The sequence below is a fragment of the Coenobita brevimanus genome, chromosome 61, assembly GCF_032717465.1.
Source record: "Coenobita brevimanus isolate Jiangsu-jjx chromosome 61, ASM3271746v2, whole genome shotgun sequence".
Classification (NCBI taxonomy): domain Eukaryota; kingdom Metazoa; phylum Arthropoda; class Malacostraca; order Decapoda; family Coenobitidae; genus Coenobita; species Coenobita brevimanus.
The window spans coordinates 2,406,215-2,550,393 of record NC_137014.1 but is presented as its reverse complement, the minus strand read 5'-3'; the positions used below and the strand labels follow the sequence as shown (position 1 = coordinate 2,550,393).

The 144,179-nt window shown below is 40.5% G+C and overlaps 4 protein-coding genes and 1 long non-coding RNA gene across 6 annotated transcripts; 3 read left to right on the top strand and 2 right to left on the bottom strand.

The window, feature by feature from the left end:
- The first annotated feature begins 13,906 nt into the window (after window positions 1–13,906).
- On the top strand, window positions 13,907–15,936 carry LOC145403804 (uncharacterized). Its single transcript, XR_013898049.1, has 2 exons — window positions 13,907–15,443; window positions 15,775–15,936. It is a non-coding gene; the product is annotated as an uncharacterized LOC145403804 (long non-coding RNA).
- A 906-nt stretch (window positions 15,937–16,842) lies between these two features.
- pea (ATP-dependent RNA helicase pea) lies at window positions 16,843–49,019 on the bottom strand. The gene is made up of 14 exons (XM_080275482.1): window positions 48,819–49,019; window positions 46,001–46,089; window positions 40,366–40,846; window positions 39,899–40,251; window positions 38,791–38,952; window positions 36,960–37,131; window positions 32,559–33,047; window positions 30,698–31,639; window positions 29,074–29,227; window positions 27,490–27,657; window positions 25,516–25,680; window positions 23,856–24,059; window positions 18,499–18,678; window positions 16,843–17,529 (listed from the first exon to the last, which is right to left on the bottom strand). Exons 1-14 carry the CDS (start codon window positions 48,910–48,912, stop codon window positions 17,307–17,309), a joined length of 3,876 nt encoding a protein of 1,291 aa, XP_080131608.1. The 5' UTR covers window positions 48,913–49,019; the 3' UTR covers window positions 16,843–17,306.
- An 18,886-nt stretch (window positions 49,020–67,905) lies between these two features.
- Window positions 67,906–80,419, bottom strand: PrBP (Prenyl-binding protein). The gene is made up of 5 exons (XM_080275476.1): window positions 80,379–80,419; window positions 78,226–78,288; window positions 74,718–74,853; window positions 69,917–70,038; window positions 67,906–67,987 (listed from the first exon to the last, which is right to left on the bottom strand). The coding sequence occupies exons 1-5, from the start codon at window positions 80,417–80,419 to the stop codon at window positions 67,906–67,908; spliced, it is 444 nt and encodes a 147-aa protein (XP_080131602.1).
- A 607-nt stretch (window positions 80,420–81,026) lies between these two features.
- Window positions 81,027–100,768, top strand: LOC145403797 (26S proteasome regulatory subunit 8). 2 transcript variants are annotated; one of them, XM_080275474.1, is made up of 7 exons: window positions 81,027–81,049; window positions 90,261–90,399; window positions 92,838–93,061; window positions 94,525–94,717; window positions 97,899–98,185; window positions 100,041–100,160; window positions 100,300–100,768. In XM_080275474.1, exons 1-7 carry the CDS (start codon window positions 81,032–81,034, stop codon window positions 100,528–100,530), a joined length of 1,212 nt encoding a protein of 403 aa, XP_080131600.1. In that variant the 5' UTR covers window positions 81,027–81,031; the 3' UTR covers window positions 100,531–100,768. The 2 variants fall into 2 exon arrangements, with proteins under 2 accessions (XP_080131600.1, XP_080131601.1); XM_080275475.1 differs by lacking the exon at window positions 81,027–81,049 and adding an exon at window positions 81,222–81,348.
- Window positions 100,769–110,911: 10,143 nt separating this feature from the next.
- Window positions 110,912–119,710, top strand: LOC145403572 (uncharacterized). Its single transcript, XM_080275250.1, has 7 exons — window positions 110,912–111,088; window positions 112,038–112,161; window positions 112,945–113,055; window positions 113,949–114,383; window positions 114,812–114,907; window positions 116,093–117,363; window positions 119,531–119,710. Exons 1-7 carry the CDS (start codon window positions 110,912–110,914, stop codon window positions 119,708–119,710), a joined length of 2,394 nt encoding a protein of 797 aa, XP_080131376.1.
- The last annotated feature ends 24,469 nt before the right edge of the window (window positions 119,711–144,179 follow it).

The window sequence follows — 144,179 nt, the reverse complement described above, 5'->3', positions numbered from 1 at the left end:
ACTATCATCGACCGCAGCATATGTTAGGACTGCAGTTATTACAATTATGTTACTCCATATTATAATTATGTAACTACAAACAATATGTACCAATTTATGTGACAGTTGCATTAACAAGATGTAACTTTTATGTAACTTTAACTACAATTATGTAACTACAAACGATAGGTAACAATTATGTAACGACAAACGATTGCATTATGTTACACTAACTACAATTATGTACCTACAAACGATATGTAACAATTATGTAACGACAAACGATTGCATTATGTTACACTTTGCCAATTATGTAACAGTTGCATTAACAAGATGTAACTTTTATGTAACTTTAACTACAATTATGTACCTACAAACGATATGTAACAATTATGTAACGACAAACGATTGCATTATGTTACACTTTGCCAATTATGTAACAGTTGCATTAACAAGATGTAACTTTTATGTAACTTTAACAACAATTATGTACCTACAAACGATATGTAACAATTATGTAACGACAAAACAGTTGCATTAACAAGATGTAACTTTTATGTAACTACAATTATAAGGCCAACACAATTATGCATTAACACAATATTTGGTAACAATTCATAAAATGTTACAATTATGTAGTACCACAATGTTAGTACAATATTATAAGTCATACAATTATAGCACAATTCTATATTACCAGTATCATCATACAAGTTAGGTGAAATATTAGACATTACTAAAGTGATAACTCAAATATGTAATGTATAACCTAGCAGTATTACCATTGCACAATTATATGCGTACGTCTGTTGTACATGCACGTCTTACAAAGTGTTATACAACAATCATTGCATTTATTCCAATATGTATTCAACTTATTTAAAATGTAATATTACTGAATAATCACTATTTACTATGAATAATATATGTATACAATATTCATACAATTATGTTACTTTACAATATTATGTATTTCACTTAATTAGCTTATAAGTTCATTATAATGTGTATGTAGTATGTATTAATATATTATGACTATTAAATGTCGATGGTACGCCATTTTCGCGCGGCCGAGCAATGTGGTAGGTCTCCATATTATAATTGCAAATCATAATAGATAGATAGATAAATAGATAGATAGAGAGACAGATAGAAGCAGGAAGTCAAATGATGAGAAGGTGTTGTGTCTGTGAGAATCGAGCAATGCTAAACATGCTTACACTGAGGAAAGCTGACGACAGCGGCCAGTAAGGAGATGATGCAGTTAGCTGTCAGCAGTCCTCTCGTGAACAAAGACCATGAGGAACCCCTGCTACACCAGATTTTAGGAAAGAGAGTTTAGAAGGAGACAAGCGACCCTAGAGAGAGGTCGAGACGGAGATTAGCCACCGAACAGGCTAGACAGAAGGAGACAAGCGACCCTAGAGAGAGGTCGAGACGGAGATTAGCCTTAGAACAGGAAGAGAGAGAGAGATAGCGAGACAGGGAGGTAGCTACCCAGGACTTATACTATTATACCTGTTTAATATTTCCAAGACAAATAAAAATAGTCCCATACTATTCTTTACCTCTCCCGTCACTACATGACATCTGGTGGGGAGACTACTACAAGATATAAAAGCCGCTCGACCACAAGTCTAAAATATACTTCTCTACAAGTAACTACAAAGTCTTTATGACATACGGTAGTCGCGATAACTCCTGGGCTCCTCTGGTATTAAAGTTGTGGATATTACATGAAAATCAGTCTCCAGGCACATATGACCATTTAATTATTTATACACAAAGTTGACTGCCTGAACAAACAAGATATCTGATTTTAATACACCAAGTTTCTTAAATACTGAACCCGCGTGAGCATTACAGGAGTGGTAAGTCATTTTCCGAAGTACTTTCTTTTGTGCTAAGAATAAAGAATCTAGGTACGTCTTCGTTTGCTCCTCCCCTAATAGCAGAGCAGGAAATTATATCAGAGTAAGCCAAGGAAAGGTAGGGTTGTTTTAAATTGTCAATATTCAAGGAATCTCAGGTTCTATGAAGAATACCTGCAGTTTCTGATAATTTCACTGTAATATCATCAACATGAGTTTTCCATGTCATTCCACTATCAATCGTAACACCAAGAAATTTTACATCATTAACACACACACACACACACACACACACACACACACACACACACACACACACAGAGGGGGGGGAGAGGGGGGGGAGAGACGTCTAAAAATTGGCTGTTATGTAAGGTAAGGTGGGAGGCCATTGAGGTAGAACGGGAAAATGAAGGTATATGAACGAATGGTGGAGGGGGAGTGGGGTGGGGAGTGGGGGTGAAGTGAGGAGTGGGAGTGGGATGGAGTGGGGAGGGGGAGTGGAGTGGGGAGTGGGAGTGGAGTGGGATGGAGTGGGGAGGGGAAGTAGAGTGGAGTGGGGAGGGGGAGTGGAGTGGAGAGGGGGAGTAGAGTAGGGAGTGGGAATGGAGTGGGGAGTGGAAGGGAGAGGTGGAAGAAAGGAAATGGAGGAAAGGTAGTGGAGAGAAGGCAGTAGTGGGGAAGGGGAGTGGAGTGGACGGTAGGGAGTGGAGGGAAGGGAGAGCAGGGAAAGGAGAACAGGGAAGGGAGTGGAGGGAAGGAAATGGATAGAAGTAGAGGGGAGGGAGGGGAGGGAAGGAAGCGGAGGGGAGGGAGTGAAGAGGAAGGAGGAAACTAATAGGGAAATTTTTCTAAAGGCTGGTGAGAGAGAGAGAGAGAGAGAGAGAGAGAGAGAGAAAGAGAGAGAGTGAGAGAGAACCATACATCTCTGGGCTTGGGAGGATCCGTAACACTTTTTCCTCACCGATCCATTCTTTACAGTACAATACACCTAGTCTCTCACTCCGCTTAGCACCCACCCACCTGCATAAAACCCTCTCTCTCTCCCTCTTTCTCTCTCTCTCTCTCTCTGGCTTGAATATAATAAGCTACCAGAGTTACGTTGGTGACGCAATGTGTTGGTGATGTAATGTGTTGGTGACGTTATGTGTAATACGTAGTGTTCGTGACGTAATGTACTGATGACGTAATATGTTGGTAAAGTAATGTATTGGCGACGTATTGTGCTGGTGACGTATTGTGTTGGTGACGTATTGTGCTGGTGACGTATTGTGTTGGTGACGTATTGTGTTGGTGACGTATTGTGTTGGTGACGTATTGTGTTGGTAACGTATTGTGTTGGTGACGCATTGTGCTGGTGACGTATCGTGTTGGTAACGTATTGTGTTGGTGACGTAGAGTTGGTGACAATGTGCCGGTGACATAATATGTTGATGAAGTAATGTGTTGGTAACGCAAAGTGTTGCTGACGTATTGTGTTCGTGACGTAAAGTGTTGGTTGATTCATGCTCCTTCCACATAACTATTTCTCATCGGTCTGTCGTTTCTCGTGCACACGGCACAGTCAAATATTCAGCCTTTATCCAGCAGTGGCTTTGCTTCTTGTTCTCTCAAATTTTGGCTAATGTTTTACTTTTTAATATGGAACACATCCTATCCATTTCTCCAATCTTTGAAATCTCCATTCTAGGTGATTTCAGTGTGCACCACCACCTTTGGCTCTCCTCTCCTTTCACTGATCCACCTGCGGAACAAGCCTACATTTCTTTTTTTATAGTTTTAATGGCCTGGTGCAGCTTGTACAGTACCCTACCCGTATCCCTGACCACCTTGGAGAGAGTTCCAACATACGTGACCTCTTCTTTTCAACTATCTTTCTGCTTACACTGTTAACCTTTTCTCCCCGTTGGGCTCCTCCAATCACAATATTAGCCCCTTAACCCGTTCTATCGCTCCAGTAAGGCCTGTACGCCCTCCCATGAAGGGGTGGCTGTGGCGCTTTGGAACTGGTGAGTGGGAGGCCCTCAAGCAGTACTTCTTTGATTTTCCCTGGAATGATTATTATTTCCACGTCCGTGAGCCATCTGAGTGTCCCTTGCGCATTATGAAGGTTATTCTATCGGGCATGGAAGCATACATTCCTTTCTCTTATGACAAAAAAAAAAAAAAAAAAAGTTCAATCACGCTTGTTCTAATGCTGTCCACAAGAAGAAGGCCTACAAAAGGTACTGGAGCCAGCCCACCTCTGAATCTTATCTCTTTTATGTTTCTCTCCAGAATCGTGCAAGTCTTTTCTACACTCTGCGTTATAATTGCTCTGAACTCTCCAACTCAGATTCTTCTCTAGCTCTTCTCAACAATGTGGAGTCAAAGGCTTTTCGTCTTATTAACTCTCTTCCTCTAACTGGCTTCCTTCAATATATGTCTCCTCGCCGCACAGTTGCATATTTATTTTTTCTATGGCCACTTCCTTGGTCACTGATCCTCTGAACTACATCTGCTTGCATTCCTCCACCACTACGGAAGGCGTGTAGCACCCATCTAGCAACAAACTCTCATCCCTTTTCTATCCAATTCTCTAACGCAAGAGTTAACTGTTTCTTCCACTCCTTCATGTATGCAACAAGACATCTCTGGAACTATCTTCCTCTGGCTGCATTTCCTACTGCCTATGACCTCCAGTATTTCAAACGCGGTGTGTCCAGGCATCTCGAAATGAATGGATCTTGGATCTGGCTTTGTTATCTTGTTTTTTTTAGGTTTTCTTGGAGGGAACAATCTTGCGGGCTTCTAGCCTTAGGTTTCTTCTCCCTTGCATTAATATACTGTATAGTGTGGGTACACCGGGTCGGTCAGGATCACGTGATGGTCGTGGTCGTTAGCTTTTTACCCTCCCGGAGAAGAGCTGGGAGTTCATATTGTCCGATCTAAGGGCAAGGCTGTATCGCACATGCACGCACACATCCCCTTGCTCTAGGGGGACAGTAACCACTCATTTCGTCAGTGAAACTTTTCGCGTCCTGGGCAGGCGCGAACCCCCATCTACAAGATGGCAGGCGAGAGCGTTACCATTGAGCCAGTGAGCGGTGTGTGTGTGTGTGTGTGTGTGTGTGTGTGTGAGAGAGAGAGAGAGAGAGAGAGAGAGAGAGAGAGAGAGAGAGAGAGAGAGTGAGAGAGAGATGAGAGAGAGAGAGAATTTTCCTGACAAGCACAACAAACTACAGTAATTTCCTCCATAATCTTCTTACCCTGATCTCTGCTGTCCATCCCTTCAGTTAGTAATTATCTTTTCTTAATTATATTGGACAGACAAATTACTCTTCCTCCCTCCCTCCCTCTCTCTCTCTCTCTCTCTCTCTCTCTCTCTCTCTCCAGGCCATCCTTTCCCTTGCCTCTACACACCTTCCCTGGAATGCTTAACACACTAATTACTTTTCATAGGAACTAAGGGTTTCTCTCTCTCTCTCTCTCTCTCTCTCTCTCTCTCTCTCTCTCTCTTTCTCCCTTTTCTTCTGACTACTACCACTACTACTACTATTACTACAACTAATAATAATAATGAGAGAGAGAGAGAGAGAGAGAGAGAGAGAGAGAGAGAGAGAGATTATTCAGGTTAGAAGTGTCCTCTCATCTTCTAAGAGATTACACACACACACACACACACACACACACACACACACACACACACACACACACACACACACACACACACACACACACACACACACAGAGGGCGTGGCAATTCTTAACTACGCTTATCTTACGAACAAAGATATATTTTAATCTAACAGCCGAGTGAGAAACTAACTAGGAGAGTGATTTTGGGTGAGGTGGAGAGGGAGTGGGAGAGGGGTGCCGAAAATGAGATGGAGAGATGTGGAGAGAAGGAGGGGAAGACAGATAATGAGACGGCGGTATATGGAGAGGAATAAGAGGGGGGAGGGGAGAGTAGCTGAAGAGGGCAGATTGATGGTTTTAGTAAGTATGTAGGTAGGTAGGTAAATGGATGGATGGGCGGCTGGGAAGGTAGGTAGGTAGGTCGGTAAGAGGGTAGGGAAGTGAGTAGACAGAAAGGAGGGAGGGTAAGTATGAAGGTAGGTGTGAATGGGTAGGTAGGTAGAGTGGTAGGTAGGCAGGTGAGTGGATGGGTAGGTAGGTAGGTAGGTAGGCAGGTAGGAAGACAGGTGAGTGGATGAGTAAGTAGATAGGTAGGTAGGAAAGAGGGCAATTGGTAGACAGGTAGGTAGGTAGGTAGGAAGGCAGGTGAGTGGATGGGTGGGTAGGTAGGTAGGAAAGAGGGTAGTTGGTAGATACATAGGTAGGTAGGTAGGTAGGTGGGTGGGACGGCAGGTAGGTAGATAAATATGCAGGTAAGCTAAACAGATAAGTAGGCAGACAGGTAAATAGATAGGAAGAGAGGCAGGCAGGGGGGAAGATGGGTAGGTAGGTAGAGAGGTAGGTAGGCAAGTACAAAGGCAGGTAGGTAGGTAGGTAGAGATCTGGAGGGCGTATGTTGTTTCCTGGAGAGTTATGTAGGCCTATCAGAAAGAGAGAGAGAGAGAGAGAGAGAGAGGTGATTGATGAGGTATGGGCCTGGAACGACGGGAAAAAAATAAAAATAAATTGGTTCTTCCCCTTCACCTCGAGACGCTTTCTCTGAGCAGAAAAAATCGTCTAGGGGCCACAATAATACAAAAAATAGTCAAATAAATAAATAAATAAATAAATACATTAAATCGTCCCTATGGTAGAATGATTAATTTCTTCACTACGATGACGAGATTTGCCTTTTTTTAATTCTTCATACCTCCAGACGATTTTATTCATCTCCCTCTCTCTCTCTCTCTCTCTCTCTCTATCTGTCTGTCTCTTCGGCTTTCCTTCCCTCTTTCTTTTCTCCTTTCTTTACTTAACCTCTCTCTCTCTCTCTCTCTCTGATTGTCTCTACGGTTTTCCTTTCCCCGTCTCGCTCACTTTTATCCTGTCTACTTAACCCCCCCCTCTCTCTCTTCCTCTCTCAACCCATCAGCTTTAACTCACCATAGAAGGGTCTTACACGGGTGTTTACCTAAGTGAGAGAGAGAGAGAGAGAGAGAGAGAGAGAGAGAAACCAAAATGAATTACCATTTTAGGTCATCAGTAGGCTTAACTCGAGTTTCATCATCATCATCATCATCACCACCACCTCCACATTAACATTATTACCATCACCATCACCACCACATCATCACCATCATTATCATCACCATCACCACATTATCATCACCTTTACCATCCTCATCATTACATTATCATTATCATCACATCATTACCATCATCACCATTATCATCACCACTGTCACCATCATCATTACCATCGCAACACTTCATTATCATCACCATCACCAACACCATTACCATCATCATCACCACTACATTATCATCATAAGCAACATATATACATCATCACCACCACCACTACCATCACCACATCATCATCATTATCATCACCACCATCATCACCACCACCATTACCACCATCACCACATCATCACCACCACCATCACCACCATAACCACCACCACATCATCAATATTACTACATCATCATCGTCATCACCATTATCATCATCATATTCATCATCACTACTTATATGTAATCACTTGGTATATCCCTTTGGACCGCCCTAACCCACTAATCCACCAGGCGTCCAGTTCGTTATCTGATCATCACCCATTGTAGTAGGTTTCCCGGGTGATATGAAATTAATTGCCTTGTCACTCAGTGTAGAATCACCTGAAAGAACATTACATCATGTGAGTGGATGGTATGCGCCAATACCGACATCATAGTCCACAGTATCATTATCCCCTCTCTCTCTCTCAACACCATCGTGATAAAGGATATCATTATCCTCTCTCTCTCTCTCTCTCTCTCTCTCTCTCTCTCTCTCTCTCTCTCTCTCTCTCTCTCACAACCAAGACTAATGACTTCGTAAAGGGAAGGGTCTCTCTAACAAACAAGACTAATGACTTACTAAATCTCTCTCTCTCTCTCTCTCTCTCTCTCTCTCTCTCTCTCTCTCTGTAATCGAGTGACATTGATAACTGACATGTGTGTGTGTGTGCCTGTGTTGGATCTATATATTGAAACCTCGACCTGTGTGTGTGTGTGTGTGTGTGTGTGTGTGTGTGTGTGTGTGTGTGTTCAGTCTATATATTGAAATCCTCGAGTCAGGGGTGGATGATGGTGTACCGGCAGCACACTCGCCTCGCAAGCTACAGTTCCCGCCTTCGATTCGCGGTCTCCATCCCCCTAACCTCCTCGTACCTAAAATTAAAATAGGTACCCGAATGTAAAAGTGACGGTTGCGTGTCGTGCTCCAGGGGAATGTTTGGGAGCTTATTTTCCTTGGCTGTTCACCGTTTTCCCTGCCTAATTCAACTGCCCAAATAAACTACCCATGCATGTTTAGGTTAAGCCTCGACGCCTAGCTATTCCCTAAACTAAAATTCACTTCCTCACCAAATGATTCTTCCCCTGTCCCCCTCCTTCTTTCTGACTTGGTGGTGGTAACTTCAACATTCAGAGCTTACTTTCCTTGTCTGTTCACCACCAGACCGCTTATTTTCATGTACAGTACGCAACCATCCACTCACCACATAGTTCAAGTCATCCCAAGGTACAGCTTTTGATGTGGAATTTGCACTGTCACTTTAACGTGGGCTAAAATTGACCTCCCCCCATCTTGTATGCTGTGCTGTAACGAGACTGATTCTAGATTATGATGCTAGGCTAGTAGCGAAGAAGTGCTATGGAAAGCGTGTAGCCGTATTATTATTATTATTAATATTATTAAACTTGTCACGAAGAAGTGCTATAGATAGTGCAGAGCGGTAATTTTGTTCTGTTGCTAGTCACAAAGAAGTGCTTTTGGAAGGTTGTAGCGCCGTATTACTATCTTTTATGCTAGTCACAAAGACGTTATGGAAATGATGTACAGCCGTATTATTATTATTATTATTATTATTATTATTCCCTCGAGCTACGGGAAATACAGTGGGCTACAAAAGAAAGGAAACTGCGCCAAGTTAAGGTGAAAAGACTATAGGTGACGTGAGGTGCGTCCCAATCCCTTTTCGGCTTGGTTGATGGCCAAGTGTAGTCAGATTGGTAGACTGATTTGACTATACAGTACTTATTTTATTCTAACCTGGCCCAGATTTTCGTCCTTTTGCAGCTCATTTCACGTTCTTCAATGGCAGAAAGATAATGCTATTGCTCTACATCCTTTACACAGCAATTCTTCGTAACTAGCATCATCTTCTAGTGCTAGTTTATTGTTACAACTCAGCGTTCAAGATATGGCAATTTTAGGACAGATTAATGTAGAAAAAAAGGTACAGATGTGACGGGAAAAAATCTCACTTCATCAGAGCATTAAAAACAAAAATGGGTCATGCCAGGTTACCAAAGAATCCCCGTGGTACTGAGATAAAGAATTGGAAACTTCAAAGGCAAAATTCTCTCCTAAAATAAACACGCTGTGGAAAAAAAAAAAAAAAGTGTAAAGCTAAACAATTAGGTTACCAAGATAAACAGTGAGAAACTTCAGTACAAAATACGGTACTCTTCTCAAAAATAAATAAACACGGTATAGCGTAGGGTAACCGCCACGGTCACTTTTAAAATTATGAAACGAAAACGGGCTCATTACATGGTTACGTAATCACAAAAAGCGCTCTAATCCTACACCACGTCATTCCACAAACTCCAGCTGTAATCGCACACATTTATAATCACCAGCACTACCACCGTCGTCATTATATCATCATCATCATCATCATCACCACCAGCTTCATCACCGACAACTTTATCACAAGAAGAGACTAGCTACATAGACCTGCGGCGAAATTAAGTTTCAGCTGATGCAGCAACTGACATGTCAAATCAACGTAGCATTTTAATAGCCGAAATTGAAATCGCCTAATTTAGTTAGCTGATGCAACAACTGTTATGTTAAATCAACTCAAAGTATCAAGCTGAGCAACTTCGCATTTCATAAGAAAATCACTCAGCTCTCCAAGAGCAAAAATTCAAACTTACCTTGAAGGAAAAAAAAAAAAAAAAAAAAAAAAAAAAAAAAGAGGGGGGAGGGGAAATCCCCCACGTGTACAATTTGTAGACCCGTCGGCTTCGCCGCAGGCAAAAATTATTATTATTATTATTATTAAGTTACACCAACCTCCCTTCAACACACACACACACACACACACACACACAGAAACGTCTCTAGCCCTCTCTGTTAACGCATCACTATGGCGACGCATTCTCTTGCATTCCCACTACCAGACAATTTTTTTTTTTTTTTTCAGCTTAACGAAGGTGTGGGTTGTTGGCAGTGACCCAAGGGAGCGTGACTATACTCCTTTCACTCTAACTTGGAATAAAACTGCCACCTTTCCATCTTTATTGGTCAGCTGTAACAATGAATTAACACTAGAATATGATGCAGGCAACGAAGTGCTATGGAAAGGATGTAGCAGTAGTAGCAGAAAACACAGTAGTAGTAGTAGTTGTAGTAGTAGTACTAGTAGTAGTAGTAGTAGTGGTGGAAGAAAGTAGTGGTAACAGTAGCGATAGTTATAGTAGTAGTCGTAATGGTAGAAGAAAGTAGTAGTAGAAGCAGTGGAAGCTGTTGTTGTAGATGAAGTAGTAGTAATAGTAGCAGTAGTAGTAGTGGTAGTTGCTGCTGTTGGTTCAATTATATGTACAGTGTCTCTTACCCCTTCGATCACACATTTTTCAAGTCATAAAATCTAGTGGTTGACAAACCATTAATACAAAACACGTCCTCACAGTGAAACGTTTGAACATCTGCAAGTTTTGTTTTCTTTGATTAACAATTACCCCTTAAATCTCGACTAATGACTTTGCTCCCTACTGCAATTCCTGTCGAGGTCTCATGGGTACGAAGTTTACAGAACACTTTAATTATTACACTGATGAAATGCAATATCGTTTGACTCATAATTCCGTTACAAATGCTGATGCTGCAACACGCTCTGTGCATCATGACTAAACCAAAATGTTACTAACTTGTAATCTAACTTCTAGCCCCAGAACAGCTGTCCTTTAATGGGTTCTTTATGTCAGGTGGGCACGTTCAAGTCTTCAACCACGTGACATGCCATTTTTTCGGGTTGAAGTTTTGAAGCCAACAAATAAATACGGTATACACAATTTCGTATAATTACCTTTGCACTATGGCTTGTAAACCTGAGACGTCCTGTTACTGCCGAGAAAGCCGATGAGTTGCAGTGACGAGACAATTCAAAGAAAATCCAAACTGGTGGAGAAGGAAAGTTTACTAAATGGTGGCAGAAACACGTAATGTAAGGAACCAAGAACTTTGAACAGTGAAGTACTTATTTCCTTTCGTTCCTCCCTTAACAGGAATTTTGCCTCACATTTTTTTCCTCGTGTCCCTCCTCGATTCCCTCGTGGTATACCCTCACATTTCCTCGTCCTGAGCCACACTGTGCGTACGGAAGCCGTGGACTTCCCACAGCCCAGCCCGCCCTCCCCACTGCCAGATGTACGATAATGCTGCTCACCCATTGTTTAATAGCTGAGTTTTCCGCTTGGTTCACTTGATCGCCATCATCCTCGGCCTTTACCATCACCCCGAAAACATTGATTCGTGAATCCAAACGTGGCTGGGCTCGTGTTAATATTAAGAGTGGAGACTTGGGCAGTAAACTACGAGCGTTAAGGACTAACCTGGGGAACATTTTTGTTTCATTGACCCAGGGAAAGCGTGACAGGAAACGAGCCGCGACAGTGTAATCAGATTTATTTTAAATGCACGCAAGTAATGCCTAAAGCCGTGAGAGGACAGAAGCATTATCTTACACGTAGACAACTCAGACAGTAACTCCATGGTGCCATAAGGTAGCAGTTCTGTAGGCTATTAGGTCCACTAGAGAGCTGTCTTCCCCACAGATGAGTGATGACCAGAATTACCCTTCCCTGTGTTGGTGAAACGGGAATGGGGGAGGGTGTTTAAGATGGGTGAGGCACTTCGAAGTGTTTTATTGGCTGTGTTCATGTGTGGTATAAGTCTACACACTTCATCGGTAGAACGGACAGGATGCGAACATAGGCAACCACCCACTTTCATGGTTTGCGACGGTGTGGGCTTGAACCCTTGGGTCCTGGCTCACTCTTCACGGGATTACTACACTGGTCAAAGAGCCGCCGCAGTATCTAACCAATGGTAATCATCATCATCCGGACCTCCTTTCCCACCCTAGGGCAGGGTGAGGAGTAGCAACGTCCAGATATAAGTTTGCTCAGTTCAATGGGCCACGCTTCCATTCATTATTCAAGCCCACGAAATCCTGGCACCATCAGATAAGCCAAAAAACTTTCACATGCTCTGTAGCTTCACATATACCTATCTGATAGAGCCAATCCGAACGCTGTCACACTAAAAAAAGGTGCCAAATCCCTGGTTATGCGCTTCTTCGCACAAAATTCATCCAGCCAGCTTGTTTTTTTGTCAGTCCCTTAAGCCTCACCAACTTCCGTACCTCTCTTCCTCACACACTTATCCACCATATCCCTCCACCTTCTTCTTGGCCTACCTCACCTCCTCCCGCCTTCAAATTCGCTCAGATAAACCTTTTCACCACTCTATTGTCATCCTTTCTCTCCACATGACCATACCATCTCAGAACATTCTTCGGTTCTGGTGTCCACAGACTTCCTCACTCCCCATCTTTCACGAACCACATTATACTGTATTCTATCCACTCTCTGTACACCACATACATTCCTCAGCAGTCCCATCTCACTGCTCTTTCTCTTGCCTTTTCATTTTCATGCCACACCATGGTTTCACATCCATACGATACAGTTGGCACTAACACTCCTTCATGTAAGCCCTGCACAGCTGCAACACTCAAGCCTCTGTTTCTTCTCAAGGTCTTTATTGCACCAGCTACTTTCCTTCCTTGTCACTGTGCTTTCCACTCCTTTTGCACATTTTCCTGTCTTTTCTATCACTGTATCCAGGTATTTGAACTCTCTCACCAATTCCAGTCCCTCTCCATTCACTGTAATCACACTGGGAGTCACTTTCTCTCTCTCAGTAACCATCATTTTACTCTTTTCTACATTTACTCTCAAGGCACGAAGCTCAGTTATCAGCAAAAACTCTGCCCTGGTCTCCCAAGCCCTTGTCCAGAATTTGCAAGTAGCACTGCATCATCAGCATACAGCTTTAAGATATAACATCCATCACCATTCATTACCAATGCCATCCCTCTCTCCATTACTCATGTTTTTACTTCTTTCATCACCCCATCCATATATATATCAAGCAACCATGAGAACATCACACAACCTTGTCTCACGCCTACACTGATCATGAACCATTCACTTAGATACCCATTTAGCATTACCCTTGGTTTTATATATATATAATATATATATATATATATATATATATATATATATATATATATATATATATATATATATATATATATATATATATATATAATTACTTACCCAATCCTGTGTTGCCCATTGGAGCCCAGGGCTATGCAAACTGGTCCTGACATTTAAGTTGCGTGGCCAACCTCACTTATCCCTGAGTGGCATTATTACGTGAGCAAGAAACCCCAACCATCCCTTGGATATAAACCTGCACAGGCTCAATCTGATTGGAGTGCCTTAATTACCCACTAAACCACCAAGCGCCATAGTTTGGTTATATGGTTACCATCCCATTTAGTGAATCGTTTCCTGGTGTACAGGAAACCATTTGGCTTGTCACTCAGCGCATAGTCACCCGTAGACAGAAATAAGAGGAAAGAATGAAGGAAAAAAAAGACTGAAGAGGAAGGAAGGAAAGAAGGAAGAGAGGAAACTGAAGTCACCCAAGAGCAGCACTACATCGAGAGAGTGGATGGTGCACACCCCGGTATATATATTTAAGGTACGCTACACTGGTCAAGTACTTAATATTAACTTGAATAAGGGGATAATGAGAGAGGTAAAAAGACTGCATATTTATGTTCATTAAGTCAATAGTTTTACATTAATATTACAGAGGACCACAAGAACCCCATTCATTCAAGCTCTCACTTTCTTTAATATTCACTCATACACTTACTGATTTCTAAAGCTTTTCACTTCTTTTATGCACTCCAGAACTCAGCTACACAAGTATATACAATATAAATATAATTTTACTCAACATCCACATGCAAACTTCATTCACCTTCAGGCACTGCACAATTTTCTTTCACTCTCATAACTACAGTATTTACAGGCATGACAATATTCACTTTCTGACAACAATGCACACAAACATAGTACTGTACAGTATGTTCTGTGTAGTTCTTCTGTATCTTTCATCACCCTTGAGTTGTTTCACTTCTTATTACAGCTATCAACAAACTTCTTATCTTACAAACTCAAAACTTCCTTACTGTTCACAGCTTTGCTCAACCCTCAGGTGCTAATTCTATAATAAATGTCACATACATAGTGGAGATATGCCTGTGTACTTTTTGTGGATTTTTTCAATAAGACTACAACTCAAGGTAAGACACAAGGCCTCTCCCCTGCAACCTTTCTGCTGTTTGTACAATCAAAAGCTTTGGGGAAAAAAAAATTCAGTTACTGCCAATTCAACTTTTTAAGATGTAGTGGAGTAAAATTAAGCTATTGTCATCCTGTACATTTTTGGGTAAATGACCAGCCTACACTCTTTCATGTCATTACATGATCAAAAAACTTCCAGTTACCTCTTGGTGATAGGGCCCTCTCTGGCTACATGTTCTAACCACCTGACTACCATATGCCCTTTAAATGTGCTAGTAGATTATTATTTAGCAAACAGGTATGTGGGTTTCTGGAAGCCTCAGTGGTACAGTGGGAGAGATCTGGTCATGGGAAACTGTGCATTACCATGATAAGGTTCAAATCCAAGAGATGACTGAAGGTGTTCAGTAAGTCCAGAGTTGGCAAGGATGTACAGTATGGTGGTCTCCTAAAACTTTAATGATATGGACTGCAGTACCTTAGTCTTGAGCCCCCCCATATCCCATGCCCTCCAGCACTACCAAAGGGAAAATATGGGGGGTTAGCTGATGCCAGTTTTACCACTAGTGTGTTTGTGTTGTTGCCTAAGACTGAGTAGTGGATAACTAACATTATTGTAAAAGATTATCAGATATGATAATGTCAAATATGTCAGTATCAGTGGCTTAAGCTGGATAAGATGTATTGCCAAAAGTAGAATAATTTGTCGTAGGTGGAAACACCTACCATCCTCTCGTCTAGTGTAATGGTATCTTTAGGTGACAACACTTAAGTTACAACCGAATAGGTTTCCTAGTAATCATACAGCCAACAAAATGGATGCTTTGTGGTCCTGGAGGTTAAGGTATTCTCACTGAAAATATCTGGAACCAGTAGCCTAGCCTATGGCCACCCCATGCTGCTGCTTGGGAAATTATAGATTGGACAATGGACAGACTGATGGAATAATAAAACTCTCTTCTTTTCTACTGGCAATGGGAGTTATATGACCCAACACTGGTTTAATTATTTTTTTTATGTGCTCTACTCTGGGCATAGGCTTCTCAACCTGCTCCCAAGGCCCAGTCGTCCTCCTACATATCATACACCTCTACATGTCACCACTTCGGCGCTAACACCCACCGTCCATATTGAATATATGCTAGGGCTGTCTCATACAGGACTGGTGTATTGGTATTAGCGGGGGTATTTTTATGACATGTCGGCGGGTCTTCAGGTAGATCGGTAAACTCTGCCGTAATGAAATTCAAATCCTTAAACTGTTCCCTGCACCAGCGGGGATTTGAACATGGGTCTGGTAGGACCGCAACCCACTTCTCTACCGATTGAGTCACTGTAAACAGCCAGGTAACACCTACAGCACAGGAGGGAGGGAGAGGAAGAAGACTGTGCCTGAAGCTTTTTTTCCCCAGGTGATTTGTGTTGCATCCCATATGAATATGAGACAGTGTGTTAGGATACAGCTTAGATGATGAAACTTGTACTTTCACACGGAAATAAGAATTAAATAAGAATATAAATATTTTTGACTGATATAAGTATTAAATATGAATATAAAACTTTTGATCAGATGGGACCACCTCAAAGTAAAATACAAAGTAAATTGGTACACGTGCATTCACTAGCTATAGCTCACTGCTTCTCGTGCCACCATGACAAATTTAATGAACAGTGTCAATGCCTTTCAGTACCTTAGAAATAGGAGTAAAGGAGATGTAGTAAGAAAGGAAGGTAATAGTAGTGGCAAATTAAGTATCCACACCAATTAATCCAGTGAATGATAGCCAAATGGGCAAGACTGAGATACAGTTCTGATGTAATAGCATTTAGCTACTGACACCAACATATGATAATAGGAAATGGGCAATGCTGTGGGGCACACACCAAAGGTCTGCCTACCTGCCTTGGGTACACAAGCAGCATACAGTACTTCTAAAAACCAAAACAGTTAGTCCCATATTACCCCTTGTGAGATTATCAGTCCCAAGATGGGACTACCATAGTCCAGAACATTTACAGGCATGAAACTAACCTGTGTCCCTGGTGGCATTGTTTTAACTACCTGAAGACAGGTACTGTAGTCTTACAGGTTAAAATCAATCATCTCTTATATGTATGTGGGTTGCTGGCAAGAACAGCATGACAAATGAATAAGTGAGGGATGTTGTGTCTTGAATTAAACAGAATCAATGTTTAACGAGGTAAAACAGTGTAGTCTGGTTACATGGAATCAATGAAAAACAGAAATAGTTCGGGGGGGGAGAGAAAAACAGAAATATAAAGCTCCGGGTGGGTGGGGAGGGGGAGCCAGATTACAATGGAATGGAAGAATATGGTTGGAAATTCCAACACATGTAACAAAGGTAAATAAGATGAGACAGAATGAGATGGTGAAGTACTGGTTAGTCAGGATAAGGTTACAAGAAGACTCTGTGGTTTTAACAGTATTACATGAGATGATGTGACATTGTGCCAGGACATACAAAGATAATGATGAGCCTCCAAAGAACCAAGTATAAAAATTTGAATGCTATGGACAATGTATGAGATGGAAAAGAATGGACCTAAGTCAGGTGACCTGGGACCATATTTATAAAAAACTAACTCTCTTTAGTAGTTAATTATCATTTTTTTTTTTTTTAATACTTTAATGCTCAACTTGGTTTGGCTGTGAAGTGTATGGCAGCTGTATGTGTGAATAAAAGTGTCATCCAGCAGTCACACACACACAACTTATGCTTAGCAACATTTACGAAGACAGTGTCAGGTAAGGTGAGAAATAAAAACTATGACAACACACATTTCCAACACAGCCTAAGCTTGGTGGAGTCTTGCTACGCACAGGACAGTATACACTGAGTCTTAGTTCCTCCTGCGCCTGACTCTTGATATTCTCCATGCATTAGGCTCTTCATACTTGTTGTACAATGGTTCAAGTCTCTGGTTCTTCTTGTACTTGCTTAGCTTGGTAGGGTCACCCAGCTTGAAGAATGACGGTGCAAACTCAACTAACCATTTTGGGTCAATGGTGGTCACCTCACGCATGTATTCCTTTGTTGTCTGCACCAGTTCATGATACACAACCCTGCAAGATGAGATGAAAAGTTTAATAAAATGCTGAATACCACAGACATACAACAAGGGGATTTTTAAAAATATAAGTCCTTGCTATATCAGTTATCTATTCCACAATTACTTAAAAAAAAAGCCTATAAAAGCCCCACTGCAACCTATAATGCTAATTTGCCAAATTCCCAATATTTATAATAACAGTTGTATGGAAAAAGATGTGATATTATGAGGACTACGTGTAAACTAAACTGACATCACTGACAACCCACTGACTACAGGTCATTTGGGTATTTGACCATGGTGAACTAAACAAATGAAAACACAGAAAGAGCAAGTACAAAAGTATTAAATAGATGCAGGAGCTCCTGATCCCAATATGGGCACGAAGCAGGAGCTTTAGGGACCTTATACGGGGCTTTCCTAAAGCTGTGATGCTTACAGGAGTGAGGCACCATGTATCTGAAAATGAGAGTCAGATGGACAGGGTCACTCCTAGCAATGCTCCTGCACCTAATAATGCATGAAGAAACACTTATTGCTAAAAACTTACCTCCTTTCAACATAGGACATCACTTTGTTCTAGCTTACTTCACACTATTCGATTCAGGTGATCTTCCTCATAGCAGTGAGATAATGAAGGGCTTGTGTATTACTAACCACTCTAGTTTTAAAAAGTCTCTCCATAGCCTAATAAAACTGTCCTAAGACAACTGGAAAATAAAAGATATCATAATGCAGGAAATTAATGTAGACAGTTACATAACTGACGATGCAGAAGTACCGTACCATGTATATTTGTGATGCTCTGAAGCTGAAAATATGATTAAGTGTAGATTCAGCCAGGATCCCACAAAATAAAGTGTTGATAAAGGCAATCCTCAAGTGGGTGGGGGAAAAAAAAAAAAAAAAAAAGTGAACCTTCTGTTAATTCATGGCACTGTGATATGAAATAGCACAATGTTTCATCCTTCCTGATGCATACCATTCTGGCTGCCTGTTGAAAAGTGACGATGATGGATGGATGTACACAACCTGCGAGTCAACCAAGGTACGATACCCCTCCTGTGGATCTTTCTTGGCAGCATTACGGAAGAAACCAGAGCAGATGGCCTTCTGGGCACGTGCCACATTCTTTCCACAACTCACAACATCCAACTTGTGCCTGTAGAGAGAAGTGTTGTTGATATCATGATAAGACAAATGCTGTAAGGTATTCAATGCTGGCTTAGGTGCTTGGAAGTTTGCTTCACCAGGTCTTCCTACTACCAAAGTGTTTAAACAGGCCCTCAATTCAAGCCTCTCCATTCACCAGCACATCACTTAATCAATGTTTTTCTTAGCACCATCATATCACTCTTACCTACACTAATTTCAGGGGGTTGGATGATGATGATGGTGATAGCCAATATCCTCTTAGTAATGATCCACAGGTATATGTGGAAAATAATGAAGGGGGAGGTGGAAAGTGAGTGCAAGATATTCACAGAATAAATCTGTGAAGCATGTAGGGTGGTGTGTGGGGTGAAGAGAAGACAAAAGGGGGTGCAAGGAACAGCATGGAGGAATGAAAAGGTGAGACAAGCTGCAGTGCAACAGAAAAAAGCATATAGTGAGTGGATGTGAAACAGAGGCATAGAGGAAGCTGAGGGATGGAATAGGGAGTTATATGTTCAGAGGAAGTGAGGTGAAAAGATTAGTATGAGAAAGTAAAATAGAGTGGATGAGGAATTTGGAAGGAATCTGAGTGTAAAATGGAGGGAATGTAAGAAAATGTTCTGAATGGAGATACAGAGAGACAGGGTGATTAAGAAGGTGGTAGGGGACTGAAAGAGAAATATGGCTGACTGGTAGTGCAGAAGGGAGAAAAAGTAAGCAGATAGAAAGAACACTTAAAGGAACTGTTAAACTTAGAGAATGAGAGTAATGAGAGTATAAGTGGCTAGGAAATGGCTGGGAGAAGGAGGCAAACGAGAAGAGATAAAGAGGTCAGTAGGATGGAAGTAGTGGAAGCAATGAAGAAAGTAAAAATGGGGAATGTCCCAGAAATGATGGAGTGTGTGGTGAAATGCTAAAGTATGGGGAAGAGATAGCTGCAGAATGGATATGGAAGATGTGCAGATTGGCCTGGGGGGAAGGTAGAGTTGTGGAGAATTGAAGGTCAGGTATAATATTCCCCCGTACAAAGGAAATGGGGAAAAATATGTGTGTGGTAATCATCAGGGCATCTGCCTTCTTAGTGTAATAGGAAAAGTATAAGGTAGGATAGTTACTGACAGAGTTAAGGAAATAACACAGGAATTAGGTGGAGATGAACAGGAAGGTTTTAGGAAGGGAAGAGGTTGTGTAGATCTGATATTCATCCTAAGGTCTTTAGTAGAAAGGTTTCTGGAGAAAGGAAGGAACTTGTAAGCAGCCTCCATGGATTTGGAGAAAGCATATGATGGAATGGATAGCCGGGAAATGCTGAAAATATTAAGAATATATGGAGTGAATGGGAAGCTGTTGAATGCTGTGAAGAGTATGTATGAGGACACTAAGGCTGCAGTGTGTGTGGATGGTGAACTGTGTGAATTTTTCTATCTGAATGTTGGACTGAAACAGGGATGTGTCATGTCTCCAAGGTTATTCAATCTCTAAACGGATGGGGTTATAAAAGAGATAGAAGACAGAGCAGCGAATGCTGGGGCAGCCCTCTAAGAGAGGGCAGCATTTGGAAACTTCCTGTTGTTTGCGGATGATAACGTATTAGCAAGTGAAGACGAAGAGAAACTGCAAGGTTTGGTGAATGAGTTTGGAAGAGTGTGAAGTAATGGAATCTAAAGGCGACTGTTGGGATGAGTAAAGCTGTGGTTTTCGAGAGAGATGAAGATACTGACTGCACAGTGAGACTGGATGATGAGGAAATGGAATATGTGAGTGAATTTAAGTACCTACATAGTGTGATGAGTAAGGATGGAAGTTCAGAGGATGAAGTGCTTGAAAGGGTAAAACAGGGAAGAAAGGTTGCTGGTTCTTTGAAGGCAGTGATAAGATATAGGGACATGGGCATGGAAGTATAAAAAGTCACTGCCTGACAGTATTTTTATACCAACTCTGACGTATGGAGGGGAAGCTTGAACCTTGTTGGAAGGACACAAGTCAAGAGTGAGAGCAGTGGATATGAGTTATCTGAGACGAGCCTGTGGAGTTACATGGAGAGAAAGACTAACAAATTAGGAAGTGAAGGAATGTTGCAGTGTGGATGTGGATGAAAGAAAGTTTTAGGAGAAATACAGTGAGGTGGTTTGGCCATGTCGAGAGGATGGAGAGCGAGAGACTACTGTGGAGAGTGTATGTGAGTAAGGTGGAGGGGGCAGAGGGAAGGGGGAGAATAAGGATGAGATGGAGTGATGGAGTGGAGAGGTATATGAGAGAATGGGGTGTGAGCTGGCAGGAGGACAGCAAAGTAACAGGGAACAGGACGACATGGAGGTGATTTGTTTAGGCCACCCCTCAAGGGCGTGGAAAGTAATTCCATCTTGTGCAGTGCGTGTGATACATGGGTGCATAAGAGATGTAGTGGTATCAGAGGTAGACTGCGAGATAATGCTGATTTTATGTGTACGGCATGCCGGGGTGAGCAGGTGGAGATTGTCAGACGTGAAAGGATTGAACTTGCTGGTGAATCTCTTGAGTGTGTGGAAGAGTTTTGTTATTTGGGAGACATGTTGTGTGCTGGAGGTGGGGCTGGAGCTAGCTCTGTGGCTAGGGTGAGAAGTGGTTGGAAGAAGTTCAGGGAGCTCTTGCCTCTCCTGACATTGAGAGGGCTCTCCCTACGTGCTAAGGGGTCTTTGTATGCAGCATGTGTTAGGAATGTAATGCTGTATGGCAGTGAGACCTGGGCAGTGAAGGAGGAAGATATTCGCCGGCTCAGACGTACAGAAATGACAATGATTAGGTGGATGTGCAGTGCGTCCCTGCATCCAAGGCCTGGAGGGGCTGGGTTTACAATGGAAGAGTTGAGAGGTAGGATGGGACTGGAGTGTACTGGTGTTGTGATGAGGAGAGGCAGATTGAGGTGGTTTGGACATGTGGAGAGGATGGGGGATGATAACTGGGTGAGGAAGGTGAGAAGTGTTAATATTGGGGGTGGGGTTATGAGGGGTAGACCGAGAAAGACATGGGACGAGGTCATTAAGTGTGACCTTAGGGTTAAGGGACTGAACAGGGAGGCTGCAATGGATCGTGCAGCGTGGAGAGCCGCCATTAGGTGACCAAGGCCGACACATGCAAGCATGTTGGAGCCTTTAAAAACGAAACGAAACGACGACCCCTCACGGGATTAAGGGGTCTGGCGAAAGACAGACCACTCACAGACAATTATAAATCTCAGAACATGTCTGAAAAGATCCCATACATTGCTGGTATACAGAACAGAATCACTTGCATACATCAGATTTGTAATATTCCATCCTTCATCAATCATCGTCAGGTATTCTACCAATTTTATACTGTAACTAGAAATTGGAAAAAAGAAAAAATACAGATGTAGTCTGTATCCTCACATCCTCTGTGGTTCCACCTCAAAATATTATCATCATCATTCCAACCCTGATTCCCATCTAAGAGACAGGATGATGTGGAGTTCAAATAATTATTATCATAATAATAATAATAATAATACAGTAAAACCTTGACATAATGGACTTCAATAGACCGGAATTCACTTTTATCAGAACTGAGGAGCTACCGGGCTAAACTCCTATATACTGTATTGGAAAAAGTCCGATAAAGCCAGAAGCAGTCCAGACTGCCTGACTACTTCAGCTATGTTCACCACAATAAGGTAAATAAATGAAAGACATGTTTATCAGTGTACAGTACAGTATTAATACACTTATTATACCATTTGATTACTGTAATGAAGGTATAGTACAGTACAGTACTGCAATGGTAGTGAAAACAGTTTAAAAAGTGTTGGTGCAATACGGACTAGTGTCTGATATATCAGAAAAAGTCCAGGGAAGTCTGGATGTCGCTGTTATCGGAATTTCGCTTTTTCCGGAATGGCTTGGGCCCCAATTAGTCCGTTATAGTGAGGTCTTACTGTAATAATAATAATAATATCTGAGCAAATCTGAAGGAGGGACGAGGCAAGGTAGGCCAAGAAGATGCAGGGATATGGTGGATGAGTGTGTGAGGAAGAGAGGTATGGAAGTTGGTGAGACTACAAGACTGACAAGAGACTCAGCTGACTGGATGAATTTGTGTGGAGAAGCACATAACCATGATTTTGGCACACCATTTTAACTTGACAGCATTCAGACTGACTTTTATCAGATAGGTATATGTGAAGCTACAGAACATGGTGAATTTTGGGGGGCTTATCTGATGGTGCCAGGAGTCCGTGGGCTTGAATGATGAGTGAATGGAAGTGTGGCCCATTGAAATGGACAAACTTAGGTTGTCTGGACATTGCTACTCTTCACCTTGCCCTAGGATGGGAAAGAAGGTCCAGATTGATGACAATGACGATGATGATAATAATAACTGCAGCATCTAAATAAATAAAGAATATCACCAGTATGAAACAGTCCACACAATCATTCACATATCATCCCCGCCTTCAAAAATCTTGGCTCTATTTCACATTTAAAAACTTCTAAATTAGTTACAGGCAATGAAGATTGAAAACAACTAACCTCTGTATTTTCAGATGCTGGCCTCTAATTTACTAGTTACTAAGGATATGGTACCATTCCATGAACCATTTGCGATAATAAAATGGATGACAATCAGCATTTCAACATGTCAACTGTAGTATTTTCCATGTGAATAAAATTTTAATAATTTGTTGACATACAGTAATGTTATTTCATTATTACATAAGCAATTATTATCTGCTGGTAAGCATTAAAAATATAATTTAATATTCTTAACAAAGATAGTGTAATAATCAGTGTGATGACCTCTGACATCACTGTAACTTCCAATGGTGTCTATACCAGTAGTGAAATGGGCCATTAATACTGAAAGATAGGTCCATGATGCCAGAGATTTGCCAGAGCTCAGTCTGTTTTTAGTGTCCCTAGTGTGCACTAATCAGAACATGCCAAGATGGTATGGAATAGTTTGCTTACCATCCTTGTAACACACCACTTAGCTGTTATAATGACATTTTCCATGAACTTCACTGGTTATGTATCTCCTTGTGAACATAATGTACTTGTCCAAGCATCCAACAAAACACTACAAGAGTAAGAAATGTCATCATAAGTTCTATGCCAAGAAACAACACAGATCTACTATAAACTAATTCAGGATCAAGAATTACATATATAGTAAATGAGATGACAATACCTGTCCATGATGCCAAGGAGCTGCTTTCTGACATCCTGTGCTCTCTTGAGTGTACGCATCTGTACAAAGTTCTCGTAGCACCAGGCGTTGGAGAACTTGTTGTTTTTCCATGAGTTATACACCGCCAGCAGTGTCAAGTGGTCACCCTCAGCCTGGTTGAACTTGGCCTTCTTTTGGTCAGCCAGAGCTTGTTTCTCTTTTGGCCTGCAAAAATTAATAAGTTAGTAAACAACCAATCCTATTTTATCTCCTTTGAGAGGTGGGAGCCTGAGGTTCAGCTATGATAATCCAGCACATTTCAGAGACGACAACCAGCCAATAAGGCTTCAGTTACCTCCTGGGGATCAAACCTTTGCAAAGTTGTCACTGACTAGGTTGTCTAACTACTAGACCACCTGACATTTTTTGTTTTTACCTAAGTTAGGTCTATATTGTATAATTTTTTTTCATATGTTCCTTATCAGTAACAAAATATTCTTTGTTATCAGAAGTATTTATTCAAATTGTATCTTGTTATTAGGTGTCAAATTACACAAGAATGTTCACTAACTTTGCACTGCCTCTAAAGGATGTTCTTTTCCAGCCATAGGCTATAAAATTTACAGTACCGTACAAACTGTATGATGAAAGCTGTGATATTCTGTACTTCAGCCTTAATTTACACTAAGGTGTTACAGTCAGTCCCCATTATAACGATGAGATGCATTTGGAAAAACCCATCACTGAACTAGGGTATTGTTTACCGAGGACTTTAAAAAACAGAAAGTACTGGGATGCATTTCAGAGCCTTAGGACCCCCCTAACTACCATGTCCAAAACCCACCCAAATGAGTCATAAAAACAAATTTCTAGCTCACCTAAACCCCCAGATAGCTTTAAAACATGCTAAACTAAGCCTAGAAGCAGTTTATAACTCATTTAAAGCCCAATATAAAATCTGAGGTGGAGAGCAGAGGAGATAGCTCAAGTGCCCTGGCCTTGATCATGACACCTCAGAACATCCAGTGCATGGAAAGCATAGGAAAAACAAAAATGAGTTCATTATTTATCTTAGCACAGCCGTGGTGAAGTAATGAGGACGAAGAGAAATATATAGCATGCTACTTCAAAAAAAGTTTGCTGATACTGTATAATGTGCATTGCAGCTACAAGTATTCCATCATCTGATGTATGTCACAGCTATCGGATTAAGGTACAGTCTAAATAGATAATATTGTTGCTTCTCTTGCTTTTCATTTCATCAGGAGTAATGAATCTGCAGTAACCTACAATGATGATATTATTTAGCCACATATTAGTGCCACCAATGTCAGCTGCTGCAGATTCATCACACTGATTTTCCGAGTCCTTGAAATGAGCAGCAGGGGAGACAACAGAGCTTCTGATACTGTACAGTAGCAGTTGTATGTAGAAAGTTGTGGTATTTAAAAAAAAAAAAAAAAAAAAAAAAAAAAAAAACATTTCTCTGCACATGGGGAGGGGTACACCAGGACACCTAAAGCTGCAGTTGTTGGGTTAAGGAAAACTTCCAAATGAAGTTCACTGATAGTAATGGATCTTTATTGGGCATTTTTTCTGTAATTTAGTGAGGACTTGGAAAAACAAAAAAAAATATATATAATGATGGCAGCCTGCACACAGTACCAGGTTGGAGACTCACCTATAGAACACATTTTGTACAGACAACATGGAGACAATGGTGAGGATTTCATCAGAGCACTGGAGATGCACCGACATAATCAACATCTTGGCCAGGTTCGGGTCCAGAGGGAATTCTGCCATTCTCCTCCCCAGCCGAGTCAACAACCCCTCATCATCAAGGGCACTGAAACATTGAATACATTAGGCATACAGCAGGATTTAACCCCTTCAATCTCATTTTTCAAAAATTAGACCACAACCAAATTACAGTACTTCAATCAACTCAGGAAATGGTTTTCAATCTGGAAGATCTAGACAACCTTAATAACCTTTGCTGAAGAAAAAATTAAATAAATGAAAGAAAAGTATTCAGCAGCCAAATGCTAATCGCCCGCGCCAATTATGCTGTTGGCCAAGTCCAAGATTCTGGCCATATCTAGATACCCTGAAGGTTTCATGATGACAGCTCCAGCCATTCATGAGATACAATGGTACTAATGGCAGGCAATAAAAACTAGTTGATCTTTGGCAGCCATTTTGGTGATCTTGACCTTCAGTGCCCATTTTCAAACTCGGCCAAGATTTTGGACACATCTTGATACTGAGGTTTCATGTTGATAGCTCAAGCTGTTCATGAGATATAATGGGAACAGATCACACACACACACACACACACACACACACACACACACACACACACACACACAGAGGCAGGCAAAAACATCATCACTCCGCCCTGTACACGCAGGCGATTCATTCATTCATTGCCAGACGCCATGTATCCCAAACGGGGTGGCCAAGGGCTTAGAGTTAATTGTTTTACAGGGAGGGGCACTAATCCTCCACCAACCCCACTTGACACGTACGGAGTTAATGAATAAAAATTAAATTGTCTGGTGATAACAAGAAACTATAAAATATGTCACCAGACTGAAGGGGTTAAGGCTTTACACAGGGGACGTTCACTTCCTCACTTCAGGTCATAGGTCATGGTTAGGCTACAACTGTCCACAACATTTACCACTTCCCCACGTCACTTTATTTAATTGTTAGCTACAAACGATTATACTTAACTCAAAACAGGTACTGTGAGCTGAAAGGTTTATACCCTTCTGTAACTTTCACTACCTGGGGCTCTCCCACGCTTTACTAAAAAAAAAATAATAATAATAATAAATAAATAAATAAAAACACTACAAAATCCTGTCATCATAGTGCTGTGGTTAGCTAAAGGAAGAAGACTGACTTATAACATTAAAAAGAGTACCAAATACATTCCAAATTAAGTCATATTAATTCACATACAATTTAGTCCAAACTTGCAAACATACCTCTCAAGAATGAGATTTTCAAGCTTATAGCTACCACAAACTTTCTCAATGGAGCAGTGTCATGCAAATTTTATGGCACATTAGGCTGTCTATCGTCTTTCATCCCACCCCAAAAGATGACCCCAGAAACAAACAGTTGCTACCATGAACCAAATTCATGCACTTGCTCACACATTTACTGTAATGTATGCATCCAAAAAAGGCTCAAATCTGTTAAGCAAAACCAGTTCTTGATGTTAAACTGAATGCAAGACCAACAACTATGGATAAAGGAAGGGAAGAGGGGATGAAATAAATTATCAAAAGTAGTGCATCACCCACAGGTTATGGAGCACTGAGCTAACTGGCATCTCACTCAGGCTCTGACAATACTGTACTCAATCACATCCAGATACTTGCCAGTTTCCTGCCAAACGGGAAACTTCTGATTATAGTAACACTATAACTAAGGTGAGCTGAACAAAAATATTTCAAGGGGTAGGTGTGTTATACCAACTGCAAGATATTCATGTACACGTGAATGCATACCACGATCATGAGGGCTGCTAAAATCACTAAATAACCAAGAGAAATTTTGCAACCATCCCCACCTCCATACATGCAAAATCATGGGGAAGGTGTTAACTTACAAATACAGGAATCTATTTCTGCCACCACCTTACCTTAGCGAGTGTAAGGTCTCTAGGGCCATTACCATCGCATCAGTGGGAGGCGGGTCCATGAAGTCAAAGCCCAAAAGGTCATTGATGCCCATGGCCTTCAACTGAAGAACTGTCAGAGCCAGGTTTGTTCGCTGGATTTCAGGAACACTTGTAGGTAACATTTCATCTCTGCAGGATAAGGTGAATTTAGTGATACATGCCATTTAATAAGTCTGAGTTGCAAGATTATGTGAGTTTAGTAATGCTGGTATAAGCTGTGTATTAAGTCTAAACATCAAGATACAGTGAACTTGGCAATACAAGTCATTACTGGAGTAATGAGTGTGATCTGATACCATACACTCTGACTGTAGTTCCCTTCTGCACTCTAAGTGATTTTGCAATGACCATAAGAATGGGGAAAAATAAAAAGTCGGAGGGATGTTGAAGGGTGCACAAAAGTTAGGGAAAAGTACAGCAATTATGTTACCACAAATGTAAGTGCTTATCATCATCATTCTCATTCTCATCCTCATCATCACCCTGCCCTTTTTCCAACTTAAGGATAGGGTGAGGTAGGTTCCAGTATTTAAAAAAGGGGAAATCACACACGGGGGAAACTCACTGAAATGTTACGCTACCTAAATCGAGCCAATTTATCTTGAAAGCCAATTCCAGTCACCTGAGCTTAACTGTGAATTAATGTTATAAGTTGGTGGTGAGGTGCAGTGTGCCCATAACCCCTTCAATACTGTGATGTTTATTACATTCTGCTACAGTGTCTTTATCATCAACATCATCATCATCATCATCATCATCACCCAGATCTCTTTTCTCATCGAAGGATGGGGTGAGGAGTATATCCTGATACATTTATATTACTATGATGGGATATTTTTAAAACTGAAGCAGTCAGATACAGCGTTCATTAAACCCTTCGCTACTAAGAGCACTCTCTTATACTCGGTAAAATGCCTAGTGCTTTTAAAACTAAAACATAAAGAGACAGCACTGTACTGACACTGATGATGATGATGATGATGATGATGAAAATATGTAAATGGTAATAATGACTAAAAGGGTGATAATGGCAGTTCTCATTATGAGTCAGGGATGTTACAAACTTACAACGTTCCTGCACACATGGTTTGGAAATGACAATATGAAGCAAGGAGAGGCAAATTTTTGTAAAGTAACTAGGGATTTAACAGTAAATGTAAAACACACACACATACACAAAAGGCATATAATAACCTGGTGGTCTTTCACCTTTACTTCCCCATCAGTTGTACAGGGGCCCAGGAGTAGACTACTCAGTTCAGACAATTACAAATGAAGACCAGCTGCTTACCTGACCCACCCCTTGAACTATGGACCACATATGGTTGCAGCACCTTAATCCACTACACCAATATCTGGAATCTCAGTATAGGAGCATATTCAATGTGCAACCCACCAGGTTCATGCTCAGATGAGCCTTACGCCACAAAAATCAAGCTGAGTTAGAGGTTTCCTTGTTTACAGGAAACCAGGAAATCACTTGGCTTGTCTCTCCATAAAGAGTCACCAGATGATAGCATTATATCAAATGTGTTAGTTCCTCACCTGTAGGCACGCTCAGTGTAGAGTCGATAAGTCTTGCCGGGTCCTGTCCTGCCAGCTCGACCTGCACGCTGTTTTGCACCAGCCTGTGATACTGGCGTCACCATCAGGGAATCCATGCCAGTCTTGGGGTTGTACACCTTCTGTTTCACAAACCCTGCACCACACATACAGACAGTAGGGTTAGTTCATGTACAAGTTCTCAATACAGACTGCTTAGGATGAACACTTTCCACTTCATAACCCTGCACAAAACAACACACAAAAGGTACACTTGGTCCATGTAAATAAAACCTATGTGTCAGAATAGCCGACACAGTTCAAATGTTAACCTTTTCAATCCAAAGGGTCTCTCCTAAACCAAATAAAACTGTCTGGAGTTAGCTGATCAAATTAAGAGTACTGGCAAAGTCAATGTAGAATGACTGTTGTATAATATACTGCACATGCAAGAACATAATGACTGTGAGGATAATATGGTGAAATAAATTATGTACAATACAGTAGTTAATTTAAACTTATATGCCCATCTTTTAATACAAGTTTTCCTCAGTAGAGTCTTAACAAGTCCATGAAACTGTGAATATCTCTTACTTATAGAATGTAGAGAAAATTGCAAAAGAAACCATCCCTATGCTTTACTTGCTTAAAAGCCGCCTTCAGCGGCCTTTCCACTCAATGTTAAAAAAAGGCCGTGTTATCATAACTTCCATGCCCATAAAGAAAGTGATCTGCCTACACGTCGCCGAAGCTGCTCAATGTCAAAAGACCAGAAATGAGTCATAACTCGGGAACTGGTGGCCCGATTGGACTGGAAATTGTTTTATTCTTCAAATTAGAGCATTTTAGCAGTACTTTGCTCTGACAAAAATTGTGTTACGGTAATAAATGGGCAAACCAACACAAAGAACCAACATACAGAAAACGGATCATTATAATACAGAACATTAGCTACCGTATCTATAAAAGATAACAGATCTGAAGACATGAGGATGCATGGTAGGTAAGAAAAAGGTGGACAGATATGGTAAATGAATGTGTGAGAAAGCAAGGATGGAGGCTGATGAGGCTACAAAAGTGACAGTGGATCCAGTATGGGAGAGTGAATGGCAAGGGTTTGGCACCCTATTATTTCCCAGTGATGTGATAACTGTTGGACTGACTCCAGCTGATGGTTAATGTGAAACATGTAAGTTGAAATTTTTATGTCTATGAAGTGCAGACAGGATTCTGGGGGCTTATGCAGTGAGCGAATGAGAGTGTGATTCTTTTAACTGTACAGACTTTTGTTAGCTCTCCCTCTATTAGGTTTTTTCTTGCATTCTGTTGCTACCTCACTCCCATTTTCCAGTGGGAAAATGAGGCCAGGATTATGACGATGATGATGATAACTGTGATGATGGTGATGGTGATGACTTTCTATGAACGGTAGCTGCTGTACAGTGGTGAAAACTAGCATATCAACTATAAAGGTGGCAGCTGAACTTCACTAATAAACTTTTCTGTAATTTACTGTGCAATGTCAATTACAAAAATAAATAAATAATAATAATAATAATGATTGTGACTTACTGTAATGATTATTGTAATATTCAGAACACAATTAGAAGTGTAACTTCACACATACCTGGATCCACAACATAATAAATGCCATCAATGGTAAGTGATGTCTCAGCAATGTTGGTGGCAATGACAACCTTGCGTGACCCTGGGGGTGCCGGCTCAAATATCCTGGTCTGCATCTCAGAGGGAAGTGCTGAGTACACTGGCAGGATGATCAGTTCTGGTACGTCACTGCCCAACGCCTTCATTCGTTCATATAGCAGTTCACAGGCAGTGTCAATCTCCTCCTGACCAGTAAGAAACACCAGGATGTCCCCTGGTGGCTCAGAAAGATGAATCTGCATGACTGTGATGAGTGCAGCATCCAGGTAGTCTGTCTCTGGTTCCCTAGTGTAAAGAATCTCAACAGGGAATGTGCGGCCTGGGATGGTGAAGATTGGGGCTTGGTTGAAGTACTCTGAGAACTTCACGGCATCCAGAGTGGCTGAAGTGACAATAAGTTTGAGTTCTGGTCTCTTTGATACTGCTTGTTTCAAGAGACCAAACAGGACATCAGTATGAATTGTCCTCTCATGAGCTTCATCCAACATTATGCAGGCATAGCTGGACATATCAGAATCAATCAAACACTCCCTGAGTAACATACCATCTGTCATGTATTTTATTACAGTCTCTGAGCTGGTACAGTCCTCAAAACGAATGGTATATCCTACTTCCTGGCCGAGCCGACAACCAAACTCCTCAGACACTCTCTTAGCCACTGACATGGCAGCCACTCGCCTTGGTTGTGTGCATCCAATTTTGCCTTTAGCTGTGAAACCTGCCTCTGCCAAGTACTGAGTCATTTGTGTTGTCTTCCCTGACCCAGTTTCACCAACCACAATGAGGATTTGGTTGTCATAAATGGCCTTGATAAGCTGGTCCCGCAGTTTATAGATCGGTAAACTCTGTCGTTGCTCCAGGAGGGACATGTTGGTCTTTTTGCCATACGATCCTCTTGTACCACCTGCAAAAAGTAAAGATTTGCAGTTTCAGAACAGAGAGATAACAGAGATTCACCAATCAGAAGCTTTACACATACACCATAAACTGAGATATGAGGACATGTATTAGTGTGGCAAATAATAAAATGTGACTCATCACAGAAGCACTGAAGTACTGATACCCTATGTGATGATGAACAAAACTAAACATCCAGGTTATAAAGCAACAATGAGGTAACTCCTAAAATGTGTTTGCTATTTTATATTACACACTCTATGGTAACAATGCAAAATCTACCCCACCAACTGGAGGATAAAGTTATCTCATTATTCTTGCTATCTCCACAATCTAATTCAGCCTGACAGAGCCTTTTCAAACTGGAGGATATGTATAACCTCCAATAACCCCTTCCCTATGAAAAAGCTCCCCCAGGTTGAATAAAATTTTCTGGAGCAGCAAGTGGTTAGTGGGGATGCTCCCCATCCACTCACTCAATGTAGTGCTGCTCTCAGGTGCCTGACCTTTCCTCTCTTCCTTCCTTCTTTCCATCTTTCCTCTTCTGTCTTTTTCTTCCTTTATTCTTTCCTCTTCCTTCTGTCTACGGGTGACTCTACACTAAGTGAAACGCCAAATGGTTTCCTGTACACCAGGAAACCATTTACTACGCTGGGTGGTAACCATATAGCCAAATTATGGCATCTGGTGGTTTAGTTGGTAAGTAAGGCACTCCAATCAGATTGAGCCAATGCAGGTTTATATCCAAAGGGTGGTTAGGGTTTTTTGCTCACGTAATGCCACTCAGCGATGAGTGAGGCTGGTCACTCTCGTCTTAAATGTCAGGACCAACTTGCCTAGCCCCGGGATCCTAAGCTCCTCATGGGGCAACACTGGAATAAATGATGAATGAATGAAATGAATGATTAAAGTATCAAATACAGTACCTGTGATATGTCTCTTCCACTCTGGCATCTCCTGCTGCTGTGACGGGAGGCCACGGGACAAGGTCTGATCACTGCGCTGAATCTCTGGCAAGGGGTCGTTCCAGTTCTGTCCCAGGTTCGATGGCTGTGAATCCATATCACTTTCTCTCTGGGCCATTTTGATTTCACGTCGCTCCTTTGCCAGAGCACTCTGCATCATGGCAGCTTGGGCTAAGGAACCATCCGGGTTCTTCATGATGCGAACAGGACTGAGTTCCTCTCGCACACGACCATAGCCCCGCAGGAAAGCCGGTTCTTCTTCCACCAGTTCAATTTCCACATCTTCCTCATCATCTTCTTCCCCACCCATCACCCCCAACTCCTCATCAAAGTCTGGCAATTCAGACTTACTAATACAGTTGGCTGCCATCATTTGTTTCAGCTCCCAGCGTTCCGGGGATGATATGCGGTTCACACGCTTGTAGGTTGCTAAATCTTCCTCATCAGTTCCTGTAAAAATAAATAATAACTCTTTACTGAACTATGATCAATAATATACAGTTATGTGCACTGATATCATTCACCATGCCTTACTGTGGCGTATGTGAGTACCTGACGGAGATGATTTCCCAACAAAACAGACACAATCATAATGCAGTCAGGAAGAATAGCTCACTCACTATTTCATCCATCCATCCATCATCTAACCCTGTGCTGCCCCATGAGAAGCGTACGTGCCCAGGCCTAGGGAAGTTAGTCCTGACATTTAAGATGAGAGTGACCAGCCTCACTCATCCTGAGTGGCATTACGTACGCAATAAACCCCAACCACTCCCTGGATATAAACCTGCACTGGCTCAATCCGACTGGAGTGCCTTACTTACCCACTATACCACCAGGTGCCATAATCTGGTTATACGGTTACCACCCAGCATAGTAAATGGTTTCCTGGTGTACAGGAAACCATTTGGCTTGGCACTCAGTGTGATCACCAGTAGACAGACGGATGAGGAAAGAAAGAAAGAAAGACAGAAGAGGAAGGAAGGAAAGAAGGAAGAGAGGAAAGAGCAGTCACCCAAGAGCAGCACTACATCGAGTGAGTGGATGGTGAATGCCCCCACCTACTGCAATCTAATTCACACTTGGACCATGTACATCACTTTCCAAACCAATGCACTGTATCAGAATTTTTCATCAATGGATGGCGAATGTACCAAGTCTCTCTCAGCTTAGGAATATCTACCAGCTGAAGAGGTGAAATATTAGGTTAACTTTTGTCCCTACCTGAATAACCACAACAGCCATAACAAACAAACATATGACAGAGATGATGGGGAGGATGTGGATGACCTGCACCTCCTGGAATGCCCAAGGATAATAAAACTGCGCCAGAAATGTCCATGTTTGACTCTGCTGACTTCAAGGATGAGGAGCTTGAATAAACTTCAACAGTATGCTTTGTTACCCCACCGTCACCCTACATACCTCAAATCACCATTGTCTGATAATGCCCCCAAATCATCTTGCCTGCTTCTAAATCAAAGCACTCTGTTTGTTTGTAATGCATAAGTACAAAAGAATTTATTTCATGAGAGGTTGGGAAAAAGTTGACTAGATGGTACTTTTTTTAGGCAGAAACCATCAAGACAACACGATCGTACAGCTTTTTAAGTGTACAGTGTATTTAAATAACCACTCCTATTCACATCCATTACAAGCCAACAACAACAACAGTAGCCATGTAGGGCAAATCCCCACACTACAGTACAGCAACAGTATTAAGATGAAGAACAAATTCAAAAGGAGTCTTAACCCCTAGGCACCGGGCATGAGTAGACCTGTGCACGTCCCACGGTCCCAAGAACCAGGTTACTTTTAGGATAAATGATTTTCCCCAAATGAATTTTTTTTCATATTAAAAAAAAAAAAAAAAAAAAAAAAAACATAAAAAGCAGGGACCTACTCTCTGTTGGCCATTTGGAGGTGGTGGTGTGGTGTGAGGGAGCAGGTGTGTGATGGTTGGGCTGAGCGTGTTCAAGGTCGTGATGGTTGGTGGAGGGAGGGGGGATGATATCTCATGCCAGAATAAGTGTTGAGTGTGTCTTTATTTCTCTCACTAAATCACAATGCCGTATGAACACAATATTACAACTAAAATAGCAATAAAAAACAAGAAAGTAACTAATAAAGATCGGCTTATTTTATGTTTTCTATGATATTTATTTTCTAACAAACTTATGTCTGTTTAGGTATTCACAGTTATTTACACATTACAGTACAATCCTAGCTATCCGGTATCCAGACAAACAGAATACTCAGAAAAACGGGAAAATTCAAGGGCTGGTAAAAATGTCAGTAAGTTATAACTGTGCGCCAATTTGAATGGACCGCCAAACCGCCGTCTGATCGTGTCATGCGAGGCTGGGTGAAGTCAGACAAAGCGAGGTGAAGGCATTTCCGGCTAATGTAAATCCCTAGCAAATCCTCTTGACCACCCCTCTTCTCCCCCTCTTTCCCCTACTTGAATTCAGTCATCCTCCACACCCTCCAAAAATCACCAGTCTGCGTTTTGCCACCAGACAGTAAACAAGCTCTCTTGCTATTGTGTTCCTCTGATAGACGGTAATTTGTACACTCCAAAATGCCTAAAGTGCAAACTAAACGTAAGCGTATCGTGCTTACCTTGAAACAGAAGCTGGACATATGCAACAGACTTGAAAAAGGCAAACATTATAAAACACTAATGGCTGAATATAAATGTTAATAGGAATGAAAGTTTACTTTGTTGGAAGAAAAATAAATAAATAATATGCCTGCATTTCATACGTACATCATTTATTTTATTTTCTGCAAAACAACTGAGTGGCAGGTGAGGGGTGGAGTGATGGAGATCAGGTGGGGAAGAAGAAGAACAGTCGGGGTCAGAAACGTAAACATAACTCACGTGGGGGCACAGGTGTCGTGATAATTCTACAGTGCAGTCTTAACACATCATCAGTTCACTAATAAATGTTCACAGCTTTTATTTCTTTATTTTGTTTTTCAATTTTTATGAGTACAGTACATATAATGAATACAGTAATTCGGTAAACAATGGACTGGTGCAATTTGCAGTACTGCAAATTTGCTAGACATTGCGTTATGCGTTATGACCATGGTGTGTGTTTACAAGGCAGTTTTTCAGGCGGAATCTCTTAGTGTAACCCCTAATGTGACTGGTGAGTACCTGAATTGTATTTACTGCTGTGATAGCCTTTGTATAGATTTGACTTGAAAATCAGAAATACGGGAAAAATCTGTAACCGGGAAGGTAAATTCCCCAAGCCAACCGGTTAACTGGGATTGTACTGTATATCACTGTTTTTAGTACTTCTTGACAACGTGATACTCCCTAAAGGCTGGCTATGGTCAGTACAAGTGTTTTCAAACACCCACACACTCTCCCCCACACCTCTCATGGCCCCCTAGTAGCCCTCCCCATTATCCCACCCCACCCAACCCCTCCCCCTACCCCGAACCAGTATCGGCTGTTTCCAAGGCAACACTCTCCCTACGCCGGCCTCACACCACCCTCCACCACAGCCCTCCTCCCTGCTGGGCTGCCCTCCCACCGCCCTCCACCACAGCCCTCCTCCCTGCTGGGCTGCCCTCCCACCACCCTCCACCACAGCCCTCCTCCCTGCTTGGCTGCCCTCCCACCGCCCTCCACCACAGCCCTCCTCCCTGCTGGGCTGCCCTCCCACCCCCCTAGTAGCCCTCCCCACTACCCCACCCCACCCAACCCCTACCCCTACCCTGAACCAGTATCAGCTGTTTCCAAGGCAACACTCTCCCTACGCCGGCCTCCCACCACCCTCCACCACAGCCCTCCTCCCTGCTGGGCTGCCCTCCCATCACCCTCCACCACAGCCCTCCTCCCTGCTGGGCTGCCCTCCCACCACCCTCCACCACAGCCCTCCTCCCTGCTGGGCTGCCCTCCCACCCCCCTAGTAGGTGTCCCCACTACCCCACCCCACCCTACCCCTTCCAACCCCTACCCCTACCCCCAACCAGTATCAGCAGGTTCCAAGGCTACATTCTCCCTAATCCGGCCTCCAACCACCCTCCACCACAGCCCTCCTCCCTGCTGGGCTGCCCTCCCACCCCCCTCCACCACAGCCCTCCTCTCTGCTGGGCTGCCCTCCCACCACCCTCCACCACAGCCCTCCTCTCTGCTGGGCTGACTTTGGGCAGCAGCTTAGAATAAAGGTTCAAGAATACCTGCATAATTTTCTTATAAACTTACCATGCAGTAAACTATTCTCAGATATGTTTAACAGCCCACCCATAGTGTTGCAAGTCTATATGATATATCAAGTCAAGGGTGTATGTGCAATGTATTAATAATGAAGAACGAAAAAGTCAGTACAACAATGTACACACCTTTGGTGAGTTCCATCAGTGACATGGGCCGGTCAGGGTTCCTCATGGCATCCTCATCCTGGGCAGCAGTAGCAGCAGTGGCCACCGTGGGATTCAGGTCTTCTCCAGTCTCCTGGTCAACATCCTTCATAGACAGTGATGTCTTCTGGCCCGTGAATGATAACACCTTTACCTGCAAACACAATAGTCATTAACTACAACTGTGTGGGTCATTGGTTATGGAAAGTGAATTTATCACTATCATAAAAAATCATCAGCATCAACACTTACCTCTTTTTCCACTTTAGGGTGGGATGGGGAAGGGTAAAAACATAAATACTTTATATATATATATATATATATATATATATATATATATACACACCAGTATATAAATACTGTAATTACTGGTAGGTGGGGGCACTCACCACCCACACACTCGAGGTACTGCTGCTTTGGGTGTCTGCCCTTTCCTCCCTTCCTTCCTTCCTCTTCTGTCCTTCTTTCCTTCATTCTTTCCTCTTCCTTCTGCCAATGGGTGGCTCTACACTGAGTGACAAGCCAAATGGTTTCCTGTACACCAGGAAATTATTTCCTATATTGGGTGGTAACCATACAACCAAATTATGGCGCCTGGTGGTTTAGGGGGTAATTAAGGTGCTCCAATTGGGCTGAGCCTGTGTAGGTTTATGTCCAAGGGGTGGTTGAGGTTTATTGCTCAGGTAATCCCACTCAGGGATGAGTGAGGTTTGTCACTCTCATCTTAAATGTCAGGACTAACTTACTTCGCCCTAGGCTACTATGCTCCTCATGCGGCAGCATAGGACTGATGATGAATAGATGGATATTAATAATGATAATAGGAAGATAATGTGATCCTTCCATGACATGTCCCAAGGGGAAGAAACCCCAAGGTAATTAAAAACTTACAAAGGCCTGATCTGTGTAATGCTGAATATTTATGTGATACTTGGGTTCTTGTGGATGATTTTGGCAGACTAAAAATGTATGAAGTGAGTTTTTGACACAGTAAAACCAGCAAGATTCTTTTACTTCAATCAGAAGTATCAGGAAGGCAGAAACCAAGTGTACTATAGTCTATCCCATGACTACTGAAATAACTGCTGTGATGGATGCTCATCAACTTCCATACCTTGCTTGTTTACATACACAGTTACCATATCAAATTCACTTTTTTTCTTGGCCTACTACACCTCTTCTCACCTCCATGCTCATTCATAGAGCTACATCCTATTCACCACTCTACCTTGACACTTATTCCAGTCTACTGATGGAGTGATGTAGGCTCCAGAAACAAAAAAGATAACAGTGAGAGAACTATTAACAACATGCCTGATGAAATGGGTTGCATAACTGTTCACACAACATTCAAGTCTTTGAAAACGTAAAGTCTTTCCTACGAAAGACAAGGTAAGAGATCAGGGCCACGATTCAGAAATAAATTTACAACACATCCTGTTGCACAACTATACTGTACCTTCCCTTCTATGGGGTAGTTTAAGGAGCCCAAGGGTAGGCACAGTGCTGTGTACTGGGCTACTGCAGTGCATAAAAAATTTTATGTCTGGCAGTGTAGTGAGTTAAGGCACTCCAACCAGTTATGTCCTATATGCACATATCGTACTTCTGAGATGGGGTAAAGGGTTTTTTTTGCTTTCAAAATGCTCCTCTCACTATCACTGCCTAGACCCTTGTGCTCCTGATGGGGCAACACTGGACTGGATGATGAAGGAACTTCCTGTGACAACCTACAGGGGATTGATAAAGGCTATTTGTGAATCTCAGCCCAAAAATGATGCAACACAGCCTACACCTCTCAGCAGTGACTTACCTTGACCTTGGTACCCCTGGCCACAACATCAGAGACGTTGGTGACACGCCCCTCACGTCGCAGCTGTGAGATATGTACCAGGCCCTCCAGACGCCGCCGCAGACCCTCCAGTTGCACGAAGCACCCGAAGTTCAGGATGTTCGTCACCTTCCCCTCATATATCTACAAACAGACCAAGAAATAAATGCAAAAAATTATACCCAATGATAATACTGTATACAAATAGTCAGTCCTCTTTACAAGTCATAAATTTGTTCCAAAATATCAGCTAGACAAGCAGCACTAAAACTCGTGAGGAATTTTTCTATATTTTCTCACTGACCCAGCTGACAATAGGAAGGAATTTCCCTATAATTTACAGTTCACTCAACTGATACAAAAATGGAGAGCTGTAATGATGACTCTAATTCAAAACATACAACTACAGCAAAAACCCCACTAGATCAGATTCCACTAGACAGTATAAAATTTTTGCTATTATCTGACTACTTAAACATACCAAACTTTTTCTTTGCATTAGACTTTCAACAATGTTGTTGGCATTCTTGAACCTGAGATTACAAAGATATGGGCAAGCCCAAATTTATGAGTGCTATTTGTGAAACCCATGATGAAAGTAAAGTATAAAACTCAACCTGCCTTTGAGAATTCCCACTGTCCTGAACAAGTATCTATCAGTTCCATAAACCAATACAGTACTCACCCAACACATCACAGCTGGTGAATGGAATATGTCGGTAAACGGGTCAGCTCTGGCTGTGCAATTCTACACACGCCACAAGTCTATAGTACAGGCTCACCCTATTGTTTTTCCTACTTACAGTTTGGTACATATTTCAGATACATGGCCAATCAAGATTACATTGATGTTTGACAGCTGGTGAATAGACTGAGTCTAAGTTAGTGAATGTCCTTACCATGCACTGCTGCAGACATCAATAAAATCAACTTCCTTGTGACAAATAATGAGACACAGAGTAATGACTGTAAAAACACTGTGATGTGATTTTCAAAGTCTAACAAACTAAATATTACTAAGAGTTTCATAACTATTGAGCTAAAAATTAGAGGAGCAGACATTCTTGACTGCAACATTAAGCTAACATACCTTCCCAACCACTGGGTTCTCATCAGGTGGCCGGTTCACAAATGCCTCTCTGGCCTTTATACTCTTCTCCCAGCTTCTGCTTCGAGTGCGTCTGCTCCGGGTCTCCCTACTGCCAGATCTGCTCCGGTCTCGCTTGCGCTTCTCTCTCCTCTCTTTGTGTCTGCTGTGATCCTTCTCCTGGCTGTCTCCTCTCTGCTCCCTGCTAGTACTTCGCTGTTTTCTCTCCCTGCCCCTACTCCTTTCCCTTCCCCTACTTCTGCTTCCCTCCCTCCCTCTGCTTCTGCTTCTTTCTCTCCCTCTGCTTCTACTTCTTTCTCTCCCTCTGCTTCTACTTCTTTCCCTCCCTCTACTCCTACTTCTTTCCCTCCCTCTGCTCCTACTTCTTTCCCTCCCTCTACTTCTACTTCTCTCTCTCCCTCTGTTACGACTCCTCTCCCTTCTACCCCTGTGTCTCTCCCCACTCCTGGATCTCCTTCTCTCTCTATCTCTGCTCCGGCTTCTTCTCCTCTCTCTTGACCTTGACCTTTTCTTACGCTCTCTACTCCTGCTTCTGCTTTTGGGTACTTCAGTCTGCTTAGAGGGAGCATGTGATTCTAAAAATGCCATTAAATCGTCCATTTCCGTTTCGCTTTCCTTTTTTATACTTTTTTCATCCTTCTCTCGGTCTCTAGCTTTCTTCTTTTTCTCTTTCTTCTTTTCACTCTCTTTCTCTTTCATAACTTTCTCCTCTGTCTCAGGAAATTCTTGTTTTACTTCTGGTTTGATCTCATCATCTAGCATGTGCACCACAGATGGATCGTTGGGAAGTGCTAGGAATGGCAGCAGGGCCCGCTTCCTTTCCTTCTCTGTTTTGGGCTTGACATCCCCAGTGCCGTCAGATGCTGGTGGTGCTGTTATCGACGGCATCATGTGTTGGATCAGCCGCCACAGACTCTCAACAAACGAATCCTGGAGGAAAAATAACAAAAAAGTAAAAAATTGCCATTAAAAGCTGTGATAACATTATTAACTGCTATTAGCTTTGTAACACATTAATATGCAAACAAAGGTTGCTAAATGCAGGAGAAGTTCGCAAATCAGCCCACAGTGACAACAGCATCCCTTCCTGACACAGTAAGTGTGCTTCAACAGCATCCCTTCCTGGCACAGTAAGTATACTTCAACAGCATCTCTTCCTGGCACAGTAAGTGTACTGTAACAGTACTACATTATACTGTATTCTTATTAAAGGTATTCTATATATATATGTACAACTTCATATAGTATTGCATTTACATGTATAATTTCATAAACCATTGAATTCTCCATGTAAAACCTCACAGAGTTAGTTTAGGTTATGTCTGAGCATGTACGACTGAATGACTCCCCTTGTATAGCAAACTGGGTTCAGTAATCCCTCGGAAACACTGAACCTCTCGTATTTGACGAACTTTCGGATATGGCAACTTACTCCTCCCCCCAATTAGTTCATTATATCACGGGTTTACTGTAAAACCATTGGATCACGAGAAAACCATAAAAAACAAACTTATGCCTACAGATTTCTGATATGATTAGTTTGTAGTAGGTGTACAAAGAAAATGACAAAGTGGTCATACATTATCAAAAAACCTACAGTTACCTCTACGGGATTTATGCTATGAAAGGCCATTAATCCATTAGGCATTCAAACCATTAAATGACCACTAGAGTAAAACAGAACACATGGTGTAGCACTTTTAGGCACACAACATAAAAATATGAGGTCACCATATTTTTAATCTCATTACTCCCATCCTTGCCATAATTCCTGTGAACCAGTACCTTCCACATTGTGCTGTTTTTTTTGCATTATCTCTCTGACACAAATGTTTGTATTTAGGCTAGGAAGTGACTTTCTAAACTGTGGGGGTTAGAAAGAGCCTTAGCTAATTAATCTCGTAATTTCATAAGGTATCCCCTACAACTGAATAAAATAAACTAGTGGTGACGTTTTCGTTTTCGTTTTTAAAGGCTCCAACATGCTTGCATGTGTCGGCCTTGGTCACCTAATGGCGGCTCTCCACGCTGCACGATCCATTGCAGCCTCCCTGTTCAGTCCCTTAACCCTAAGGTCACACTTAATGACCTCATCCCATGTCTTTCTTGGTCTACCCCTCATAACCCCACCCCCAATATTAACACTTCTCACCTTCCTCACCCAATTATCATCCCCCATCCTCTCCACATGTCCAAACCACCTCAATCTACCTCTCCTCATCACAACACCAATACACTCCAGTCCCATCCTACTTCTCAACTCTTCCATTGTAAACCCAGTCCCTCCAGGCCTTGGACGCAGGGACGCACTGCACATCCACCTAATCATTGTCATTTCTGTACGTCTGAGCCGGCGAATGTCTTCCTCCTTCACTGCCCAGGTCTCACTGCCATACAGCATTACACTCCTAACACATGCTGCATACAAAGACCCCTTAGCACGTAGGAAGAGCCCTCTCAATGTCAGGAGAGGCAAGAGCTCCCTGAACTTCTTCCAACCACTTCTCACCCTAGCCACAGAGCTAGCTCCAGCCCCACCTCCAGCACACAACATGTCTCCCAAATAACAAACCTCTTCCACACACTCAAGAGATTCACCAGCAAGTTCAATCCTTTCACGTCTGACGATCTCCACCTGCTCACCCTGGCACGCCGTACACATAAAATCAGCATTATCTCGCAGTCTACCTCTGATACCACTACATCTCTTATGCACCCATTTATCACACACACCGCACAAGATGGAATTACTTCCCACGCCCTTGTGGCAAACTGCATGTGGCCACTCTCCCTCGTCTTTGACAGTACCACCACCAACCCTAGATATCATCACTTTTGTTTTATCTACATTTACCCTTAAACCCTTGTGTCCCATACCATCTCTCCACTTCCTAAACCTTTCCTCCGCCTCCCTTTCATTCTCTGCAATCAACACCAAATCATCAGCATACAACAACTCCCACAGGAGTCCGTTTCTAAAGTCACATGAAAGGGCTTCAAGTACCATGATAAACAACATGGGACTCAAGACTGACCCCTGATGCACACCAACATTCACGGAAAACTCATCACTCAAATCTCCATTCACTCTCACCTGGGTGTGAGCACCCACATACATGGCCATAACCACCCTAACCAGCCACTCCAAGCCAAGCTTTCTCATTGCCCACTTCACCACCTCTCTAGGGACTCTGTCAAAGGCCTTTTCCAAATCAACAAAAACAAAATAAAGACCCCTTCTCCTACCAATATACTTTTCCTGAAGCTGTAGAACAATGAATATGGCATCAGTGGTCCCCCTACCTGGCATAAACCCAAACTGCATCTCATCAATATTCACTCTTTCTCTAATCATACCTTCTAAAACTCTCCCCATTACCTTCCTTATCTGTTCTAAAAGCTTTATACCTCTATAATTTCCTCTTTCCAGGGCATCACCCTTCCCTTTATACACATTTACAATTACACTCTTCAGCCAATCATCTGGGACAACACACTCATAAATAATCCTATTTATCAGGTCAGTGACTAAACTCACCCCTATATCGCCTGAGGCCTTCAACATTTCGGCAGGCAACCCAGATACACCTGCTGCCTTCCCCACCCTCATCCTGCCTATTGCCTCACTCACAGTAGCAGTATCAATCAAAGGCCGCCAGACACTGGATCTGCTGGCTCCAAACATTCCCTGTCCCAGTCAAACTCCTCATTCAACAACCGGTTATAATGCTCTCTCCATGCATCTTTAATATCCTCACTGTTCACCACTACCCTTCCTTCATCATTCTTCACACACTGCTCACCTATGATATCCCGATTATCCCTCTTCACCTGACCTGCCACCCTAAATATATTTTTCCTTTCCCCATGATTTAGGTTATCAAGTAATTGTCTCTGTGACTCAGACTTTGCCCTGTATACCTCTCTCCTAGCCCTACGCTTGGCAGCCAAATATTCCTCTTTGCTACCACCCTTCCTCCATTCCCGGAAAAGCCTTCATTTCTCCTTAATTGCAGCTTCTACACCCTCATCCCACCACCAAGTTACTTTATGTCTTGGTGGTCCTCTTGTCCAACCGCATGTTACATCAGTAACTCTCAAGAAATTGTTCTTGAGGGCTCTGTACTGTTCATTAACGCCTCTGTCTATAGCTTCCTGTTCAGCCACCACTCTCCTCAACTCGCTATAGAAGGCATCCCTTACTACTTGGTATTTCAGCTTCCATATTTTTCTCCTAGGTACATAAGTCCTCTTTTTCATCACTTGTTCTTTAAGCACCATATCACAAATCAATAGTTTGTGCTGCTGCACACACTCCTCACTTCCTATAACTTTAACATCCCTCACTAACCTCCTATCGGCCCTCCTAACCAGAAAATAATCTATCTGACTGCTATTTCCCCCAGACTCATACGTAATTAACCTACTGTCTCTTTTCCTAAAATATGTGTTGCACACAATCATGTCCGTTGCCTCCTCAAACTCGAGTATCCTTTCCCCTTCTGCATTCCTTAGACCATATGCACATCCCCCATGCACTCCTTCATAACCTTGTGCTGCTTCACCTACATGACCATTTAAGTCCCCTCCCAAAATCACTATCTCATCATCCCGCATACCACCCACTACACGTATTAAATCATCCCAAAATCTCTCTTTCTCTGATTCGTCCAATCCTGCCTGTGGAGCATATGCCAATATGATCACAGCTATCTTTCTTCCCAACAGAATTTTCACTACCAATATCCTATCGCTTACTCTCAAAACATTCATAACATATTCCACCCATTTCTCCGCAACCATCACACCAGCACCTCCATATCCGTCTGTCCCCCCCTGCCAAAACAACTTATAGCAACAGTCCTTCCCAACAATCTTTCTGGCTGATCCACCCTGTACCGGACTTCCTGCAAACACGCCACATCCACCCACCTCCTACTGAATGCCTCAACGACTTCCCCTGCTCTTCCCCTCAAACTTCCCACATTCCATGAACCCACCCTCATCCCCATGGGTGATTTACTGTCCTCAGTCTTGCTTTGAAACCTTTTTTGTTTTGTCATCTTCAGTATTAATAAATGGGGACAGACACAGCACAGGTCCCACTCACTGCATAATCCCAGGTCCAGGCAATGGATCTGGGACCCCTAGCCCACCAGCTTACCAGTGGCTGTGGTAGTGGCCTCGGGGCACCCTGCCAGGACAGCTGCAGGGACACCCTCCAAGTGTGTCTTGGCACTGCAACTATCCCGCCATTATACACCCACTGATAGGGCAGCCTCCTGGGGCGCTACTCCCAGGTTCAGGCCCCTCTCTATTGGGCGGAAGCGGCAGCCTGGGAACCGCAATGCCCTGTACCCTCTAGCACAGGCCCGAGCCCCATCTCGCCCTGGACCCATGATCTATGCCGGCGGAACCCCCGCCACGCCTCCCCCCAGAAGTCCGCCACTAGGTAGCAGGGCAAAGTTTTCTGGCCGCATGCCCTTGCTGGTGCCAACCCTTGTAACGTAGTGGGATACGTTGTGTGAAATGTAAAGTGCATAGATAGTTAGAGGAAATGTTTGGGAGAGTATGCTGGTCTACTCTCCATGTTACTGTCACACTGAAAAGGTCAGCAAAGGGGGATGGTTAGATAGCTAGTGAAACAATGAAAATATGTTCTCATATTGAAGGTGATACAGTAACTGTCACGACAGGAGTCAGAAAATAGAGTAAGTAAGTAAGAAGGCAAAAGTATGAAATTATCTACAAAATGGCCATTGAAATGGACCATTCATACATTAATTCATCATTCACACTATGCAAATTCTGGCCTCCACCTCACATGCAATTATCACAACAAATTTTTAATCTGTTGTTATGATCCCAAGCTCTACTGGACACAAACCCTGTGAACTGCAAAAAATGGCCATTTCAGCATGCCACTCCTGGAGAACTTTAACCGAATTGACCTTGAAACACTGTCTGTGTTGTGAAAGTGAGGTGCCGGTACATGAGGTAAATGCAGTGTGGTGCAAGGGGATGGATTATAGTGATGACATAATGGTTTGCTAATGGCCTGTATTATGTGCTGATTCTACTTACTGCAAACTGATCCCCGCCATTCTCCTCAAGCGCCTTCTTGAACTTGTCCAAGCGTTTGTTACTCTCCGCCAAGGCAATGATGAACTCAGCTGAAATATACCACACACAGGAATTAGTATCTTCCTACTTATTTGTCTATTTGTACATACAGTAATGTGATCTTTATTCTACAATGATGTCTTTCTTTGCTTTAACCTTTTGAACAATGGATACTTTTATTCAGATTAGGATAAACCTGCAGTCATGGGGACTGAAACAGTCTCCATTAATCCCCTGAACTGTATGAGGATTTTTCATATTTTCTGCTTGCCACCGCTGGACAACTGTATTAAGGTATGGGATGTCATAGTAAAGAGGTACATGACCTTTTTCTAATGATTTGTCTATCTGCTGTCAGGTACTTAACACTTTCAGTACAATGATGACTTTTACTGGTTTATTAACCCTACCAAGTTTCTGGGCCAGGCAGATTATGTCTGTGCGAGTCAGCCACTCACACTGACCCACATCTTCATGGCCCAATATTCTACTTTGACCGCTCTTTGTAAATACACTTTTCATGAGAGAATGTTGGTTTTGGTGTCATTTTAAAGCTGAATAGTTGTACTTTATCGTAGTATGTTAAAAAAAGGAGAACAAAGAAAACAAAATATCAGAATGATGAGATGAAGTTAAGCGAAAAGCAAAAATTTTACACCTTGCTGTAGAAAAATATTTGGCAAAAAATAATGAGTAAAGATATGTATATTTGGTTTAAACAATGCAAAAACACAATAAATTACCTTTACAATGATATATAGATTATGGTAATTTTTGCATTTCATTGTGCAGTAAAGCAAAAGGAAAGAGATGCACAATTTTATTTGTCTCAGCTGCATATTCGCTTTGAGATGTTTTTCATTGATTGGTCAGTGTAAATACATTTTTTATTATAGGATGCTGGTTGTGGTGTTATTTTGAAGCTGAATAGTTGTACTTTATCGTGGTACATTCATAAAAGGAAAACAAAGAAAATAAAAAGTCAAAGTGACGAGTTGAAGCTAGGCAAAAACCAAAAATTTTATACTTTGCTGTAGAAAAATATTCACCAAGAATAAAGTTATAAAGAAACAATGCCATGAGTCAGACCAGCTGTGCAGTACCGCCACACATACCGATAGATCAACTATTCTGTGACATCATGCTCGAGCCTTTGTTATGTTGCGTAAATGGCATTTTTGGTGAATATTTTACGGTACAAAAGTTTCATAAACTGACAATTAAAAGCGTCATCTGAATCTCTGAGGTTGGATTTGAAATGACGATCGATATAGTCACTGGAATCTCAAAGGGTTAATTTCTTACTAACTCCAGATATTTTATTCAGTCTGGGGAGACCTCTTGTGGTGAAGGATTAACATCAATAAAAGAAAAATGACTGCATCACACAAATGAAGTGTAGGCAAAAGACTGCAGCTCATCACTGTGTTATCCCTTTCAGCACAAATGTCTGCTTATAAATACTTTATTTACTACTTCCAGACAATTAAATTTCGCTTGAGGGAGGCCCGTCGTCGTGAAAGGGTCTGATACAGGCTCTGGTAGCCCTATCATAACAATGATATCCTGTATCAGTTTATTCAAGCTACAGTACTTCCACATGATTATATTCAAAATAGATGATGTCTGTTGTACTTAGGGGTTGGAAACAAGTCTCCATTAAAATTTTTTCAATTTTATGCTATGATTCACAACTCTCTTCACTCCAGTGGTGTATTTTTCATTATCTTCTTGCTAACACTTATAGTAAATTTAGGCTTCTTAAACTGGAGAAGTCTGATAAAGCCTTAATCAACTATGTTGATTCAACCTATCTCGAATAAAACAGTGAAAACATCTGGAGATATTAAAAGCACAGTTAAAAATAAAATAAAATCAAGCCACTTCTAGATGATTTTATTCAGCTTAAGGAAGGTTCGTCTTAGTGAAGGGGTTCAGAACACTAACAATTAACCCTAAAATGACCTCTTTTTTACAGTTTATAGGTGTTCATGCTGTCTCCAGATGAGTTTATTAAGTTTAACATAGGCCTGTCACAGCAAAATGGTTAAAAACAGCAAAAATTTGAAACATATATTCTTCATACAACCTCCAAATAACTTAACTCTGCTCAAAAACTGCCTCTCATCCTGAAGGGTTCTACTAGTCCAACAAAGGAGGAAGTACAAGCAGCTGTCATTATACAAGTAAGCGATGCGTTACAGTACCGGGTATGTCACAATTCCCTTCATACTATTAGTACAGGTGCTGTAAACTGGAAGACAATACAACTTTCACAGGCAAATTTTCTTCAATTTACCCTGTACCATATTTATTGCCACAGAAGTTTAGAGGCTGAAATGCAATAAAGAGTATGGCTGTGATTTAAAGAAATGTTGCATGTACACCATGAGCACTGAAGCCATATCACAGTACTGTGATCCTCATTCTAACAGGAAATGAAGCTTTGGCTTTGCTGGAAGGACAGAAGTCAATAATAAGAGGAATGGCAAAGTACAATGGGGTGTCTGCAGGGGAATAAAAATAAATACTATAGGCCAAAGACAAAACTCAATAGTTACTGATAAACCAAACCTATTAGAGTTACTAAGGCTAAGGAGAGATTCAAGGAATTTAGTGCTACTGCAACGTATTAGCTCAGTTTGACTGAAAAGATGAAAAGGAAAGCTTTCTCCTGGATCCCTCTCCTCAACTACACTTATGCATATGATAAACAGAAACGAAGTAACTGAATGTCATTTACAAACACTCAGACCTTGAAATCTTCAGCATAACATACCAACATCTTTATCGTTTATGCCCAAATGGTTCTCCAGTTCCACACAAATCTTGGACACCAACGACAGCCTCTCGAGTTTGGAAAGATCCTCCATTTTGAGCTTATTTCTTTTTCCTGGGTTGGTTGAGAGCTGTGGCTGACGTGATACCTATATAAGCCCTTCCTGGTGCTCAAGTAAACGCCATTTTATCACAATGCAAGGGTACTCGTAAACACTTCACTGCTTCAATCACGAAAACAACAACGTTATGTTGTTTCACATCCACCGTAAGTCTCATCAGGCGAAAAGAACAATTATTGTCAATGAGATTATTGAAAGTTCTATTGAAACAAAGTTATGGGCTTTAATTTTTGAAAAAAAAAATTAACTAATGATTAGGAACTGCTAAGTACTAGTCATAATAAAAAATAATTTTTGCATTGTATTAGTTATGAACAAATCAACGTTTGAAGGAGTACAAGTCTAAAGATAATACGTTCCAGTTCTCTCACAGACGCTAAAAAGAAAAAAATAAATGAACAATTAACTTTTTTTTTCAAAGTATATATATTGTTTAAATAACTGACAAAGAATGCAACGAAATATTGTGGGTCTTGGTTGGCGTCAAGGTTGGCACAGAAATCGTGTGGCCGACGTTATGATGCGCTTAGCCGCGGTGCTGATTTCCATAACACACGGTTTTGAGCCTGTGGGGAGGTTGTTCGCCTAATAGTCTAGGATACAATGCCACTTAATCATCCAAGTTACCAGTGTTACCTCCCTGAGGTACTCAATTTACCTACCAACCCACAAAGGGTGGGAGCTACAGGATTTGAACCCTGGCGCTAATGGGCTGGCAGCGTAAGTTGGCGATGCTAACTAGCCACAAAAATTAGATACTGTACTTAGTAGCTATAAGATCCATCCAGTCCACGTAACCACTACTAGTCCTTGATATAATCAGGATGTGTTAAAAATGACTACAGCATATCCCGTACCACTGATGCTGATATTTGGGAAGACTGAATAATTAGTTTTATAGGTGGCAATAGAGCTTCTATTAAGTTTTCTTACATTTACTCTGGACCTTTATTCTGCACCTTTAATTGTAAAAAATAAAAAATGACTGACGATTATTGTACCATACATACCACCACAAAGAAACCAAAAACAAACTTCTCCAGCCCCTACAGAATGCTCCGAAAATATCCTCTCTCCATCATCAACCATTCATCTACAAAAACACATGGCCACTGCAACCATTCTTCATCCAAACAATAGTCTTTACCAACCTCCTTCAGTGTTATTCTGCAGGAGGGAATTCTATCTCTATCTAGCTATTGCCAGACATCTTAATCCCATATGGGGTGCCCACAAACAAATCGCCTCCATGTTGCCCTGTCCCCCATCATTTCACTGCCCTGTTCCCAGCTCGCACCCCCCTCTCTCATATACCTCTCCACGCCATCCCTCCATCACATCCTCGGTCTCCCCCTCACTCATATACACTCTCCTCATCAGTCTCTTGCTATCCATCCTTTCTACATAGCCAAACCACCTCAGTGTGTTTCTCATAACACTTTCTATCACATCCACACCACAATGTTCCTTCACTTCCTCATTTGTCAGTCTGTCTCTCCATGTGACTCCACATGCTCCTCTCAACTCATTTCCACTGTTCTCACTCTTGTGTTCCTCCAACAAGGTTCAAGCTTCACTTCCATACGTTAGAGTCGGTAACACAATAGTGTCATGCAGTAACTTTTTCACATCCATGCTCACTTCCCTGTTTCTTACCAATGCTTTCAAAGAACCAGCAACCTTTCTTCCTTGTAGCCTTTCAAGCACTTCACCATCTAAACTTCCATCCTTACTCATCACACTACCAAAGTACTTAAAAATGCACTCATATTTTCCATTTCTTCCTCATCCAACTTCACTTTACATTCAGTGACTTCATTTCTCTTGAAGACTATAACTTTACTCTTCCCTAAATTCACCTTTAGATTCTGTTTCCTACACACTTTCCCAGATTCATTTACCAAGCCTTGTAATTCTCCTTCACCTTCACTTAGCAACACAGTACCATCTGCAAGCAAGAGTACTTGGAGTTTCCGAATACTGCCCTCTCTCATTAGGGCCATTCCAGCATCCACTGCCCTACCTTGTACCTCTTATATAACCCCATCCATATACAGATAGAACTGTAATGGGGTGTATAAAAGCCCGTGTTGCCTAGAGGCAGAGCGGGCATCCTCTCTTTGGCTCAGTGGTAACATGTCACGTATGAGGCGCGAGGGCCTGAGTTTACATCCCGTCCAGACCAGTGATTAATTTGTTAAGTTTCAGTTCAGTCATTACATTGGTTGGCAGCGGTGTGGGATGTGAGGCAAGGGCCTTGAGGGCAATGCAGTGATGTTGTTGATAGCCTTACATCCCAGGGGTGAGCTGTCCGGTGTGGTCTGCAGCACCCCCATTGATGGCCTCCAGTGTGCTATGCTATCACGTGTGTTCGAAACTGACCAAAATAATCACCGGGGGAGAAAAGAGTGACGTAATGGGGTATATAAAAGCCTGCGTTGCCTAGAGGCAGAGTGGGGATCCTCTCTTTGGCTCAGTGGTAACGTGCGCACGTATGAGGTGCAAGGGCCTGAGTTCAAATCCCGGCCAGACCAGTGATTAATTGGAGACATTCTATTCTGCCACAAATAATTAACCTTCTCCAGAGTTGTTATTTATGGTACTTACAGAATTACTGACAACAAAGTAGTGTATTAGAAATTAAGAAGTGTATTTATTGTTCAGGCTTTATTTTTAAAAGTATAGGTATAGTGCTTGAGTGAATACATATGTACAAAACATACACTTTACCATGTCCAGAATATATGAGTCACATAATCATCATAATCACTGGACAGGGAAAATTTTGTGCAGTACATTTTTCTAAAACCTACTGTACATTCAATCTTCTTTACATGTACAGACATGGGCAAATATTCATCAACAATCCTCTGCCTGCACTGTATCCTCCTTCCATATATATATATATATATATATATAAGTTTTTTTTAAATTTCTCCCCAACCTACTTTCTTCTTGTGCTCTTTTGGAGGGCAGGATGGCTCAGTGGCAGAGCACCCGACTTGAGACCAAGGAGATGAGAGTTCGCAACCTGCCTGGGCAGCCCTGCTGGGAGAGGTAGCTCTCTCCCATCACCTGGCGGGGTTATATGATCTATCAAGGTCTAGCTCAAGGATTTGATTTCCCCATTTTTTTTTTTTTTTTTTTTTTTTAAATGTGTGCTTCATATTGATACAGCATAAAAGCAGTTCATGTAACACCTTCCATTGCCACAACCTGCACAATTGTTGACAAACCTTTTCTCATGCCTGTACATTATTATAAGAAAACTTTTAAGGCATCAAACCACTGACATAACACAAATTTGGCTACGTTAGTATTAAATACAGGTATGCTCAACAGTGATGCTGGGAAACTTGGTGAAGTGACACCAGTTAAACCAGTCAGCTCACTGCATTTCTCTCTTGGTAATGCCTCGACAAACAGCACCTGTAACTCTGAGTGAGCAAAAAGTCTGTGGTGAAAAAATTTCACTACTGTACCAGTACTATGGCAACAGTGAAAAACATGGTATGAATATAATACACAATTACTTTTGCTTAACTTGAGTTGTTCACTGACAATGCAGTATAGTATGTTAACTACAGTATACAGTACTTCATTCCACCAAGTTTGGCACTATCAGTGACATCATCAACGCCTGTGGTGTGGATGTAAATCCAATGCAATACGTGAACCTCTATTTATTACCTTGAGAACCAATATAAAGGCAATATCCAGTACTCAGGACCTTCATCAATGTTACAGGTGTTGACAACATCAATGCTACGGTGCCAGACTTGGTGAAATGGAGTATAGTTACAATAAAATAAAGATTTCCAGTCAGTGATTGCTGGCTGATTAACATGAACAATACATGTATACTATAATTGATCCCCAGGACAAATATGTAGGTCCTAATCAGTGTATTGTATGTATAATAATAATAATAATAATAATAATAATAATGTTATGATCACTATTATCATCATCATCCTATTCCAGTTTCCCATGACACATGATGCGGGTATGATCAGAAACATGATGGGTAAATATATAAGCAGGATCACTCAATGAACATTGTTTCTTTTGCTTTTTGTCCCCTCCCATATGTCCATGCCATTAATGACTGTTGTCATTCAGAATATTATCTCATACTCTGCATGTCCTTGCATGATTATCCTTACCCTTTTCAGTCCCACAGGTCTCTCAAGCTGAATAAAACAGTGTAAGGGTAGCAAGAAAGAAGGCTACTGGTACACTGTTGGACTGAAGTTATTAAGAGTGGGTAACACTGAGCAATGCTGCTTAACTTAGGACAAGCACCAATACTGTACATACTAAATTATCATGATTGAGGTGGCAAACTGATTTTGTTTGACCCTTTTATGCCATTATTTAACATATTATGCTCTTGCTGAGTTACTGAATAGCTTAGGCACCATAGGTAAATCAGTACTAACATTCACTGATCCTTAAGCTACAACACATAGATGATTAGTTATTATACAGTAGTTTTATCATATACCAGTTATACAATGGGTATGTTACATATTGCAATATATCTGCATGCAAGCTGTGCTAGTGTGGCATTCGTGCTACGAGTAAAAATTATAACAGCAAATCCCATTTTACCCCTCCAAAGTGTAGGGGCCAGAGACTAGGCTACTGAGGCCCAGTTTTATTATATCATATTGTTTATAAAGGCTACAACATGCTCAATCTGACTTGGTCACCTAATGAAGGCCCTCCATGTTGCCCTATCTCTGGCAGCCTCCCCAGTGTACTTTATTTAAGGGTAGATCACCAGCCTACTTCCCCTAAAGGCATTACATGACTGAAAAATATCCAATACCCTCCTGGGGTCCAAATTATGCAAAGTCATCACTCTGACAGGGCATTCTAATCACAAGACCCAAATATTACATAATGTTGACAAAAACAGTTTCCACAATCTACATGTCCTTCATCCCCTTTAAACTGAGGACATCATTTATATTTTATTCTTGCTGCCTCCACACAGTGATTTTGTTCTGTTTTAGACAGACTTTTTCAATTGCAAGAGTTTAAATGCAGCCTTCATTAACCCTCCATTAACCATAGCTAGAACAAAATTAAAAAGACATCTTTGGTCTGAAGGGGTTAATGATGCCTTCACTGGTCAGTCAATAAAGACATTTTGCACAATGCTTTTACTATTTAATTATTTTACTTCTGGGAGCAAATCAAGCCTAACCACTTCACTGCAATGTGATATACAGGTTTTTCATTATATATGTGCTATCTCAGGATGATTTTACTTAACTCGAGAGAATAAATCTGAACAACAGGGATTAGATACAGCTTTCATTAACACCCTGACTATCCGGATGCTCTCCTAGACCAAATAAAACTGTATGGAGGTATCAGTGAAAAAATGAAAATTACATAACCGGGCTGAAGGGGTTAACCCAGTGAGCTCGGAGACATAATTTTCATTTTATTCTTGCTATCTCCTAACAATTTAATTCAGTCAGAAGACTCACTGAAATGGAGGGATTAGATACAGCCTTAATAAATTCCTTCAATATGAGAAGCCATCCCTAGGTTGAACAAATTTCTGGGGATATCTGCAAGAATATACTAATGTCACCCAGATTCCAAGGGTAAAAGAGGAAGCTCACTCTTCACTAACCACATATTACTGTATACTGCTGTCAGTGAATAAAAGTATTATGTATGGGAGTGGCTGAAATTAATACATCCAGCCTGTTATATGAGTGAGGTTAACCTATAAACTGTGAGAAAAATCAGCCATGTCCCTGGTACATAAAAATTTATAAAAATTCCACAGTTGTTGTTGCCATTGTTTCTTTTGTCATGCCATATCACAAAGAATGTGATGCACATGTGTATAAAGGTTAAGATCAGTTTGTGACAAAGAGTTGATGCAATAGTTTCCTAAAGTTAAGTATTTTTCAGCAAGCCAAGATTTAATCAAACACCAGTACTCAATCCTCGTAAATCGCGGCAATTTGGGTCTGAACCACTGCCGTGATTTATGAATAATAACTCTTATGTGCAAAATTAATTTGGGTCTGGACTTTGGCCAACTCGCCACCACAGCACCCTAACTACACCAATCTAGGCACCATCAAATACAAACATACAAATTTAGGAATATTCAGCGCATGTATTAAATAGAAATAAGCTGTGTTCAGGGATCTCACCTTAATCCTATGACGAAATTGCTTAAGTGAAAGGAGTGGGCTGGTGTTGGGAAGAACTTAGAACCTCTGAGCACGTATTCTTCCCAAACTCTTTTGCCAGCTTTGAAAACTTCTCTCCCCTCTCAACACGACAAGTGAGTTCCAAACGTTGACTTTACAACATCGGTGGCAGCTTCTTGAACCCATACTGCTTAGAGCGCTTTATCGGGGGGTCGGGAGGGGCCATGGCAGGTAGGAGGCAAGGGGAAGTTTCACAAAAAAGGCAGGTAGCTCTCGTACTCCACGGCGACGGTCTATAGTGTGCAGACTGGCAGGACAAGAACAACAACATGGCGGCATTAGTATGCACACATGCCACCAGGGATGCGCGGTGGCTGGTTGTTGGGTCACGATTTTCAGTTTGAATGCAGCAGTCTACGGTTCTCCTCAGAAAAGGCCCACTTGGGTGCCTAGGTCTGTGATTTTCGTGACTTAACAGTGATTTAAGGTTGCCAGCAGTCTGACGGCCACATAGCCGTGATTTACGAATCCGTGATTTATGAACACGCGATTTACGAGGATTGAGTGTATACAGATATGAGAGGGAAGAGGGCATGCTGCGAGTCACGCAAATTTCCAGGCAAATAGCAACTATAGTTTGGCTATATCACAGACCAAAAAGCAAAAGCAGAGGAAATTCAATTTTAACTGGTCTTTACTGAGGTATGTCACAGTCAGACCCATGTCCTCTTGAAATACACCTCAGTTTCCATTTCTCGGTGGAGGTACATCATAGTTTAAGGGTTAACATAATAATCCCATCACAGAAACTCCCTGGTTTATGCAATGAATGAATTCCAATCTGAAGGGATTTGTGAAAGCTGGATTTATCTATAAGCATCATCAGTAAATATTTAGAAAATACTGGAAAAATGGTAACTGTCAATCCCATTTTACTTCCTTTGTGGTGCAGGAGCCCAAGGTTATGGTACTTTATCCTAGCACATTTACGGGATGATAACCAGCCTATTTCTCTCGATGGTTTTGCTTGAATAAGCCTCCAGTCAACCCATGAGGATCAAATTATGGAAGGCCATCACTCGAACTGGGGCATTCTAACCGCCAGATTATCTGGCACCCATACACACAGTAATAATACATAAACCAACTATAAACACTATAACAATAAACATGCTGAACACACTATTAATAGAAATAAACATACTGAACAGTAAAGACAGTACAGTAATAATAATATGAAATGCATTGTATTGTACTGTACACTCAGAAATAATAAAAATACCGGTACATTTGCTGTTATTTTTGTAGTGATTCCTGGTTCATCTGCACATGAACCCAGTGGACTGTAGACTGAAGCTGCCCATATTGTGCACTCCACCATCCTCCCTTCAAGGAATAGGGCAGGAGTTTAGGGACAGTTGTGTAACTTGACAGCTGAGCTATTCCATTACACATACCAGTGCAAATAAGTGAAGGCATCTCTCTTCTGCACCAAAAATATGGTACACACTCTCACTACACTGTATGACCTTTTGTGAGGTTAAATTTTTGAAAGCTGAGATATGCATATCCCAGTTAGTGTCTGCAGTAGCAACATCAACAGCCAGTTCCATATTATCACCTGGTAGGTGCATGGCCCCGAGGCTCAACTACCACACTCAGAATATTCAAGGGTAGGTGATCAGCTGACACGATTACCTTGTAGCATTACATGATGAAAACCTCCAGCCATCTCTTGATTAGATTAAATGAACACATAGTAGACTACATATCCTAGTACCTGCCATTCTGTATATATGATTCCTTATTGCTGGTGCTGTCATAGCTCATCACTTATCTGAACAAGAACTTTGTGGACTGCAGGCTGAAGCTGCCCACTTCCCACAGCTCACTATCACCATCCTCCTTTTGGGGGATAGGGAGGGAGTCAAGGGATAATTCTTTCAACATGCTTGGCAACAGGACAGGAATGTCATCAATAAACTGACCCAATAACAATAAACTGATGATATGTATACCTGTGATGATAAATACAACTGACAATAACAAACACACACTTACAATCACAGATATAACAAACTTAATTATCTAGAACTGTACTTAAGATCATAAATACAAATTCCCTCACCGCTTCACTATGACGACCTGTATTTTATCACTTGTACATCTTGACAGTTTTATTCTGCCTTGGGGAGACTTTTTAAACTGGAATGAATAGATACAACCTTTAATCCCCTTCACTCCTAGGGGCTCTCCCAAGTTGAATACAATTGCCTGGTGGTTGCATTAAAACTAAAATTACATCATCAAGCTGAAGGAGTTAATAACAATCTACTGATAATTATATATTTTAACTAAGGTAGTGAGTGAGCAATAAATATCTTCATAAGTTCACAGCAGAAACCCCAAAGACAGGTGTACCATGTAAATACTTACTCACTAATATAAAGAAGTATATAAACCTCTCCAGCCAAGACCATCATTTTCATTGTATTTTTGCTATTACCCGATAATTTCATTCTGCATACAATAAACTTTCCACACAGAAGTGGTCAGACACAGCCTTCATTATCAAACTGAGAAAAAAATCATCTGGTAGGAGCACGAATACAAAATCATAAGACTGGAGAGGTTAAGAAATTAGTAATGACTGTACCTGATATGATTACACCCTACAAGATAAACACAGAAACAGGAGCCGGTAAAAATCACAACCATTTTTGTATTCTATTTATGAAAATGTTTGCCTTACACAAAAACACTAAGGGCAGTATTCCTGTTAGTTAAGTAGGCTTCCTGGTACATCATCTGTATCAGGTTATTTTTTGTATTTAGTCTGTATGCACAATATCATTAAATCATTTATTATCTCATCAGAAGTGTAGCGATCTCAGTCTAGGCTACTTGGTCCAGATATTTAAGGCAAGAATGACCACTGCCTACCCCCTTGTGCATTATGTGAGCACTAAGTCCCAACCATCCCTCAAGTGTAAATCCTTAATGTCACATTTGGCTGGAGCACAATAACCCACTTAACTACCAAGTGTCCATTCTGTACCTGTTAAGTTACTATATTCCTACAGCTATGTGATGTGTGGAATTTATAACTGTATGAAGAGGATGTAGTGAGCATAAAAAAGAATAATGAACTGTGATACGCAAAATAAATAAATATGGAAGAGGTGCTATAAGAGCTGATACAGTAGGTTTACAAGATTACAGCACAATGATAACAGCCAATGTATTCTAGTCAGTTAAGGAGGTTCACTAGCACCTATTCCTTACCAGTTTATCTTTAGGTGACTGTCAAAAACATAAAAAAATGCATACAAGAGAATATGAAGGTAAGACAGGCTACGTAAATTGCTAAGGAAGTAGCGTTTGACAAACCTCCTAAGCCCATTGGCATACAGGTCCAAGCTACCATGTTATGAATGAAAGACCTACTCTACTCTGTGCAACAATGACATCACCAGTCTGTCTCCATATGACAAATCTGCTCACTCACAGCAGATCATCAAGTTTTCCAGTAACAACAGTAAGGTGAATACATTGATAGTATGATAATGTTTATGGTATTTGTTTTGTTTCATATATAAAGACTCCAACATACTTACGTGTTGGCCTTGGTCAACTAATGTCTCTCTCTCTCTCTCTCTCTCTCTCCATTGTATATACAGTATCTGTAATTACTCTATCAATACCTGTCAAGTGTACTGCAATTTATGAACAAGAGTGAACTTCCTCTTAATAAGAGTTTGCATTAGAACTCATCCCAATGTTCATCTAAACATATTGCACAAACCACTGGTGTTTGCCTATACAATACGTACACAGCAAGTTCTGCTATACCAAAAACCTTTTCTTCCTCTTCAGAAAGATCACAGAAAAAAAAAAGGGGGGGGAGCTCAAATCCTAAAATAGCAGTCCTGACTTTTAATTTCTCTGTGGTGATGCATTTATTTTAGTACGGTACTTTACCTTGGTTAATGCTAGATGATACTATTCAACCTTGGGAATCAAACACATTATGAAATTAATAAATGCATACAGACAGGTTCCACATGGTTATTGGTAAACATCAAGGAAACATATGCAGTACTCTGCTAATGCTTTAAAAAGGAATGACAGTTATCTCCACTGACACTGTTAGGGATGGTAATGAGTTCTTTAATTTTTGCAGATGGTTATGTGGCTTGGACAGGAAAGCAAACTTTCCAAACACATAGCACACTGATACTATTCAAGGAGCTTGGAAACCACAGCAAAGATTAGGGGGGAGGGGGGAGTAATCCCTTAAGATAAGAAACAAATATTAAGAAGGAAAGTTAAGTTTTGAAGAATGCAAAAACTTTTTTCTCACACCTACAGCAATCATAATGGCACAAGAAAGGTGAACCTAATAAGGCATAAGGAAGGTATTTTTCTGTACAGTGGTCCATTAAGTGAATATGACACCATGGACACAGTGCTGTACATCCTATCTCTAAAGGTATGACAGGAATGCAACACTCTGTACAGAAACCTACTTAGAGATCAGGGAGAAGAGTGAGATGATTTATTTGTCATGAGTACTTCAATCAGCCATATTTCCAAAATGAGCAGGTACAAAGAACACCAATCAGGAGGATGGGCAACATCATGGACAACTGTTGCGTAGTCAGCCCAGATTCCTGTATGGCTTTACAAGCAGGGTCAGGAAAAGGAATAATCATTGCAGTACCACCATTAGGACTATAAGCAGGTTAGGGTGGTGCTTTATGAATCTGACTATTACCATACCTATCAGGATGAACCAGGAATGTTTCAGTTCTCTCTAGAGCACTTGTTAAGTCATGCAGCTGTAGCATCAATGAATGATTACCAACAACCATGTCCATTCCCCTCCAATCCCCTGTGTTAAAATGTACACAATGTAGTTTGAGAACTTATCCTCTTTGCGGTGTCATCACAGAAGTAAAGAATATACAGTTAATATACTGTACATATATTCACACTGAATTACTGTTATTGTCACAAATAAATTCCACAACTTTGTAGTACAGTATGGGAATGTATACCAGTTACCTTTAACATATGAAGCACCAGTTGATATTACAGTATGCACACATTCACATGCAAAGAATTAAAATATCCACCTTTGGTGGATGAAACATTTATAATCGTATCAAGATACACTTATACTGTATACAATACAGTACACTGAAGAAGGCTAAGCTGGTCTCCTCTTAACAGGTACAGCACAATATTTCTCAGCAAATATTATTTTCTTATAAACAGTCAGTCATTAACATGTAAGGAAATGCAGCACATTACCTGACAGTTCTGACAGGAATAAATGTGCATTCAAAAATTCCACTTTCGTTGTTTAGTGATTACATACTTGTCAAGATTTGGCAGTACTGCTTTGTTGAATAAGGTCTTCTCATTCACATTTTTATGTATAGTCATTCATACCCTTATATATCAAAACACACACACACACACACAGATACATATATAAAGATATAAGTCACAAACAGAATACCAGTTTTCAGTAATGAATGTGCTACACTGCCTTTAATATATCTTTGATCCCTTCACAGTGAGGATGTCTTTTTTTTTTTTTTTTTTTTTTTTTTTTTTTGCTACCACCAAATTATTTTACTCAACTAAAGGGCAACTTTCTGAAATAAAAAGTTTAATCATAGCCTTCAGTAACTCCTTTCATACAATGTCTCCTGTAAACTGAATAAAATATTCTGGAGATGGCAACAATAAACCACAGACATCACCATAATGATGGGATTAATACAAGAATTTTAAAACACAAGTCAAACTGTACTGGCTAATCAGTCTCTAACCCTTTCATTACAAGACTTAAGCTGAATAAAACTGTCCTCCACTTCAAAGAACAAAATATATCATCCTATGTACTGGCTAGCAGTCACTTTAACTTATTCAAATCAAAGTCAAGGATGTGTTCCAAATAATTATTATTATTTTCATATACAGGAGCAATAACAGACTGGCTGCTACTATTATTAATCCTATAACTAACTGGGAAACTGGCAAGTTGATTTATTGATAACTAGGTAGTTTTATTTTTATTCTTTATTTTTTTACTTACTGTAGACTTGGTAGTAAATAATCAAAGAAGAAAACATATGATGAGGACTTAAAGTATTATATAAACCAGGCTATACTCACATCATAAGCTTGAGATACTGATTTACAATTTTTACTGGAGCCTACTATAGTGCCCCTATTAACTAAGTGAGGGTGTAAATGTGGCATTCATCCAGGAATCATGCCTAAATGGGATGGCCCTGTAGGGACAGCTGCTTGTCTGCAGTTAATGGGTCTGTTCAGCCCAAAAACTGGTCTAACTCAGTAACCTGATATGGCGGCAACTCATCATTTTTCTCTTATCATCTATCCTTTACATTTCTTTACCTCAGTAAGAAAGTGAGGTATGAAAGTTAATGAGGCTTTGGAATTGAAGGGGAACAGAGTTTGTTGGATAAATTATGTGTAAAGGGGAACCTGACAAGGATTTGGCCTGTTAGGCGAAGTCTGGATTTTGGAGGTTAGAAAGCACTGTGAATGTCTGGCCCATATCAATGGGCATGTTATTGACAGTTCTCCCATTTTGTTCTTTCTATTTCCTTGTTTTATTGACCCTCTCATCCCATCCTTGGGTGGGGAAAAAAGGTCATCACTGTTGTCAATGAAGATGATAATAATGAATGAAAGAATGTGGGTGATGATGATGCATGAATGAATGAATGAATGAATGAGTGAATGAATGAAGATGATGTTAATGATGATGTGACTGTAAGTAAACATGAAATCATAACTATGTATGTGTGATACTAAATAATGCCCTGCTAACTGACCCCAAGTAAGATAACTACCTAGTACAGTACAGAGTGTCTTATGCTCATGCCATTTTACAAACCAACTTGACACAACCTTACATAGCAAAAGGCAGGTAGTTTAGGCTAAAGAGCATGCTGGGTCTAATGGCTTAAATTATGAATCACACAATCCTTAAATCATTACACAAGTTGCTGGAGGTGTGGAACTGCAATAACCAAAACAGACAATATCTTGTTTAGTTTCTAACTGTCACTGGTGAACAATTTTATTCAGCTTGGGAATTTTATTCAAACAGTTTCTCCCAACAAAATAAAACTGCATGGACAAGCAATAGTAAAATATACATCAGCAGACTGTAGGGGTTAAACTACATGGACAAGTAAAAAATAAAATACACATTATCATACTAGAGAGGTTAAAAAGTGTTTATAGTATTTTCAGGATTATGTACGTGGCAGTCAGCTGGGATATTTTCAAAAATTGTGTGTGCAAAACACTGCTGTGCTTAAGGATACAAGGTATTTATAGGTATCTAATTTTTTAAACCTACAGCTATGACGAGATGATAAATGGCAAGAACCTGCATTCGGATTCACTTACAAATTTTTAATCAATTCCCACTTATTACTCACATTTGTTCGTGCAGGAAGGACAAGAACCATAGGAAGATTCTGAACTTGCTTTTTCTTGTCTTTCCTGTGAGGCAAACATGACTGAAAATAACAAACTGCAACTAGCAGAAAGAGAGAGAGAGAGAGAGAGAGAGAGAGAGAGAGAGAGAGAGAGAGAGACAGACAGAGACAGACAGACAGACAGACAGACAGACAGAGGTGCAGAATTTTTTTATATCTCTAGTTCTTTCTATAAAAACAAATCTAAACTTATATTAAGAAACCAATTGTAAGTAAGTCTGTGAATCTCGCTCCCAAATAATAAACTCTCGATATTTATGAGAAAAGAGATACGTACAGCTCGTCTTTTAGTCTATTACTCACTCGTTCTCATTTCCACACGTACAAATTCACACTTCCTCTATTCATTTACTAACATACAGGCTGCCTCATAGATCAAGATGTGTTCCAAAAAATCACAACTTTTTTCACACAACTTGTACTGTAAACTATGGAAAATCAGCCTATCAGCTTTATAAGGGAGCAATGATATGGCAGCAATGTTAACTTTACTAAGCACTTTTTCTTTAATACACTGAGCATTTAGCAACTAAGAAAATAACCAAAAAAGAGGGAACTTATGACACACTTACTGTAACACCCCTATGACCATAAGGGTGTTTCTAGACTGAAAAAAATTATATGGTGCTGGTCTAAAAGCAACTCCTAGGGCTACCAATAGCACAGAAAGGGTAAAGTAGGATAGTTTTAAGCCCCTGACTACTAGGATGACTCTCACAGAACAAAATCATTGGACTATAAAATCATCTAAATATACCTGCAATGCCAAACAGGAAATACAGTAGTGAAAGAATTAACTACACACCAAAGACACAATTTATCTCTTCTTGTTATCTTAAGATGATTACATTTAGCTAAAGAGAGACTTTTTGAACTGCAGGGGTTAGATATAATCTCTGTTAACCCCTTCAGTACATGAGGTCTTTTTCCAGGTTGAGTTAAACTGCTTGGAGTAGCAAGAAAAAAAAAAATCACTTTAACTAGGTGTAAAACTGCCACTTCTCCATCTTTAATGCTGAACTGTAAGAAGAGATTAACACTAACAAATGGTGCTAATCACAAAGTTCACTGAAAAGGATGTAATCATGTAATCACAAAGAGGCTCACTGAAAAGGATGTACAGCTGTAGCACTGTCTTATTTTGCCACTGAGCTATAGGACATAAACTCCAAAAGGACAAAAATCTATGCCTGATTAAAATGAATAAACTATAATATGAAACCACACTGAAAGCAAAAGCTACAATGTGCTGCTGTAAAACCCTGACAAAATGGCTGAGATGCAGGCCATTGGGGATTTGGCTTAACCTCTTTGTTAAGCAATTTCAGTAAAATAAATCTAACCACGGTCCATAAAAGGTATCACTACAACTTACTATAATTAATCAAGTATGCAATGTAAGGATTACGTCCTTTTTTTTTTTTTTTTTTTTTTTTTTTTTTTTTTAGTAAACTGCAGAAATATTACCACTTAACTGTTTCACTGACACATAAAAGGCTGACTTGCCCATCCCTTCCAATTCACGTCACTAAATGCACGAAAAAACTTGCGATACCCTGGAACACATCCCTAACATGACAAGGATCACCTGTTGGTACACTGTGTGCATGTAAAATATAACAGAAATCACACAAAAAATGAAGATGGGCTGGTGTGTGTGATGATTAATGAATGACAAAACCCACAGCAATATTCATAAACTTTCCTCAACCTAAAGGTACATTAGTTTCACCCATCCACTCTGAGGATGTATTTTAACTATTTTCAGATGATTTTACTCATTTTAGGCAAGACATTTCAAACTGGAGGGGTCTGATATTGCCTTCATTAACCCCAATACTATTAGAAGGCTCTCCTAAACTGCATATAAGCATCTGAAAGTAACAAGAATAAACTACAAACCACATCAATAGGTTTAGGGCAGTTAAGTATACATCTCATAGCTCATACACCTCCAATATACCTCACAACCAAACCTGAGAGAATAAAGTAAAAATGGCAAAACTACATTATTTATGATACAACTTAACTGCTATGGAAACTTATTTAATATAAAGACTACCTAAATTCTTTAAGATTAGACACTGACAGTAGTGTTCAGGACAGGCAGAAGTGGGAAAAAAATGATATGAAATAAGTAAGGAAGAGCATCCAAAAGGTGTTCTAGTTAACCCTCTCATGGTTATGACAATTCTAGCACTGTTCCCTTAACCCTCTGACAGATGAGACAACTCTAGCATTATATTTCCACTAATGTTAAACTATTCTATGCTGTAATTCCTTGTTTGTCTGCAAATTTGTACAAGTGTGTGAAACAGGTCCTAAGTGCTTACAATGAATGAATGAATGACACTTTTAGGCAGCTTTTAAATAAAAATAAAAGCCTTGTTATACCTGACTGAAACTACAGAAACATTCTCTCTCACTTTCACTACCCTATACTTACCCTTATTCTGTATTTTTCTGCCATTCTCATTATCTCAGTTTCTAACCACTTCATATCAATGACAATTATTAATTTACTCTTGCTGCTACCTATTTTATTCAGCTTATGAAAGCACCCAACTAGTGAAAGGGTTAATGAAGACTATATCTAACTTCTTCAGTAAAAAAAAAAAAAAAAAAAAAAAAAAAAAAAAATCAAGGCTAAATATGATCATCTGAGAGGGAAGAATAAAATAAGAAATACATCATGGGATTGAAAGGGTTGATAAGTGTTACTCCTTTGTGTACGAACTGGTCAGTGCTGGATCAATCTTCCATTGTCTTTCTTTCTTACCTAAGGCTTTTAATATTTTAAACACTCACTCTCATAGCATCTCAAAATCAACCCATCCTGAATTGGGCTTTATAGTATCTTGTTCATTTTTACCTGGTAGGATTGCAGTCTCTGATTCCTTCTTTCTGAATACAAGAAAGACACTTACTGAAAAGAAACTATCATCATCATCATCATCAAGTGCTGACAGAAGGAAATGCCCACCCTCATGAATCTGGAGTAGAGGCATAATTATTCAGTGGAATAGTTTAACCACACAGAGAGGACTTACACTGATTCAGGTGATGTATTCAATCATTGTAAAAAGTAGTCATAAAATGTCAGAAGCTATATTTTTTTGTACTTTACATTTACTGCACTAGTTTTGTTTATTCAATTTCAATCATTATTAACATCTGAAAGATCACATGTTACACTTACACTGAAAAAAACCATCAGCTAAACAAATAAAAAAGTAGAGTACTACATAACTATACTGAGATGTAAAGAGCCCTAATATACATAATTTTTTCCAAACACTGGAGTCATAACTGTCAATACAAACCTGTCTTTTGGCATGTGACAACTTACTTGAATCAGGCTAAATACTTTTAATGACAGTATTTGTTATTAAACATAATATAATCTAAAAAATGACAGAAGGAAACAAACCCTTTTTTATGGCAGACTGTCATAATTTGTCTTATTCCATTCCCCCCCCGAGGATGAGTTGTGAGGACCTGATGTGAACATCATTGATGGACTACCAACATGTGCTGTATATAAGGCATGGCAACCATTTCTTACACACCTTTCACCCATCCATCATCCAATCCTGCATTGTCCCATGAGAGGAGTAGGACTCTTACTTTAAGCCTTCATGAAGTAAAAATCTTATTATATCAGTTAGCTTCATTATTATTAAAAACACACTCTGCAATTTATACTCAGTGCATCTAATATAAATGAGTGGGGTTAGAAACTTGTGATATCTGCTGGAAAAAAAAAAAAAAAAAAAAAAAAAAAAAAAAAATCTCTCTCTAAAAGACTGAGGCTTGTGGCTAAGTGAAGTGGGCAGCATCTGCTCACCAAATTTTATCCACAGCACCAACATGCTCATATTTTCAATATCAGAGCAAAGGGCAATATAATATCTTGTTCAGCAAAATTTTGTTTAACTTTATAAGCTGGAATTCAAGACTGTCTGCACTTCAGAAAAATACACTGTATATTTTTCACAAGCAACTTGTATGATAATCACAGAAATAAAATAAAAGTTTGTAAAAATGAATAACCTTATTTTTTTTTTATAACTTTTCTTCTGTAGACATTACTACTTGTAATTAAAAATCCAGACAACAAGGTTCTGCAGCTGCACTCTGTATAAATAATGGTCATTACAAGGTCCCTCGGCATGACTGGACCTTCTCCTTGGAAGGAAAGTGATTATGTGAATTAGTCTTTCCTCATGCTGGCTAAGCACAAATCAGGAATGTATTTCTGTAAGGAGAGCAGTGCATGTGAAGGACGAGTGCCGTACTGCCTATGTTTGTGTGTGCTAGTCTGTATATTCCATCTACGGTATATGAATCAGAAGGGTGTGAACAAGTGCTAGCATATGACATCACATGCTGATACAGTATCAGTACTGTACTACAAGCATACACTTTAAATATACACTAGAGCAGGATTCAAACCCATACTCAGGACACTGCAGAATGGGAGATTAACATGCTCCAGGAAGGTTATACTGTTCCACAAAGGTTATCAGTGTAGGCTACAGTATAAGGAATAATTTGTAGGTTAATAACAATAATGGACTGGACAGCAATGCAGCCAGCATTCCTTTGCCTCTGGGGACGCTTGTGCACCGAGTTCACACAAGTGAGCAAAAGGTAACAATTACTGACACCAGTAACAGCTGATGACAAAACTAATGGCAAATACAACCTTATGAACTCTCCTTAAATATCCTCCCCATAGCTACGAAAATATAATAAAAAACTAAATGGTCAGTATGTTTATAATACCCTAACACTTAATGCCCCATTACTACGACCAATTCCTTGAATGGTTAGGCTTAAAAGTTGATCGGCCTTTTCATCTTTTCAACTATAGTTAATTACTGTAAGAATTACATTACAGTTACTAAAGAGGTATTCAAATGAAAACTTTAAGTAAGAGATGAAGAAAGTAACTACACAACAGTACAATGAAACATCCATGATATCAGTACAAAAATATAATGTGCAAATATAAAAAAACATTTACAATATTAGTCACTTGTGGTGGTAGGGGGAGGAGGTGGGTGGGACGGCAGTGAGGTGAGGTGAGGTGGGGAGAGGTGAGGTGAGGTGAGGTGAGGTGGGGAGAGGTGAGGTGAGGTGAGGTGAGGTGAGGTGAAGGTGAGGGTGAGTGGAGTGCGAGGGTGAAGGTATGTTGGGCAGCAGCTGGGATGGCCGACTGTTCACACATAGAACAGGCGCACTTTCGATGTTGACACCAGCAGATCATCATCAAAGAATTTGGTCTCAATCACAACATTCCCACTGCAACAGAAATGATAAGTAGATTCAAGTTACCGGTACACTACAATTTACATTATTTACATTCTTCTGATGGCACATCTTACAGGACTAAGGTTCCTGGCTACAGAGAGGCATACTATTAAAAAAAAAAAAAAAAAAAAATACAGAAGCCATTTATCTATGATTTAGACTTTTTATTACACCTTGCCACCAAAACACACATACACACACACACACTCAAACACACACACACACATACACACACACACACTCAAACACACACACACACATACACACACACACACGCACACGTCGACTTTCAATACATAGCTCAAATGAATCGTCAAAGGTGAGTTTGTCTAGTTATTCGGAAGGTCTTCCATTATATACGGTGCAATTTTCCAACCATGATTTTTAGGGGGATCAGCACTCCAAGAAATTAAATATTCTCAGAAACAGTGAAAGGAAATTAGATTTGTCTCTGACATCTTAATACCTATTATACAATGGACTCATCCATAATGAGATATTTGGGGAGGATGACTACCTCCAATGATTCTTTTGGGGGAGGGTAAGCTCCCCTTCCAAATAAGAATGATCATAAATAATGGAAGTGTGGTCATGGATTTCAATGAAACTTCTCAGGTCAGTTAGTCCAGTTCCTTGATAAAATCATCCACTATTTAAATTTTCCATCATTATTTTTAGGGGGTTAGCCACCTCCAAAACTTATAAAGGATATAAAATAAAGGAAGAAAGGCAGAAATCATTTTGATATCTTAGTACAGTATATGTTGCAGAATGTGCTCCCACCTGCTAACTACTACTACTGGTACTATTTTGTAATTCTTTCAAATCAACATACATATTGCAGGACTGGGTATGCAGTTTCCATGTTTTCTCTGAATGCACAGGAAGAAACAGCACATCTACTTTATTTGAGTGAAATTAGTATGCCTTAGAACTATGCTTGAGGTTTACCTTCTGGTCCTTAGCAAAAGGAATAAATATTGTATAGGCGAAATTCAATACATCTTAGTAGTGACAAGGAAATGTACTCAGTGGATAAGTGATAGACTACCCTATAAACACACACTGTACTTCCCTGTTTACCTTAACCCTTTCCATCTGATGACATATTTTTCATTTTGATCTTGTGATGCTGACATTTTATTCAACTAGGAGGAACTTATGAACTGAAGAAATTAGACACAGCCTTCAATCACTTCTTTACCATGAGAGGTCTCCCCAAAGATGAAAACAATCATCTGAGTTTGCAAGAATAAATCAAGAAAATACGTCACCAGATGGAAGGGTTTAAGGCCCATATTCTCCTTGGATAAGGAAGCTTCCAAGCACCTCTTTCTTAGTAATTTATTTTTGGATACAGCTGGTTAAGATCCCTTTGCACATTTTCTTTTTTTTATAACAGACGATGGACACAGAAAAGAAAAACAAGTTACACAAAAAATCCATACACCAGATTATACGTGTCCTCAATTCATAAAAAATCTGTAACAGCTGGACTTGAACTGCTGTACGTTAAAGTTTGGGGGGAAACTATTCTGGGGAAGTGACTTCTAAAGATATGCAGTTTGGGGAATAAATGAATTCTGATGGGCAGAAGTTCTGCAATATGGCAGTGTGATGGTCCACTCATGAGGGCTACCTGATGTCCATGAGGCATAGGGAGAGTGTGGAGAGGTGGCAAAATGGATGTAACTTTGCCATAAAAGTATCTGTACAGAGTATGACTATATTAGAATGATTTATGTAACACATAGGGCAGTACGGTGTGATACGCAAAATAAGTCACTTAGGAAAAGGTGTTAGGGAACTTCCTTATCTGATAAGAATACAGGCCTAAGACTAGCACAATACTGTAATGGAAAGAAATTTTTAGATACGTGCAAATAATTCCCATATAAAACAGTGTATTGTTGTGCTTACCTTAAGACCTGTGCTGGCATCATCTGTGATTCTGGGGCTGCTTCTATCATACTCTGCCAAGTGTTGGTTGAGTTGGGGATCACCGACCCAAACTCAAAGAACCACTCTTCCAGCATCCGATCCTGATAACAACAAATACAGTAAGCACTCAGTATAAGTCTCCTTTCTGTGTTTCTTTTTAATACTGTTCATGGGTAGCTGGAAAAAGTTATTGGTACCTACAACAATTCCGATGCTAAGAGTAAACCCAACCTGCCAGTTTCCCTCATTTAACAGTAAGAATTGTTAGGAAAAAATTGTGATATTTTGGAACATATCCCTGCCTGAATACAACATTTTTCTGTACAAAGTATAAACAAACTCAACATCATTAATCCCTTTACCCAAAAGTGGTCTTTTCTAAGCTCAGCAAAACTGTCTGGTTTTAGCAAGAATTAAATAAACAAGACAATTTTCATCACAAATGATTAATGGAGACTACTTCAAATCCCTTCAATACAAGGTGGTCTCAGAATAGGACAGCATGGATGTAGCAAGACTTAGATGGAAAATGTCAATACGCCAAAACTGCTATTCCCATCCCCTCCTCAACTCCTTCCTCAACAGGGGATGATCATGATACAACACAACCATTCACTAACTATTAATTTGTTTTGTCCTTTCATCATTCTCCCCTGCATTGCCCTTATCAGGATCTACAGACCCAGTCTTGCCATTTCAATCAAAGGTGGCCATCACATTAACCCAAGGGGTGAAAAAATGTGGGCAATAAATCTTACCCCTACAGTGGACTAACATCTTTATCGGCCATAGCTGGTTAGAGCACCTTAACCCTCTAGACCACTTGATGTCCTTTAGGCTGTATGTTGCCACCTTAGTGTGGTAAATGGTTTCTTGGCGTACAGAAAATTACAGTACAGTACTCGTCAGAAGTATTCAGCGTTGTCCGCCGGGCGCGCAATACTTATGGCCCAAAAAGAATCACCCATTTTTGGGGGTAAGAATTGAGCCACAAGTTTGAGCTCCGAGCATGACGTCACGGTAGCCTGAGGCCTTCCGACACGCTGGTTGGTTCCCGCCTCAGTCGCCCACGGGCTGCCTGAGAGAGAGGAACTCCGCCGAGTGTCCCTCTCAAATTGCGCCATTTTTTACCGAGTGTCCCACAGTGTTTTGGCCTTTAAAACTTTGTTATGGCACCTACCCGTGAACTATCGAGTGAAATCATATCCCAGATCATTGCTCTAAAGGAGGCAGGCCACCAGACAAAGGAAATTAGCGAATTGGTTGGTGTGGCACGATCAACAGTGCGTCGTTGGTGTGCGCGGTTTCGGGAGGAAAACAGTGGTGAAGTTCCCACAAAGAAACCGAGGTCTGGTAGGCCTAGGAAAACTTCCCCAAGGTCTGTTAATGTTTTAAAACGTGCAGTGGAGTTTAATCCTCGTGTGAGTGCAAGGAAAATTAAGGAGAGCAACCCAGAAGTGTTTGGTGAGGTGTCAGTGAGAACAGTGTCTCGTAGGGTGCATGAGCTTGGTTACACAAGTCACAGGCCTGTGAAAAAGCCTCTTCTCTCTAGCAGCCAGAGAATTCGTAGGCTTGCCTTTGCTAATAAATATCTAAACTGGGGTGAGGAGCAATGGTTGTCATTGTTGTGGTCTGATGAGGCAACGTTTAGTGTTACCTGTAACAGAGGAGCACGCAAAGGTAGTGACCCACTTGACCCACGGTATGTAGAAAGCACAGTTAAACATCCTGATTCACTCATGGTATGGGGTTGTTTCTCAGGGAAGGGTTTGGGGAAGCTTGTTGTACTTCCCAAGAACCTCAGAGTGAATCAGGATGTTTACCTGGAGCTTCTGTGTGATCATTTACCAGACTCCTTCGAGCTAACAGGTGCACGAGTGTTTCAGCAGGACGGTGCACCTGCTCACAAGGCCAAATCGGTCACCAATTGGCTTCGTGACTGTGAGGTATCATTCATGACAGACTGGCCAGGAAATAGCCCAGACCTCAACCCGACTGAAAACCTCTGGTACCTCGTAAAGAAGAGTCTCCAAGGGAAGGACGTGAGCTCTCTGCCTAATCTGGAAGCCGCCATTCATGACTCCTGGGACAAAATACCGCTCCAGCACCTCAGGAGCCTCGCCCTTTCGCTTCCAAGACGTCTCAGGTCCGTGAAGAAACGTAAAGGCTACCCTACGAAGCACTAAAGGTAAATAAAATGCATTATTTATATGTTTTTTCAATGTTGAAAGGTTTGTTTCTCAGGAGGGATGCAGGGCGCTCCATACTTCTGACGAGCACTGTACAGTATCATATTTGGCTGGTCACTAGCAGACTCACATAAAGTATGAGCTAATGTACACTACATGAGAGGATGGTGGGTGTCCACGTGAAGGAAGAACTAATATACACTACATGAGAGGATGGTGGGTGTCATCATCGTATACATGAAAGAGCCTGGTCACACCAAAACTCCTTTAACTTTAATATACAGGTATTTATTTTAGGGTAATACTCATAGGAAACATAGCACAGTGCAAATTTTCTGTTTATCATATCAAACTATGAATATGACAAAACATGAAACTGAAAAGGAATTTTACGTTAGTTTACCATTATCAGATGTGAATATTCACAACTCAAAATAACTACCAGTGCACTTATGACAATGCAACAAGTTGGTCACTTACTCAACAGCCTTTTTGGAGTTCTGTACCGTAGTTTTAATTATTTTCCATTTTACCTGTGCCAAGGACTTTCCTGAATTCAGTCTATCTTGGGTATTCACCCTGAGGATATAATTCAATACAACCCACCTCTAAAAAGCAAAAGGTTAGCAAATCCTGGTGCTCTACAGAGTGGCATATCCGTACACTTGCAGCCAAAGTTAAAATGGTTTGAAATCAAGGTTTTCAGAGGGAAGAGTGTTTAATAACATCACACCACATGATTTATTGTGGCTGGCCACCACAAAACATGCCTTTCTCTCATCCAATAAGCAACCATTATTGGTATGAAAGCCATTTCAACTAGGCAACATAAAAAAAATAATAAAAGAAAAAAAAAATTTTTGTGAGATTAGTATAAGAATTCTACCATGCCATACCAAAAGTACTGATGGTACTTGCTTCTAAATACAACAGGTCTGCCTCAAATTAAGAGTGACAAGGCATATGTATACTATGTATACGAGAAACAACTGAAATGGCATACGGTACAACAAGGACCATGCTGACAGTGGTATGTATGTAAAATTTTAATTTCTAATTCTAACCACCAGATAAATATATACTGAACCTCCTAGTAGATTCCTAAAACAAACACTATGTATGATCAACTACAGTATGTATGATTTCTCATGGTGCTGTATATTTCTGAAAAAATAAGCATTAGCTTTGTGTAAATTATAGTTCATGAGTCACATACCCTTCCATGTTCTGGACGACAGTAACCTAGCTCTGGACCCCAGCACTTCAGAGGGGATAATATGGGACAAATTATGTTAAAATGCAACTTGCTGTCCATTACTTTGAGGGATGTCTGAATTTAAGCTTATATGCCTGGGTAAATATTTTTGAATTATTTTGAAAGGCCGTGATTCATCCTAGCTGGAGGAAGGAATGTTCACTTTATGGATGTAGGCCACGGCAACTAAGCCCCAATTAGGCAAAATTTATGGTAATTTATCTTATACCAGTGCCAGCCTGATGCAAAGCAGGAAAGATAAATTTTAAGATGTGCAGCACAGTAAGACTTGTGACAGAGTTACCTGCTGTGCAATGACTTGTAACACTTGTGGAAGAGCTACCTGCTAAGCCATGATGATTGTATGAGTAGGTATCAAGCATACTGCCACACATAATTCATATGACAGGACTGACCTGTACTTCTCAAAATCAATACAGTTACTGTAGATAATATCTGATTACTGTACTTCTTCACTGATACAATAACACTGATAAAATACAATACAAAACATACTGTATTACTTGACCTAAATGGGTTTCTGGAGCAAGCTGGTGTATAACTCCATGTCGCTGAGTGATCACATCATTACCTCTTTTTCCCACCTAAGTATTGGATAAGGTGGGTTCCAGAGAGAAGGAAAAAACCTGACAGGGGGAGAACTAATAAGTCTGCTCAACTAAAAGGACCACACTCATTCACTCACCATTCTGGTATCCAGAATCCTGACTCCACCTGATGGACATAAATATCCAAACTTAAATATTTTACCTGTCTGTTAGGTGGTGGCAAGCATCATCTACTCACTTGATAAAGTGCTGCCTACTTCTTTGTAAGGAAACTACACTGAGTGACAAACCTAACAATTTCCTGCAATCCAGGAAACCATTTACAATGCTGGGTGGTAACCACAAAACCAAATAATGTGGTGATCTGGATTACTATGATGTCCTTATTAACCGCTTGGTGGAGTGATGCAAATGTGTCATCTGTCCAAGAAATAAATCTCCACACTCTTCCCCAAGCCTAACTGAGGCAAGGCGCTGCCCACTGCAAGGGAACATTGGTTCGCTACAAGGGATGGCCTACTGGGGTGATTACTGGAAAATGGTTGACGGATCTGCTGCTTCCTTTACTACTAACTAGTGCCTGTCAGTTAGTGTCAATGTGATGATTGCCACATAAAAAAAAAAAAAAAAAAAAAAAAAAAAAAGCCAAACTCATATCAAAAGGTCATCTGACCTCTGAGGGTTACTGGGTATCATCAAAAGTTTCTGAACAATTCAAGACCTGAACGAAAGTCTGCTCAAAGAAATCAGAAATACAATACCAATACCTTAAAATAAACACGTTGCTCCAGTCTGAACTTGTCCATTGCATGAACGCTGGAGAAGGAGATTTCTCGGGAGACAGCTCGACATTTCAGAATTTTTCTGGGGACACGCGCCTCATGCTCTACATCTGGGTTTGTGCTGTAGGCAGAGAGGAAAATATCGTATATTAAAATCTAATAAAAATGAGGCACACTTTAAAAACTGCAGCAGCACTTGCTGACACTGGCTTTTCAGATAGCATTCTGAAGTGTTCTGGAGCTGGTTTGCAAATTGTTAATGTAATGATATACAGTACCAGTACTGTACACAGTACAGCACTTTACAGTATAAACTACTTAAACTGACACCTGCTTTTCAAACACAATTTTATAGTGTTCTGCATCTGTTGTGCACTCTTAGTGCATTTTTTAAGAGTAGAGAGAGAGAGAGAGAGAGAGAGAGAGAGAGAGGAGCCTCTGTGGTACAGTGGTAAAATGTGCATTTTCGTACACTGAAGAACGAGGGTTCGTGCCCGGCCAGGGTAATAAACTTTGGGAGCGTTCTTCTGGCCACGTACTGCATTGGCAGACACAGGGGTGCTGTGGTTGAACCAGTGTTGCATACTAAAGTACGCTTGCACCCAGTCAGCTTGCGCGGGCTGATTACACTTGGTTCACAGACTACACACACATCCAAAGCCACTCCAACACAACAATTACACTTACATGCACTTCTCACCCTACATACAATCTCTACTAGGCAGCCTAAGCCACTTGGTAGAGATACATTGGCTGTATCATCCCCACTTCGGTAGGGATAGGCTTGTCCTGCAGTGGACACTCAAATGGCTGATGAGATGATATATATATATATATATATATATATATATATATATATATATATATATATATATATATATATATATATATCCAACATTAGAGCAGAGGAGATATATAAAGAAAGCATTTTCAGGATACCTGTACAGTACTTCCTAAAGCAGTGGTAGGATGGCCATCCACACAGGCACTTAGGAAATGCCTGCTGGCATGGTGCTCATGCCAACCAGTGGGTTGGTGTTCAGTGGTGTGTACTAGCATGTGTTTTTCCACTGGCTGAAGAATAACTTGGCATGGTCCTTTGAAAGTCTTGAAGTCATTTTTCTGTCAAATCAATGCAAGGACTTTTCTGATTTTTGTCTAAGGCTGAGATACAAAATTTTACCCTTAACTGCAAAAATCAACTGTAGCCCATGCTGACAGAAGGGGGGGTGTACGTGGGGACAGGATGAGTGGTGACAGAGTGTGTGGAGGTGTACGGTTGTGATGATACACAATCAATCAATCAATCAATTGCCAGACGCCATGATCCCGTAAGGGATGGCCATTGACTTAGAGTTATTTGTTTTACGGAGAGGGGCACTAACCCTCCACCAATCCACTTGTTGACACGTAGGAAGCACGTATGGTTTGGTTATATGGTTACCACCCAGCGTTGTAAATGGTTTCTTGGCTTACAGGAAACCATTTGGCTTGTCACTCAATGTAAAGCCACCTGTAAAGGAAAAAAAAGCAATAAGAAGAGACAGGAAACATGGGAGAAATAGGAAGAGAGGAGGGCAGCCACAGAAAAATAAATACAGTAAATAAATAAAGGCTGAGGAAGAAGTAGGCAGCACTACGTCAAGTGAGTGGATGATGGTCGCCACCACCTACCACTAAAAAACACAAGAGGATGAAAGAAAGAGAAATTATACTTAGCCATAGATAATAGGGTGTTGGAAAAAAGCCAAATTAAATTCATGATATATAAATCTGTCAAGATAAGAAACCTGATACCGAATAATTCATAACCGACCACAGATAACAGTCAAAATAAACCTAATTAATTTTAGGATGCAGAAATTAGCCAAGATATGAAACTTGAGAATGTAGGAAATGTTCAGTGCACCAAATCAACACGACAAAATGAGCAACGACAAATCCAGATGAATGAATCAAACTGGGTCATGAGGCAGGGTAGAACAAAACAGGTGGGTTTTCTCCTAGAAATTCAATCTCTCTGCCTCTACATTCTTTCCTCTTGTCCTGTACCCCTTCTCACTCGCCTCTCTCCCCCCATTCCAAACACCATTTCACATTCTCTCTCCCTTCTCTCTTTCCTAGCCTTCCCTTGCATCACTGCTACCCTCAACCACCCTCCCATCCCCCACCACTTCTCTCATTACTTCCTCCTCCCCCTCACAAGTGGCAAAGCCAGAGGAGTGGCCAGGGTGGTCCTGGCTACCAATGAAAAATGTCTGGCCATCCTAAAATTCGAGAGGAATGCCCCAATGAATTCTCTTTGGGCCATCCCATAAGTGAGTTTAGCCATCCCTTTTTAGTTATTAAAAATCCTAGCCATGCCACACTGCCCCTCACCTCACCTCATCTCATCTTACTCATATCCTACAGCTATCTCCCTTCTGCCATTTCTCCATCTTTCTCATTTCCCCAGTCATGCACTCTTTTTCTCACCTTACCTTCTCCCTCTTCTTACCCCTTCACCAATTTCCTTCTCTTGCCCTCCTTTCCTCCTCTCAGTCCCCTCACCCTTTCCTTACTTTCCCCCTCCTCTCCTATTATCCTCCCTTTGGCTCCCTATATTCTCTCTTTTCACCTCTTTCTTTCCTCCTCTCTTCCTTCCCCTCCTTTCCTCCCTTCCCTGTTTCCCACCTGCAATCTCTCCCTCCTTTCCAACCTCATCACCTCCATCCCTGTCCCCCACTAGTCCTTTCACTACCTCTTCACCCCCCAACTTCTTGTCAAGTCATAACTCAGAATACCACAACTCTTCCCCCATTCCTCTTTTTCTATATATTTTCCTCAATTTCTTCCATGAAAGTCAAGCTCAAATTTACCTCCCACTCACTTATTCTCCCTCTCATTCTCTTCTCCTTCCCTCCTCACTAAAATTCTCAATATTTACCCTTCACTCCTTCTGTTTCCTTTCCCCTTCCTCACTCTCACGTTCCTTCTCACTCACTCTATCCACAATACTTCACCTCCACCTCCATTTACCCCCCACCCACCACTCTGTGTATCCACTTTCTCTTCCCTCACTCCCACTCACTTATTCCCTTAACTCTTCTTCTTACCCACTTACTTCACTCACTCCCCACTCACACATTCACTCACTCACATCCTCCCCACTTGTACAGCACTCATAAGACTCCCACATTCAATCACTCACTTCCCACTCACTCAATCCCAGACACTCATTTTCAACCCACTCACTCACTCATTTCCCAGTCAGTTATTTTCTCACTGACCCACCCCCTTTCACTCATTCCCCGGTCATCCAATCACTTCCTCATTTCTCATGCATTCATTCACAAAGACACCCACCCACAGTCCTGCACCGTTTGAAATAGTGTGTTGACCTAATCGAAAAATGCCCAAGACAGTTTAATATTTCAGTCTGCTACTGTATTAAAAGTACCATGCTTTTACGAGGGAGGAGGAGGAGGAGGAGAACATACAGTACAGTACTTACAAGTCTTCAGTGCCCTGCCACAGAACCTTGCCACTGTCAGCATCTCGCAAGTTCATCCAGTTTCTGTTTTGACAGTTAAGGACAGGCTAAACAGCAACACTGATAACTTTACTGCAGCATAACAAGGGTTATGTCACATGATACAATGGTGGTCAAAAGGTAGGTGACTGGTATAAAATAGGGAAGACCAAGCTGCCATACAGCTCACTAGGGTTGTGATGTTATACAACACACTGGTTGAATGAAACTATATGGTAGAAGCAAGAAAAAAATTCAACTGTTACCCATCAGGATGCTTTGACAGTTTCACCCAATTAACCCCCTGCATCCAGGTTTTGCCCTTGCTGCTCTTGTTACCAAGAGACAGTTTTTATTCACTTTACGAAAGAAATCTTGTACTGAAAAGGTTTATCAGGGTTGTATAATAACTCCTCAAGCTCTAAGAGTCTAGTCTAAGGTCACTATTTAAAAAAAAAAAAAAAAAAAAAAAAAAACTCATGGCTACACTGCAATTTTGTATCCTGCTGTCATAATGATGTTAGTTTTCATTGCACTCTTATTCTGCTTGGGAGAGATTTTCTGAACTCAAGGGGTTAGTTGTAACTTTCGTTAAATAATAAAAAATTTCAAATGGATGAGGGGGCTCCCCCAGAACCCACCATAGGTACACCATTGATATCTATCTATCTATCTATTGCCAGATGCCTTAATCCTGTACAGGGTGGCCACAAACAAATCACCTCCATGTCGCCCTGTCCTCCACCATTTCACTGCCCTGCTCCCAACTCACACCCACCTCTCTCATATACCTCTCCACTCCATTCCTCCATCTCATCCTCAGCCTCCCTCTCCCTCTCCCCCCTCCACCTCACTCACATACACTCTCCTCGTCAGTCACACCCTCCAGTCTCTCCACATGGCAAAACCACCTCAATGTGTTCCTCCTAACGCTTCCTATCACATCCATGTCAATTGTAAAAGTTAAAAAATGCAGAAAACTACTTTCCCTTTAATTCACACCATGTCATACAATAATATACTGCTATATATTATTATTCTACCATATAGATGTATACCAGAGTACACTAGTATACATACCTTTTGTGACCATTCTACACTTAAAATATTTGAAAGCAGCCAAAAAACTACCTTGACCCATATGCAATAGATGGGGGCAGACACCATAAAGTGCTTAGCCATGGTGCTCATCTCCATAACATAAGCCTTTGAGCCTGAGGTGAGTTATTCACCCAATACCCTAGGATACAAGGCCAATGCTTCATCCAGGTTACCACAGCCACCTCCCATAGGTGTTACCCTAGATATTCACTTTACCTGCCAACCCACAAACGGTGGATGGACACCGGAATCAAGTGACACCAGCTGCTCGCATCAGGATATGAACCCAGGTGCTCACGGGTCGGCTGATTCACAGTCAACAAGGTGACCAACTACTAAGGCAAAACAATGCTGGTCCATCAAATATTAGTACTGTACTGTATTATAAAAATGTGTGCTTTAGGCCTCATACTCAGTAAGGAAATCATGAGTAGGTTTACCAAAAAAAACACAGAATCCAAGACTTGATCAAATACAGTAACTATTTCGGACATCAACAGTTCATCCAGCAACACAATAATGGTGGGAATGCCTGTGCCATTATTACATTTTGGCCTGAAATGAACATCATATCTGAAACCTGTAGAATATCTATGGACTGATATTTCTGTGCTGAAGCAAATTTAACTTCACCAAATTGAAGGATTAAATTCATATTTTGCAATGAATTCTTTGCTGAATTTTCTTTCTCCTACTCTGACTTTTGACGAACACACAATGTAAAACCCTATCTCTAAGTGTCCTCATTATTTATTTAATGTTATTAAGGCCACACAATAAAGGTTCCTTCTCTATAATGCCGACTGCCAATTTCCTCCAAATTACAGAACAATTTAATGATTAATGTTCCTATATATACGTAACACACCCCTAGCTTATAATGTGGACTACCTGTAATTCCGAATCAATGGCCTATATATCCAAAATATCTTCAATAACAAAATAAGGGCAATGTTTACCTGGTTTCCCGTGGCAACCACACTCCGCCACCGCAAACACTACCATTATTATTACACCATTAACCAAAAGGATACATTTTAAACCCCTCTAGTATGTCTTCTGATCTCGATGGCATTTTGAAGTTGATGCGTAGCCGTGAAAGAAGATTAAAACCGTGGTCTAGAAGGAGGAAAACACAGCTGATTACAACGTCACAGCAACGATTTCATACTCGTTAATCATGAGAGCTCCACTGAGGCACTGACTGACTCAGCTGACTGACTTACTGAACGAACTGTCAAACCTTTTTTTTTTTTTTTTTAGATTCCCTTATCTGCTGGACTGTGCTGTTATTATCAGTTTGAAATATTAAAAACAGCAAAATTCCAGCAACACAAAAATGTACATTAAGTCGGATGAATTGAAAAACTTATTGTTGTAAATGGTACAGAGTGTTTCATAAGTTAAAAAGCTGGATATCGTTTCTGGACAAGGTGAATAAATATACATGTATAAGAAATAATGGTAGTATAACAATAGGGAATAGAAATATTAATGATATAATAGGAAACTAAAGTCAATGGTTTAACTAGACAAAAATTTCTCCTAATCAATATATCATTGAACTCACCATACTTTATTGCTGGGTATAATAATACTGTGCTAAAAACTGTACAAAAAAATCTTACTTTAATTGTTGATTCACAGAGGTAATAAAAGAAGTCGAGGAAAAGCCATGACAGACGAAATGGGGGCCGCCGAGAAGGTAAACAGGAGAGGGCATTGCTGAATATTTCGATAATTCTCGGGTTTAGTTGCCACTGAAAATCTTGAATAATATAACAATTCAGTGCGACTGCATGCAGCATATTTTGCAGCCTTTGGATTAATGGTTCTACGTATCAGCAAATAAATCGGGTCTTGTGGAGGGTGATGTGAATTACATTTTCGCCCATTCAAATGCATGAAACAGTATATACCGCCGCTATTGCATGAAAGAGCAAAGTATACAGTCATAATGTATTTCTGTGAATTGAATTTCCATCCTTTGGAAATAGAGATACTGTGAGTATGTACCATAGGTAATGATAATGCTTTCTTCCGTAGCCCTACAAGGCTGATTTTTTTTTTCCTTTGTTGCACCCTTGTATTTTACTTTATTTTTGAATTATTTTTTAACATTCCAATCTAGCTTGAAGCTTAATTTTGTCACAAATGACTCCTACCCTTACAGGGGTGTGAAGTCAGATAGCTAAGGAATAAAATCAATTGAAATACATTTGCAGCCAGATGAAATAAAATGCAACTTGATCAAAATACATTAAAAACGTACCCAAATCAAACCTAACCTGCCTGAACTAACTCATCATAACCAAGCTAAACTTAACCTTGTCCTAAATAGGGGGGGAGGGGGCTTTTGTCCTCCCCAACCTCCCCCCAATGTCATTAACCAACCCAAGCTTAACCTGACCTTGAAAGCTGTTCAGATCTTGAAAAGCCACTTAACATAGGAAGGTGTAATTTAGGCCTCTTTAGCTGCCTTGGCAGCACTGGAGCTACTGCCAGGTGAAGGTTGCATGTCTAGAAGATATTACTTACCTCCATAAAGACTGAGTTGTAATGAAAATGCCATAGGAAAGCTCTCCCCCTAGTTCAGGGAGCTAATGTCATAGTGCATACTGTAATAATCAGCAGACTTGGGTGCAAGGAAGGAAAGTTACATCCAAAAATCAAACTAGCTGTAGGTCACTAAATAAGCTGCCTAGTACAGTACGGTACTGTATTAGTAGTAGTAGTAGTAGTAGTAGATGGGGCGTAGCCTTTGTATCGGCGCCCGCTCCTTATCCTTTTCAGTCCTTTTTTGTTAAGCCGTGCGCTGATCACTTATTTTCATTTCTCTTAGTTTCCACAGTTCATATATTGTCTTCCTGTTTTCTTTCACTTGATTTTCTTTATTTTTTCCGAACAGAAGTAGAGTTTTTATTATATCTGTTCTATTCTCTGGAAAGGGCTGTTGCAATAAGTTATTTTTGATCCTCACTGCACTTAAACCTTCACAATCTGGGAGAAAGTGTTCTAATGTTTCATTTTCATATTGGCATATTGGACAAATTGTTTCTTCATTGTTGTGTTTTTTTCTCCAGTTTAAGTTTAGTGTGTTTGTTCGTGCTCTGAACAGTACTGCCGAGTCCCAGCCATTTTCATACAGTGTATCTTCTTCTTTAATTTCGTACTTCCATTCCCTGTAGTATTCTAGTGTGGTCTTGCCAAGTATTTCTGCTTTCCATATTTGTGTGTCAATGGTGTTCAATTTTAATTTCAATTTCTTTTCTTTTGCAAGTCCTTCTAAATTTAGATTTACTGTGTGTAGATAATTTTTTATTAATTTAGCCCAACTTGTGCTTTGGTTTTCATATAGGTCCAAAAATACTGTTTTTACTAGTTTATTGCTTTGGTCACTCAAAATGTATCTGACGTATGATAATTTACTTTGTATGTCTCTTGTATATGATGTTGACGTGCCAATTTCAGCTCTAAGTGCACAACTTGGGGTATAATTAGGTGCTTGAAATATTCTTTTATAAGCTTTGTTTTCTAATGTTTGAAGTTTGTTAATTTCGCCTTTGCTGATAAACATAGCTTCTGTTGTGTGCAGTATACTTGGCAGGGCCACATTTTTCCAGAATACTTTTCCTATTTTCACTCTGTTGCAACTTCGTGAGGTTATGGATGTTATCTGATTTACGTACATTCCCGCTTTTTGAAGTTGTTTTATTTTATGTTCTCTAACACAATCCTTTCTATTTGTAATGGTCACTCCAAGGTATTTTATGCTGTGCGTCACTTTTATATCCCCAATTTCCTCTGGCTGTTCCTTTTTGTTGTACACAAGTACTTGGCTCTTTTCCTTATTTATATTTAACCCACAGATACCTCCTATTGTTTCTAACGCATTTATTGCTTTCAGGGCCTCTTCATCTGAGTGGGCTAGTAACAGGCCATCATCTGCATAGAAGATGCTGTTTATTTTGCAAATCTGGTTTTGAAATCCTTTATAACTTTTGTCAAGGTGGTCTATGATGATGTACGTCACCAGCAAGAAAAGAACTGTAGATCCATTACAGCCTTGTCTGACACCACTGGATACTTTTAGTTTTGTAATTTCTTCACATTCTAAATGAAGCTTTGTTTCATCATTTGTGTAAATATTTTTTAGCATTCTTATTATGTCAGGGTGGATATTATACTGTTTAAGGGCTTTGATCATGGTTTCCCGTTTTATGCTGTCAAAAGCTTTGCTAAAATCGACTGCTATAACATACAATGGCTTCTTCTGTTTGTAGCTTTCATTGATACAGTACTGTAGGAGAAGGATATTGTCTGCTATTCGTCTTTTTGGTGTGAAGCCATTTTGTACTTCTTTAAATTTGTCATTTAGTTGTATGTGCTTCTCTATTTTATCTTTGATCATACCCATCAGAATTTTGTAGGAGGTGTCTAACAGGGCTATTGGTCTCAAGTTCTTAACTTGTGGTTGTTTTGTTTTTGGTATCAATTTTGTGTTTGATGTCTTCCAGCTATCAGGTATATTATTGTTTCTTATCTGATCATTATAGCAGTCTGTGAGTATCTCCACGGTTTTTTCGCTTTTCAACACCTCTTTGTATAATTCAATTTTTAGCCCGTTTGGACCTGGTGTTTTTCCATTTTTCATTTTTCCGACTTGCTTTTTTACGTCATCTTTTGTGATATTTGGTGCTTCCATCGTACCTGTGTTTACTTTTCTGTCATTTTGTATGCGTACTCTGCATGTTCTAATAATATTTTTGGTATTATCATGGTGTTTCCTTCATCTGTCGCTGTTTCTTCTATGTTGGATTTTTCTTGATATCTGTCTCTGTAGGTTCTTTCCTCTACTTCATCCCATTCTTCATGCATCCTATTTTCATGATGCTGGTAGATTGTTTTCCAGAAACTGTAAAGCTTGTTCTTTAGTTCTTCCTTTTCTATTTTTTGTTTATTTTCATCATATATTATAATTGTGCTTTCTTTATTTTGATTTCCATACCTTCGGAGTTTATCCACATGTTTCCACAATTTTTTTGTATCTCTCTCTCTTTTGATGTTGTCTAGTATTCGATTTTCATACTCTGATTTTGCTTCGTGCACCATTTTTTTCACCTGTTCTTTTACCTTTTCATACTGCGTTATGTAGTGTTTTTTCAAACTTGGGTTTTGCTCGTTTCTGGCTTTTCTGTTCCATTTCCGTCTTTCACTAATTCCTGTTCGTATTTTTTTTGTCATCCATGGAGCATCATGTCTTTTCCTGTCTATTTTTCTGAGGCTTTTAGCTAGGTTTTTTTCTGCTTCTTCATACATTATTTTTTCAAAGTCTTCTATTCTCGTGACATTGTCATTTGCAAGTCTTTAGTTTACTTTTTCACTAAATACTTTTAGATCTGCATCCTTGGTGCTATAGTACCTGATTATTTCTTGATTTTTCTTAATGTCTTTTCTCTTTGTGTTTGATATTTGAAATTCTGCACTGAGTAGGTTGTGGTCGGTTAAATCAAAGTGCTGTTTCTGTTCATCTATTTCCATAGATATGAATTTCTGGTGCATTTCTTGGTTGGTGAATATGAAATCTATTGCACTTTTTTGCCCTCTACTTTCCCATGTTGTTTCTCCAGCACAGTTTGGGTCAGCATTTAGTAGGGTGAGATTGAATTTGTCCATTATGTCTAGCACCATCTGTCCTTCTCTGTCCAGTCTCTGCTGTCCTAAGAAGCCCAAGTGTCCGTTGAAGTCCCCAAGCACTATGCAGTTTTCATTCTCACTCAAACTTTCAAGAATGTTTTCCATTTCTGCTTTTATTTTTTTATATCTGTCTATGTCCCTTGAAGCCCCATACACAAGAATTATCACAAAACCAAATCCTTTGTACTTTATCCTTGCAGTTAGAATGTCTGGGTGTTTTGTCTCCAATTTTTCTGCTGTTATACAATTTATGTTTCTAAATATTATTAACAGTCCACCGCCTTTTTTATCATCTTGTTGTCTCATTTCATCAACAAAATTGAATGAGTCAGGTATAGTGACTGTTCTTTGCTTTTGATGTGTTTCTGTTAAGCACAAGATGCAATTCTCATCTATTAAGTCTAGTGCTTCATACAATTTGTGTTCATTAATCGACTGTATATTTAGTAGTTTAACATTTACATTTTCTTTGCCTGTAAAAAAATTTTTTCACTGTTTTTGTTCTCGTTAATATCGTCTAGTTCATCTCTGATTCTTTTGTCAGCCACTCTGTTTGTGTTTTCATCATGTTCGATGGTTCTGTTTTCACTTGCCTCGATTACTTCACCTCTACTTCTCTTCTCAACCACTCTGGTTATTTTACCTTTTTTTATTGTCCATTTTCCACCTTCTTCCCTCTTTTTTCTTAGCTGCTCTCTAAGTTTGTTATTTTCTTCTCGTTCTTTCTTTGTTAAGTCTGGGCTTATTGCAATTTTCATTTGTCTGGCTTGTTGGTCATCTTTCAGCTTCTTTGCTTTTCCTATGATTTCCCATTTCTTTTTTACCTCTTTTATTTTGATCACAGTTGGCCGGTTTTTGTTTTCACTCTTTTTTCCAATTCTAAACACTTTCTCTACTACTGCATTTTCCACTCCCAATTTTGCTTCAATTATATCTAAACACAGGTCTATATCATCTTTTTCTCTCTCTTTAACATCTGTTTGTGTCGATTCTGGTAAGTTGAAGAATATAAGGTTGTTCGTTTTCTTTCCTTTCTTCTTTTTCTGCTAGTTCTTCAGTAACTTTTACTCTTGTTGTTTCTATTATTTTTTCCTCTTTTTTATCCCATTTCTTTCCATTTTCTTCCACTCTAGCCATCAATTCCTGGTTTATGGTCCTCAGTTCATTCAGCTCTAACCTCATTTCCTCTCTTTCTGCTTTCAACCTCTTTATTTCCTCATTGTTCTTTAATATCTGGGGTTTGCAGCTGGAACAAAACCACAACATACCTTTACATTCCTCCAGTGCTTTGTACAGGAGTGTGTTTACCCCATCACAACCTGCGTGGTACCATCTGTAACAGGCGTCGCACCTTACCCCATTGTCTCGGCTACCAACCATCATTTTGCATTTTCCGCAATATTCTGTTGCCTGGTTTTCATTGCAGCCGTTGCATAGTTGATCCTCGTTCAGGAATGCCCAGTGGCCGCAGCTAGTGCATCTCTTCTTTTTTTCTTTCTGCATTTTTTTTAAGGAATTTCGGGAATTGATCAGCGCACGTGTTTACCTTCCCAGTCGGTTGTAAACCTTTTTTTTTAAAGTTTCGAACTGCTGCATCATGTGTGAAGTAACGAGTGAGAGAAAGAGACTGTTGCAACAAAATACCAAATCATCCGCCATTTACCACATCGGCACTTTTAATTGGAAAATATTATCATTTTTTTCATATACTCCTAATTATCTGAAATCTGGTAAAAAAAAAAAAAAAAATCAATTTGCCAGTAAATTAAAAATCAGGAATCAGCACAAAAACATACTAAAGTTAATGTGCCTGTCCCCTTTAGATCACTAATGTGCCTTGACAGGCTTCTGTTTTGTATAAATATTGATTTGCAGTGCAAATACATGTATTTTCATATTAAATTAACATTTATAAAAAGTAGAAGTCTGTTAAGTCAAGTTGTCAAGCTGTAGGCAAAACACTTTCACTAACCTTAAGATTTTCTTAATCCTGATTTTTTATTAACCCGCGGCGTCTCGTCGACGTGAATTAACGTCCACACGTTGTCACTGCCAATCCCGTCGACGTACATAAATGCGAATCAATTGCAAGGTCCCTAATTTGCACAATTTTCAATTTTCACAAGTGATTTTTGGTACGTATACACGGGACACCTTCCTCAACAAGATGCCAGGCAGGGACAATGCCTTACCCAGCATGACCTCCCCCCCCTGCATGCCATTGTCTCAGCATATCACCTGTTATCAGTGACCTGGCCAGTAAAGCCATGTCATGCCACGGTACGAAATTCAGGGCCAGAGTGATTCCCCAATCGATGACAGTGTGGAGGACAAACTTTACATAGCATTAGAGGAAGAAACAGTCAGAAATGATGATCAGGTAATGTTGCAAAAGAAGGTCAGGTATGGTGATGAGTTAGTGAGTGAAACATTGCTTATAATGCCTATATTACTGTTTGAAAACCAGTGAACTCTCATACTACATATAAATTCATACCAAGTAAATAAATAAATACCGTTTATGAGTGGTGTGAAATAGTTACCCTCCCCTAGAACTCGTTTTCTTTGGTGCCAGCCTGTTAGAAAACCCAGTCAGGTAAGGAGGTACTGGTACCTGGATCAAGTATTTTAAACCTCAGGTGAGCAATTTCTCTATGAATTTTCGATGTTTCTCACCAAAAGCAGAGGTTTGAGCCAAAACAAAATTTTTCCAAAAATGGTTGGGATTGGGGGGAGTCAGTGGTGGAAAAGTGGTCGGGATGGGGCGAGTTAACAGTTAAATGAAGCACAAAATTTTGCCTGGATTACAGATAATTAGGTATGTATGAACCTATATGGTGATAAAAATTATAACATTTTTCAATTAAAATTGCCTTTTCGGTAAATGACCGCCAATTTGGTATTTCGTCGCACCCCTGTACAGTAAGACCTCACTATAACGGACTAATTGGGGCCTAAGCCACTCTGAAAAATGCGAAATTCCAATAAAAGTGACATCTGGACTTCCCCCTGCTAACTCGGACTTTTTATGATATACTGTATAAGACATTAGTCCGGATAGCATGAATGGTTTTTAAACTGTTTTGACTCCCGGTATCATTGCAGTACTGTGTTATAACTTCACTACATTAATCAAATAGTATAATATATATATATATATATATATATATATATATATATAATAATGTACTGTACACTGACAAACGTCTTTTATTTGCCTTATTGTGGTGAACATAGCTGAAGCAGTCAGGCAGTCCGGACTGCTTCTGGCTTTATCAGACATTTTCCGAGATATAGGAATTTAGTCCGGTAGCTCCTCGATTTCGATAAAAGCAAAATCCGGTCTATTGAAGTCCGTTATATCAAGGTTTTACTGTATTTTGATACATAATGTGAAAGGATTAGTAGAAAACAGCTCTTGAGAATTTTATGTGGCACGTTAAGTATAAATTGTGTACTGATTAGTATGATTCATAATTTATGTTGGATAGGAAACTTGCAAATGCCCACATCAGTTTTAACATGATGCAGAACATCTCGTTTGCAAGAATAATATTACTGTATGTTCCTTGTTGGAAGTTCATGACAGTAGCCTACTTTTATCAAGTTTCTATTGTCATCCTTATTTGTATAATAAGGACCTTGAAGAAAATGCTTGCAAAAATACTTTTCATCATAGTGATGAAAGAAAGATAGGTAAATATTGTATGCATTTTACTGTAAAAGCAGTTGAATTATTTCTGGTAAATTTTTATTTCATACAGCTTCATAAATTTCTGTAATTCCTCAGCATGTTTCCAATTTTCTTCTGTGTTTTGAAATGGCAGGGGACAGGGCAACGTAGAGGCCGTTTGTTTGTGGCCACCCCTTATGGCATTAAGGCATCTGGCAGTTGCTAAATAGACCTTATTACTTTAATTTCTAATGAAGTAAACAAGTTCTTTCAGGCATTCCTCCACCCCATCTCCAGACTCTTATGTGTTCCCATGGAAATAGTCATTCAAAATACCCATCCATAATAGAAGTGCCTTGTTTAAGAAAAATTTTATTTCAGCATGACCAGTCCAAACTCTACCAGACTAGCATTGTTAAGGCCTTGCCATCTTAGGAGCTAATTCATATCCAATCTTGGACACCACTGTATTGTTTTTAGTTGAAATCTAACCAGCACAAGCTATACTGCAGTTATGTACAGTAGTTGGAATTAATGCTGTTCCTTTGTATGAGCAGAATATGAAGGAAAAGTTTCTCACAAAGATTATCAATCTATTGTATATCCTAAATTCCCAAGATTTCCATTGTAGGATTAATATAAAATACAGTAATATGGTTATCATGTTTCTGATGACACATATGTTACTCTGACTAACTCAAGATTTTACCTTAGGGAAACCTCCTGTCACCAAAGAGATGAAAAGTACCGGTAACTCTTAATTGGTGGCTAATTGTGCTAACATTTTACATTTACATTTAGAGATAATTATTCTTAATAATTACATTGTACATATTTTAATTTGACCAGTGCTGGATCACTTGCATGCCAAAGGAAAATCTGTTGTCCAAGGGTTATTCATAATGGATGTAAATACAGAACCTTATAGCCAAGAGAGTTTTGAAGATGAGGGATATTATGGGGTCGAAATTGGCAAAATGAAGTGAATGACCAATTCATGAAATTCATAATCCCCAAAACTATAAGGGGTTAGTGCTGTGTAGTTGTAAAAGAAAGGGTACAGCTGGAAATCTGAGTCAAGTTTAAACCATTGTATGTAACTTGAAGGGATACAGCTGTTTAAGGATATAACAAAGGATATACAGAGCTTAACATTGATGTGTTAGCATGAAAATTAACCGGATAGTCTCAGTCTTGTAATTAAAGTCATGGAAAGGTGAAGCCATATCCACCCTTGGGAAATGGCATGTTATGTCTGGTTTAGGTTGTGGTTTAAGTTTTATAACAATTTTGGAATATATGAGTACTGTATATATGAGAAATGTTACATCTTTTACTTTCCAAACTTCAAGCAGAGCCCTTTATGCCCTATCCTCTCATATGCTGTGTTGCCTTTGAATAGTGGCTACAGTACAGTAGAAACTTTTGTAGATCTGTGCCATCTCCTGTAATAACTAAAGAAGAGAGTGCTGTACAGTACAGAATCTCATAGTAAACTAGTAAAGAAACTTTAGAATGCTGTAACTGAACTTTTTTGATCTTGCAGATGGATGTTGAGAGCAAGAAGGGAGAAGGCTATAAGCCGTACTACACTCACAAAACTGAGAGTCTTCAGGTCATAATATCAGAGAAAATGCAAGACCTTCGCAGACTTCAAGCCCAGCGCAATGAACTCAATGCAAAGGGTATGCTGTATAATTTTTTTTTTTTTTTTTTTTTTTTTTTTATAATACAGTAAAGAAAACTTTTAATATGTTTAATATTCTTTTATCAAGATCTGTTGCAACATTTAACCTAACAAGTGCTTCTTTAGGATTTTGTAACCCCCCAACCCCACCCTGAGAAAAAACACATCAAAACACTGAATTGCTCCAATCGCATTTTTTGTCATACAGAATGAAAGAGTACGTTAAACTGGGTTTAGAAATGTATTAAGCTGGCTCTTGAGAGCTTGGTAGCACTTGCAGAACAGGCCTCTCAAGAGGCCTGTAGCACTGTATGGGTTAATACCCTTATCAGAATATTAAATGGGATACCAGTACAGCTGTTCCTCTACTTACAGATTTAATTGACTCTGAAAATTGGTTCATAATTCAAAGTGTTTAAGTCAAAATTAGGGCAGTTGTCTTCATTTTTTATGAAAAAATCTGAAATTTTTTAATATTCTGAGAAAACTTCACGAAGTTCTGGGATCCTTCCTCTGTCTCTGTGCCAAGTGATACCGGTATCATCATCAGAAATGTATAAGTGTTTTAAAACTGCAATTTGTATACCCATATCAAACGCTCAGGTGCAACTTTAGCACTCCTACACGCATCATGATATAGCTTTGTGCAGAAGTTACATAGAAATACTTCCCTCCCCCCCAGTAGATAATTTGTCGACTGACTACTCCATCTTTCGACTTCTGACATCTTTTTTGGTCACAACTGTATATTCAGTGTGGCCAGATGTTCGAGAGAGAGAGAGAGGGTGTGTTGGTCAGTGCTCCGTAACCTGATAACTTTGTTGGTCGTTTTTGGAGAAGGTATGTTTCTAACCCTATGGACTCTGTTAGCTAAACTAATAAAGCTATAGAAAAAATATAGGTAATGCTGGAAAGCCCATAAAATTAACTGTAAATTCTGTAATTGGAATGTTTGTATAATAATATGTTTGGTGTACAGAGCTTGCCAAACATTCAGGAAATTGGTACAGTAGGAAACTTAGATTTTCATCCATCCATCCATTATCCAATCCTACATTGCCCCACGAGGAGCGTAGGAGCCCGGGACTAGGCAAGTTGGTCCTGACATTTAAGATGAGAGTGACCAGCCTCACTCATCCCAGATTGGCATTACGTGAGCAGTAACCCCAACCACCCTGTGGATAACGTCACTGGCTCAATCCGATTGGAGCGACTCAGTTACCCACTAAACCACCAGGTGCCATAATTTGGTTATATGGTTACCACCCAGTGTAGTAAATGGTTTCCTGGTTCATTGAAATAAGAAAGAAACTGATATTCTTCTAATGCTTATCAGAGAATCTGTAAAGCAACTCTTTCTTATTAGTTTGCCACATAGCAAGCCAATTTTTATGCATTACTTTAGGAACCTTTTTATTTCTTGTAGAAAATTTAGAAATTTTTGACAAATAATCACTAAAATATCTTAAGAACCAAATTTGATGAAACTTACACACAAACAGTCCCTCATGTAGGTCAGTAACTGATGTAAATTGCAGCCTCAGCCCAAATAATTTAGGAGCAACGTGTCAAAGTAGAAGATGGCCATAAGTAATATCCAAGACCATCTATAGTATGTACAGATCATTCTTGAAATGGTTGAGCACAGATTTTTTTTTTCCCCCTGAAGTTTTCCAGCAAGAAAAAATATGAGTGTGGGGAAACACTAACCCCCTACAAACCCCCTTCCATTTGCTTTGCCCACAAGGAGCACAAGGTTATATGTTTACCATGCAGCATATTAAATGGTTTCCTGGGCTCCAGAGAACCACTTGACATATAACTCAGTGTAGATTTACTTGCAGATAAGTCTGGATAATGATGATGATGATAAACACAGGTACTGTATATACCGTACTGAAATACCATTGCAGTACCAATTGCTTCAAGTCACTTTTATTATATCAGTTTTAGAAGCTCTAATACTTTGAGTCTGCAGTGTTTTATAGACTGCACTGAAAAATAGCTTGAATAATTCTCAGAAGGTTTTTATCTCAGAAAGTTCGTACAGTAACTGAAACGTTTTAAAGTAGGGAAGCCACAGTACAGTACTATCCTTAGCTCAGAGGGTTAAGGTGTGGATTGTAATTCTGTGGAGGTGGACTTTGATATCCCCAATTTATTGAGTTAATTTTCAAGCTTTGTTCATTCCTCTAATGTAAATCCTTGTATAAGTTGGCTTGTGACATTTGTTTGTGCTATCAAATCAAGACTAAATTGTAGAATTATTGCCTTTTCAAATGCCAGTTTCTTCAGTTACAGTACCAATTGCATGGAAAAAGTTTATTCTAGAACACATTCCTAGTCAGGGAGAACTATCAATCTGTTGGTGTACTAATTGTATTGGCCCCAGGCTCCCTTGTATGTGAACCCAGTGGACTTTTTTTGTATCCGCAGTTCGTTTGCTTCGAGAGGAGCTGCAGCTACTACAAGAGCAAGGCTCATATGTTGGGGAGGTGGTGAAGCCAATGGACAAGAAGAAGGTGTTGGTGAAGGTTCATCCAGAGGGAAAGTTTGTTGTTGATTTGGATAAGAACATTGACATCAATCAAGTCACTGCCAATGCTAGGGTGGCTTTGCGTAATGACTCCTACACTCTTCATAAAATTCTCCCCAACAAGGTTTGTGGCAGTAGCATTCATGAACTAGCTAACAGTACAGGTAATCTTTATAAAGTTGCTTTAAGTTACAGATGAATAACACCTGTTTTAAATTATCCGCTGTAATCCAGTAATATATTTTTATATTTATTACAGTATTCACAGATACTGGAGGGGGTTCAGTATAGCCTTCACAATCCAATTCACTCCTAGAAATCGATACTAGGTTGGATAGAATTGTCTAGTGGTGAATTAGTTAGAATGAAAACTACACTATCAGACTGAATACATTAATGTTCCTCATGATTAAATATATTCATTCATTCATGATTGGATGATGATTAAATATAAATGCAGTATATTTTGAAGTAGATTATTATTATTATTATTATTATTATTATTGATGGATGGATGGATGAATTATTATTATTATTATTATTATTATTATTATTGTTATTATTGATGGATGGATGGATGAATTATTATTATTATCCATCCATCCATCCATCCATCCATCATCCAATCCTACGTTGCCCCATGATGAGCGTAGAAACTCGGGGCTAGGCAGTTGGTCCTGACATTTAAGATGAGAGTGACCAGCCTCACTCATCCTTGAGTGGCATTACATGAGCAATAAACCCCAACCACCCCTTGGATGTAAACCTTCACTGGTTCAATCCGACTGGAGCACGATAATTATCCACTAAACCACCAGGCGCCAAAATTTGGTTTTATGGTTACCACCCAGCGTAGTAAATGGTTTCCTGGTGTACAGGAAACCATTTGGCTTGTCACTCAGTGTAGAGTCACCCACAGGCAGAAGGGAGAGGAAAGAATGAAGGAATGAAAGACAGAAGAGGGAGTGTTATTATTATTATTATTATTATTATTGCCACTCAGGAATGAGTGAGGCTGGTCACACTCATCTTAAATGTCAGGACCATCTTTCCTAGCTCAGGGCTCCTACACTTCTCCTGGGGCAACACAGGATTAGATGATGATGATGATGATGATGATTATTATTATTATCATTATTATTATTACAGTAGTGTGTGTGTGTGTGTGTGTGTGTGTGTGTGTGTGTGTGTGTGTGTGTGTGTGTGTGTGTGTGTGTGTGTGTGTGTATCCTCTTGACCATGAAGCAAGAGCAGGTTCCACAGTTGTTGTTTGATTTAAAGTACCACGTAACATTTTGACCGCACACATCCTAGACTTTAATGAAGAACTGGATGTATATTGCTAGTTATAATTTTTTTCAAATGTTGTAAAGCAATAGCATCTCACTCATTAACATATGACTCTGCAGAGATGGTTTGCTCAGGATCATAATGCTGGTATGTTTTCTCAATTGCCAGTTCATTTTGTAACAGGAAAGAATAGGCTGTTTGTTGTGCTAAACTTATTTTTCATGTATTATTTCTTGGTTAATGGTATAGAATCGTGGGTGTGGAGTAATTTAGTACCAACACGCATTACCTTCACAGGTTGACCCATTGGTGAGTCTCATGATGGTGGAAAAAGTACCTGATTCAACGTACGAGATGGTTGGTGGTCTGGACAAGCAGATTAAGGAGATCAAGGAAGTCATTGAGCTGCCTGTCAAGCACCCGGAACTTTTTGATGCCCTTGGTATTGCCCAGCCAAAAGGAGTGCTGCTGTATGGCCCACCAGGCACAGGTTAGATCTGGATGACAGTGCTTTTGCACCAGCAGTCTAATTTTGCTTATTTGTTTATTTATATTCTTCCTTTCTCCAAACAGTTTTATTCAGCTTTGGAATTGCATGTCGAACGAGAGAGGTTAGATGCAGCCTTCATTTACCCCTTCACTCCCCAGAGCTGAACAAAATTGTTTAGAGGTACAACAGTAAATTACTTAAACACATCTCCTATATCACCTGAGGCTTTCAACATTTCAGCAGTCAACCCAGACACACCTGCTGCCTTCCCCACCTGTGTCCTGCCTATTTCCCTGCTTACAGTAGCAGCATCAATCAAGGGCCAGGCACTGGATCTGCAGACACCAAACTTTCCCTGTCCCACTCAAACTCATTCAACAAGCAGCTGTAAAGCTCTCTTCATGTGTCTTTGCTATCCCCACTGTTCACCTCTACTCACCCTTCATCATTCTTCACACATTGTTCACCTGTGATATCCCTATTCTCCCTCATCGTCTGATTTGCCACCGTAAATATCACATTCTTCCTTTCCACACAATTTAAGTTATCAGCTAAAAGTCTCTGTGACTCAGCCTTTGCCCTGTAAACCTCTTTTCTTGCCCTATGCTTGGCAGCCAAGTATTCCTGTGTGTTACCACCCTTCTTCCATTCCTGGAAAAGCCTTCTTTTCTCCATAACTGCAGCTTCTACACCCTCATCCCCCCACCAAGTTACTTTATGTCTTGGTGGGTCTCTTATTCATCCACATACTGAATCAATACGGTACCTTTCAAGAAGTTGCTCTTGAGGTCTCCGTACTGTTCATTAACACTTCTGTCAATGTCTCCCTGTTCAGCATCCACTCTCCTCATCTCCCTGTAGAAGGCATCCATTACTACTTGGTTTTTCAGCTTCCATACTTTCCTCCTAGGTGCATAGGTCCTCTTTTTCATCACCCACTCTGTAAGCACTATGTCACATATCAATAACTTGTTTTGCGCACACACTCGTTGCTCCCTATAACTTTAACCCATACAATCCCACCACTGGCATGGTGCCAACAGTACAAAACGTCTCAACTATTCCCAGTGACGTGATGATGTCGACAGCAAAATTCGAGCGCTGTAACACGTCTCAAACTGCTTTAACCCCTCAAGTGCTAATCTCATCGATCTGGCTTTTGTGCAATTTCTTAAGAGGACGAGCAACACCGATCGTACAATATCCACAAGAAACTGGCGGCAGCTGGCTCCACCCCAGCTGTGACGTAGATGGCTTCTAACCAATCAGAACTAGATGTTGGACACACCGGAGGGGGGACCCAGGCCCGTAACCAGGCGGTGGGGGGTGTACCCCCCACCTCCCTCTCGCCACGTCCCTCTACTCCACTACCTTGTTATTACCTTACCTCCCACCATTCTTACCACCACAACAACCCCTCCCACCCGCTCCTCATGCATCCCCCCCCTCCCATGTGGATCCCCTCCAATGTTCCTCCCCCAGTCAACTGGGGGGAGGTTATTTCCCCCCTACCCTTCCTCCATGTCCCTGTACTCCACTTTGGCCCTTCCTCTGTGTCTTGTGGTGGTCTCCTCCCATCCCTCCATCACCATCCACCCCCTCCTGGCCTTACCAGCTCCCCCAACCCACACCCCCTAGCACCTCCCTGGCCTCAAATATTTTGCGTATTTTTTATGCTTTATGGCACGTATTTTTGAATCATTACCTGTAATTTATTGGTGTCTGCATACAGATATGCACACCACAATTATTTTAGCTGTCTTTAGTCGAAACCCACTTGAAAAAGACATTTTATTTTGTGCCGACGCATGGAAGCATGTTGGAGCCTTCAAAACGAAACGAAACGAAACGAAATCTAGATTTGACAGCTCAGAGGGAAGGGGAGGGGGGAGGGTAGGTTAGGCGAGGGGAGGGGAGGGAAGGAGAGGAGGGGAGGGAGGGGATTGGAGGTTTGAAGAGGGGAGAGAAGGGGAGGATAATTTTTACTATTTATCATATTTTTATTGGGGGGTTCATGACCAATTTCCCTTGCTAGATTTGACAGCTCAGCAGGGAGGGAAAGGGGAGGGGAGGTTAGGCGAGGGGAAGGGAAGGGGAGGGAGGGGATTGGATGTATGAGGAGAGGAGAGGAGGGAAGGATAATTTTTTTTTATCATTTGTTTTGGGGGTTTGTCACTATTTTATTTTTTTCTAAGCGCATTACAATGGTTTATAACATCTATACAAACCAAAAAAAATTGAATTTGGTGATTTTTGTACGTAGTGTTGCGAAGAAAACAGGTGCGAGCGGCGTATTTTCTTTCTCACCGGGGCTGTGATGGGTAACTATTATAAACTTTGACGGGCCATAGCTCGGTAACTATTGGGTCTAGGAGGGTGGGGTTTGCGTTTTCAGGTGTGCAAATGCAAGCTGTATAAATCGGGCATAAAACTTTTAACCTTTGAGGAAGTCGAAAAATTGGCCTGTTTTTGCGTCCTGGGGGGCAGTCGAGGCTGGGGATTTGCGTTCCGTAAGGGTTAATCTTGCTTAATTTTTGCTGAGGAGTAGCTTAATGTATTGGCAACACTGTGTCCAAGCAGTTGTAGTACTGAATTTGGTTCTGCATGGGTGGGTAACATCAGTGTGCCACTTTCCGTCAGAGCTTCAGGATGTCGCAAAAATAACGCCATTTTTCCGCCTCATTGGGCTGGAGGATGCTGTTGAAATTGTCACATGGACCCTTCTGTCCCTTTATTTAGTGATTCTTCAGAAGAGAAAGACATGGATGACTCTTCTGGGGAGGAATATGAGCCAGTGGAGGACACTGAGAAAGGGGAATCCTCCTTTGTCCCCCCCCCCCCATTCTCTCTCATCCCGCCCAGCTGGGTGGGAAAACATTGCGCACAGCTTGGGAAACTGGACTAAAAACATGACGGGCGGCCATCCTGGTCTTATTTCTCCTACAATGAGTACTTTTTTTTGCTTTTCCTTGATTTATATGTCCTTTTGGATTGTTTTATGCAATAAAAAATTATTCCATTTTTGGTCCGGGATTGGGTGGGTATAAAATTGCAAAAGTGCCTGGGATGGTACAGGTTAACATCCCTCACGAACTTTATAGATTTATTTACCGGTATATATTTATTTATTTGTTTGTTTTAGATTATTATTCTTTCCACCACATTCTAATATTTCCTGCAGGTAAAACACTTCTGGCTCGAGCTGTAGCGCACCACACAGACTGCACATTCATAAGAGTGTCAGGCTCAGAGCTGGTACAAAAATTCATTGGTGAGGGTTCAAGAATGGTTCGTGAGCTGTTCGTTATGGCCAGGGAGCATGCGCCATCCATCATATTTATGGATGAAATTGACTCCATTGGATCATCACGCATAGAGTCTGGAAGCGGTGGCGACTCGGAGGTTCAGCGCACCATGCTGGAGCTGCTGAACCAGTTGGATGGCTTTGAGGCAACAAAAAACATTAAGGTCATTCAGCACTCTCTACTTTTGTTAACATTTTTGTCAACCATTATCATTAACACCCTCACCTTGTTCCCCACAAAAGAAAAAAATATATATAGTAGTAATAATAATGTTGTGGGTGTATGCATACAGTGTAAATAGTTAATTAGTGATATCTGGAGGCACCTACTTTCCACTCACTTGATGTACAGTAGTGCTGCCGTCAGGTTCCTCTAAACTGAGTGACACACCAGTTGGTATCTTATAGGCCAGGATATCAGTTCCTATGTGGGGGTTAACCATATAACCAAATATAGGAGGTGCATCTTGGTCTTGTGGGTTAAGGCACTCCAACCAGATGTGACCCTAAAGGGATTACATCTGAGTGATGGTTGGGCTTTATTGCACACATAAAACTGCTCATAGGCAGGCAACTGGTCACTTATTATAGTACAGTGTTTAAACCAAGTAGTGTAACTCCAGTCCCCTTTGGTTCTGAAGAGGCAGTAAAAAATTGAATGATAGATGGGTAAATTGATCACTTTGTTGTGAGGCATATTTACCAAGTTGAATAATGTAGTTGTTGGTAGCAAAGGTAAAATTAGAAAGCCATCATTGTAGTTAAGGGGTAGGTGGAGATTGTTTCCAACTCATTCACTGTGAGAGGCTTTCCCTCAGCTGAGTAATAGTTTTTGGTGGTATCAAGGTTAACATGAAAGATAAAATGGTATTGAAGGGATTAAGGAACACTATGATGAACACTAATGGTAACTGCGGATCCCCATCAGGTGTCTGGCCCCGAGGCTGGCCTGTGTACGTTCAATACTGTATAAGTCGGCTGGTCATCTGCTTTTAACCTATGATTGTGTTGGGTCTTTCCTGGGCTGAATAATAGTAAGACTAAAACATGAGCCATTATACTGAAAGGGTTAATGCAGACTTCCTAGCTGCTTCACCACAGGGTTTCCCCAAGGTGAATAAATGTATCTAGTGGCAACATGAGTAATATCAAGAAAATATCTGTGTACTGAAAATGTTAGCTTACTGTGGTATTAGCTGATACCTTTACATTTTTGTTAACAAAGTAATATAAGAAAAATCTGGTTACAGTAAGGCATCATTGTAGGTAACTTTTTTATGTTTAATTCACAGTATATTACAGCAAAATTACCTATTAAGGCCCATTTTTGCCTATAATGTAAATTAGCTAGTTTCTTCCTGAGATATTTTGGAACACTCCTGACATGGTGATGACTGACTGTATTGATGAATCTGACTTCAATCTCTCAGTCAGTAATCAAGATATCTGCCTTGTTGCTTGTGCCAGAGATACAGAAATGAGTGAATGATATTGGAAAAGTCTTGATACTCTTTGATACCCTGAAGACTTTTCATCTTGATGACCATCATTGTAATAATAATCATCACCCTGTAGGAGTGGAATTGTTGGTTATACTTTAGCCAGTCATGAGAGTCAACTAGTGTACCATGAGGCTGAAATGTGGTTACAAACTTGGTACCGGTAACTAGCCATACATTCAACACTGTTTATTAGGGAACTCAGCTACAAGCAATAAGAGTTAAAGGCCTGATTGAGAGGTGCACAGTGTTGCTTTTGTAGATAATAACAACAGCCAACAGTGTAGCATGGCTGACCCAGGTATGAGGATACCTTAATAGGAACCATGACAGTTTGGTTTAACATTTTAAGTACTGATCATTTTACCTACTCATTGTTCCAGGTGGCATGTTAGGCAATTTTACTCACCAAAGGCTGGAATTGCTAACCAAATGGGAGTGAATGGCCATTAATTTCCATCCCTATTGTATGAGCTATTACTTTTTTTTAAGTAGCTAATGTTTATCAATTGATTTTCAGGTGATCATGGCAACGAATCGCATTGACATATTAGACCCAGCATTGTTGAGACCTGGGCGTATAGACCGCAAGATTGAGTTCCCAGCACCTAATGAAGAGGCCAGGCTTGATATCCTTAAGGTTTGTAATTCTGCTGAAAAAGATAAATTGTTTTGGCATTCAAGTCATGGAAAAGATAACTAGTAGATCACTCATTATTATCTCATTTTAGCACAGAAACATTCTTTTTCTGATATCGTACATCTGCTTGTCTTTGCAGATCCACTCTCGCAAGATGAACCTGACCCGAGGCATCAACTTGAGGAAGATTGCTGAGATGATGCCTGGTGCATCTGGGGCTGAAGTGAAGGGTGTGTGCACTGAAGCTGGCATGTATGCATTGCGAGAACGTCGTGTACACGTAACACAGGAGGACTTTGAGATGGCGGTAGCAAAGGTGATGCAGAAGGACAGTGAAAAGAACATGTCCATCAAGAAATTGTGGAAGTAAATTCCATATACAGTAATGCTGTATATTACAGACTAGGACACTTTATTAGTTATGATAGCCTGTTTTGTATTAAATCTATGACGATCTTGTATTAAATAATACTGCATAGTCTAATGCCATGATGCATACAGCTATGTGACCTGAAACAGAGTGGTATCTGGTAAATTATTTTGTTATGCTTAGCTCAGATCAGTGTAATGCTTTTGGAAAACATAGTAAATTTTTCTTTATAACATTTCGTAAAGACTTTCAGTATTACATTCATGACCTATTTGCATTACCCTGAACATGTTTGGTAACTGGAATTTGGTACATATATTTTCCATAGAATGCTTAGATTTATGCCCATCAGCTGTACCTGGTTCATTAATCAATTTTTGCATGGTCTCAGTCTCCCCATGGAACACAACCTGCAGCAGTCACGTGTTACGTCCATGTCCCACATTACTGTGTCCTGCTGGGTGAACATTGACAAAGGGGAAACAGTGTATGCCCAAGTCTGACCAGCTCTGGAGTCAAACTAGGGTTTTCCATGTGTGACCTGGGTTGCTCTACATTACAATACTGTATTAGAATTTCAGCAGTCTTATACAGTAAACTGTTGCATAGTTTCTGTTGTAGAACTAGAAAGAGATTATCTGTCATTATTGTCTGCAGTGTCTGCTGCAAAGATGACGGTCCTGAAACATTGTGGTACAGTGCTACAAAGTGGATCATGTGTTTGACTGATGTTTTGTGGTCTAGCGGATGTGAGCTTGCACTCAATCCAGCATCTATATCTGCTCGACGACCTTCAGTTGAAGTCAGAACGGCATTCAGTCGTGGTGGGCTATATACACCAACCAAAGTATATACTCTTAATAGGGACAGTGCCTCAGGCCATCCAAGAGGGGAGTGCGTACAGTGCCTCAGGCCATCCAAGAGGGGAGTGTGTCAAAAACACTGAGGCTGCATCAGCTGCTATACAACTTAGGCAGGAGGCCTGGATTACATTAAAATAATTTCTAATGTTTATTGCCTGACAACAGCATGACACCATCATTGTAATAAATCTAACCCAATTCTTATTTTTAAAATGAGGTAGTTGGGATCCAAAGTGGTTGGTGGGGATGCTCACCATCCACTCACTCAATGTAGTCTTGCTCTCTTCCTTCCTCCTCTCCATCCTTGCTCTTCTGTCTTTCTGTCTATGGGCGACGCTATACTGAGTGACAAGTCAAATGGTTTCCTGTATTCCAGGAAACCATTTACTTCACTGGGTGGTAACCATATAACCAGGGGCACCTGGTAGTTTAGTGGGCAATTAAGGCTCAGTCGGATTGAGCCACTGCAGGTTTATATCCAAGGGGTGATTGGGGTTTATTGCTCATGTAGTGCCACTGAGGGATGAGAGAGACTGGTCACTTTCATCTTAAATGTCAGGACCAACTTGCCTAGCCCTGGGTTTCTATGCTCCTCATGGGGTAACACGGGATTAGATGAATGAAAAAAAAAAAATGGGATCCAGAAATGGAAAATGGAAAGTAATTCCATATGCACATTTATTACATTTATTTTTGATGTTTGAGGTTTGGAGGGTGAAGTGCTTGAAAGGGTACAGCAGGGCAGAAAGGTTGCTGGTTCTTTGAAAGCAGTGATAAGAAACAGGGAAGTGAGCATGGAAGTGAAAAAGTTACTACATGACAGTATTGTGATACCAACTCTAACGTACGGAAGTGAAGCTTGGACGTTGTTGGAAGGACACAAGTCAAGAGTGAGAGCCGTGGAAATGAGTTATTTAAGAGGAGCCTGTGGAGTCACATGGAGAGACAGGCTGACGAATGAGGATATAAAGGAGCGTTGTGGTGTTGATGTGGATGTGATAGGAAGCGTTATGAGGAACACACTGAGGTGGTTTGGCCATGTGGAGAGGATGGAGGGTCAAAGACTGACGAAGAGAGTGTATGTGAGTGAGGTGGAGGGGGAAAGAGGGAGGGGGAGGCCGAGGATGAGATGGAGAGATGGGGTGGAGAGGTATATGAGAGAGGGGGGTGTGAGTTGGGAGCAGGGGAGTGAAATGGCGGGGGACAGGGCGACTTGGAGGCGATTTGTTTGTGGCCACCCCAAACGGGATTGAGGCGTCTGGCAATAGATAGATAGATAGATAGATTTTTGATGTTTCTCTTTCTGACAAAATTTGCTGGTTGATATATGCACTCATAAACTTGCAATAATAGTCATCATCATCATCATCATCCTTATCCTGACCCTTTTTCCCCTACTAAAGATCTGGTAAAGTTATAACATTGAAATATCATTAGGCAAATACATCTAATGCCGAAGACGAGCGCAGTGTAAGGCCCCGTATGGATGCACTTAGGGAATTTGGGGCATGTTCATTGGAGATTTAACCTTTCACTACATGAGGTCTCCCCAAAGCTGAGTAAAAGTAGTGGTTGCAAGAACAGCTTGCAAAAGTTCCTTGTTATATGTTGCCCAGTGTGACATTCTTTGTACCTGTTAAGTTCAAAAATAAATAAATATGATGCCACTCTTGCTCATGATGAATCCCTATACCAGTATGGAAGTAGTCAGTGATATAGCTGAGGTTTTTCATGGACCAAGAGCTAAACCAGGTGCAAAAAATGTACTACCTAACAGTTGCTGGAAACTGTCGGGACAAGAAATGTAAGATGTAATATGATTTGTAATGATGTGTGTTGTATATTGAACTTGATTCTACTTCAGGGTGAGTTTCGTACCCAAGAGTGTTGATTTTGTGGGTAGTTACCAAGCCAAAAACCACTTTATTCTTTTGGTAATATCTCACAGGGTTGAGGGTGTCAAACATCCACTACTTTAGAGTAATCTACAGAAAAATTAAATACAGGTACCGGTATTCAATTTCAGTTGGACAGTTCATATATAGAGAACTGATTTACCAGTTTCCCCTATCTTGCAGTACCAGTTGTAGGGATAAGGTTAATAATTAGAACATAGTTACCAGTTTCCCCTAGCTTGCGGTACCAGTTGTAGGAATAAGGTTAATAATTGGAACATAGCACTGCAGTATTCCACTGTCCTGAAGGGATTTTTGGAGATAGGAAATTTGGATACTGTACTACTGTATGCGCACACCTAGTAACTTGGCTACCATTACAGCAGTAGGGTTGGCTGGAGGAATATACACAAGCAGAGGAGACAGGTTTGCATATTAACACAAGAGACAAAAGTGATGAGGATGATGGGGGTGGCAAAGAATATCAGTAGTACGGCCAAGTGATCACTTGGCCAGTGATATATAAAGGAGTGGTTCAGTGGAGAGAAAGGGAGAGAACCTCTGCACTAGAATCTATCTATCTATTGCTAGACGCCTTAATCTCTTATAAGGGGTGGCCACAAACAAATCGCCTCCATGTCACCCTGTCCCCTGCCATTTCACTGCCCTGCTCCCAATTCACATCCCCCTCTCTCATATACCTCTCCACTCCGTCCCTCCATCTCATCCTTGGCCTTCCCCTCCCTCTCACCCCTCCACGTCACTCACATACACTCTCCTCGTCAGTCTCTCACTCCATCCTCTCCACATGGCACTAGAATGATGTACAGTATTTATTTATCTCCAGATGATCCTCTGTACTATGAAGGGCCTAAAGAAAGCTATATGTAACCCCTGTAGTTCAAACAGTTCATTCTAAAGTGAGTTAAATTGTCAGGAAGTAGCAATATTAAGTTATAAGATTGAAGGACTTAACCCCTATCATTCTGGTAATTCATAGTTTTCGATTATTTTAGCATGGCAGCTGACCTTTAATAGCGAAGGGGGTAATGAAGGCAAAATGCAGCCCCTCGAGTTGAAAGTCTGAATAAAATTGTGATGATCTTCCTCTCGTAACTAAGATCTATTTATACTAGGAGAAAAACAAGGGATGATTCTGCAGTCTCGATGTCCTTCCTGTGAAAACAAATAACAATTATGATAACTGGCCTTTGGTGTGTGTGTGTGTGTGTGTGTGAGCAACCGTACATCCAGTAGGCTACATCATTCCCTTTCCTCCATAACTCAGGTTTTCATCCTTTTTGCAGCTGTATTGGGTCTATAAATACCCTTTGCCCGCCCTACACAGAGATTCTGTCTCGGTGGTAACGTACGCGCATGTGGAGCAAGTGAGCCAGGGATCGAATCTCGGCCAGCTAAGTATTTCAGTTATTACATTGGTTGGCAGCGGTGTGGGATGTGAGGCGAGGCTTGGTTGGCGATTTGATGTTCCTTGGTTGGCTGGCAACGTCCTTGTCCTTATGTACCGGGATTGAGCTGCTCTGTTTTGCCCCGGAGCCACTCAATGGCGGCCGCTGGCCTCCATGGCTACGCAACCACGTGTGTTCGAAACCCACCAAACTAAATACCAAGGGAAAAGAGGGGTTTAATGGGTGGGGTCCATCAATGCTCGCTGCCAAAGCGGGGATCTGATTGGCTCAGTGGTACCGTGCACGCATGCAGAGGGCGTGGGTCAGGGAGTGACAACTTATTTATGGTGGCTGAGTGACAAAAAACTGCTATGGCTCTACATTCTCCCCAAAGCATTTTGTCGCGATTAGCATCTTAATCTAGTGTTAATCTGTGGATGCAGCTGCACTGGCAATGGATCGATGGCAATTTTAGGTCGGAATAAGGGTTAGTAGTACACGAGGGAATTTTATGGGTGCGTGTCCAAGTACTGTACTGATGATGATAATGGTCACGTGACTATTACGAGAGAGAGAGAGAGAGAGAGAGCCGCTGAAATGATGAAGTACAATATAATCATGATATATCTAAAAACCTCAGCATTTTTATCTTACGTGGGGAAGCAAAATAAATACGAGTATTTTGGAGTAATCAGTGAACGAAATAAATGCAGTATTGTATTACCTTTAGACAAAATGATATATAGCAGCCATTAATGGCCTTATTAACTTCCGCAGCTGTTAGCTTTAAAACGATCACAGTTCAGTTATAATGTTACTGAACTGTAGGCTACCATTTTGATTTCAACGCTAATATTAAGTTGCAGACAATTTTTTAAAAATTTTAAACCTTTTGCCGCCTGTACGGTAGGAATATGTATGGTACAGGGTACCGTTCAGGGGCATTCTTTGGCTGAATGAAGAGTCTAAAACCGGACTGATTATCCTAGTGACTATGAGTTAGTAGGCGAAGGAAAGTACCCCAAATACATTTTTTGCAAAATTCCACGTGAAGCAAGTTGAGGCAATAGTAGTAGCAGTTGTTCCCTAGGTAGTCTGGCCGAACAGCCCCGAGTCCCTAAGGAAGGCCACGGCCGAGACCGGGCTTTCCCACAGAGCTCTCATGGAGTGTATGTTGTGTTGCTGGCGTACGTGCTTGTGTGCATTACAATCTTCCATAATGTGCTTAATAATGTGGGATGCTATGTTGCATCCTGGACAGGCATCAGCAACGGAGTCATCCAGCCTCTTCTGATAACTCAAGAGAGCTAGGTGATGCCCACATCTCAGCCTGGCCAGGTGGACGCTGTCCTTAGGAGGGAGATAGGATTCAGAAGGGTGGACATTAGGAGGCCGTGCATGCAGCTGTGTTGTCTTTAACTGACTGAATGGAGCGGCAAGTGATTTGAATATGGATATGCTTCTGGAAGCTGGTCCGAGGCGGGTGGGAGGGGGGGGTAGAGATGACAGTATCTGTGTATGATACCGTGTGTGTTGGGTGTTGCTTTGATGTTCTTTGGTATGTGTGGATGTGCTGCCATGTAGTGTAGTGGATGGTATGGGTTTGTGGAGGCTGCGGTGAGAATTTGGGCGCCTCTCATGTCTATATGATCCTTGACTTTGAGGACTTTGGTTTCTTGGTGTAGGTGGTCTGTGGGTTGTGCAGCCTGTGATTATTTTTAGGGCCTTGTTCTGTATGGTTTGTAGAGTGTTGTAATGTGTTTTAGTGAGGTTAGAAGCCCAAGCAGGGCTTGCACAATTCATCACTGAACGTATATATTGTTTGTATAGCCTACTGTGGTGGTGGTTTCTTTGTTGTGTCCAAATGTTGTATGGGCAAGTGACCTCAAAGCGTTGAGTTTTGGTGTTAATTTATCTTTAATGTTTACGATGTGTTAAGTGACATTGATGTATTGTATGTTACACCAAGGTGTGTGTCCGTGCGTGGTAGGGGAGTGTTGTTTATGGTGATGTGTGGAATGTGACTGTGTTCTGCTGTCCAGTTTGTGAGAAGGGTTACTGTAGATTTGGCTGGGACTATATTGAGCCTGTTTGTGGTGAACCATTCGTGTAGTGTGTTGAGGTAAGGTTGGAGGATGTGTGCGGCTGTGTTTGCATTTTGGTGTGTACATGTAGGCTAAGTGTTATGTCGTCCGTATAGGAAGCTATGTCTTTCTGGAGTGTGGGGTGTATGTCGTGCATGTAGAGGTTAAAGAGAGTAGAAGACAAAACAGATCCTTGGGGGACGCCATTTGTGAAGTTTCTGATGTTAGAAGACTGACCGGCAAATGTTACATGTGCACATCTGAGGCAGTAAAGGGTTATGGTTAACCCGTTCATCATATGACATCAGTTCTATAATACATCTTGTTAACACTAAGCAACTTTGCTTTGCTTAGGAGAGAATTTTCGAACGGAAGGGGGTTAAAGCTTCCCTTAACTCCTCCAGACCTAAGCTGCGTCAAATCGTCTGTTAGTTATCCATTAAGATTAACGGTAAAATGGCGTCATGGGAAAGAAGAGGTAAAGGGCACAGTAGTAGGGCGTGTGCGGCAAAAGTGTGGCACCGTGATGTGTATGTAGGCCCATAAGGCGACCCATACACTCATGACGCTCCTCTTCCACTCCGGGCGATTTCTTGTGCATTATGGGGACAACTCTGTCAGCGTTATCAATGTTTATCCTACTCATTTATTCACTTCCTGATCCCACTGCCAAACCCACGCCCATACCAACAGAATGAGCCGTCCCCACAACGCATAACATACCATCGAGTTGGAGTGCTATTTATGGACCACCCTGTATGTGTGGTACTACACCCCAGCTGGCAGCGGACACACCAATCAGTGGTGAGGGACGTACTATTCATGACATGAAAACTGCGTCATCGTTACTTAAATGTGTGTGTGTGTGTGTGTGTGTGTGTGTGTATGTTTATATAGCCAAATTTGTGGTGTCCGAAATTGATTATAAACCACATCATGATGGCATAACAAAATCAGATTGTTGATATGTAAGTAAATGAACTAACAAGCTGTATGATTACTCAGTACCTGCTCAGATTATGTTTCTGTGTATTTTCTTAAGCGTTTAAACAATTAGGCTACTGTCCTCAGACTTGAGCGCAAAAGGTAACTACGTGTATGATTGACACCTCACGAGTAAGTTGTCATATCTATAAAAATCATCGGACAGAACAGAATTACAAATCAGAGACTCCTTACAATTTTATGAGAATATGTATCTGCGTACTGTATATCTACATCTGGCCCCGCAAACATCCCAGCTGGTAATCAGTTCGTCATTTGCATTAAGCCTGACCATACCGAAGCTTATGGTTACAGTCTAGCACCATGGTAGTACCTCGTCAACCAGTTACCATTCTACCATCAGCAACCATCCACTCCCTCGAGGTGGCTAGAATAACTCGAAGCTATGAGCAGCGAATGAAGAGTGCGATACTGACTAGGAGAGTGTTTTGAGTAAAGCCAGTGGGAGAAGAACGAGAGAGAGACCGAGATGGAAGTGGAAAGGTAAGGTGCCAGAGTACGTATGTGAGGGTGGGGCATCATGGGAGAAGTCATTTATGAGTAGGGACAGAAACGCCTCACAGGATGTAGCGTCAGGCAATAGGCAAATAGGTAAATAAGACGTATTCCCTGATTTGTATGTTTATTACTTCCAGTGCAATGTATGAGTAATGGCCTCATGTTATGCTGATCATTGACTGCATGGCTCCAACGTGGCAGCCGAGAGGTAACACCATCATCACCAAGGCCTAAGTCACCACCACCATCAACAGTCAGGTGACTTTAAAGCTCACGAGAGTGCTTACGTACGCAAGTCTGATGTTTATAAAGGTAGGGAGTTTCACTATGAACTGATAGCTGTGTGTGTGTGTGTGTGTGTGTGTGTGTGTGTGTGTGTGTGTTTCGGGTCTTTGGTGCACGTTCTCCCATTTTTTTGTGTAAATTTCGTTGCTCATAAAATCTTTTAAGCTGATTCCAAATCTGAATTTATTTTTTGTGGGAAATCATTTCTTTAAGAAGCTAGGTTAGCTAATAATAATAAAAATTAGGTTAGTTAATAATCTATCTATCTATCTATTGCCAGACACCTCAATCCCGTAAGGGGTGGCCACAAATAAATCGCCTCCACGTCGCCCTGTCCAATGTCACTTCACTGCTTTGCTCCATCTCACATACCCCCTCTCTCAAGGGGTGTGTGATAGCAATAACATATAATACTTAGCCTAAGTATAACATTTATTTCACGATAAAATTTCAATGTTTGTTTAATGCTTAAACTCAGAAATGCACTGCAAAATCTTCTTCAGTGGGTCCGTTTTTTCATCTAGGTAATTTTTACGTAAATTTCGTCATTTTTAGATTATATAAGTGTTATACTTAAATATTACTTGTGATAATTATTAACCTAATTAATAAGTAACTTAACCTAACCTAACTTTTAAAAAATAGTTTCTCCCAAAAAATAAATTCAAAACGAATCAACTTTAAAAACTGTTAGTGACAAAATTTACATAAAAATGGGAGAACGTGCACCAAACACATAAGATCCTTTTTTTCCCACCCAAAGATGAGGCAATATATATATATATATATATATATATATATATATATATATATATATATATATATATATATATATATATATATATGGTGTACAGTAGGTATGTGGGTATGGCATGGCATGGGTATGGGTGTGGTGTGGTGTGGCAGGGTAACCGCAGGGCTAAGGTACGTATTGTACAGTATGTACATATGTGAATAAATTACCGACATATATCACTCAGAAACCTCCCATCAGACCTACATGATACTGTAATTAGCTCTGGCACTGTAATTTGTCATTTAAAGTCCCTACACGTTATCTAAATTTAGCTAAAAGTTCGTGGTGGATGTTTTGGTGTGCATGTGTGTGAGGGAAGGTGCAGGTGTGTCATCAATGAGATTCGTCCTGGTATAAATTACGTTAATCAGCCACCCTGTTCTGACATGCAAATTTCGTTCAGTCGTTTGAGGCTCACACTGAGGGTAAGTTGATTCATGTGTTCCACCTTGCCAGAATTTTCCCACAAGCCCTTTACAACCATGATTGATTGCTTTAAATATTTATTGTCATTCTCCCCCTCCCCCTTTTTTTATGCTACCTTCAGATGAGTTTCTTTACCTGTAGTCAGACATTTCTGACGACGGCTGTTATTTTTTTACCTCTCCAGTACAAGAGATGTCCCCTAGGCTTAATTAATACGCTGAAATTCCCTTTTGGTGAGCTGTGAATGCTCCTGCAGTCCTAGGTTCGTATTCTTGTTGGTTAAAGAAGCTCCCTAACATCTCTTCCTAAGCGATTTATCTTGCTTATTACACCGTGCCCTCTCTCTTTTGTATTAAGGAATTCTAATATCACCATACTTTACATATCAACCTATGAAACGATATTAGCCAGCCGTATCCAAAACTAAATCGGTTAGGAAGAGGTTAATAGGGAGCTTCCTTAACCCCTTCGTTGCGGTGGCGTGTTTCTGCGCTTGATTTTTGCTTCTTTTGGACAAATTCCTTTTTCCTAGCAGCCCCGTGGCAGTGAAAGGGCTAATGAAGACTGCATCTAACACCTTCAATATAAAAAGTATACTTTAAGTTGAATGAAACTGTATGATAATAGAAGGAATAAAATATATACATGACTGATTTAAATTCTGCTTGTGATGTATTGATTCAAAGGATTCAAAAGAAATTACTAACCCTTTTTCGCTACGAGATGTCTTATGTGAGTTGAATATAATTGCATGTTAATAATAATAATAATGATGATAATAATAATAATGCCAAGGAGACCTACTTATTTTATTAATTGGTTAGGGCACTTAATAAACACGTCCCCTGGTGAACGGTTCCTTCCTGCAGTTGATCCTCTCTGCGGATGGGGGGAAAGAATATTTCACCAGTAACCCTGCTTGTCGTAAGAGGTGAATTAAAAAAAGGTCATTTTGTCTCCGGTCTTTCTCTCCTTACTGTCCTCTTCTGCTCTTTGTCTTACCTCTCGTTCTTGATATTTCCCTGTTTCTTCCAGCCTTTGATTTCCCTCTACTTCTGCAGTGCCACGTAACCATATTATGGCTTGGTGCTAATTCTCCATTTTTCCATTCCTGTAGACGATGGCGCCACAGTTTAGTATAATGGCGGCGGAGTTGGTAGTGGTGGTGGTAATGTTACTATCACTCACCGTCCAAGCAGCCTGTAGGGGTATCTACCTGGCAGCAAATGGGACAATCAGCAGCCCGAGGTACCCTTGGAAGTACCCACATAACCAGCTGCTCGTGTACACCATCAAGGTTAGACAACAGCAAGACGGTAATATCTGTTGTTCATATGGAACACACTGACAGGGTTCAGGAATAACATCCATTTACTCGACGGACACAACAGATTAATATTCGCCTATTATGCTGTTATCTTCAATATGCTTTGTTTCAACAGTGCTTTGCATGTCAACATACTATAGCATTCTTGCTCACCCACCAAACAAAGGAACATACTACACATACGGAAAGAAGATGAGGTAGGCGGCTAAAACATTCTCCCTGCTCAGGGAAGATGAACGTCCCTGCCCTGCATATCCAGGGGTCACCCCTGAACATGACGTAGCAGCCGTCGGGTTACCAAAAGGTAGTAAGTGGACGATTACCATCATTCCGGGACGAACTACGGTGACAGTGACGTGAGGCCAAGGCCCGGTAGTTGGCTTTGTATAACACTCTCAGGCGGGGAACTCAACCACATTTACCAAGTAGTCAAAATCCAGGATGAGACTACTACTCATGGATATCTCCAGTACACAGCTCATCCTCTCTGGCCTATGCCGCCTTCATTTTCCCTGCACCCGGCTGTGGAAGAACCCTGCTCCAACCCTGGCGAGGTGCGCTGTGTGTCACGGGTAGGCGACTGCTTGATTGTGGTCGATCGGCCAGTTGGGCAACAACAACAGCAACAAAACAAAACAAACAGAAAATGCCTCACCTTTTCTTCAGACATAATGCAATGATAGGCCTGTCTGTGTGTCTGTGAGGGTGTCAGGAGTCAGTAATAGGTCCAGGTCTGTTTATTAGCCTAAGTCTATAGCTAACCCACGGTTTATCAGCCACGCATAGTTTCCTTGTTTGTATATCGTGAGTTGACAATCCCATCTCCCACCAGGCCAGTGCTAACGCCAGGCTGACTCACGGTGTATCAGTCACGTATATTTGCCATGTTTGTTGAGCTGACACCCTCATCTCCCGCCAGGCCAGTGCTGACGCCAGGCTGAAGTTCTGGTGCGATATAATGAACCTGGAGAATTCCGTGGGGTGCACCAAGGACTGGCTGGCCGTCAATGGAGTGTACGTGTGTGGCAGGACGAAGTTCAAAAGTTAGTACCATGCTGTTAATCGAAATGAAATTGTACTTGTGTCTCTGTACAGTCTCCATCTCAAGTTCCCCTACACTTCTCCCACGTCTGTTGTGATGTAAGGTGTTGTGTAAAAATATGTGCATGGGATAAGTGGCAATAGGATGTACACAAGTATAAGGAAGGATATGCAATGATAGTCGGCAAGGACTGAAAAATGGCGGGAAACACAAGACTATAGCAAGGAAGTATCGGCTAACGGTTGCTTATGATAGTTTTTATTATTACATACCGGTATAATCTACCTGTTAAGAGCAAGCTGTTAAATAAATAAATAAATAATTAAGCAGTGTTTGTTCTCAAATTTTCTCATGTATTGCAAGATGCTAGTTATATGAAAGTGACAGTCGCTCAGTGGAAGAAGACAGCATTGGAAAGTAACACCGTCCAACTAACAGTGCTCATTTTAACAGGGTGTACTCCTTCTCTGCCCCATCACCCATTACCATACCACTTCAAAATTTTAGCTTCTCTCTCTCTCTCTCTCTCTCTCTCTCTCTCTCTCTCTCTCTCTCTCTCTCTCTCTCTCTCTCTCTCTCTCTCTCTCTCTCATGATAACCAGGAAACCATAACTTAAACTGAGCTGCCTCTTGACAAACGATAATGACAAAACTGAACTAATCTAGCAACATCTGAACACAGTATATCGATTCACTAACTCTATCCGCTTGATTTGTTGTGTATAATCAGTCTTCTCCATGGATTTCAGTGTGTTTCGTCTCTTTCAAATTGTTGTGTCCGCAGATGTGTATGGCGAGGGTGAGCTGAGAGTGGAGTTTCGCAGTGATGGTCAGGTCAACAAGAGAAGAGGGTTTTTGTGTTACTACCAGCGCGTCACAGGCGGGGAATACGTGGGTAAGTAGCCTCTCTCTCTCTCTCTCTCTCTCTCTCACACACACACACACACACACACACACACACACACCTAACTTAGCTTCATGTAGGATTGTTACCTCTTCCTTCCTACACTTCTTTTACTCTAACTTGGCCCAGATTTTCGTCCTTTTGTAGCTTATTTCACGTTGCTCAATGGTTGGACAAGGACAGTACCACGACCCTACATCCCTTCCACAGCACTTCTTCGTGACTAGCACCATATTCTAGTGCTAATCTCTCGTTACAGCTCAGCGTTGAAGATGGAGAGATGACAGTTTTAGGCCAAGTTAAAGTAAAAAGGGTATAGTGTTTTTTTTGGCATAACATTATTCCGTTTTGGTGATCGTTTCACCCATTGCTTCGGTTTTCCGCTATAATGACACCGCAAACAACAACAACAACAATAACTACTACTACTACTACTACTATAATCATTATTATTACTTCTTCTTCTACTTCTAATACTACTACTATAATCATTATTATTACTTCTACTACTACTACTACTACTGCTATAATCATTATTATTACTTCTTCTACTACTACTACTACTGCTACTAGCCTACTACTACTGCTACAACAACTACTACTACTACTAGCCTACTACTACTACTACAACTGCAACTACTACTACTGTCATCGTTATTATTACTTCTGCTACTACTTCTACCACCACCACCACCACCACCACCACCACTACTACTACTACTACTACTACTACTACTACTACTACTTGATTATCCGACTTCGTTTCGTGGAAGTTTTGATTTTGAAATAATGGACGGTGTAATATGACCGGGTACAAAATATTCTGGATAAAATAACAAAATACATCACTGCCTGGGCCATATATATTTTTCTTTCTTTTCCAGCAACCACCACCACCCCAACTCCAGCGCTTACCACAACACCACCAGTTACCACAAAGCTGACTATCACACCACCAACCACACAACCAACAGCAGCACCAGCAACCACCAAGCAGACTACCACAGCACCGACCACACAGCCAACAACAACACCAGCAACCACAAAGCAGACTACCACAGCATCAACCACAGAGCCGACCTCATCCAGTCAACCCCCATCAACACTATCAGAAACCCTTCCATCGTGCACCAGTGAGTTCAGCGCCAAGTACGACTACGCTGAGGTGCTGCACAAGTCGCTGCTGTTTTACGAGGCTCAACGGTCGGGTTTCCTGCCGCCAAATCAACGAGTTACGTGGAGGAGGGATTCGGCTACAGATGACGCACTCGACGCACACACCCAGACCAGAGTCGACTTGGAGGGCGGGTACTACGATGGTAAGGTAGTGTGAGGGTAGGTAATATTACCAGAATTATTACATTGGAACAAAAAGGGAGAATAAGGAAATGAAACAGAACAAATCAATAAGAAAAGATGCAGCCACGTTACCTTTGCCTTGTGTGGTGTCCAGCAAAAAATACATAAATAAATAAATAATAATAATAACGCATTTATTGCCTTTATTATTATTTATTTAATTCATATCATTTCGAAATTATTTTAGGTCAGGAGAAACTTTTAAAACTGGAGGAATTTAAAACCTTCATTAACCTCTTCACCAGTAAAGATCCCTCCTAAGCTGAACAGAATCTCGAGAATGCAAGATATACGTCCTCAGGGTGAAGGGATTATTATTACTTTTTTCTTTCGTTCTTTCTTATTCTTGTTTTTATTACAGTTTCATGTTTTTTTTTTTTTTCCCCAGCTGGTGACTACGTGAAGTTCGGGTACCCAATGGCTAGTGCTGCCACGGTGCTGGCTTGGGGTGCTGTTGAGTATGGTGCTGCCTATACCACAGCAGGTGAGTCACACCACACTACACCACACCACGTGCATCCTCAGATAACTGAACACGATAAAACTCATGTATTTGTCACTGTAATTCTTGTAACATTTCTCAGGGGGTTTCAAGGGCAGGCGATAGTACAGGCTTTTCTTTTATTGCATCTCTCTCCTCGTCACTGTTCTTCCCCCGCCATCTCTTCAGCTCCGTTCTTTCACTAACACAGCCTTTCTTCCTACGTTACCATCAGATCCTTATAGTGAGTGTGTGTGTGTGTGTGTGTGTGTGTGTGTCTGTATTTTTCCCCCTGTCCCAAAGCTTTACGTTTCAAATTGGGTTATGAACTGACAGGAGTGTGATACAGAATTATTACTGTAAACGGTATGATGGCTACAGAGTCAGGGTGAGTTATCCCACGGCCATGGGACTGTACAATACACGCTTGTTGTATTCTTTGACTGTATTCATTTCGTTTTTTAGAGGCCTGGAACACACACACACACACACACACACACACACATCTATCTATCTGCCTATTAGTCTATCTATATCTATATCTATCTATCTATCTATATCCATTTATCTATCCATCTATCTATATCTATCTATATCCATCCATATCTATCTATCTATCTATATATATATATATATATATCTCTACCTATCTATCTATATCTATCTATTTATTATCTATATAATTCTTTCTGGTCTTTCTTTGATACATAATTCAACATAACATAGAGTTTGTAATTTCATCTGACAGTTTTCATTCTTAATTATTCACTGGTACACACATAATATACATGTAGCCATTTATTTATATTCACTCCATATTAACTGCACTATAGTATAAGTAATTCTATCCCGTTACACACTTGTTCATTTGTTCATCCTTTGTGGTGGAAAAAATGATTGCTTCGTGCTTCCTCCTTCCAGTGTAATCCTTCCTCTTTCACAGACAAGGGTGTTAATTAATCTGTATGTGTGTGTGTGTTTGTTTATGCTTGTGTTTGTGAGTGTGCGTTTATGTATGTGTGTATTTGTATGCGTATAATATTTCCTCCTTCCAGTGTTTTTTAGTACTGTACACCACACCACACCACACTACACCACACCACACCACCCCCTTTGTCTCACCCCCACCTCCCCCACTGTGGTTTGTTATGGCTTGTGATTATAACAAGTTGTGATATGTTGTTACAGGTGAGATGAGTCACCTGCTGGCAGCAGTCAAGTGGGCCACGGATTACTTTATAAAGGCCCACGTAGCGCCAAATGTGTTCTATGGCCAGGTGGGTGAGGGGGATGTAGACCACAGCTACTGGGGACGACCCGAGGATATGACCATGAAGAGACCTGCCTTCAAGATCACGCAGAGTAAGCCAGGTTCGGACTTGGCAGGGGAGACTGCTGCAGCTCTAGCGGCCGCTTCTATCCTCTTTAACCAAACTGACCCTGCCTACAGCTCCACCTGTCTCCACCACGCCCGGCAGCTCTACAACTTTGCTGACAAATACAGGGGAAAATACTCCGACTCCATCACAGACGCGGCCAAGTTTTATTACAGTTACGGGGTGTATGATGATGAATTGGCGTGGGCGGCGGCATGGCTGTATCGCGCCACGGGTGAGAGACACTACCTCAACCAAGCCAAGCAACACTACTCAAAAATCGGTGTCTCTGGAATTGGTGAGTTTTCTTGGGCTGAAAAGACTCCAGGTGTTATGGTCTTGCTGACACAGGTGGCTGATAATGCTGACAGACCGACATATTCAGGCCACCTTCGAATGTTCTGCAACAAAATTATCAAGAACACGAACAGGACACCGAAGGGTCTTGTCTTTATTAGTAAGTGGGGCTCACTGAGGTACGCAGCCAACGTAGCTTTTGTGTGTCTACGAGCAGCTGACCTGGGCATCAAGCCTGAAGAGTATCGCCAGTTTGGAAGGCAGCAGATTGACTATATGCTGGGTGATGGTGGCCGGAGTTATGTTGTGGGCTTCGGTCATAACCCGCCCCAACGCCCTCATCACGCCAGCAGTTCATGTAAGGATCCTCCCGCACCTTGTTCCTGGACTGACTACTCCTCTTCTGAACCAAACCCACAAGTGCTGTATGGTGCCTTGGTGGGGGGGCCAGATATTAAAGATCAATATATTGACAACAGGAAGGATTATGTCAGCAATGAAGTGGCCTGTGACTACAACGCCGGGTTTCAGTCCGCTGTGGCTGCCTTGCGACAACTGAGTTCCTGCGGTGGGCCATCCGTCACAACTACTCGTCCTTCCACCCAGTCGCCTCAAACAACCAGGCGAACCAGCACGAGCAGGCCAGGCAGCAGCATATGTGCCACCATCACTCAGACCAGCCAGTGGGCCGGCAACTACCAAGCTACTCTGGTCCTAACCGTCCCAACTGCCACTTCCTCATGGGCTATCCAACTCACTTTCTCTCATTCGGTTGCCAACTTTCAGGTACGTCTACCTTTACTATGGAGTGGAGAGGTATATGAGAAAAGGGGATGTAAGTTGGTAGGAGGGGAGCGAAATGACAGGGGACAGGGAGACATGGAGACGGTTTGTTTTGGCCACTCTACGGGATTAAGGCGTCTGGCAATAGATATAAAATTGTTACAGGTATCCCACAAAACACCAAGAGAAAACAAGAACAGTATATGCTGCGTTCTTTATACAAACTTCTTCCATGTTTAAATCACGGACCGAAATAAAAGAGACGTAATTGATGTAAAAGACTTAGACTAAATGTTACAGATAGGACACCACATGATTCAGCCAGAAGGGTCCTAGTCTGTTCCTAATTTCGATCAGCGATGTTGACGAACTAAATATCCGGATTTGTTGACGGTACAAATGTCGGAAACAGAATGGATACGCCTTAACATGGGACTGTAATTATCACTCCAGTTGTGCTTAAACGTAGATAATTATATCAATATCTGTAAATACCAAGGCTTGTATGCCCGTTTAGTAATGAGGCTCCCTAGCACCTTTTCCATAGCGATTTATTTTTTGGATACGGATAGCTAAAATCGTTATGTACCGTTCTTGTGCAATGTAGGTGATAGTAGAATCGTATAAGCAACACAAAAGTCGATAGTAACGTATAATAAGTAAAATAAATCGCTTGGGAAGAGGTGATAGGGAGCTTCCTTAGCCGACGAAACGCTGGAAGCAAATAAGCAAATGTTAACTACACTATGAATAATTGGCTACTCATTCCACAGTGTAAACCAAGGAAAAGATTAAAGAATAATAATAAAAGCAAAATATATAGGTGGGAGAGAGGTCTACAGTGCACAAAGGTAATAACACACACACACACACACACACACACACACACACACACACACACACACACACACACACACACACACACACACACACCGCTCGCTGGTGCAGTGGTAACGTTCTCGCTGGCCAGCTGGTGGACGGGAGTTCGCGCCTCGTTCAGGTTGCGAAAAGTTTCACTGACGAAGTGGGTGGTTACTGTCCCCCTTGAGCAAGGGGACGGGTGTGTGCGTGTGTGAAGGTCACAGCCTTGCCCTTAGATCGGACTATATGAGCTCTCAGCTCCCTTCCGGGAGGGTAAACGCTGACGATCACGACCATCAAGTGATCCTGACCGACCCGGTGAATTACACACACACCACTTCTCTTCACAATAAGGTATAGCCTGAGCTGCTGCCTTTCACAGGACATCTCCGTCTTAGCACAAGGTGATGCCTCCTGGTCGTAATTCTCTCTCTCTCTCTCTCTCTGTCTCTCTGTCATATAGGACGAGGTCTGTAAAATCTTCCCATGTTTCTTTCTTTTTTAATATAGTCGTGCGAGGGAAAGGATCATAACTTAATACTATTATTATTATTTTTTTTTTTTAGGAATAATAATGAAACTTTCCACGTCCCTTGTTCATCCTGTAAATCCTAATCTGAGGTACGGGAGGAAGGTGATCGTAAATGTGTGTGTGTGTGTGTGTGTGTGTGTGTGTGTGTGTGTAATTCACCGGGTCGGTCAGGATCACTTGCTGTCGTGATCGTCAGCTTTTACCCTTCCGGAAGGGAGCTGAGAGCTCATATAGTCCGATCTAAGGGCAAAGCTGTGACCTTCACAGACGCACACACCCGTCCCCTTGCTCAAGGGGGACAGTAACCACCCACTTCGTCAGTGAAACTTTTTCGCAACCTGAGCGAGGCGCGAACTCCCGTCCACCAGTTGGCAGGCGGGAACGTTACCACTGTGTGTGTGTGTGTGTGTGTGTGTGTGTGTGTGTGTGTGTGTGTGTGTGTGAATTATGTGACGAAGAGATGAGAGGTTCAGTTGTGATGTGTTTTGATCCAGGAATGCCGCGAATTGTTCAGATACCCACATTTGGTCCAAGTCGGGCCGAATCGGTTTTACTTCCTCAATACATGACTTTGCAAATGTGGGTGTACTTCTTCCAGCCTGTGATGTTTAAATGAAGATGTGATTTTGCTTCAGGTATGGGTGTGTGTGATGTCTAGCCCACCTCCTGCATCAGTATTGCCTTCACCAACAAGGATTACAGCGGCAGACAGCACGTAAACAGCTTAGAATTGATGTTAATGTACGTAAAAATGTAACTGATTTAGCTGTGTTGCAGGTGTGGGTGTGTGATCCCTCCCCCACTTCCGGCACCGTCATCACCCTCACCAACAAGAATTATAACGGCTATCAGGCAGCTGGTGCGACCCTCACCATCCCGTTCTGGGTGACCTACAGCGGTACAAAGCCTGCCATCACATCGCTCACCTTCAACACCAAACAACTCTGCATCAACTGACCTCATACACCCTGAATCACCATCTGAATGAGTGCTATTTTCACTGTTAAAATATATATATATATATATATATATATATATATATATATATATATATATATATATATATATATATATATATATATATATATATATATATATATATTGGAACATCTTGGCTTAACTATCGAAATGAGCGTTATTTTTACTACCAGACGACAAAAAAGAAAATAAGAAAGATATTAGAACATGTAAGGAAAAAGAAAAATAACAAGAAAAGGAAGGAAGGAAAAAAATACTAGATCATCTTAAGGCAGAAGGCAGAGATTCGTAGCAACTCTTTATTTGCTATTTATTGATGTACAGGTACATCATACTACAGTATGTGGCATGTAAAATGTATTTGGATAATAGATTTAACAAAAACTAAAATACGAATAAAACTGGAAGTGTTTTTGTGTCATAGAAGTAAATAAAATTGGAAATGTTTTTGTCAGAAGTAAATAAAATTGGAAATGTTTTTGTGTCAGAAATAAAATTGGAAATGTTTTTGTGTCATAAGAAAATAAAATTGGAAATGTTTTTGTGTCATAGAAGTAATTATCCCGTCCTGAGTCAGCACTATTGAGATGTGAGTTGGTATGAAATAAAACTGGCGACTTACTGCCGTTCTTCAAAAACAGATAAATGAATACTACTTCCCAATATCATTTAAGTCGGTAAGTTTCACATTATACCATCTAACCTGGTGCATAAAGGAACGAAGGAACACAAGCAAGAGGAATTATTGTTCACGTGTACAGAGAAACTAAAGTGGAAGACGATTTCTGGGTAAATATGGAAGCGTGATTGGAAAAGTTTGAGAGAAGTGAGTACTTGAATTGGGAGGTGGGGATGGATGCCAACTACACATTAAAATTCGCTTGTGTGTTGTTTATATTTCTTTGCATCGGCACAGCACATTATAGCGTAAAAAGTTAAAATATTGCCGAGGAAGAGGTGCCGGAAATCTCATTATGACGAAGCCTACTTGTGCATCATCGAGTTCTTTTTAGACCCGTATTCTCGTCGGTTAAGGAAGCTCCCTAACATCTTTTCCTAAGCGATTTATTTTGGTTATTACACTTTACTGTCCTATTGTGTGTTATACAAACCCCTCAAACAGCCATACTCTGCATAAATAACGTACTCAAGGATATTAACCAGCCATATCCCAAAATAATTCGGTAAGGAAGAGGTGCTGGGGAGCCTGTTTGCACGAGCCTGGGGGACGGGGGTGGGGTCTATATTGTGTTTATAATAGGGTACGTGCAGCGTTTTCAGATATAGTTGAAGATAAAATACTGAAAATGTCGGTAACTAATTATTCTGCACCAAAATTAAAAAATAAATGTGATTTTGATATTTTCAGGGCGATTTAGAATGGATCTTCTCTATGACTCCCGGCGTAAATGCTTCCTACAGTATTTAGTTAATGATATAGGGAGGGAGGCTGGTGGTTATTTAAACAATCCAGCCGTTACACCGCCTACTCTCAGCTAACTTAACTCTACCCATTTAACTCTAACTTGGCCTAAAATTGCCATCTTTCCAACTGTAGAATGGGATGCTAGTCGCGATGAAGTGCTATGGAAAGGATCTACAGGCTCAGTATTGTCGTATTCTGCCACTGAAGTCTGAAATGCGTGAAATAAGTTGCAAAAGGATAAAAATCTGGGCCAGGTTAAAATAAAGGAGTACTGTATACAATAATGTATATACGATAGCTGACAGAACTAGTGACGGTTTTCTAGACGGAAAAGGAGGCTTCCTAACATCCGTCCCTTAACGATTTATTCTACAAACTACACGTTATCCCCTAGTTTGCTTATGTCTTTTTAATAGCGACACAGATTGCATGGAAACACACAAGAATGTGGTAACGGAGAAGAATCAGAAATAAATCGGTAAGGAGGTGTTAGTACGCTTTCTAACCATATGAGAATACCAACATTGGAACAGTGGAATCCCCCTCTCCACGCGCTAGAAGAGATTAATAACATTATTATTATTATTATTATTATTATTATTATTATTAATTTCCACGCCTGCATTTTTATTTCATTTTTTAATTTATAGTTTGCCAACCTAAAAAAGGAGGGGGAGGGTCTTTCAACTGACCCATATTGTTCGAGAGGTGAAAATTTGCTTGTAAGTTATCTTTGTTTGGTTTATCGTTGCTCTTTCGCATAGTTTGTCTTTAAAATGATAAGCTACTAACTTGCTGGCCATCTATATTACGTGATAGTATTATTTAGCTTTGCAAATAACACCTATACCACATGATTTAGTAATAGTACACGTTGTTGTATCAGTGATAATTTAATACACTTGAATTTCCTGCAGTTATATTAACAAACATAATATATCAGCTATTTATTATGTACAAAATAACATAGTCTGCATTTCTCGATGGATGGACGATAATTTTGAAGAGCCAAAACCATTAATTAGATATACATGTAGACACATAAAATATTGATCCAAAAAGGGCCTTTTTAAAATTTGAAAATAGCGACATCGATAATTCTCGCAACAGTATAACAAATCGCATTAAAATAAAAAATATTGTGTGAAAATAGGTTTGACATATCAAATACCAACTGAATAATATTATGACTCCATTTCAGCGACATTAAGGAAAGTTTGATATTAAAGACCGTCCGTCTTTTCCAAGTGTATGAATATTTGTTTTAATTGCTTATTATTTTCTAAGTTCATGAGAAGTTTAACAATGTAAACCAGGTACTTAAAACTATGTTGAAGTCATTTCATACGATGTTACTTATTTCAAAGGCGGTTTATGCTGATATAACAAACATTATCGGTGTCGGTATTTTGAACTTCCTTGTAGCCGCAGACTCGTAGTTATAAGCGTAGTTAAAAGCAAGCTGCAGGTGGATTAACATCATTCTTGGCTGAGACTTGGCTAAGGTAGGACGTGTTAGTGGTTTGTCTACAGCCAGCGGTTTATAAAGGCATAATTTTGAATTGCTCTGATTATTAGTCTTTGCATCAATACAATAAAAATGTCTGAGATGAAAATGGAAAGTAGTTTCAAGAGTAAAAAATGGTTTCTTAAATTTTTCTCACTGTATTATCACGTAACAGAAGATTATAAAGACTTGGTATCAATAGATGAGTTTGAATTACGTTACCAGAGATACTGTCGCCGGCACCACACCGGCAAGGCTCCTGTGGCTTGTTATATCCAGTACTTAAAGCAGATAGGGGTTATGGTGAAGACTGGGAACGGTCGTAATGGCTGCGTATACAGACATTTCCATGGTTTGAAAAGAATGAGGTGTAGAGTGGTCTTGCGACGCCTGGGGCATTCCGCCACACCATCCACACACTGCACCCACCCTGCCTCATCTCCACCCCATCCTTCCTCAACCCCACCCCCTCCTTCCTCAACCCCACCCCATTCTTCCTCAACCACACCCCATCCTTCCTCATCTCCACCCCATCCCACCCTGCTTGTCCCCCGCCCTGCCTCACCCACCTCCTACCTAGCGGGTTTAATCGTCCAGTACCCGGATCAAATGATGGCATATCTTAGCGAGGCTGTGGCCTCGTACGAGGCCGCCACCACCCCTTTGCCAGAACCTGCTGGTGCCATCTGCCTCGCGCCGCCCTTCACTAACGACTTCCTGGCCCCGGCCTCGCCCGAGGACGTCCTGCCGGCGATTATTCCATCCTAGGAGGAGTTGATGGAATTTTTGTCCTCTCAAAACTTGGACGAGTTGGGTGACTGGCCCGACGTGCAGTGAAGGGAGCCCGGTGCTGTGTCTTACAGTGCACCCAGTACTGTGTCTTATCTTACAGTGCACCCAGTACTATGTCTTATCTTACAGTGCACCCAGTACTATGTCTTATCTTACAGTGCACCCAGTACTATGTCTTATCTTACAGTGCACCCAGTACTATGTCTTATCTTACAGTGCACCCAGTACTATGTCTTATCTTACAGTGCACCCAGTACTATGTCTTATCTTACAGTGCACCCAGTACTATGTCTTATCTTACAGTGCACCCAGTACTATGTCTTATCTTACAGTGCACCCAGTACTATGTCTTATCTTACAGTGCACCCAGTACTATGTCTTATCTTACAGTCCACACACAAATGTCTTATCTTACAGTGCACCCAGTACTATGTCTTATCTTACAGTGCACCCAGTACTATGTCTTATCTTACAGTGCACCCAGTACTATGTCTTATCTTACAGTGCACCCAGTACTATGTCTTATCTTACAGTGCACCCAGTACTATGTCTTATCTTACAGTGCACCCAGTACTATGTCTTATCTTACAGTGCACCCAGTACTATGTCTTATCTTACAGTGCACCCAGTACTATGTCTTATCTTACAGTGCACCCAGTACTATGTCTTATCTTACAGTGCACCCAGTACTATGTCTTATCTTACAGTGCACCCAGTACTGTCTTATCTTACAGTGCACCCAGTACTATGTCTTATCTTACAGTGCACCCAGTACTATGTCTTATCTTACAGTGCACCCAGTACTATGTCTTATCTTACAGTGCACCCAGTACTATGTCTTATCTTACAGTGCACCCAGTACTATGTCTTACAGTGCTCCAAGTACTATGTCTTATCTTACAGTGCGCCCAGTACTATGTCTTATCTTACAGTGCGCCCAGTACTATGTCTTACAGTGCTCCAAGTACTATGTCTTATCTTACAGTGCGCCCAGTATTGTCTTACAGTGCACCCAGTACTATGTCTTATCTTACAGTGCACCCAGTACTATGTCTTATCTTACAGTGCACCCAGTACTGTGTCTTATCTTACAGTGCACCCAGTACTATGTCTTATCTTACAGTGCACCCAGTACTGTGTCTTATTTTACAGTGCACCCAGTACTATGTCTTATCTTACAGTGCACCCAGTACTATGTCTTATCTTATAACAGTGCACCCAGTACTATGTCTTATAACAGTGCACCCAGTACTATGTCTTATCTTATAACAGTGCACCCAGTACTATGTCTTATCTTACAGTGCACCCAGTACTATGTCTTATCTTACAGTGCACCCAGTACTATGTCTTATCTTACAGTGCACCCAGTACTATGTCTTACAGTGCACCCAGTACTATGTCTTATCTTACAGTGCACCCAGTACTATGTCTTATCTTACAGTGCACCCAGTACTATGTCTTATCTTACAGTGCACCCAGTACTATGTCTTATCTTACAGTGCACCCAGTACTATGTCTTATCTTATAACAGTGCACCCAGTACTATGTCTTATCTTACAGTGCACCCAGTACTATGTCTTATCTTACAGTGCACCCAGTACTATGTCTTATCTTATAACTGCACCCAGTACTATGTCTTATCTTACAGTGCACCCAGTACTATGTCTTATCTTACAGTGCACCCAGTACTATGTCTTATCTTACAGTGCACCCAGTACTATGTCTTATCTTACAGTGCACCCAGTACTATGTCTTATCTTATAACAGTGCACCTAGCACTATGTCTTATCTTACAGTGCACCCAGTACTGTGTTTTATCTTATAACAGTGCACCCAGTACTATGTCTTACCCTACAGTGCACCAGGTACTGTTATACCTTACGGTGCCTTACTGTGATGCTGGGCGCTGATGTTGTTGATTTTATTACTATATCTTACAGTGATACTGGGCACTGATATTGTTTTTCTTAGTGTCACACCATGATGCTGGACACTGATATTGCTGGTTCTTTACGTCCATGTTGTCTTACATTACCTTCTTCCCCGTGGCAGCCACCTTGTGGTGGTGGGGGAACTTATGTGCCCCAGTGGTGTTGGTAGGGTCTGCCGTGGCGCACACCTCGCTAGTGAGGGCATAACCAAGAGCCGCCAACCTCTCTGGGGAGGGGGAGAAAGAATACTTCCCAAGTATCCCTGCTTGTCGTATGAGTTGACTAAACGGGGTCTTTTTGTCTCCCATCTTCCTGCCCTTACTGTCCTCCTCTTCCCTTCTGTCCTGTCTCTTCTTGATATTTCCTCCGGACCTTTGTTTTTTTGCCATGAAACTCAATAGCTATCAGGTTAGCTATTGAGTTTCATGGCATGGATGGTTTAAGGACTTCCATCAACCTTAACCTTCCTTCCTTACACCACACTCGCGCCAACACCACTTCAACGCCAGTCGTAGTGCATATTGCCATGTTTTGCTCGGTGATTGTTCTTCAGGACTGCTTCCCTCCTTACAGTATCATGATACTGGACACTGATATTGCTGATTGTTTACTTCCATACCGTCACTGGCACACCCGGAAGCTCAGTCTTATGTGGCAGGACAGGGGGGTTGATATTGGCTCATCATAACTGTATCAAATTGGTTTTTGCTCACAGTTTGTCATGATGTTTGTCAAAGGACTTACCCAGCACTTTTACCATTACTACCCTGTCTGGTAAAATTCCACACACCAACAATTCTTGAAGTGAAGTTCTTGTGTCGCAGCTTGGACCTGTGTTTGTTCTTAAATAACTTCTTGAGGTATTTTGTTCTCATGCACCCACCTATCCTGCCCGCCTACTCACCCACCCAAGCTGCCTCATCACACATACCCACCATATCCACCCTCTCACCACCTCCACCCATCCATCCACTCAACCCTGCCCATCCCTGGCCTATCCCTTCATCCATCCGACCCGCTGTAGCTAATAAAGATAAGGTTGTAAACGTAAAAACTCTACGGTAATTGCTACCTTGTTTCCACTATGTTGCTTTAATTTTCCCTAATTAGTTGTAATCATGGCCTTCAGACGCGCCAATGTAGCAAATGTAACGTACACATTTAAATTGGCCGTAAAAATTTACATCTGGTAAAGCTGTTTAGAGTTCTAAATGCATCCTGCTCGACTTCTATAGAGGACAGCCATAGACAAGTACTCTGTACTCCTTTTACAACAATAGATGTTTTAAAACAAATCAAATCAGACAGACAAGCAATCTCTCTCTCTCTCTCTCCATATGTGCATGTGTGTATGGATGGATGGATGGATAATACTTAGTGAATAACGCGCCACAGACTCAAAAGGGTTTAATTACGGAAATGAGTACCGTGGGTAAGCGCCTAGTAATGCCTCTTTTTTTTTTTCTACGGACTTGCGAACTCAGTTTTCTTAAATCTTTCCGACCATAGTGCTGAATTATATATTGTAATTGGTTCTGTTTGATTTCAATCAATAATTTATGCCTTTTGAAGAAAAATAGTTTGTTTCGTTTAAATACCTATTATATAATAGTTTTTATTTCGTAAAAAGTATTTAATAAGTTATTTACTTGTATAGCTTTGATAATATTCTAGAAAAAGAAATAAAAATCATTTTTTCAACTTTTTTCTTTTTCTTTATTTGGTTAATGTGCTTTTTTTTTTTTTTTTAAAGAAATTACACATCTGTTCTGAAAGCAAGAGTTATGTTCAGCCTTGGCGTCGCGTCGTCGCGAGGTGATTGCCGACGTGGCAGATGAGGTGATGAGCCAACGCTTTCTCTGTCGGAATCCGGTCCGGGATTTAGGTGAGATTGTTCAACGCGATTTTATGCCTATTTTTATTATAGTGATGTTAAATATGGTTTGATTATGATAGGTGGAGGCCATAGTGACTAGATGAGCCGGTAATAAAACTCATTTCAGTTTTGGTAGTAGGAGTTTTGTAAGGTTAATGTCCTTCACCCCACTTATTTTTTTCTGAGTATTGTTGATGGCTTTGCAACCTTTGTATTTTCTTGTCAAATATTTATGGATCCCTGCCATCCCATGCACAGCAAGTGGGGAATGATGGTGATGAATATAATTTCCATGAGCCAGTCAGAATAATAGAAAAAGGTGGTGGGCCTCTTGTAGGCCCATCGCGTAAACATTGTCACATGAAGTTTGTCATAGGCATTTGTTGGAGTTACCTTAGTTATTTTGGTAATGTACGTTTTACCTCAAGCAGCAAAAGAACCTTACCAATTCAGTTGCTATTACTTCAGTTTGTTTTGTATTTTTCTGACATGTTAAACAATTGTTTTCTGAATTTTTTCCCCTTGTCATCATGTTCCTTATGCTTGACCAACGTTTGTAATGGTGGACTTGCTAAAACTTGCTTGAATCTTAGTTAAGTTAGGTTAGGTTAAATTGCTAGATTGTTACGAATTGCTAGGTTAGGTTAAAATTAAATGTTAGGAGGAGGTACGTAAAGGCAGTTGGGATGTATGTTGGAAGTGCCCGCTAATATGCTCAAGAAACAGTTGATACAGTGGAAGGGCTGTGGCTAAAAATACGGAATGAATCCTGATTTAGTAAGGTGCTTCTGCTGTTTAAAGGAAAGTGTATGTTTACCACTATTTTTTTTTCATATTTTTTTCTTTAGCTAACAATGCCTGACCTTTTCTTGTGCATTTTATGACATTTTTGCATCAAAATGGGGGGAGAAGCTTTTCTATGGCATTTCTATTGCAGATGTGTATTTATGATGTTTCTTATGCAAATTTAAAATAAACATGACCTTGTTGGGTCTTTAATGTGGTGCTATGTAATTATAAACATTTACCCCAACCTAGGTTAACTTTTTTTTCTTTTAGTGGTGAAAATTAACAAACTTATTTACAAACCATTTTAGACATTTATCTAACCAGACACCTCCTAACCTAACCTAGGGCTGTGTAATTTGAGCTTAACAGTGGTCAATTCCCAGTCTAATCCATAGTCATTGGCTGTAGGTGAAACCCTACCACACAGGGAGACCACCTTGACTTTGACTTTAAATTTGAAAACATGAGACAGGCCCTCATCTGGCCCTCACATTTTATGATTCAGGACCATAATGCACCAGCAGAAACAAAAGCAAACTGTAAAATCATTATACACCACCAAGGAACAAAAATGTGGTGCTAGTAATGGGTGAAATATAAACAAACTGCCAGCATGCACACACATTAAAGACCCGAGAGTACATGTATTTTGTTTATTTTTTATTTGCGGAAGAAAGCCGCAGCGGAAAGTTGGCCTAGAACTGTCCAACATATTGATTCTCATTATTTCTTGGGAAAATGATGTTATGGTAACATTATCCAAAGCAGCTGTGTGGTCCATGGCACTGACAGAGTCCAACAGTGGCAATTTTGAACAGCCTATGCGAAGTCCATACGTTGCAGTTTTAACTAGGCAAAGGCCATCCGCAGCAGTTTTAACTAGGCAAAGGCCATATGCTGCAGTTTTGTTTATGCAAAGTCCATATGCTTCAGTTTTAATTATGCAAAGTCCATATGCTGCAGTTTTAATTATGCAAAGTCCATATTCTACAGTTTTAATTATGCAGAGTTCATAATATGCTTTGGCTTGAGTGTAATGTGCACTTATGTGATGCATGAGGGCCTGTGTTTGATTACTGTACTAGCCAGTACGCCGTTTAGCTACAGCAGTTTAGGAAGTTTCGTACAACCTTTTTATTGTCAAGTCAAACTTGTATATTCAGCATTTTTGCAGAGTTGGACATTACCTAGCTACTTGTAATTGTTGCAGTCAGACATTGTGTATTTAGAATAGCTGCTACATTAGACTTTGGTTGTAATTATCATGAAGTAAAACTTTGTATACCTGGAATGTAAAATTTCTGCTGTGTTAGACTTTAAGTATTCAGAATTGCTTCTGGGTTGGACTATGCATAGTCGAACTCTGTCGGTGCCTTGGAGCACTCAGCAGTAAGTTAGAATCATTCCAACTTAGTACAGTACTAAGTGGTCCACACAAACTGCAGAGTCCATATGTATTGTTGTGATTATTGAGATAGTTCACCATTTGGAATTACCTTATGAATTTTACATCTTCATGAGTTTGCTTTGTCATTGCACGTTTTTTTTTTTTTTTTTTTTTTTTATAATAAGTACGGTAATGTTTTATGTCTACAGTAGTCAGTCTGAACTTTCTGTAAGTTAAATTTTTCATTACTCAGACTGGCTAGAGTCCCTGTTAGATTGACTTAATGAGCTTTTACTTTCCTTTATATGGTTTCTCTTTAGTCAGAAATCATGAGTCCCTGCAAAAGTGATGTGAAAATTAGGAAAAATGTTTGGTTGAAATGACAAACCAGAATGAAAGGCAAATGAAAATGTAATAGTGCTATGGAACTATAACCCCTCGGAATGGCAGGACCTGAGATGTCAGTGTTGTCATGACTGTGGAAATTAGGAAGAGTTGTGGGTTGGATCCCTGTCAGAGGTTGCCTCAGATTTTTCTGGTCTTTCCCATTGATGCCTCTCTTGGTTCCACTAAAAACTGAAGGAAGCTCCTATCAATCTATCTATCTATTGCCAGATGCCATAATCCCTTAAGGGGTGGCCATATGACTTTGAGTTATTGGTTTTATGGGGAGGGGCACTAACCCTCCACCAACCCATTTGTTAACATGTAGGGAGCACGTATGGGTTGGTTATGTAGTTACCACCCAGTGTTTAAATGGTTTCTTGGCTTACAGGAAACCGTTTGGCTTGTCACTCAATGTAAAGCCACCTGTAAAGGAAAGAAGAGCAATAGGAAGCTCCTCAGACTGGAAATCTGAGCCAATTTGTCAAAAAAATAAAAATTGAAAACATGAAAAATGAATTTTTTTTTTTGCCAAATTCTAGTGTTGTAAGCCAGTAATATTTGGGAAGCAGGTAGTCTGAATTAATTTACTTCATTGCTCGTTTTTCTTGGTTTCAGCTTTGTTGGTTTCAGGTGCTGTACCATATTCACAGATGAGTAAGCCATCGCAGAATACACAACTTCAGGGTGTATTATTGAATGATTTAACATTTTGTTGTTATAAGAAATAAGCTATTAAGCAAGTAGATGTTTATTATCTGGTGATGTTTTTAGGCAATCTGATTCAGCATCGTAGTTATATTATGGCTCTGGGGACCTTATTAATGAGTACCGGTACAGTATTTAATTATTCACAGCTTTTCATTTCACAGGTGCATCTGTTCCTTAATGCTCACAAAAAGTGAGGGATGATAGTGCAGTAAAAGGGGAAAAACAATACTTGTTTTTTACACAAAACAAACCAACCTAAGGGAACTTAACCAATCTGGGTTGTCATATCCTCTGGTCATTCATTGCCTTGGTCTTCTGTTGTATCCTCCACATCTTTTAATCCTACCCTTGGTATTGTTCGAATGGTCATTGATGACCATTTCTTAACCAAACCTACGTGGCTGATACTTAGTCATTCTGGACTTAGCTCACCTAACAGTTTGGCACACAGGAATCCTATTATAAGGTGAGAACTGCTCTAGTTGTCCATCATTTTTGCACCTTCAAAGTGAAAATCTACAAAAATGGTCCCAACAGCCATAATTTAAGTACCGTAAACTGGGGTGAATTCGGACTCGGGGCGAATTCGGATATTATTGCAATAAAAAGTTGTTTAAATTAATTAATAATTAATGAATAAACATATTAGAAATCTGTTTGCTCCTAATTGTTTGTAATTCTTTACTGTCCTTTCGTGTATAAAGATACTTAATATATCACGTGACACATACCAAATATATACTGTATACTAAAAAGCAAACATATGTAAATAGAATAAAATTTGTAACATTGGCAAACTTTCTTTGGCAGAAATGTTAATGAAGAGATGCAGGAAAATCTTCGGTGCCCAGATGTACTTTCATGCGTAGTGTGAAAGTGCAAAGTAAGTAATTGGCGTTATCTTCTCAATTAATCTCTTAACTGGGCATTTAATGAAATTTTTAAAATTTTAATGCAAATTGGAGTCAGTTCGGACATGGGGTGAATTCAGACAGGGGGAGCATGAACGAAAAAGTAACACTTTTTACAATGCACAATTGCTTATAATTTGCCAGATGTGGATACTGTGTGTAATTGGGTTCATATGTATCATTTACAGGTATACTCTTGAGCTTTTATGGTACTACCTGTTTAAACAAGGTCACCCAATGACTCGAACATTTAAGAAAAGAACTGGTGGAGATCAAAGTCCTTATCGTAGTGAAAAAGTCAAGCAAAAAACTGGTAAAGCCAAATAATCATGTTAAATATCACCTGTAACTTATAATCCATCAGTCTTCCAAAAACGAAATTATTAGTCAAGAAATGATTGTTCCATATACTGTACAGTACTAAGGTTTGTAGCTAGATTTATCTTATCTACATGTGTTCTAATATGTTTTATTTAAACCCAGGAAAAAAATAAAATTGCTGTTGTGTTCATGTCTCATTATAGTCATTAGCTTATTTTGTCAGGGAGTGGTATTATTTTTGTACTAGAACATTTTTTTAAAAGCCCCAGAGCGTCCGAAATGGCCCCACATACGTCCGAGACTAAACTGGGAACCCAGGGTAGTCATATGCATTCATTTTCTATTTATGTACGATTTTATGCAGTGTGTCCGAATTCACCAAAGTTTGAGTACAAATTCGGACACCCGTTACTATATTTGCTATAACTATATATGAAACATTTTAAATTTTGTACTGCTATGATTTGATACCCTAGTGGACCAGCTCAACATAGAGTACTTAAGATCTTGGACTGAATTAAAAACTAGATTACATGGTACAAAAAAATGAAAAAGTTGTCCGAATTCACCCCAGTTTACGGTACCTGGCACAGTATGTAATGGCCTGAAAATCCTTTGCAGTGCCCCAAACATCATCAGACATTTGAATGTATTTAAAATATGTTTTCAAATGATTGAAAACCAAATTTATTGAAATCATCCGAAAGCACACACACACTACCGTAGTGGGTTTTGGGAGGTTGACTCATCTGTGAATTACTGAAATTGGGTTGAATTATTGTACTTTTTCAATGGAACCTGTAAAGCATTTTGTATTATAGTAAACTCTCAATTATCCGGCACAATTCAGCCAATCCCCATGCCAGTTAAAGTAAAATAGTATATAGCATAGTACTCTCCATTGGCTCAGTATTCGGCGTCGAGCCAAATATTGTGTTACTATCCCTCTCAAACCTCTATCCTAAAAGCTTTCACATGAGTACCAGTAAACGATGAAAAGCACAAAATACAATAAAGTAATGATACAATACCAATACAGTAATACAATTCCAGTTGGCTACTGTTTACGAGCCGGTTGATACACCTCTATGCCGGATATTGCATAGAACCGCCGCTTATGTCACGCTTTGGTGCAGGGTATTGCATAATTTCACCAGATATTGCTTTAATAGAGCTGAGCCAGCAGTGCTGGATATTGCGTTGGGCCGGATATTACGACGACGGATAATTGAGAGTTTTATGTAATTTAACCACTGGAGGCTGAAAACCAAGACCAAGTTATTGAAATGCCAATATAATAGATCAGAACGTGAGCCATGTTGTAATTTGTCTTCTTCACAGATGATGGTGTTTTCATCGTGGAGACCAATATGGTATCTGGAAGGTGCAGAAATCATTACTGCTCCCTCATCTTCAAAAAGACAGTGGTAATAGCAGTTCCATTCTACCCCTTTTGAAGTTCAGGAATAGAAAACCAGCCTGCCTCCCCTGGTGGCATTACATGACTTCTGTCTCCATCTACTGCCTGGGGTTCAGACAATGGAAGGCCATCACTCCTGTGGGGACTTTCTAACCACTAGACCACTAGCCACCTTGGAAACTTTCATAATGCTGGGCCATCCACCTGGTATGGGATTGTGGTGTTATATATTATTGGACCTTAGAAATGTCAATATGTATCCAGTCAAGTGAATTACAGTATTGGGTATTTAGGATCTGTTTTACACAAGGTTGACCACACAGCATTACTAGTATTAGTTGTTTCTCTTGTCTCTCCAAACTACATTTATGTAACCTTCATGTTTCTTGCATTTTTAAAACATTTACTTTTTTCTTTGGTACTTGTTTTACCAGAGATTGAATAATGTGTGACATGAAGAAAATTACTGTATTTGATTAATATTTGGTGGTTCAAGTGTCACTGTACTAAAAGGGTGAATGAATTTTTGGCACATTTAACTCAGCATGTCGTTAATGCCTCTCCATTATGCATCTCTTTTTCTTCATTCTGGACCCTACCTTACACCATCATTAGATGGGAAAAACTGGCCAGCATGATGATGGTCTTGATGACGATATATGATATATAGTAATAATGATGACAGTGATGTATGTGATAATGCTCATGATGATGATGGTATGTACTGTACTGTACTTCTAAACTTCGTCAACAGTGCTATTGCTTATTCTTGTTCATATACAATTCCTGTGTTACTAGGACTGTTCCATGCTTTCAGGGTCAGCCAGTTTTGATGGCTGCTGTCCAAGCCACCCAGTCGCGTGCAGTGTTATGGTCAAGCCACCATCTCCAGACAACCCTTCTCGGGGCCCCATACTGTATTTCCCTTTGTCTGCCAGCAGGGGATGTCCCTACACATTCAGGTCTGTACAGTGCTTTGGTTGACTACACATTATCTCAGCATGTCAGAACGGACATCCTACTTAGGTACATCATCTAAAACACAGCTGGTGCACAGGTATCCTCTTATAAATAGTGCCAGGTGGGGCGTACTGGGAGGTAGCTGGGGGCGCTCATTATCCACTTGTTCAGTGTAGTGCAGCTTTGGGCGTCTGCCCTTTCCTCTCTTCCATCCCTTCTCGTCTGGCTTTCTTTCCTTCATTCTTTCCGTTTCCTTCTACCTACAGGTGACTTTACACTCCCACTTCTGTCTTTCTTTCCTTCATTCTTTCCTCTTTTTTTTTCTGCCTATGGTTGACTCTACTCTGACAAACCAAATGGTTTCTTGTACACCAGGAAACCATTTACTACGTTGGATGGTAACCAGATAACTAAATTAAGGCCCCTGGTGGTTTAGTGGGTAATAATGGCACTCCAATCGGATTGAGCCTGTGTAGGTTTATATCCAAGGGGTGGTTGGAGTTTGTTGCTTATGTAGTGCCACTCAGGGATGAGTGAGGCTGGTCACTCTCATCTTAAATGTCATGACCAACTTGCCTAGCCCCGGGCTCCTACACTCCTGATGGGGCAGTGTAGGATTGGATGATGGATGGTAATGACATCTAGGCCTGTGATTGAAAATTATCTATACTTCTCTGGTTATTATGCCTATATAGTGGGCGGCAGTATGTGTAAGCTACATTGAATAACCATCTCTTCTTCCATCCATCCATCCATAGCCAGACTCCATCATCCTGTAATAGGGGTTGCCATTTGACTTAATTATTTTACGGGGAGGGACACTAACCCTCAGCCAACCCACTTGTTGACACTTAGGGAATACATATGGGTTGTTTATATGGTTACCACCCAGTGTTGTAAATGGTTTCTTAGCTTACAGGAAACCATTAGGCTTGCAATTCAATGTATCGCCACCTGAAAAGGAAAGAAGAATAGGTTAATGAAATGTGACAAGATAGATGGGAGATACTGGAAGAGAGGAGGGCAGACACAGAAAAAGATTGATAAAGGTGAAGGAAGAAGTAGGCAGCACTACATTGAGTGGATGATGGTTCACTACCACATTGCTTTTAATGCCTTCGTGTGGTCCAGTTCATGCAACACTCTAGAGCGAAGTTGGACCACCCATTGAGGCAGATATGGACCAATACTTAATTTGTTGATTACCTCTCTTTCACCACTTAAAACTTATCAGGATTCATGCCAAGGACATATAGAAATTTTTTTTTGTTTTCTTAGACCACTTGAATTGACCATGCATATAAAATCTGTCTGTCTGTCTATTGCCAGACGCCTTGATCCCGCAAGGGGTGGCCACAAACAAATCGCCTCCATGTCGCCCTGTCTCCTGCCATATCACTGCCCTCCCCCCAGCTCACACACTCCTCTCATATACCTCTCCATTGCATCCCTCCATCTCATCCTCGGCTTCCCCTTCCCTCTTCCCCGCCCCCCTCCACTTCACTCATATGCACTCTTCTCATTAGTCTCTTGCTCTCCATCCTCTCCACATGGCCAGATCACCACAGTGTATTTCCCCTAATGCTTTCTGTCACATCCACATCCACACCACAATGCTCCTTCACTTCCTCATTCATCAGTCTGCCTCTCCATGTAACTCCAAGTGCTCCTCTCAAATAACTCATTTCCACTGCTCTCACTTTTGTGTCCTTCCAACATGGTCCAAGCTTCACTTCCATATATTAGAGTTGGCAACACAGTAGTATCATGCAGCGACATTTTTACTTCCGTGCTCACTTCCCTGTTTCTTATCAATGGCTTCAAAGAACCAGCATCCTTTCTTTCTTGTTGTACCCTTTCATGCACATCACCCTCCAAACATCAATCCTTACTCATCACACCATCCAGGTACTTAAATACACTCATATTTTCCATTTCCTCCTCATCCAGCCGTACTGTACATTCAGTGACTTCATTTCTCGCAAAGGCCATAACTTTTCTGTTCCCTACATTCACCTGTAGATTCAGTTTCATACACACTCTCCCAAATTCATTCGCTAAGCCATGCAGTTCCCCTTCGTCGTCACTTTCCAGTACAGTAAACAGCAGTACAGGGAGTTTCCAAATGCTGCCCTTTCTCATTAGGGCTGCTTCAAGATCCTCTGACCCACCTTTTACCTCTTTTATAACCCCATCAGTATACAAACTGAACAGCCATGGAGACACGACATCCCTGTTTCAATCCAACATTTATATAAAGTAAAATAATTAATGACAGAACACGAAAGGAACTTCTTGTAGATTGCTTTGATATATTCTGAAATTACTTTTCTTTTACTACATGGCTTTCTTTATTTTCGTGAATGCTTTGTAGAATATAAGCTTAAATGCACATGCACACACAGATGGAATTTACAAAGTACAGGTAAAAACTGAACACATCATAGGAAATATGAGGTCTGCTTAGATACTTTCTGAGCAGTCCTCACATTCTGTTGGTTCAAGACCATTCCGGTGAGGTGTAAGCACGCAGGGGTGAAAAAAATGGTTGCTCACCATGACAGCAACTGTTCTTAATTATTTTTATGTTCCACGTGAAGTACAGGTATTGATAGATATTCACACAACAATTCAATTATCTGTGACAGATATTAAGTTCAAGGAAGAAACTTCCAAAACTGTGCTTTTCATGTTTACTTCTTTGATATTTTATGCACCTTATTCAGATTCTGTCATCCTGTTAAAACCAACTGCACTAATATTATGCTAGCTTACAATACATATTAATGGTTACTGTTGTTGATATACTCAAAATCAAGGGAGGAAATTTTTTTATTAACAATTGAAATGACCTGGTCCAGCTCAGTCTTTTGGTCTGTGTGGTCCAATTTCTCTCAGCTGGTGCAATCCCCCCCCCCCCCTCCCCCTCTCCAGTTTCAGTAATTCTCACTCCATTGTGCTGAGATATCCAGCCATCTTCCTCCTTTGTTGTCCATGTTTCACTACCATGCAGCCTCACACTTTGCACATGTGAAGCATTTTGTGCTTTATATGTGCCTTATACAGTATATGCTTCATACATAGGGGGCTGAAAATTGTACCTAATGCATATTTCCATAGTTTGTGCCCAGAAAGATATCCAAGGTCATGGCTGAAGACCCTATGTTATGTTATTATGGGAAAGTAAATTAGGATGTTGTTTATGATGACAAATTGTGGTACTGCCATTTATGTAGAGAGTAAGTATTAAAAGGACACCAGGAAGAACCATACATTTATAATTAGTTGTAATGATTTACTGTACTTAAACATAATCATTTTTACAGATGGTGTAATGCTGGACAGCTGGATGGGAAGGACCTGATGTGTTGCTACATCATCCCTGTGCTGTACGTTGATGTTATGATGGACCTGACATGCTGCGAAAAGATGAGGGATGTTGGCCAGGTGATGTTTTGTTGGTGGAGACTGTTTGTGTGTGTGTGTGTTGTTACTTGTCTGTCTGCCTTAATTATTGTGTGTTTTTGTCTGTAGAGTCATTTGTCTGTGTATTCAGTGTTGTAGGATTGTCTCCATGGTGCCATTTGTGTGTGTGATGTTTCCTGTTATTGTGTAGGAAGTAGTTTAGGGTGTTTGTGCAGATTGCTGGTAAGATAGGCCTATTTGTGCTCTTCTAAGTTGATTTTTTTCTCTCTCTCTTTGTTCTTTTACTTCCATGCTGTCATTGTTTGTTACCTTCACTGTGATATTTTTTTTTTCTCTTTGTTCTTTTACTTCTATGCTGTTAATGTTTGTTGCCTTCATTGCTGTTGTTTGTAAGTTTTTCTTTAGGTACTGAGTGGCTTCCTGTTTATATTATTCCTGTATTAGGATATTGTTTTCATAGTCTGACTATAAGTTGCACTTGGCCAACAACCGAGCTGAAAGGGATTAGAAATATTCATGTTGATATAGCAGCTGCACTGTAGATACATTGTAGTCATAGGCATCCAGGATGAATGCTGGGATTGAACATCAGATTGTGGCCTGTATTGTGAATGGCATGGGAGACGTAGTGGCATCTCTTCATGAGCTATATGTTTTTTACACCTTGACATTCTCTTGCATGTTATTTACTGTATATACTCAACATAGTTAGTATCAGTAACATTGCAAGAAGATATTGGGTGTAACTAAGCTGCTAAGGAAGAGGTGGTACAAGGTCTCCTCTGCCACTTACAATACAGGCCTAAAATTACATAAACTAAGGGTACAGTTTCCTCCAGGCAAATTACTCCTCCTCAAAGGGGGGGGAAGGAGGTGAATTTGACTGGGGGAAGCTGATGTTCAGCCCCTTCAATCCCATGATAGCTGTATTGTTATATTTTATTCTCATTAATCTTAGACAAGTTGATTATTCTTACTAATTTCAGACAAGTTCATTTGGCTTAGATAAGAATGTGTGGACTGAAGAGGTTGGATTAGTCTTAATTAACCCCTTCACTTCATGGGATGCTCCTAAGTTGAATTAAATTGTTTAGGTTAGTAAGAATAGCACAAAATTCATTAATGGAATAAATAATAATGTATATCATGGGATTGAAGGGGTTGACACCCTCAGAATAAAATTGGTGGTAGCAGGACTTAAGAAAGTCACCCTACCAGTGAATTTAACTACTTCATGATGATGACTTATAAAGTTACAGTTTATTCTTGTTACCCCCAGACAATTTTATTAATATCCTTCTTAGAGTAAATGAAAGTGGTGATAGCAAGAGTAAAAAAATTACCCTACTGAAGAGAACAACCTTCTCTATGAAGCCTTCTGTTATTTATTCAGGCAGTTTTATTCACCTTAATAAAAACCCTTTCTTAGTGAAGGGGATAGAAACAGTCTGTACTTAACCTTGACTGTCAAAGGTCTCTTCCTAGTTGAATAAAATAATGGGGCAGCAGTGTGTAGAAAGTGCAGTAGTGTATGACAGCTTCAGGCTGAAGGGATTAATGGCTTACCTGTGTCTTTTTAATCCCTGTAATCAGAGAGGTCCTTCTTAACTTGAGTAAAATCATGTAGAGGTAATTAGAAATATATCCAGGTAATGACATTGCTTTAAAGGAGTTGAATGAGTATATTTAAACATATATTAATCTCTACTGCCACATGTTCAGTCCCAGAATTCAGCCTGGATGCATGTGACTTTTGTGCTAATTCTTTGTTTATGGATCCTGCCACACCCCGTCTGTTAGGTAGGTATTAAAGTTGGAAACACTATGTTTCTGGGTCTTGCTGCACCTCATCTCTTAGGCTGGAATTAGGGTTGGAATTGTGATGATGATAATTCTGTATCTGACCGTACTCCATTTCTTAGCTGAGAATTAGTGATAATGAAAGAAGTGGAACTTGCCTCAGTCCATTTCTTAGGTTAAAATTATGGATGGGATGATGATGATTGTTTGTTGGTTCTTTATTTGTCATCATCTGTTTATGGATCCCATCTCGTTGTTTTTTTAGGTGGAAGTTTGGGTAGGGAAGATGATGGTTCATTGTAGTTACATGCTTACGTGCTTTTTCTTTGTTTTTGGAGCTTTCCTCAACCTGTCTCTAAGGTAGGAGTGCTGATGAAGGTGATTGTAATCAACTGAAGTCAGAAGTGTCCTGGAATGCCCATCAATGAAAAGTGCTTCATTTACAACTGTGATATGCTTACTTACATTGGCATTGGCCTTACCATGTGGAGTGAATATGAAGCAGGTGTGATGAACTGTGTGTGATGTTATTGACCGTGCTTGTCTTAGGAAAAACTGTTGTCATCATAGAAATAACAAGCATACTCCTCAGTTGGCACTGTCTAATGGAAATATTGTACTGGTGCCACTTCTGATATCATGATACTGTGACACCAACTGGCATCTCACCACCCACACCACTGCTCTGCCCTCAGGAATTCTCCATGCAGTGTTTAGGACTAGTGTTGTGAAGTGTCTTGTAGAGGTTGAACAAGATGCGTCAGTCCTTGTTATAAATATCCTTGTTTGAGGTTTCTTGGCAATAAATCTGTAAATTAAGGCGAAATTGCCTCTGAAATTCCATTACCACATATAAGTCCATTTGCCAGTTTTCCCCATTTTAAAGTGCAGGTGTATGTATAAGAAGTTGTGATTGTTTAAACATCATACTTTACATAAATTGAGGACTGCCTTTATTTTGTTCATTACTTGTACATATGCCATTGTTGAATATTACTTCTTTATTAGTGGCTTTGTTCTCACCTGTGTGTGGACTGTGAGGAGGGGGATACTGTTTGTCCTGGTACTCTGCAACACCAGTGTTATTGTTCCACTGCATCTACATAACACTTTATGGTAAGTGTCTCCTACATACCAAAGCATATCGTCTGCAGGCAGGGAAGCAGAGTAAGCCTCTTGGTTTAGTAACATTAACCAGCAGAGAGAAGTCAAGAGGTGAAATGCCAGGCCAGAGAGACTTGCCAAGCCACTCAGTTTAGGAATAGTAGTCTGCAGAGGGAAGTTAAAAGTGAGGGGAAATAATAGGCTCTCTTTTGTCCCTGACTACTTGCTATGGGGAGAATCTGGAGTGTGCTTTTGCCTTTCGTATAACTTGTGTGTCGTAATGGTAGACGAACTTTGATTTCTCTGACCATGCAGACCCATCAGCTGCAGGCAAGCAGTTGTCTTTCCAATGGACAGCAATTTGCCACAGCAGAGCACAAGGAAGAGTATGGAGGTTTGGTTCCTGCATGAACACAGCATTTGCATCGTGACCCCGTGAACAAGGGTTCACATCGCCTAATTATTTGGTTACATGGTTACCACCAAACATGGTAAATTATCCTTGTTACTCATTGTGGAGTCACCTTAGGAAGAAGTCGTAGTGGATGATGGTCACCACCAATTTGTGTGTGACTTAGGATGTAATACACTATCCATCTGTGTATTGAGTTTTAGGGTCATATTTTAGGTGGTTTTGGAGATTTACTCTTCCTCAGTGATATATTTTGCTTGCTGTACCATAAAATCCTCCTGTGCACTATGTCACTTATACAGTGTCAAAATGAAGATTTACAAGAGACAATAATTTGGGCAAAAATATGCTACTGAAGATGTGCTACAAAGGGTTCTGTGTGCTTGGAATACAGTCCAGTTATGATCAGAAAGCTACAGGATTTGTGATGGAAGGGATGTATTTTCAGTGTTGGCCAGACTTGCACCCAATCTTTGTGGTTGGTGCACTTAGATATTTGTTATTCAGGCTAATACCAGAAGATGCTATTCAGCTGAGGGAAATTTTGGTAGTCGAAGTTTTAAGTGCATTAAATCTACTATTGGTACAACTGACTTTTATTTAGGCTAACATCAGAACAGTTTGCTTACCTGAGAGAAATACTATTGGTCAAAGGTTAATGAAGAATCTCAAGTAACCTTTTCTCTGCTGTTGGTACACCCGGGAATTTTGTTCAGGTTAACATCAGATGATTTTATGGAATTGAGAAAAACTTTACTATTTCACATAACTATATTTCCATTAGAAACCTTAGACTGTCAGTTAACCATCATTAGACATGCTGTAGGAAATCATTATTCTGACTGTACAGTATTTTTTTATTTTATTATTATTATTATTATCATCATTATTTTTTGGTAAAACTTGGCCCCTCCTAGAACTTGAATATTTTCAAGTTGTGGTTGCACAAAATACAATGAGCTCAGTTATGAGGTAGAAATTAATCTCCTCAATAACTAGTCAAATTGATCCCAGTTTGACAATCCTTGGTCATCAACAGAGCTGAAAGGGGAGTTTGGAATGTCAGGTTAGACCAAGTGTAGTATAATGGGGCAAGTCATGAGATACTAACTTGTATAGCTTTATCCCTGGTAATACCAAAGAGTAAGAAATCGAGGTTTTAGCACCATCACAACCTTGTTCTTTGCAGTATCAGCAAGTCCTCATTATACGTCCCCCCCCCCCTCCCTCTCTCTCTCTCTCTCTCTCTCTCTCTCTCTCTCTCTCTCTCTCTCCCCCTCCTTCCCTCCCTCCCTCCCTCTCTCCCTTTTTTAGTGCAGTAAATGAAGAACTAAATCAAGGAGTTATTTGCTACCAAGATATTATCCATGGAAATTGATGAGTAAGGACTCTAGGTTTTATTATTATATATTTTCTTGTGCTGAGTAATTAGAGAAAAGTTCCCTGTTTAGTTTCCTTTGCAAGTTAACTCATTCACACCAGTGACATATTTGTACTTTATTCCTTCTCTCTCAAGATGATTTTATTTAACCTAGGAGGAAGATGATTTCAGAGATTTAATTTCAACCTAACTTAAACTGTGACAACCTAAACTAACTATAAACTAACCTCAGCTAACCTAAGCCAACCTTACCTAACGTAGCTTCTAAGGTAAATAACCATCTGCAGATAGAACAAAAATTTATATCCTCTGTAAGAGGTGTACTGTGAATTGTGATTTACCATTTGGATCCAATTTACAGTACCAGCTGTATGGAAAAGGAGTTGTAATAATGTGGAACACATCCCTGGCATATGATGAGGATTTAGTGTTAACAGTATAGGTACAGTATATGTTAAATTCAAATTCTCCCCCCCTCCTCCCCCTGAAGTTGCAAGTAAATTACAGAATTGACGACTACTACAGTGGCACTTTTATGTAGATTTTGTTAAAGCTGTTTAAAGCTATTTGTTCTAATTGAGAAAAACTAGTTGTAACAACACATCCTGGTCTTTTGTAGTGAAAACAATAGTGTTTCGTCACTTTGACTCCTGTGACAGCTGGATAGAATTATCTGGAGTTAGCTGGAATTGTGCTTTGGTATTTTTAACAATGAAAAGGTCAGTGATAGTATGTGTACTGAGTATGTATACTTAGACTCCTGTGACTTTCTCTCAGCTGAGTATAATCGTCTGGCATTAGATGGAGTTGTTCCAGCCATGATAGGTTAGGGGGCATATTCTAAATGGTCTTAGAGATTACATAACATCTTTTCTGAGGTGATTTATTCTGCAGTACACTTCCTCTTATATGTTACTGATGCAAACTATGGAGATGTTCAGACTAAGTACCATACAAGAGGGTGTTATGGTGTAATCTACAAAATTGACTATCAGGAAGTGATATATAGCCTCCTGTATCTACAAGAATGCAGGCCTTAATGGATTCTGCATTTGAATTGAAGAATTACTGTGTTGTTAAAGGCTTTTTATTACCTCAGCCAAGGAGGTTATGTTTTACCCTGCGTTTGTTTGTTTGGTTGCCTGTTAGCAGGGTTACTCAAAAAGTAATGAATGGATTTAGATGAAATTTTGTGGAATGGTGGGCCATGGGCCTAAGAAGAAATTATTAAATTTTTGCCGGATCCAGATTCATAGCATCCAGCACTGTATCTCCAAAAATTCTCAGTGAATTTCAATGAAATTTTATGTAAAGGTGGTCCATGGACCAAGAAAGAATTAGTTAAATTTTTGGACAGATCTGGATTCCTTTTAATGCCAGTGGCATTGGTAGAGGTATGCACTCTCTGAGCCTCTTTTAGTTGCTGAATTGCTTAGCTCTTTGAATGTGTATTGGTACTGATCATAAGGGAGCATATCCAGAACTGTAGGAGGAGGAGGAGGGGTTGCACACTGTAGAGAAGAAGGGAGGGAAGAAGGTATGTAAAAAGAATGAAGAGAACTATAGAATTAGGTATGGATTTTTGCAGGGACTTTCTTGAAATAATCAGTATTATAGAAATTTTTTAAAAATATCATTACCTGTTACTGTTATTTATTCATTTTTGCTGTTCATCATTGTCCTGATCTTTTCCCATCGAAGAATGGGATGAGGGAGGAAGCAGACAGCAGAAGAGAAAGCACATTAGAGGGAGAACTATCAGCAACATGACCAGCAAAATTTGCCATACTCACACTCACCAGTAGAGTTGTTCATTCTTCAGTTACAGAAATATTGCCGCTGAAAGTTTCATTGCCACCCATAAAGCTGATTTGCTAATTCCCTTAGTTGACACCACAGAGTTGGCAAAT

What these genes read in the sequence shown, in the direction of transcription:
- pea (XM_080275482.1), bottom strand. Translation starts at nt 48,912, where the DNA reads ATGGAGGATCTTTCCAAACTCGAGAGGCTGTCGTTGGTGTCCAAGATT. An exon ending in CCAGGGGTACCAAGGTCAAG is followed by an intron (nt 37,132 to 38,790) that starts GTAAGTCACTGC and finishes TTGTGTTTGCAG; the next exon opens with GTAAAGGTGTTATCATTCAC. An exon ending in ACTGATGGAACTCACCAAAG is followed by an intron (nt 33,048 to 36,959) that starts GTGTGTACATTG and finishes TTATTTTTACAG; the next exon opens with GAACTGATGAGGAAGATTTA.
- PrBP (XM_080275476.1), bottom strand. Translation starts at nt 80,419, where the DNA reads ATGCCATCGAGATCAGAAGACATACTAGAGGGGTTTAAAAT. An exon ending in ATACTAGAGGGGTTTAAAAT is followed by an intron (nt 78,289 to 80,378) that starts GTATCCTTTTGG and finishes CTGTCAAAACAG; the next exon opens with AAACTGGATGAACTTGCGAG. An exon ending in TGGCAGGGCACTGAAGACTT is followed by an intron (nt 74,854 to 78,225) that starts GTAAGTACTGTA and finishes CTCTGCCTACAG; the next exon opens with CACAAACCCAGATGTAGAGC.
- LOC145403572 (XM_080275250.1), top strand. Translation starts at nt 110,912, where the DNA reads ATGGCGCCACAGTTTAGTATAATGGCGGCGGAGTTGGTAGTGGTGGTG. An exon ending in CACAGGCGGGGAATACGTGG is followed by an intron (nt 113,056 to 113,948) that starts GTAAGTAGCCTC and finishes TTTCTTTTCCAG; the next exon opens with CAACCACCACCACCCCAACT. An exon ending in ATTCGGTTGCCAACTTTCAG is followed by an intron (nt 117,364 to 119,530) that starts GTACGTCTACCT and finishes GCTGTGTTGCAG; the next exon opens with GTGTGGGTGTGTGATCCCTC.
- LOC145403797 (XM_080275474.1), top strand. An exon ending in ATAAAATTCTCCCCAACAAG is followed by an intron (nt 93,062 to 94,524) that starts GTTTGTGGCAGT and finishes TTACCTTCACAG; the next exon opens with GTTGACCCATTGGTGAGTCT. An exon ending in CCAGGCTTGATATCCTTAAG is followed by an intron (nt 100,161 to 100,299) that starts GTTTGTAATTCT and finishes TTGTCTTTGCAG; the next exon opens with ATCCACTCTCGCAAGATGAA.